At 36.1% G+C, this 138,459-nt stretch overlaps 8 protein-coding genes across 19 annotated transcripts; 5 read left to right on the top strand and 3 right to left on the bottom strand.

Annotated features, from left to right (window-relative positions):
• Positions 1–30,809: 30,809 nt before the first annotated feature.
• Positions 30,810–39,778, bottom strand: LOC128219976 (uncharacterized). Its single transcript, XM_052928186.1, has 8 exons — positions 39,713–39,778; positions 38,551–38,669; positions 37,825–37,873; positions 37,235–37,302; positions 36,072–36,177; positions 35,551–35,669; positions 33,413–33,555; positions 30,810–32,686 (listed from the first exon to the last, which is right to left on the bottom strand). The coding sequence occupies exons 1-8, from the start codon at positions 39,771–39,773 to the stop codon at positions 32,581–32,583; spliced, it is 771 nt and encodes a 256-aa protein (XP_052784146.1). The 5' UTR covers positions 39,774–39,778; the 3' UTR covers positions 30,810–32,580.
• A 6,389-nt stretch (positions 39,779–46,167) lies between these two features.
• LOC128220510 (uncharacterized) lies at positions 46,168–50,535 on the bottom strand. Its single transcript, XM_052928934.1, has 4 exons — positions 50,452–50,535; positions 50,103–50,279; positions 49,377–49,546; positions 46,168–47,162 (listed from the first exon to the last, which is right to left on the bottom strand). Exons 2-4 carry the CDS (start codon positions 50,142–50,144, stop codon positions 47,015–47,017), a joined length of 360 nt encoding a protein of 119 aa, XP_052784894.1. The 5' UTR covers positions 50,145–50,279; positions 50,452–50,535; the 3' UTR covers positions 46,168–47,014.
• A 4,383-nt stretch (positions 50,536–54,918) lies between these two features.
• On the top strand, positions 54,919–68,540 carry LOC128219906 (FUN14 domain-containing protein 1A-like). 4 transcript variants are annotated; one of them, XM_052928068.1, is made up of 5 exons: positions 54,919–55,012; positions 61,235–61,383; positions 63,739–63,814; positions 64,617–64,736; positions 66,127–68,540. In XM_052928068.1, exons 2-5 carry the CDS (start codon positions 61,235–61,237, stop codon positions 66,202–66,204), a joined length of 423 nt encoding a protein of 140 aa, XP_052784028.1. In that variant the 5' UTR covers positions 54,919–55,012; the 3' UTR covers positions 66,205–68,540. The 4 variants fall into 4 exon arrangements, with proteins under 4 accessions (XP_052784028.1, XP_052784027.1, XP_052784029.1 ...); XM_052928067.1 differs by lacking the exon at positions 54,919–55,012 and adding an exon at positions 60,269–60,315; XM_052928069.1 differs by lacking the exons at positions 54,919–55,012; positions 63,739–63,814 and adding exons at positions 60,400–60,539; positions 62,200–62,275.
• Positions 68,541–69,716: 1,176 nt separating this feature from the next.
• On the bottom strand, positions 69,717–71,374 carry LOC128219908 (peptidyl-prolyl cis-trans isomerase NIMA-interacting 4-like). Its single transcript, XM_052928070.1, has 3 exons — positions 71,168–71,374; positions 70,429–70,548; positions 69,717–69,885 (listed from the first exon to the last, which is right to left on the bottom strand). The coding sequence occupies exons 1-3, from the start codon at positions 71,273–71,275 to the stop codon at positions 69,727–69,729; spliced, it is 387 nt and encodes a 128-aa protein (XP_052784030.1). The 5' UTR covers positions 71,276–71,374; the 3' UTR covers positions 69,717–69,726.
• A 1,905-nt stretch (positions 71,375–73,279) lies between these two features.
• On the top strand, positions 73,280–82,310 carry LOC128218752 (GPALPP motifs-containing protein 1-like). Its single transcript, XM_052926441.1, has 6 exons — positions 73,280–73,426; positions 76,912–77,582; positions 79,586–79,744; positions 79,963–80,037; positions 81,206–81,265; positions 81,743–82,310. Exons 1-6 carry the CDS (start codon positions 73,384–73,386, stop codon positions 81,941–81,943), a joined length of 1,209 nt encoding a protein of 402 aa, XP_052782401.1. The 5' UTR covers positions 73,280–73,383; the 3' UTR covers positions 81,944–82,310.
• A 1,616-nt stretch (positions 82,311–83,926) lies between these two features.
• LOC128218726 (serine/threonine-protein kinase SIK2-like) lies at positions 83,927–88,401 on the top strand. Its single transcript, XM_052926414.1, has 5 exons — positions 83,927–84,683; positions 85,122–85,335; positions 85,618–85,738; positions 86,654–86,773; positions 88,166–88,401. Exons 1-5 carry the CDS (start codon positions 83,985–83,987, stop codon positions 88,311–88,313), a joined length of 1,302 nt encoding a protein of 433 aa, XP_052782374.1. The 5' UTR covers positions 83,927–83,984; the 3' UTR covers positions 88,314–88,401.
• A 2,020-nt stretch (positions 88,402–90,421) lies between these two features.
• Positions 90,422–102,222, top strand: LOC128218908 (slit homolog 1 protein-like). Of its 9 annotated transcripts, none has more exons than XM_052926677.1 (4): positions 90,475–90,545; positions 91,400–91,459; positions 97,159–97,297; positions 97,618–102,222. In XM_052926677.1, exon 4 carries the CDS (start codon positions 97,682–97,684, stop codon positions 99,227–99,229), a length of 1,548 nt encoding a protein of 515 aa, XP_052782637.1. In that variant the 5' UTR covers positions 90,475–90,545; positions 91,400–91,459; positions 97,159–97,297; positions 97,618–97,681; the 3' UTR covers positions 99,230–102,222. The 9 variants fall into 9 exon arrangements, with proteins under 9 accessions (XP_052782633.1, XP_052782637.1, XP_052782632.1 ...); XM_052926672.1 differs by having other exon boundaries at positions 97,153–97,272; XM_052926681.1 differs by lacking the exon at positions 97,159–97,297.
• Positions 102,223–105,249: 3,027 nt separating this feature from the next.
• On the top strand, positions 105,250–110,331 carry LOC128220027 (leucine-rich repeat and immunoglobulin-like domain-containing nogo receptor-interacting protein 2). Its single transcript, XM_052928269.1, has 2 exons — positions 105,250–105,357; positions 108,275–110,331. The coding sequence occupies exon 2, from the start codon at positions 108,475–108,477 to the stop codon at positions 110,005–110,007; it is 1,533 nt and encodes a 510-aa protein (XP_052784229.1). The 5' UTR covers positions 105,250–105,357; positions 108,275–108,474; the 3' UTR covers positions 110,008–110,331.
• The last annotated feature ends 28,128 nt before the right edge of the window (positions 110,332–138,459 follow it).

Raw genomic sequence — 138,459 nt, 5'->3', positions numbered from 1 at the left:
AACCTACTGGTTTCGACTGTATACCAATTCGTGCGGTTTAAATAATAAGAAAACCTTCACATAACCTATCCACGATGGTTTACAAAATGTACCAACACTTTACTGCTTACAAATGCATAATATATGGGAAAATAAGTAGTGAGATAACTATTTCAAAGACATTGGGTAGCGTAGTTTAAAAGTTCGTTTCTCACTAACGCATCATCCTCAGAGCGTAAACATGTCTCTTATTGTGGCGTTTTGCTTAAGCTCATACCCTACAAACTAGCCCCTAGGGGTCAGTTGGCAGCTCAAGGTATTATAATATTACGGGTTCAACACACACTAAACCAGAGAAGTTGCATTGATCGTCATCAGCTTTTTTGGGATTACAGCTTTAGAATTTAAACCGGTCTTAAAGAGCTCAACATCATCGACATTTCCAAGTTAACAATGAGTTGGGAATGGCCTACAACGCCATCGATACAAGAAATGAACACACTCTTCAAACATTTCGTTAAGCCATTGGTTAAAACCATTTTACAAAGAAAACAGAAAAACAGACAAAATTAAATTTGTTTTTAAAAAACCCATTGGTTTAGTACGTGTTGTACACGTGTATGTTTTTTTTATCTTAACAAAACTGCATTCATCTGCTTGTTGTCATAAAATCTTATTTGAAAAATAAAGCACCGAGATAAATGCCAAAGTACCAAGTAGCAGAAGATGGTTGTACCTGCTACATTACATTAACCATGTAATATGTTGATATATTTAATACAGCTACGACTACAGGCACAGACCCAGCAGCTCATCATGTCAGAACACGATTAAAATCCCAAAAGACAATGAACGAGCCACACAACGCCACAATACAACACATACCCAACAAGCTACACCACGTCACAAGACAATATACACTGAACGAGCCAAACAACGCCCAAAGACAACAGTCACTGAACGAGACACACAAAGCAACAAAACAAATGGTATTCTACTAGCCACACCACGCAACAAAAATGGACACTCAATGAACCACACAACGCCTTAAGAAAATATACACTGAACGACCAACACAACATCACATTACAACAGACACTCAACGAGCCAAATAACGCATCAAAACAATGGATATTCAACTAGCCACACCAAGCAACAAAACAATGGACACTCAATGAGACAAACAGCGCCTTAAGACAATATACAATGAACGACCAACACAACGCCACAGGACAACAGACACTCAACGAGCCAAATAACGCATCAAAACAATGGATATTCAACTAGCCACACCAAGCAACAAAACAATGGATATTCAATGAGACACACAGCGCCTTAACACAATATACACTGAACGACCAACACAACGCCACAGGACAACAGACACTCAACGAGCCAAATAACGCATCAAAACAATGGATATTCAATGAGACACACAGCGCCTTAACACAATATACAATGAACGACCAACACAACGCCACAGGACAACAGACACTCAACGAGCCAAATAACGCATCAAAACAATGGATATTCAACTAGCCACACCATGCAACAAAACAATGGACACCCAATGAGACACACAGCGCCTTAAGACAATATACACTGAACGATCAACACAACGCCACAGAACAACAGACACTCAACGAGCCAAATAACGCATCAAAACAATGGATATTCAATGAGACACACAGCGCCTTAACACAATATACAATGAACGACCAACACAACGCCACAGGACAACAGACACTAAAAGAGCCAAATAACGCATCAAAACAATGGATATTCAACTAGCCACACCAAGCAACAAAACAATGGACACTCAAGGAGACACACAGCGCCTTAAGACAATATACACTGAACGACCAACACAACGCCACAGGACAACAGACACTCAACGAGCCAAATAACGCATCAAAACAATGGATATTCAACTAGCCACACCAAGCAACAAAACAATGGATATTCAATGAGACACACAGCGCCTTAACACAATATACACTGAACGACCAACACAACGCCACAGGACAACAGACACTCAAAGAGCCAAATAACGCATCAAAACAATGGATATTCAACTAGCCACACCAAGCAACAAAACAATGGACACTCAATGAGACACACAGCGCCTTAAGACAATATACACTGAACGACCAACACAACGCCACAGGACAACAGACACTTAACGAGCCAAATAACGCATCAAAACAATGGATATTCAATGAGACACACAGCGCCTTAACACAATATACACTGAACGACCAACACAACGCCACAGGACAACAGACACTCAACGAGCCAAATAACGCATCAAAACAATGGATATTCAACTAGCCACACCAAGCAACAAAACAATGGACACTCAATGAGACACACAGCGCCTTAAGACAATATACAATGAACGACCAACACAACGCCACAGGACAACAGACACTTAACGAGCCAAATAACGCATCAAAACAATGGATATTCAATGAGACACACAGCGCCTTAACACAATATACACTGAACGATCAACACAACGCCACAGGACAACAGACACTCAACGAGCCAAATAACGCATCAAAACAATGGATATTCAACTAGCCACACCAAGCAACAAAACAATGGACACTCAATGAGACACACAGCGCCTTAAGACAATATACAATGAACGACCAACACAACGCCACAGGACAACAGACACTCAACGAGCCAAATAACGCATCAAAACAATGGATATTCAACTAGCCACACCATGCAACAAAACAATGGACACCCAATGAGACACACAGCGCCTTAAGACAATATACACTGAACGATCAACACAACGCCACAGAACAACAGACACTCAACGAGCCAAATAACGCATCAAAACAATGGATATTCAATGAGACACACAGCGCCTTAAGACAATATACAATGAACGACCAACACAACGCCACAGAACAACAGACACTCAACGAGCCAAATAACGCATCAAAACAATGGATATTCAATGAGACACACAGCGCCTTAACACAATATACACTGAACGACCAACACAACGCCACAGAACATAAGACACTCAACGAGCCAAATAACGCATCCAAACAATGGATATTCAACTAGCCACGCCAAGCAACAAAACAATGGACACTCAATGAGACACACAGCGCCTTAAGACAATATACAATGAACGACCAACACAACGCCACAGGACAACAGACACTCAACGAGCCAAATAACGCATCAAAACAATGGATATTCAACTAGCCACACCAAGCAACAAAACAATGGACACTCAATGAGACACACAGCGCCTTAAGACAATATACACTGAACGACCAACACAACGCCACAGGACAACAGACACTCAACGAGCCAAATAACGCATCAAAACAATGGATATTCAACTAGCCACACCAAGCAACAAAACAATGGACACTCAATGAGACACACAGCGCCTTAAGACAATATATAATAAACGACCAACACAACGCCACAGGACAACAGACACTCAACGAGCCAAATAACGCATCAAAACAATGGATATTCAACTAGCCACACCAAGCAACAAAACAATGGATATTCAATGAGACACACAGCGCCTTAAGACAATATACAATGAACGACCAACACAACGCCACAGGACAACAGACACTCAACGAGCCAAATAACGCATCAAAACAATGGATATTCAACTAGCCACACCAAGCAACAAAACAATGGACACCCAATGAGACACACAGCGCCTTAACACAATATACACTGAACGACCAACACAACGCCACAGAACAACAGACACTCAACGAGCCAAATAACGCATCAAAACAATGGATATTCAATGAGACACACAGCGCCTTAAGACAATATACACTGAACGACCAACACAACGCCACAGGACAACAGACACTCAACGAGCCAAATAACGCATCAAAACAATGGATATTCAACTAGCCACACCAAGCAACAAAACAATGGACACTCAATGAGACACACAGCGCCTTAAGACAATATACAATGAACGACCAACACAACGCCACAGGACAACAGACACTCAACGAGCCAAATAACGCATCAAAACAATGGATATTCAATGAGACACACAGCGCCTTAACACAATATACACTGAACGACCAACACAACGCCACATAACAACAGACACTCAACGAGCCAAATAACGCATCAAAACAATGGATATTCAACTAGACACACCAAGCAACAAAACAATGGACACTCAATGAGACACACAGCGCCTTAAGAAAATATACAATGAACGACCAACACAACGCCACAGGACAACAGACACTCAAAGAGCCAAATAACGCATCAAAACAATGGATATTCAATGAGACACACAGCGCCTTAAGACAATATACACTGAACGACCAACACAACGCCACAGGACAACAGACACTCAACGAGCCAAATAACGCATCAAAACAATGGATATTCAACTAGCCACACCAAGCAACAAAACAATGGACACTCAATGAGACACACAGCGCCTTAAGACAATATACACTGAACGACCAACACAACGCCACAGAACAACAGACACTCAACGAGCCAAATAACGCATCAAAACAATGGATATTCAACTAGCCACACCAAGCAACAAAACAATGGACACTCAATGAGACACACAGCGCCTTAACACAATATACACTGAACGACCAACACAACGCCACAGAACAACAGACACTCAACGGGCCAAATAACGCATCAAAACAATGGATATTCAACTCGCCACACCAAGCAACAAAACAATGGACACTCAAGGAGACACACAGCGCCTTAAGACAATAAACACTGAACGACCAACACAACATCACAGGACAACAGACATTCAACGAGCCAAATAGCGCATCAAAACAATGGATATTCAACTAGCCACACCAAGCAACAAAACAATGGACACTCAATGAGACACACAGCGCCTTAAGACAATATACACTGAACGACCAACACAACATCACAGGACAACAGACACTCAACGAGCCAAATAACGCATCAAAACAATGGATATTCAACTAGCCACACCAAGCAACAAAACAATGGACACTCAATGAGACACACAGCGCCTTAAGACAATATACACTGAACGACCAACACAACATCACAGGACAACAGACACTCAACGAGCCAAATAACGCATCAAAACAATGGATATTCAACTAGCCACACCAAGCAACAAAACAATGGACACTCAATGAGACACACAGCGCCTTAAGACAATATACACTGAATGACCAACACAACGCCACAGAACAACAGACACTCAACGAGCCAAATAGCGCATCAAATCAATGGATATTCAACTAGCCACACCAAGCAACAAAACAATGGACACTCAATGAGACACACAACGCCTTAACACAATATACACTGAACGACCAACACAACGCCACAGGACAACAGACACTCAACGAGCCAAATAACGCATCAAAACAATGGATATTCAACTAGCCACACCAAGCAACAAAACAATGGACACCCAATGAGACACACAGCGCCTTAAGACAATATACAATGAACGACCAACACAACATCACAGGACAACAGACACTCAACGAGCCAAATAACGCATCAAAACAATGGATATTCAACTAGCCACACCAAGCAACAAAACAATGGACACTCAATGAGACACACAGCGCCTTAACACAATATACACTGAACGACCAACACAACGCCACAGAACAACAGACACTCAACGAGCCAAATAACGCATCAAAACAATGGATATTCAACTAGCCACACCAAGCAACAAAACAATGGACACCCAATGAGACACACAGCGCCACAAGACATTGTACACTTAACGAGCCATACCATGATCAAGACAATAGACACACAACGAGCCACGCAACACCTCAAGACAGCATACATTGACAGAGCCACACAACGCCACAAGACAACATATACTGAACAACTCTAGACAACATATACTAAACGACTCAAGACAACATATACTCAACGAGTCACACCACGCCATAACACAACACGCACTTTACGAGCCAAACAACGCTACAAGACAACTGGCGCTCAACGAGCTACACAACTCCACAGCCAACAGACAATCATCAAGCCACACAACGCCACAATACAATTGATACTCAGCAAACCACACAACACCATACAGCGACGACTATAGGCACAGGTCCAGCATCACATCATTGAACACGGGTTAAATACAATGGACGATCCAGACAACGCCACGAGACAACACATACCCAACATGCTACACCTCGCCTCAAGACAACACACACTCTGTTGCGTTGTTGGTTTAGTTCTTACAACAACCTGTGGAATGGGTTAGATTCATAAGATCTCAAATGGAGTTACATGTTTATTCATTCATACCCAAGCAACAAGTGAAATACAATACTACTGGCATAGCTATATATGAAACATAGTATTCAGTATGAATAACTACAATAGAGAAATATGCTGTAGTATATAAAGAATTGTGTCCCTTAGATACATTAAGATTAAGAATGCAACATCTCTCTTCTTTTAAAACAAATTAGTAAATTTATGAAGAACACATTTAATCTAAAGTAATTTGGTCAACACCCTAGCGTTATCATTATTTTCAGCTGAGCAGAAAACCTTCTTGACAGATTAATTGTTCCAGCAGAGTGTATCTGGAAATTAATGAGAATTTCTTCTAACTAAATGTTAACAGTTCAGATAAGGACACTTGAATCCTCCCAGAAATGTCATCTGAAAGTGTATTGTTTTCATACCGCAGATAGCTGTTGATATATCCAATTAACATTGTAGAAATATTGTCCACAAATATCACTTTCACACGGTTACAGGATATAGGCGATTATGATTTTCCTTCACAGCACAGAATATTGAAGAAAAGTTTTACATTTGAAATATATTGAAGTATCACAAATATATATACAACATAACACAAAACACATCTTAAATCAGTTCCAACCTTTGAGGTACTTTGATCTGTCTTCCTGATCTAGTGACGTACATGTTAGAATTTTGATCAGTATTGGCAGCAACATCAGTTGGTGCTGATGGTTGTTGTTGTTGCGACTGAGTGTTATAATGAGAAAAGTTTCGCTCTGATTGATTTTGTATGTTTCTGTCACTGTCATTTTGTGATTGATCAGTTAGACGAATGTCGTTGCCATTGCATGGATGTGTATCTATGATTTGAAATGGTTTTTCATTTGTCTTCAACAAATGATTTCTGTTTCGTCTATAGACACCACAATCATTAGTTTCAACAATGTATGATCTGTCATGCACTTGTTTCCTAACAATTGCCTGTTTCAAGCGTTTACCTTGTTTGATTCTAATTGTTTCTCCTTGTGACAATTGTGTGAGTGGCTTGGCAGATTTATCAAACCATGTCTTTGGTTTGATTTTTGATTTTAACATTTTGCTTTTGATTTCTTGCCTATTTTTAACTTTCGGCTCAAGGTGTTTGCGTGTTACTGGCAAAATAGACCTAGTCTCCCTACTCATTAGTAATTGTACTGGTGATTTGCCACATGAAAGCGGTGCATTTCTGTATTCGAAAACTGCAAGATACGGATCTTTGTTATCTTGTAGAGATTTTGTGAAAATCTTTTTAATTGTTTGAATACATCTTTCAGCAACACCGTTGCCTTGTGAGTGTAACGGCGATGACGTAACATGTTCAAAATCCCATTCTCTAGCACATTTGTCAAATTCCTGACTACAATATTGTCCTGCATTGTCACTAATGACTTTTGAGGGTATTTCATGTGTAGCAAAATAGCCCTTCAATTTGTGAATAACCGTGTCAGTTCTCATGTTTCTGAGTAACCCGCATTCAAAGTATCTGCTATACAGATCAACTGCAACAATGTAGTTACTGTCATTCCAGTGAAAAATATCAGTAGCCACAACTTCCCATGGCCTGCTGGGAATCTGATTAGAAATCATTGGTTCCTTTACATTGGAGTTTCTGTGTTCAAGACATATGGGGCAATTGAGTACTTTGTTCTTTATGTCTTTGGTCATATTGGGCCAAAACATTACACTTCTTGCACGCTGAGTACATTTCTCTATGCCTAAGTGTGAATCATGAACTTTGTCCAGCATCATATGTCTCAAATCTTTGGGAATTATGACATTGTTTCCTTTTAACAAAAAATCGTCAATGACTGTTAGTTCGTCTCTGAAATTCCAATATTGTGAAATACTATTTGGACAGTTCTGTCTCTTATCAGGCCAACCTGTTAATATTGTGTGTTTCAGAGTCTGCATCTCTTGATCAGTCTCAATTTTGCTTTTGATCAGGGTCATTTTCTGATCACTCATAGCAATGTTTTTCATGACAGAATGTACATGAACATCTATGTCTTTACATACATCAATCTGTTCATCTTGCAAATAGTTGCGACTTAGTGTATCAGCTACTGGAATGTCCTTTCCAGGTACATGAACAATTTCATAATCGTATTTCTGTAATTGCAAAATCATCTTTTGCAATCTTGGCGGAGCAACATGCAAACTTTTGCGTGTTATACTCACAGGTGGCTTGTGATCACTTTGGACTACAACATGTCGTCCATATGTCATTTGATGAAACTTGGTCATGCCATACAATACAGCATAGAGCTATTTTGTAATCTGGGCATTGTTTCTTTCTGCAGACGTCAATGCTTTCGAAGCAAAGAAAACTGGTTTGTCGTTTTGAAGCAAAACACAACCAAGTCCATTTTGTGATGCGTCTACTTGCAGTACAACTTCAATATTTGGATCAAAGTACGAGAGTACCTGTCCTGGGTTTTGAGTTATTACCCTTTTTATTTTGTTCAAGGCAATTTCATGTTCCGAGTCCCACCGGAAAATGCTGTCTTTCTTCAGCAACTGTCGTAACAGACTAGTCATTTCTGCAAGATTGGGTGCAAATCGTTGCAGATAATTCACCATTCCTAATATAGACTCTAGCTCAGACTTTGACTTAGGAGACGGCATTTCCTGGACAGCTCTTACCTTTGAAGGATCAATTTTCAGTCCGTCTGACGTCAGTAAATGTCCAAAGAAAGGTATTTCTGACTTACCAATCTCGGTTTTGTCAGCATTGAGTTTGAGACCTTTTTGTTGACATCTTTCCAAAAGTTTGTCCAAGTTTCTGTCATGTTCTTGTTTGTCTTTGCCATAACAAACAATATCGTCAACAATGACCTTGACGCCATTCAAACCTTCAAGACAAGACTCCATTTTCTAGACGAAGACGTCTTGAGCACAATTTACACCATAGGGAAGTCTCAGATACCTATATCTGCCAAATGGAGTATTGAAAACTGTCAGAAATGATGATTTCTTGTTCAGTTTAACAGACCAATAACCGGTTCTTGCGTCAAATTTGGAAAATACGGTTGCACCTGTCAAGTCAGGCAAAATATCATCTATTGATCTAGATGGATAGTGTGGTCTCACTATTGCCTCATTCCGGTCTTTAGGGTCTGGGCATACCCTTAAAGAGCCATTGGGTTTTTCAACAGTTACCATACTGTTGACCCATACAGACGGTTCTGTCACTTTCACAATGACTTTGTCTTTAACCATTCTGTCTAATTCTGTTTTTAGTCTGTCCTTAATTGCAATAGGTACACATCTTGGAAGGTGTACTACAGGTATTGCATCTGATTTTATATGTACGTCACATTCACCTGGAAGTGTTCCCTGACCAGTAAATACATCATGGTATTTTGAAATAACTTTTTTTGTGTAAGAAACGTCAGGTTCTACTGCTCATACAAATTTTAGTAGATTCATTGCAAGGCAAGTGTCAAGACCTTAAATTGGACATGAGGGTGTATCTACAATGTAAAATTCGTTTCTTGAAATTTTACCATTGTACAAGAATTGAAGACTAACTAAACCGTGTACTTTGAGTGATGTGCCATTGTAAGCTGTCAATTTGCTGCTTGTGTGTTTCAACTGAATTTTGCTACCAAGTGATTTGTACATGTGGTATGGTATGATATCAACTTGTGCACCAGAATCAATCTTGAATTTGAATTGTGTGCTGTTGTTACCAACTGAAATATTGACAAAAGCTTGATTTTTGTGTTTGTCATGAGTAACAGTATTAGCAAAATAACCATCACAGTTGTCACTTAGATCTGAGGTGAAAAATCATTTACCTCATGCACTCGTGATTTGTTCTGTTCCTTTTGCTTTTTGTAGCATACACTAACAAAGTGATTTCTTTTTCCACAGTAGTTACAGTCTTTCCCTCTTGCTGGGCATATGTCCTTGGTCTCGTGTTTTGATCCACAGTTTGAACACATAGCCTTCTTCGTGCCAGCGTTAGAATACTTCAGTTTGCCTCTCGACCTTTGTTTTGGATTCCTCTTTGCCTCTGTGTGGTGATATGTCCTTGGTGTAACGGCATTTACACTTTTATTGTTGTCCATTTGTTGAATGTGTGATTTTGTAAGTTCATACGTTCTAGCAATGTCCAAAGATTTCTGTAACGTTAAAACCGTTCCCTTCGCTTATGAACTTTTCGCGGAGTTTCACAGATCGAACGGCAAATACAATGTGATCCCGGATCATGTCATCAAGAATGTCCTCTGGATAATCACATTCTTTGATGAGTAATCTCAAATCCGTAACAAACTGTTCAAATGATTCGCCAACTTTTTGTATTTTCATTTTGAAAATGTATCTTGAATATATACGGTTTGATTTTGGTTTACAATAGTTCTCGAACTGGTTGTAGAAGTATGTAAGATCTTTTTGTTGATCGTCTGTTGGTCTCCAAGTGCTAAAAATGGAACGACCTTTTTCTCCAACCCACAGCATTAGGTAATTACACTTCACTTCTTGTGATTGTTCCTTTAGAGGACCCTTAAACATAAAGTCGGAATGTGACTTGAACGACTTGAATGACTGTGACAAATCCCTGCTGTCCCAGTCCATTTTGGGTGTTTGTCCTTGCATATTGTTAAAGCTTCCATTTTGTTAGAATGAGCTTCACAATTACAATTTAATTATTCCATTTAATTTCAATTTAATCCATAAGAATCAGTTCACCAACTTCTGACACCATGTTGCGTTGTTGGTTTAGTTCTTACAACAACCTGTGGAATGGGTTAGATTCATAAGATCTCAAATGGAGTTACATGTTTATTCATTCATACCCAAGCATCAAGTGAAATACAATACTACAGGCATAGCTATATATGAAACATAGTATTCAGTATGAATAACTACAATAGAGAAATATGCTGTAGTATATAAAGAATTGTGTCCCTTAGATACATTAAGATTAAGAATGCAACACACTCAACGAGCCACACAACGCCACAAGACAACAGCCATTCAACGAGCCACAAACGCCACAATACAATGGATTCTCTACAAACCATTAAAATAATTTCAACTTATAATTTCAATCGTCAGTGATTTAAAATTAAAAATAAATATTTCTTTGTGTCTAGCTTGTTTCATTCTCAATGATATGATTATGATAATTCTAATCTCCGATTCATTCGCTGCAAAATCTAGTGCAAAACTATAAATAAACCATTTTTCTGATAACATCGTTGACCAATCAAAACGCTCGATACGTCAAGCATATTTAATTATATAGAGCTCTGACCATCGACACGCTGTTTTGCTTCTTACTTTTTTATTTATCATTAATTTTGTTAAGCTTAGCACTCTGTTTTTAAGCATAATGGAAATATATTTAAAGAAGCAATTATTTTATATGAAAAGGTAGATAACTGCATAATCGCCAAATTAAATGCACTCAAGAAAATTAACTTTTTTAAAAATCCCATACATTGGTCCAAATAACAATAATTGTTCCTATCATAATTATATTACTCTCAATGTCCTATCGCATGTCCTAAATACATGTGTTGTATCGCAGAATTAGCACAGCTGCAGGGGGCAATTAACTAATACCGTGCATTCCAATACACCAGTCCAATTAAATGTTAAAAAGGTCTTATATTGACATTACTTATTCTTGAACGAAAAAAGTGGATTAACAAATAATTATTATAAGTTATATCTGTATGGTTCTCAATACTATATTAAAATAATTAAAATAATTTGAAATACCCGTATATTAAATAACGATACCATATATATGCCCTTTCTTATTTCAATGTACACAGGGTTTTCAAACATAACCTTAAAGGACCGAAATATTATAATCACTTGAATATTAAAGAGAATCAAATAAAATCAGACATATTTTCCTATCAGCATATTGTCTCCATTAACTCTTCATAAATACTGTGTTAAGTCAAGATATGTCAACCACAACTAAAATTAATAAGTTTTAGCCGTTTTCTACTTTAGTGACAGGAACCTTGGCCACAGGGGCCCCAAACGCCATCCCATGAACGATCTCCATAAACTCTTCCAAAACACCAAGGTTAGTCAATATATGTCAACCCTAACTAAAGTATTCAGTTTCAACCGTTGTTTTCTATTTTTAGAAACAGTGACCTCGACCTTGACTCAAGGGGCCCCAATGGCCATCCTATGAAATGTCTCCATAAACTCTACCAAAGTTAGTCAAGATATATCAACCCTAACTAAACTAATTGAATTCCAACCGTTTTTCTTTTTAAGTAACAGTGACCTTCACCTTGACCCTAGGCGCTAAAACACAATCCTATAAAAGGTATCCCTGACATACTCCTACATACACAGTTTGGTCAAGATATGTCAACCCTAACTAAAGTTATTCAATTTGACGCCGGCCACCCGCTATAAGCCGGTCCGCCCGAACAATGACGTACGTCATTCCAATAACCAGGTTTCACCATCTGAAAACCTGGTTTAAAACAGCTAAATATCTCTGATTGGCTGAAATTTCCGATGTTTTCACTCAGAATCAGGACGATTGAACCGGAGTGGTGTACGCATAGTATCATCGCTCTGGTGTACGAGAGTGGCATATTTGCACATGCGTTAAGTTTACCATGATTATTGTAATACAATACATACTGTGGCACATATTGCCGTACACCTAAGTCATATTTATACTTAAACTAAAGATAGGTCCTGTATATTACCCTTTTGTTGAAACCTTAGAGTCGTATATACACTCTAATTGTGCTGAATGAATGGCCTGATGTCGAATCCGATAATGAATAATGGAAGGAAAGATAAACTTTTGTCGAACGTCTATAGCCATCACCAATCGGCAACCGACCGAAATTCGTTTGGCGACGGTCTGCCTACTGTTGGCATCATATTTTCAATAAACTATGGCTAGCAAATTGAATAACAAGTGCCGCACCATTACATAAAACCGTCTAAGCGGAAACTGAAAAAGCATGTTGACATAAGCTAGTTTCAATATCGGAGATCTCTGAATAATACTTTTTAGTATTCGGTACTATTTCGGTTATTGCAGCAACTTCAGACGTAATTTACAAAATCTGACATATGTAGGGACGCCAAAGAAATTAATGAATAGAGGTTTAAAATCATACAAACGTTCAACATTTTCGTCGTCCTTGTCAATGTAGAATTCACTATACATATATATCTTTATACATTACTACATTACTATTTATTGTTGATGTATGTTTGTCGTATAGTTAAACAAAACGCGGACCCTGGGGTGTGGTATCAGTAACACTATGTAATATGTTACAATGTGTTTGTCATATTTATGTTGTTAATGGTCAAAGGCTACTTTATGCCGATCTGCCAATAAACTTTGGAACTTTGTTGTCAATGTATGTACTTATTTAGGCCTCCTCACACAAAGGCGAATCCATCAAACGCTGCCTGGCGAATTGGGTAATTTTGTCAATTCTGGCGAATTTTGACCGAAACTGTTTGAACATATGTTACACAATTTGAAATATAACGAAAGGTAAACGTAGGGGAACTAGTTGTTGCGAATGATTTACGAAGTATGACGAACGGTTACTGTTTTTCGCTAAAATGCGTTGGATCGCGCGAACAAATTCTGTTCTTTCTGTTAGCGATTACGAACGCAATCATACGAACCAAAGCGCAACTTTACGCGTGCTTCCGAAGCCGTCCGAAGCTTTCCGAAAGCGTTTTTCCGCATCCGGCCGTTACCGGACGCCGTACACGACTGGCGAAAAGCAGGAGGGGTCAATTTGCCTTCTTACTTTGTCCGACTCGACACCACGTCGTATTGCTGATTGACTGCTGTTTGATTTTCAACGTAACAACTGTTAGTGAAGCACGTGGCCCAATCCACGTTTGATTTTTAAGTGTTGAAACATGTTCATTGTAAACTGGTTGCAAGGAAAAACTATAAAATTAAGAATTTATTTCATCTCTATATATACTTTGTTTTCAACTTAAATACTGGCAAAAGTTCAATTCACAGGAATGTGCAACAAAGTAACGAAATTATGACACGAAGATAATTATGGCAAAGATCTTTAATGAAATCTGCCCAAATGGTCTAAACGGTGGCGTATCCGTGGTCTAGTCAAGAAACACACTAACCTGTCAAACCAGGGGTCGCAGGTTCGATTCCCGCCGCTTCACTATAACTTCTAATCGTCATCCGGGAGGGACGTTAAATGGGGTCCCGTGTCACAGTGCTATATAGTGGTGCATGTTAAAGAACTTATCTGTGCACTATGCTCGAAAAAACAAATATGACTAACAATCTAATCGGAGCACTCGCCGAATGGGCCTTGCCCGAGTGCGAGTATAAAAAAGCTTACATACATATGGTCTAAACAAATCGTTCAGTCGTCTGCTTGACAAGGTCTGCTAAGGACAGACTACAGCTCTTCGTAAATATTAATTATTTAAGTAGCAGTTATTGATCGTTCCAGGGTGTCAAAGGTGCTTTACCTTCAAGTTGTCGTATGCTATATCAAGTTGTCGTATGCTATATCAAGTTGCCGTATGTTATATAAAGTTGTCGTATGCTATATAAAGTTGGCGTATGCTATATCAAGTTGTCGTATGCTGTATCAAGTTGTCGTATGCTATATCAAGTTGTCGCATGCTATATCAAGTTATCATTATTATTATTTAAAGCGACACTATTATTCAAAATCAATGCATACACATGAATAACAAACATCAATTTCGAGTGACAAATCTTGACCAACTAACTAAATAATGCATTTATGGAAATATTAATTACTGATACCTAGATTATGACTGTGTAGTTTATAGCTGAAAACCAAAAGATATTAAATGATTGGTGAATGCTAAAAGATTCACAATGATCTACTATAGTCTCATATGGTAGAAATACCGTGTTTTATGCACATTTCTTTCAAATTAAATTCCTTCATAAAAACCATTGTTTTTGACATGTATTCATCCTTTCTGGTATATATTTAAACAATTGTATTAATTGTTGTAAATCTTATTTGGGAGTAATAGTGCATCTTTAAGCAATAGTCAATAGCTCGACGTCCAAACATTCGAGTTCGTCTGTTAAGGTTATTGTTCTCGTTTTTGTGCTCGAAGAATACATGATATCACTATCTCTATTTGTATAGTGTCCATATCACTATCTCTATTTGTATAGTGTCCATATCACTATCTCTATTTGTATAGTGTCCATATCACTATCTCTATTTGTATAGTGTCCATATCACTATCTCTATTTGTATAGTGTCCATATCACTATCTCTATTTGTATAGTGTCCATATCACTATCTCTATTTGTATAGTGTCCATATCACTATCTCTATTTGTATAGTGTCCATATCACTATCAGTATCATCTCGGTTTGCAGATAACCAACTTATTCACAGATGCGAGACAGACTGTGACGAAAATATGCTGAAAGTCAAACTTCTTATATGTGTCGTATTGGAGTTTTAATAGTTTAATCGTATCATTTGATACAATGTCATCATTGCGTATAAGTCTTTTGCGTTGTGTTGTACCAGTATTATAAAACTTATTGTAGATAAATTGAATGTTCACTGGCCTTGCCCTGGAGGTAATTATACCATTACTATGAAAGACCCGTGATAACTTATCAATTACAGATTTTCAAGATTTCAACTTCACAAATTCACGATTTCAAGAATTATCTTTGTGAATTCACGATTTACCTTAACGAATTCACGATTAAATTTCACTAGTTCACGATTTTACAAATTTACGATTTCAAGAGGTCACGATTTATCTTCTCAGATATTTACGATTGAACTTCACGATATCAAAAATTCACGAATTCATCATGTCACGATTTCAGTTCATGAATTTACGATCTAACTTAACTAATTCGCGATATCACAAATTCAGGAATTTAATTTCACGAGTTCACCCTTATGACTTTAAGACTGAAATCGTTAACACATGTCTTTGGTAAAACATCTACAATACAAACACATTTTCAAACGTGCTAAAACGGGTACATTGTTGTTTTTTTACAAAAAATGTCCAATTTATGTTTTGTGCACGAAGTGATTTTACTTATTATGCAAAGACGCCACAGAACAAACGATTATATGTTGTTTTATTGTCAAAAAGGGGACAAAACTCAACATTTATTAAGCCGATTGTTATGAACCTTGCTGTATACGTGTGTTATATGTACCAGGTGGTGTCACGTAACGCCAACGCTCACTTAACTTTCGTGATAGTTCGTTCAGTAACCAACCAACAACTGTTCAAGTGTTCTAAGTCTTTATTGTTCAACGTTCTTTCTAAGTATAATAATCAGTATATAATACAGCATGGCATTTAAGGTAATCCCGCATCCTAACTGCCGTCCATTAAGGACCCAAGGCCGGTCTCCTTCCGTGCCTACCAAACTCTGTTTTCACATCCCAAATCATCTCTTTTATACTAATTTGTACTAATTTGTTGTCTACCTATGACAGCTTTACAACCACAGGAATACACGTTTTTGTAATTAACATGACCATTTTGTACATTTGTACCAGGTCGGCTGTCAACCATCTTCATATTCAAATGACAATCAAATATGCCCTACATTACTAAACATGCAGTATGTAGACACATATCCATTTAATTAAATCTTAATTATATCTTAATTATAACGTATTACGTCACATTCTATAGTATTAAACTCTGTTACGTGACATTCGTCCCTTTTTTTATCAAGATTTTTAAGAAAATCTTTGCGTCAACCCCAAACAATGGTTATAATTGAATAGATAAATAAAATCGTAAGAAACTATGTTTCTCAACCCCAAACAGGTAAATTAAAAAAAGTAATTCTGACAAAAAAAAAAATACGCAAAAGAAAATCTGTGCCTAAATCTCAAACAATGATATCAAATTGTATTTCCGACAAAAAATACGCAAAAGAAAATCTGTGCCTAAATCCCAAACAATGATATCAAATTGTATAGATACCGTCCCTTTTTAATGCAAGATTTTCTTTTCGTAGCAATAGAAAGTAAACTGACACGTTATTTGTCAAAATGTCTGACATAATATAGACTTATTGGTAATTAGCCCTCAGGTAATTAATAAACATAGTTAACAATTAGAAAATAACACTGCAGATTGAGTACAAGTAATTAACACTGACAGTACTGTTGTCAAATTTGGTAATTAGTCAATGTTTTATGTAGCGCTGTTTTTCATGTTATCATTCTGAAGACAGGGAATCATCGTTGTTGTTGTTGCTGCTGCCGTGTTGTTGTAGATGTAGAGTTTATAGCCAAGGGGTTGTTTGATTGTAGAATGTCCCCACCGACTCGAAATGTTCTGCCATTATACGACTGCTAATTCTGGAAGTGTACTTAGATAGATGTGTGCAAGTGTTCATGTTATTGAAGATACTAACGATCTCAAGTTGGTGTTGTCCATCACACAGGAATCATCACGGTCCTAAAGACTTGATCATGTGACGTCAAGCCGAGCACAGGTCATACGAGAATGTGTGCTTAGCTCCTCTGGATATTCCGAAGTGTAACCAATTGGTTAGCACATCACATACGCAATACCAGAATATAGTTCGATCCTTTATGAAACACCGATGACCACTTAACACAATATCGCCACTAGGTATATTATCTCGATATCCGCTGAAGAATAATGTTGATATTGACTGTTCGTATCACGTGACATATTACCTGTACTTTTACCTTTCATTGACATAGGTGTTGCTATTACCATGAAATTTTGTGTTGATATTTTCAAGCAGGCTTATATTTTGAAAGTGGCCCCATTTATAATTAATTACTGTATCTGTGCGTAAGTATTCGTATGTTTGATTTAATGAATGTTTGACCTAAGTTGTTGTTTTTTTTGTGAAACGTTTTGTTTTTATGAACAGCATTTTATTTTATTAAGAACCTTTTTATGCAATATTTTACAAAGCTTATATGTTAGCTCATAAGTAGTCCATTATTTTAAGAAAACTAATACATAAGTGATTCAATTAATTTATTAAATAACTCACACCCTAATGTGACTTCACAGGAGTACAACAATTTTGTTGAAATTCAATATCTTGAACGTATCATCTCCAATCACTTTTAAGAAACCTAGTCTTTCTTGACCACTATCTTTGTTTATCTTTGTACAACTTTGTACATCTTCATAGTTATAAGAAAGCTAAACTCTAGCTTAACATGTTACCATCATGCTTATCATCGGATAACTTACAACTTTATAATTGATTTATTAGTTTTACCAAACTAATCTGTGAGTTACTTAAATAATTTAATTAGATTACTTATTACCTAACAAACAATTTAATTAGTGATTTCGAAATTGAAAATAACTTGCCGTATTCAGCCGATACACTTTATTTAATGACATCTAAAAAAAATACTTTTTATTTTGCATGCTTTCTCTCTCAGACCTTACTATGATCCAAACAATGATTTATTTATATGATTTTTACAACTTTAAAACCATCACCAATTTACTCAAAATTATATAAAATGATATATTGACAAAATACTACAATTATTTACAAGACTATAAACTTACTTAATTTTAATGATTTCATATCATTAATGTCAAGTTAATTACAGGTAACATTGAAATCATTTACCTATCTGATTTGTTTGACAAATACTTACAGTTACATGACAACTGAAGTAATAAAACCTGCCATTTTTCTCCTTCTTCGACATAAAAACATCACATTTTTTAGTATCTTCAGTGTTTGCACTAAACCCTGAGTATAAGTCATTATTTTTTGTATTTATGCAACTTTCATTAATGTTAGACCTGCTAAATAAGTTTACTCAAACTTCTTTTAATTACATTTCTTTTCATGTTAATTATTCAATTAATGTCCTTAAATGACTTAGTTTGCATTTAACAACGTTTTTTTCACACCTGTTTTAATTTTTTTTTATCGAATTTCTCAATATCTTTATCTTTGTTACCTTAAATACTCATTCTTCAATTTATTCTTATTTAAATCAAATGGTTTTATTGTACTAAATAATGTGGAATGTTGTTAAGTCAGAAATTAGATAACTTAGGGGTTCTTTCAAAAGAACAGCTTGGCTCTGATTGCATTTATTATCCAAAACTTTAAAATTTTGCCCTGTTAAATATCCCAAAATTATAGCAACACATGTCATATCTAGGCAAGAAATACAAAGTAATAAAACGTCACTAACTTTTGTCCCGTGGCCTGGTCGCGCTGCAATGTCCATAGTCATTCGAACCGCAGTTGTCATCATGTACCTTTTTCATCTTCATATCAAATGTGATCCAATAGTCATAAGTACTTCGCCGTTGTGTTCCACGTCAACCCTGTTCTTGAATATCTTCGGTCAGCAGGCGCCAAACTTTTACGTGTCACGTAACGCCAACGCTCACTTAACTTTCGTGATAGTTCGTTCAGTAACCAACCAACAACTGTTCAAGTGTTCTAAGTCTTTATTGTTCAACGTTCTTTCTAAGTATAATAATCAGTATATAATACAGCATGGCATTTAAGGTAATCCCGCATCCTAACTGCCGTCCATTAAGGACCCAAGGCCGGTCTCCTTCCGTGCCTACCAAACTCTGTTTTCACATCCCAAATCATCTCTTTTATACTAATTTGTACTAATTTGTTGTCTACCTATGACAGCTTTACAACCACAGGAATACACGTTTTTGTAATTAACATGACCATTTTGTACATTTGTACCAGGTCGGCTGTCAACCATCTTCATATTCAAATGACAATCAAATATGCCCTACATTACTAAACATGCAGTATGTAGACACATATCCATTTAATTAAATCTTAATTATATCTTAATTATAACGTATTACGTCACATTCTATAGTATTAAACTCTGTTACGTGACATTGGCATATAATCACGGTTTTTGAGTTGTGGCCATGGTTAAAGTTGTTAAATGCCGGCGACGTTAACGACAGCGACAGCAAGTCTATGAAAATACCTCGAGGCTGTATTGCTTCGAAATAAAGACGAGTTAAAGGTTTCACATATAAAAGAAAATCATAACATTTTATTCCTCAAATACGTGCAATTTGTTACTGTTAGGAAACGAAACAATTAAGCGAGAATTATTCCTATCGTAACATATAGCTGTAACAAGGTCCGGTAATTCGTTTTCTGTAATAAACACTGAATGTCCATCTTCTTCGCCTCGAAATTTCAACACACAATTCTTCTTCTGTCCACATACAAATACTTCACCAGCAGTTCCTAGACACATCAATCTGGTGCCTAGATTATCAGGATCGCGTTGCCATAAGACCTGCCCCTTTTGTTTGTCATACGCAATAACTCCGCCCAGTAAATACCCAGCGTAGACCGTTTGACCGTCACTGCTTATGCATATATCGTTACACATATACGTGCTATTGTTGCCGTGTACGTTAATTTGTCGGAGAGAATTTCCCGCAAAATCGCAAACATAGATCATGCCGTCACTTCGGGAAACGTATATCTCATTCTCGAACCCGGCGATCTTTGTAAAATCTTCGTTTATATGTAATGAGCTTTGCAACGCCAGATTGTCACCTACGTCGAATACCTGAACAAGTCGTTTCTTGGGCAGACTCACTGCAACCCTAGAATCATCCACTAAACACAAGCAGGTTGGAGTTGCTCCGATGGAGTAAGTATCCAAAACTAAGAAGTTACAATCAGCGAGTATAAGTTTGCAGCTATTACACTCCGTCAAAATGATATGTCCTGACTGTAAGACGCATATCCTGTTAAAGGAAGGCGCCTGCTTTAAGCCTTTCACTTCCAATGTAATCACCTTCTTATCAGGTGATTTCTTAGAGGAGGTTGCGATTTTAATTTCATCCAAACCTAAAACGTTATCCATCGTGTTCTGAAATAGTATTGATAAACCATCCCGTTTCTTTTTAACTAATTGATCATACCTCAAAAAGCATGTTAAACTTGTTCAGTTAAATATTGGAAAACTATTATCTACAGTTGTCAGATTGTGGCAATCAGCTTTACATTAAAGCGAAGTAGAAAAATGAAGATTAAATATTTGTCGATATATGGCCGTGTTACTTATGTATACGATAATATTTATATAGTATCCAAGCCATTAATTCATAATACAAATATCCTGAACGTAAATAAAGGAATACTACATAAACAGGAATGCATTTAGGCCACATGTTATAAATATTTTGTTTGACCTTGCTCGATCGACTCGATATAATTAAAATATAAAAATACCCTCGACCGGACAAAAATATGTATTTTTAGTTTCTCCATAGTCATGTGTTTTACGGGATAAAGAGGTTAAGAAGTAACAAACATCTATCTTACCTAACCAACCATCAAAATGCAGGTGGGGTTAGGCCATACCAAGCACTTTTATTGTTGCTTTAGTGTCTGTATTTTTTATTCTATAGGTATCTGATACACACATGTGTGCACTTTGGATGCCAAGTGACCCCTCATTATGTAAGTATCAGTATGTATCCTACCATGCTACGCAAGGGGTGACATGTTGTTTTTAGCGCTGATATCAAATGCTCACCGAATATCGACACAACGTGCAGAAATTACATGGACACCGACACGCGGTCGAGGTAACAGCGACAGTCTACTTACTGCTGGCATCATATTTTCAATGAACAGAACAGCTCGTATACGACACGGACAAGCGATCGGCACCTAATAGTTCAGTATAATGTAGAATGTCGATTTTCGTGATTTTTATGTATTTGGACATCCGTCTCGTCTTTTTTTTATTTTTTTGAGAACGCCGTTTCTCGGTAATACCATGCGCGGCTAGGTCTTAATTTCGTTTTCTTTAGCAACCACCTGCGATGATATTAGTTGAACAGGCATTGCTATGAAGACAAAGATGCTGCGTATTTCTTATTTGGTTGTACATGTTTTGCCGACCAATCTTTTCTTACAGGGGCGGGTCCAGGGATTGATGTCAGAGGGGGCGTAAATAAGGGGAGTAACCGTTTCATGTATAATGTATTTGGTTTAAATTGTTTTCGGCGGGGGGGGGGGGGGTGAGGTACTTAACCAAAAAAATTCTTTCAATTTTTAGTCCGAAATGGTACATTTAGGACGCATTTTATTTCTTTTTATCTGATATATTTTAATAAAACGTAAACTTAGACGATTTTAGGGAGAGGCGCGCCGGGTGTACGCCCACCCCCACTAAAAAAAAACAACAACAACAGAAAACAACAGCGCTGGATCCGCTAGTGTTTCATAAGCGCTTGACAATTCCATTCGCTTAGAACAATTATACTGGAATTTGGCTCTGACCGCCTTTGAGCAGACGATTATGTTTTTACCTTTAGTAATGCTTAAACTAAAACCATGCAATACACATTAAACATACCTCGCATTATCTTTGCTTATAAAACACGTTAGTTCGGTATTAGATATGACGTTTTTGGAAGCGGGTCGTAACTGATGATGGTGAGGGTCGTAGTCTAATGGAAGCGGGTCGTAACTGATGATGGTGAGGCTCGTAGTCTAATGGAAGCGGGTCGTAACTGATGATGGTGAGGGTCGTAGTCTAATGGAAGCGGGTCGTAACTGATGATGGTGAGGCTCGTAGTCTAATCCCCTTTTTTGTTTCAGTTTTGAGTGTTTGTGTAAAAAAATGTGTTGAACATTTTATTGATAACATTTCATTATGTTTCAACTAAAGCTATACCATATACATTCAATATTTGTCGTATTTTGTTTTGTTTAAACTTGTAAAAAACGTTTACTCGGTATTAGAAATGACGTTTTACAAGCGGACCGTAAATGATGTTGCTAACGTCCGTGTCCCAATCCACTTGCATGTTTGATTTTTGAGTGTTTGTTTCAAATTGATACAATTTTTATTGTAAACTTATTTACATACCAGAAACAATTATCAAATTAAACTTTATTTCATTCCTAGACTTGTTTTAACCCGTTATACTGGTAAATGTTCGATTCACACTAATGTACACTTTAACGACAGAGATCTTTATCGAAACGGACAGCAATGGTATAAGCGAATTGTTCAGTCGACTGCTTGCCTAGGTCTTCAGAAAACAGAGTACAACTATTCGGTGATATAAAATATAAAGTACTAGTAATTGATCCACCCCGAGTTTCAAGGGTGTTTTACCTCCAAACCGTTGTATGTCATATCAATTTTATCACAATGCATTTACTGCAGTAATAGTCAATTGCTCGCCATCTGATCATTCAATAAGCAACTCGTCAAAATGTCGGTTAAAGTTTTCGTTCTCTTTTTTCTCATCAAATCACCATCTAAAATTGCATATAACAAAAATGTTCGCAGATGCGAGTCGACACCGCGACGGATACCGGCTGGAAAACACCGCGACGGATACCGGCTGGAAGACACCGTGACGGATACCGGCTAGAAGACACCGCGGCTGATACCGGCTAGAAGACACCGCGACGGATACCGGCTAGAAGACACCGTGACGGATACCGGCTAGAAGACACCGCGACGGATACCGGCTAGAAGACACCGCGACGGATACCGGCTATAAGACACCGCGACGGATACCGGCTAGAAGACACCGCGACGGATACCGGCTAGAAGACACCGCGACGGATACCGGCTGGAAGACACCGCGACGGATACCGGCTAGAAGACACCGCGACGGATACCGGCTGGAAGACACCGTGACGGATACCGGCTAGAAGACACCGCGGCGGATACCGGCTAGAAGACACCGCGACGGATACCGGCCGGAAGTCTAGATTAGTATGTGTGTTGGTAGGTTAGTTACGTCAACTACGATAACCTTCTCATTTGACACGGTCTGTAGTGTATTGTACGTTAGTGAAATAAAACTTATATATATAAAGATTGTCTTTTAAATAACCGCACAACATATTTGACACGGCCAACGAAATTATTATTTTTGGACTTCACCCATTGATCTCAAATTACAAAGTAGAGAACAAGTCTAGTCCAAAAATAATAATTTCGTTGGCCGTGTCAAATATGTTGTGCGGTTATTTAAAAGACAATCTTTATGAATTCACAATTGAACTTCACGAACTTACAATTTCAAATTTTATCACGATTTAACATTACGAATTCGCGATTTTATAGTATCATGATTTATGACTTCAAAAACGAGATCGTTAAGTTGAAATGTCGACGCGGGACTTTCGTAAACAGCTGATTATATGTTTGAGTATAAATAAAGACGTATCACACTCTATTGATTGTCATATTACATTATAAGGAGCGGCCAGTCAGCCTCCAAAGTACTCATAAAATAAAAATGACCAAGGTTACAAATAAATAATTGCATGTTATTCCTCAAACACGAGCAATCTGTTACTGTCAGGAAATGTAACAATTAAGCGGGAATTATTCCTATCGTAACATATAGCTGTAACAAGGTCCGGTAAGTCGTTTTCTGTAATAAACACTGAATGTCCATCTTCTTCGCCTCGAAATTTCAACACACAATTCTTCTTTTGTCCACATACAAATACTTCACCAGCAGTTCCTAGACACATCAATCTTGTCCCAAGATTATCAGGATCGCGTTGCCATAATACCAGCCCCTTCTCTTTGTCAAACGCAATAACTCCGCCCAGTAAATACCCAGCGTAGACCGTTTGACCGTCACTGCTTATGCATATATCGTTACACATATACGTGTCATCGCTGCCGTGTACAGTAATTTGTCGGAGAGAACTTCCAGCTAAATTGCAAATGTAAATCATGGCGTCACTACGGGAAACGTATATCTCATTCTCGAACCCGGCGATCTTTGTAAAATCTTCGTTTATATGTAATGAGCTTTGCAACGTCAGATTGTCACCTACGCTGAATACTTGAACAAGTCGTTTCTTTGGTATACTCACTGCAACTCTAAAATCATCCAACGAACACAAGCAGGTTGGAATTTCTCCGAGGGAGTAAGTATCCAAAACTAAAAAGTTACAATCAGCGAGTATAAGTTTGCAGCTTTTACACTCCGTCAGAATGACATGTCCTGATTGTAAGACGCATATCCCGTTAAATGAAGGCGCCTGCTTTAAGCCTTTCACTTCCAATGTGATCACCTACTTATCAGGTGTTTTTTAGTTGAGGTTGTGAATTTAATTTCATCTAAAAATAAAACGTTATCCATCGTGTCCTGCAATCGAATTAATTAACGTCAATTTAATAAACTACCCTGGTTCTTTTGAACTAAAGGGTCATACTAAAAGGCATGTTAAATTTGTGCAATAAAATATTGGATATCCTAATTTCCTTTTGTCGGATTGTGGAAATTATTGTCCATGCGTAAGGTTCGGTCGTATACAATAGACAGACATTATAAAAGCAAGTCTGCAAATGGATCTGGACCACGAAATTTACCAATATCAGCTACGGCCCTTTCCCAGAACGTCACATTCTATGAAAAAAAACAGTAATATTTAATGTATATTGCAATGTTTAAGTGGAAATCTACTAGGAAGTTGTAGAGAAAGAAGTGTAAGAAAGAGACCGACTGTTAACTTATCTTAAAGGTTTGAAAGTCTTAATTAATAAAACGTTGAACTTCAATAAAGATCAGGACGTTGTCCACTTCTAAAAGGTACTTAAAACCAATTAGCAGTTTAGTTTTACTAAGCGGATGGAATTTTTAAGCATTTCTGAAAATATCTAATCGCTGGTCGTCGAAGAGTAAACACCGAAATAAGAAATGCTAAGCATCTTTGTATGCATTGTAATTTAATACATAATCAAACGTTTCAAAAGAGGTTGTAAATCAAGACTGAATTTAGATCATTGACATAGCTTCTAAGTCGCGCATGATATACCGAGAAGCGACGTTCTCCACTAAAAAACAGGTCTTAAATATGATATGTGAATTTGTTAAAGAGTTTTACTACGAAGTTTATTTTTTAGGGCTTGCATAGAGCTAAGCATTTTCCTAACGATTTAATATTTGTGATGGTAACATTGCATCATCGGGCTTCAACGTGACTCATTAACGTATGTGACGATCACAAAGTATTGACGGCGTAGTATCAAACAAGAAAGATGTTCATGGCATGTTGTGAACAAAATATCGTTTCTGTTGTAAAGGGTTGCATGGATAGTACCAGCCAATGTCTGGAATGGTCGGATATGTTTTGTAGATCAGTATTAAATTAGTAATTGTAGTTTTTTATGTCATTGATGTTAGAAGATGAAACAGTGAAATAGCTATCATCCGGAAAAAAAAACATAGTTCGCAGGGGTATCAGCTATATCTTTCACGTAAAGAAGAAAGACCTAGATCCGAGCCCTGTGAGACCCAAGCTGTGACGGACTTAAAATTAGAGAAACATGTACCTATGAACACTCTGTGGAACCTATTGTTAATGAGATAGCCATCATAGAAAATCGCCCGAAAATCAATATTCTTTGAGTTTGAAAGTAAAGCCTCTGTACCAAAGCCTGTCAAATGCCGTCGATATGTCACAAAATACAATGCTTGAAGACCGTTTATCATTGAACGATTTACAAAGTGGTATTCTATATCTATTTGCTGATAAACTGTTGAGTGTCCAGGGATAAACCCGACTGATGCTTATAAATAAGATAGTTTAGTTGTAAATGTGTTTAACGCGTTCCATTACCTTTCCAACACAAATAACAAGGTATTGATCACCCTTTTATGCAAAACAATTGCATGTTTCCATTTTGTAGAGTATAAACATTCTCTATTCGGTCTATTAAAAAGAATACAGAGTGGAATACAAACGGAAGATGAGGTATTCTTAAGAGCTGTGTGAAGTTGGCTAAACATACGACATTGGACATTGGACATTCAAGATCGAATGTTGTGATGGCACGACATTGGACATTGGACATTCAAAAATGAATGTCGTGCAAATTGGACATTGGGATTTCAAAAATGAATGTTTTGCTGGCACTACATTGAACATTGGACATTCAAAAATGAATGTCGTGCAAGCACGACATTTGACATTGGACATTCAAAATCGAATGTTTTGCTGGCACTACATTGGACATTTGACATTCAAAAGTGAAAGTCGTGCTAGCACAACATTTGACTTTCAAAATCGAATGTTGTGCTGGCAGACATTGGACATTCAAAAGTGAAAGTCGTGCTAGCACGACATTGGACATCGGACATTCAAAAATTAATGTTGTGCTGGCACGACATTGGACATTGGGATTTCATAAATGAATGTCGTGCTAGCACGACATTGGACATTCAAAATCGAATGTTGTGCTGGCACGACATTGGACATTCAAAATCGAATGTTGTGCTGGCACGACATTGGACATGGGACATTCAAAAGTGAAAGTCGTGCTGGCACGACATTGGACATGGACATTCAAAAATGAATGTTGTGCTGGCACGACATTGGACATTGGGATTTCAAAAATGAATGTCATGCTGGCACGACATTGGACATTGGACATTCAAAATTGAATGTTGTGCTGGCACGACATTGGATATTGGACATTCAAAAGTTAAAGTCGTGCTGGCACGACATTGGACATGGACATTCAAAAATGAATGTTGTGCAAGCACGACATTGGACATTGGGATTTCAAAAATGAATGTCATGCTGGCACGACATTGGACATTGGACATTCGAAATCGAATGTTGTGCTAGCACGACATTGGACATTCAAAAGTGAAAGTCATGCTAGCACGACATTTGTCATTGGACATTCAAAATCGAATGATTTGCTGGCACGACATTGGACATTTGACATTCAAAATTGAAAGACGTGCTAGCACGACATATGACATTCAAAATCGAATGTTGTGCTGGCACGACATTGGACATTCAAAAGTGAAAGTCGTGCTAGCACGACATTGGACATCGGACATTCAAAAATTAATGTTGTGCTGGAACGACATTGGACATTGGGATTTCATAAATGAATGTCGTGCTAGCATGACATTGGACATTCAAAATCGAATGTTGTGCTGGCACGACATTGGACATTCAAAATCGAATGTTGTGCTGGCACGACATTGGACATTGGACATTCAAAAGTGAAAGTCGTGACAGCCCGACATTGGACATTGGACATTAAAAAATGAATGTCGTGCCAGCACGACATTGGACAATGGACATTGGGATTTCAAAAATGAATGTCGTGCTAGCACGACATTGGACATTGGACATTCAAAATCGAATGTTGTGCTGGCACGACATTGGACATTGGACATTCAAAATCGAATGTTGTGCTGGCACGACATTGGACATTCAAAAATGAATGTTTTGCTGGCACGACATTGGACATTCAAAAATGAATGTTGTGCAAGCAGGACATTGGACATTGGGATTTCAAAAATGAATGTCGTGCTAGCACGACATTGGACATTCAAAATTGAATGTTTTGCTGGCACGACATTGGACATTGGACATTCAAAAGTGAAAGGCGTGCCAGCACGACATTGGACATTGGACATTCAAAATCGAATGTTGTGCTGGCAGGACATTGGACATTCAAAAGTAAATGTTGTGCTGGCACGACATTGGACATTGGGATTTCATAAATGAATGTTGTGCTAGCACGACATTGGACATTCAAAATCGAATGTTGTGCTGGCACGACATTGGACATTCAAAATCGAATGTTGTGCTGGCACGACATTGGACATTCAAAAGTGAAAGTCGTGCTAGCACGACATTGGACATTCAAAAATGAATGTCGTGCCAGTACGACATTGGACATTGGGATTTCAAAAATGAATGTCGTGCTAGCACAACATTGGACATTAAAAATTGAATGTTGTGCTGGCACGACATTGGACATTGGACATTCAAAAGTGAAAGTCGTGCTAGCACGACATTGGACATTGGACATTCAAAAATGGACATTGGGATTTCAAAAATGAATGTTGTGCTAGCACGACATTGGACATTTAAAATCAAATGTTTTGCTGGCACGACATTGGACATTGGACATTCAAAAGTGAAAGTCGTGCTAGCACAACATTGGACATTCAAAATGGAATGTTGTGCTGGCACGACATTGGACATTCAAAAGTGGAAGTCGTGCTAGCACGACATTGGACATTCAAAATCGAATGTTGTGCTGGCACGACATTGGACATTCAAAAGTGGAAGTCGTGCTAGCACGACATTGGACATTGGACATTCAAAATCGAATGTTTTGCTGGCACGACATTGGACATTGGGATTTCAAAAATGAATGTCGTGCTAGCATGACATTGGACATTGGACATTCAAAATTGAATGTTGTGCTGGCACGACATTGGACATTCAAAATCGAATGTTGTGCTGGCACGACATTGGACATTCAAAAGTGAAAGTCGTGCTAGCACGACATTGGACATTCAAAAATAAATGTCGTGCCAGCACGACATTGGACATTGGGATTTCAAAAATGAATGTCGTGCTAGCACGACACTGAATATTGGACATTCAAAATCGAATGTTTTGCTGGCACGACATTGGACATTGGACATTCAAAAGTGAAAGTTGTGCTAGCACGACATTGGACATTATAAATTTATAAACACCAAGAGAGCATTGTCATTATGATTCCATCGCAATATTTGAAACTTAAGCATGATTCAGATAGATATGATGTCACATATGCAGAGAAAGATTCAAATGAATATCCTTATGAATGGTCATGGATTATATGTAGACAAACAGTGATAATGCTTTCGAAATGGCATACTTTTAATAAGCTTAATTGTTTACACACCACTGCTACACATCCAGTACCATTTATAAACGAAGTGAAGATAATTATATTCACAGTATATGATGACATATGGAAAATATACACATGCATTGATGATTCCAAAAAATATAAATGTAATCGTTCCTACATCTACTTTATCTGGTTTTACGTATTATAACACGAAATATTGTCAATGAGCCGATTAAGTAACCTATTACTGCCTGTCAACTTATTCTTTATCGACTCAATTAGTCACAACATTCGATTTTGAATGTCCCATGTCCAATGTCATGCCAGCAAAAAATTCGATTTTGAATGTCCAATGTCCAATGTCGTGTCAGCACAACATTCGATTTTGAATGTCCAATGTCGTGCTAGCACAACATTCATTTATGAAATCCCAATGTCCAATGTCGTGCCAGCACAACATTCATTTTTGAATGTCCAATGTCCAATGTCATGCTAGCACGACTTACACTTTTAAATGTCCAATGTCCAATGTCGTGCCAGCACAACATTCGATTTTGAATGTCCAATGTCGTGCTAACACGACTTTCACTTTTGAATGTCCAATGTCGTGCGGGCAAAAAATTTGATTTTGAATGTCCAATGTCGTGCCAGCACAACGTTCACTTTTGAATGTCCAATGTCCAATGTTGTGTTTAACTATGTGCATAATTACATATCATTGTCCAGGTATTTTGATTGAAAAATTGCTCCAGTGGGAAGAATTATTACCCTAGGGATTTAGCACGGTCAACAACAGTATAGTAAAAATATTTTGTAAATACAAATCAAGACATATTTTGTTCGTTTATTGCACTAATTAATATATCCACACACAAAATAAGGTGAATGCATATATATATATGATTGATAAATCCATAATGATAAACCACAAAATCATATTCATGTTCTACATGAACAAGATTACACTTAAAATGATCGAATTGTTCATACATATAAATGCATGAGAAATCAATAAAGCATAAAAAAATATGCACCAATCGAAACAATTTTATCCCTACCCTACTCTTTTTGTGTTTTTGATCGATATATAGATATAAAAATGTAATGCCTGCCTACCCTACCCTACCCTGCACCCTATTGTTTGGAGATGTTATTGGGAAAATTGTTTATATGACCTTTAGCATTTAACTTATTGTTATAAGAAACAGAAAAATCTCAATAGACAATTTGCCTTAGAAAAATGAGCTACATGATTTTTTTTGATTTTTTGGAGGTACATAAAACCAGAAACAAACATTTTATTTTAAACGCTTTATGTAGAGTGATATATTAAACCAAGAACATACATCTTCTGAAATTATGCAAAACAAGTATTTAACTGAAAAGTATTAAGCTAGTTTCAATGCTCTCAATACATAATTTTTAATGACAATTTTGAAAATTTGATGTCGATTTGTACGGGAAAAGACGTGTTCTGAAAATATGGACGGTTCTATCGTATTATGCAAATAAATTATAAGGTCATATTGGAACAGTAAATGCTAACATTTATAAATTTGATCATAAATACAGCAGAACAGGAGAAATTCTAGTAATTAAAGTGAAACTATATTTCATATACCCATTACTATGCTTCCCTGTCTTCTTTTCTGTAACTAGATACTTTAAACGATAAAACAACATAACAGTGAATATTCCTTAACATAAATGAACACTTTTCTGAAATTTCACACAATAATGTACAGTACATGTATGTAAATTTTATTATAAAGTTTATTATCAGATGTATGAAAATTGCAGAATCTCCATGGTTGGTATTCAATCACTATCTTTTGTAGTTAGATAAACTTGTAATAGTAAAATCTGAGTGTTGTGATTGGACTTTAAAATCAGTTGACCAATAGACTGAATGTAATTACTCAGGGCTATTCCATTTAAACATATAACCCCTTGGGGAAGGCACTTTTAAATTATGCCCCCCCCCCCCCACAGAAGCAAATTTACCCTTTCTGGGAATTAGCAAAAAAAGACACCCACCCATATTCTTTTTAAATAATTGCTCTCCCCAATGGGTTATATTTTTTAATGGAAGAGCCAAAGGCAGTTCTAAAGAAAATAATTACATTGAATACTGTCTAAAATATTTTATAACCATTTTTCACATTGAGTATGTAATTAATTAACTAATACATACGAGTAATTCAAAAAATAAGTATTGAAAAATGCAGGTAACGCCTTTAATGATCTAATGCATGTTCAAAAATGGCTGTCACAGGAACAAGATAAATGTCCCTGATTGGGCCCTGTCAGTAAGATAGCCATTAGTATCTGTACATATAAAAGAATATCTGATCTGACACCTGTTTAGAAAGAAACATGTTAACAAACATATTGATCAACAGTTGAAAGAATGCATACATGTTCATTATACAAGATTAACAAAAAGCAAAGATTTTTGGGGGGAGCATTATGACTACAGACAAAACCCTCATAAATGGAGAAACCATTTGTAGAAAAACAACACAATAAAATAAATAACATAATTGTATGAACCAAAAACAAAACATCATGTGCACCAAACAAAAATGAACTTGTACGAGAAAGCTAGCCTTTATGTTCTCTGCAGGAGGATGGACGCAGGGAGCAACATGTCGTGAGTGAGATCTGCCGGGAATGAGTTCAGTGTGTTTAATAGGTGGTTGGTCAAATTAAGTAACCTGCAACAATAAACACAGTTTAATTGATTTCATGTGATATGAGTGTTAACATCAATTTAAATAAGAATCATATAGTGCTTTACTATACATTGTATACTGTCATATACTTAGGATCAAACACACATTCTGCATGGATGCACAAGTTCAAAGGCTCAAGGCTTGTAAAACCTCTTCTGAGCATTTAGATATTCCAGTGCTAAAGGACTTATGGCATTGTACAGAACAACATTGTTTTGACCTTCAAATTTACCTTCGGGCCTATGATTTTGATTATTACACTTATACAGTCTGAGCTTCAAAAATCACTCCGTACAGACCGAAAACAAGATACATGTAATTTGTATGCAACAATTATTCTATAGTGCAAACTAAATCTTGCAGAAGCTTTCATATTTCTTCATATTGTGTGTAAATGTCTAAAAACCGGTGGTATAAAACTGCTGATAAACAATCAGATTGCAGTTTTTAATATTTATGACCGAAAATTGATGTTTTATGGCTAAAAGCATTACTAACGCTTTAAGAAATGAAATTTTCTGCAGTTTTCCAAACAATTGATATCAGTTCTATTGTGAGTTATATTAAATGACTGAAATGAAAGCATTGATGTCGAAATGAGCTGATTCTGAGACAAAATATAAAAGAAAGTTGACAAATAGGTCAATCTGTGAGAGTGAAGCTTTAAATGATACAAAAAATTTAAACAGACATTCAAAATTAACATACCATTCCTGCTGTTCGTCCGTGAGGCATCGTGAGTGTCCATCCTCAGACGCAGAGGAGAGTGTGGCTTTGATGGGTTTGAACATCTCCTCTATACTCTGTTTGTGCTGGCTAAACACTGGACTCTTCAGACTCGACACCGTTTGCTGAACAAGAGAGTAGAATTTAGAAGAACATTATTAGAGAAGTTATATCCATGTAAATATTTACTCTTAGCTTTTTAATGAAAATAACCATACCCGGGTATTCGAACATTACATTTTCACTGTATTGGCAGTTTATGACGGACATAAAAAATGTGCAAAATAAGGAAATTGGAACCAAGACTTTATGTTTAAACTTTTATTTATTCTGAATAGCTGCAGGACAAGTTATTTCAACAACTATATATAAAATCACTTTTGCTGTCACAATCAAACGTTATAACAGCTGATAACTGTTAAACTTGAAAAATAGCAAGGGGTGTATTTGAGTATGAAGGATTCACATCAAAAGTAGGTTACAGGGGCTTAGACCCCTTTCGAAATTGTTTCTTCAGTCATATATATTCATTTCACAATACTTCCTAATGTTTTTGATACAAATGTCTGAGCAAAAAATACAACAGTAATAATAGTATTTTTTCTATGAATTCTGACTGCGAAAAAAATATTTATTTTAAGGTGAATAACGGGGTTCTGTTAAAAGCACTCAATCCTGAACTTTAGAAACCCAGCACAATGTTATAAAGATGTGTGGACCTAATTAGTGCATGGGTGCAGGCATTGACAAGTTATCACACAGACAAGCTTTTTTCGTTCAATGTCACTGTAACCTTGACCTTTGACCCAATGACCCCTAAAATCATAAGGGGTCCTCTACAGGTCAGACACAACTCCAAGTCAAGTGTGAGGGCCATGGGTGCAGGCATTGTCCAATTATCACGTGAAACATTTTCGCATTCAAGGTCACTGTGAACCTGACCTTTGACCCAATGACTCCTAAAATCAATAAGGGTCATCTCCTGGTCAGGCCCAACTTACATGTCAAGTTTGATGACCATAGATTCAGGCAGTGTTGAGATATCACTGGGAGAAGATTTGATAACAATTTTGCATTAAAGGTTACTGTGACCTTGACCTTGGCCTGATGACCCCCAAAGTCAAGAGGGGTCATCTACTGGTCAGGCCCAACCCTCATGTCAAGTTTGATGCCCATACGTCCAGGAATTGTCGAGTTTGCATTCAAGGTCACTGTGACCTTGACCCCTTAAATCAATAGGGGTCATCTACTGGTCAGGCCCAACCTCCAAGTCAAGTTTGAGGGCCATAGGTGCAGGCATTGTCGAGTAATCACACGGACAACCTTTTACCATTCAAGGTCACTGTGACCTTGACCTTTGGCCCAATGACCCCTAAAATCAATAGGGGTCATCTACTGGTCAGGCCCAACCTCCAAGTCAAGTTTGAGGGCCATGGGTGCAGGCATTGTCGAGTTATCACTCGGACAAGCTTTAAAATTATTTTACCATTAAAGGTCACTGTGACCTTGACCTTTGACCCGATGAGCCCTAAAATCAATAGGGGTCATGTATTGGTTAGGCCCAACCTTCATGCAAAGTTTGATGACCATACGTCCAGGAATTGTTGAGTTATCACTCGGACAAGCTTTGGTCTACCGGCGGACCGACCGACCAACCGACATACCGACATACGACAATAATAAAATTGTTATTTGACGGTAAATTTCTTTTAAATTTTGGTTTTGTATCCAGGAAATGATACACATTAAGAAATTATCAAGCTAATCATAGTTTGAAATGGTGCCCATTAGGGGTGTGGTACCTTAAGTTTGATTTTCAGGTGTCGGATAGTGAGATACAGATTAACCAGCAATCATTAATCCAGAGATGTGGGTTTTGATACACACATGGGTATTGTCTCTGACAACATAACAACATTACATACATGTGCTAAGTTTAATTTGAATATCTTGAGTAGTTTTTGGAGTTATTGCCAAGGTTAAAACATTTCTGATGCCGAGCTTGCCACTGCTTTTCAGAATTATGGCATGTGTGTGATATTGACATTTTTTTAGACACATTTGATATCCCCTGAGATGAAACAGACAAGCTTAAAGCTAAACTATAAAAATCTACTTACATACAATAGAGCCAGTTGATGGGCGATGTATTTATGGGATGATGGGTTTACACAGTCACCATGCAGCTGTCTGGCAAGGGTGGACAGCTGGCTTAGTATCGATACACTGTTCAAGTAATCTGTAAACACCAGGCATAGTTTAAGAAAAGAAATATATCATCATGTTTTATACCATATGGGAGTCCAAAAAAATGTCATTTTTCTAATATTTTCACATGGTATACTCCTTAACAAAACCATAGGATAGGTCCGTAAATGTCTATACATGTAGGTCCGTGACAACCATAAAGATGTTGTTGTGTTTCAACTGTATGTCTACAGTGTCGTTTGTATTTCGTGACATGAACAGTAACAGTATATCAAAGTCTGTTTGTTCTTTTCAAAAGCAGAAAAAGTATCTGACAAAGAATTTAGTTACGTTTCAAATTTTCAAAATAAATATAGGTTTAAATTTGGTCAAACTCAGAATCAATTTAATTCTCATTCGTTGACAAAAGATATCTAGAAAGAACTGAACTTACTGTCAAGGTCAGTTTTCTGGAACTCTAGGGAGAAGGTGCCTGGATTTTGGAGGTAGGATACGGCCCTGGGAAACAACTGCTGCAGACCCTGACTCTGGATATATCGCTAAAAAATGTGAGTTTTAGTCAGTAAGATGAAAATACTCAATGTCTGTAACCATTACTCCCTGATTAACAAGTATACGATTTCCATTGACTTGATATTATGTCGGTATCATGAAGTTTTATTATTATATATTTTACAATGATTTTCAAGAAAGTTATGATAATTTTTACTAAGTCTTGCTAATTTACATGATGTTGATTTTGTGTTGTCGTGGAAACCAGAATACGCAGAGGAAACCCATTTGTCCGGCTTGGTGAGCATGAACCAAACTCACATGTGCCCATGCCAGGATTCAAACCTGAGTAATATTGGTGTGAAGCAAGTGAGCTAACCACTGCACTAACAAGACAACCTCAGTGTCATTTGATAGGTTTTTGTGCGCAGATAAAGAAAATGTAAAAAATTTACCTAAAATAATACTCGGATAACTCCCAACAAGTGTTTTTGGTCTTCATATATCAGCAATTAAATTCCTTTTAAATGATACCCAAATGATATATTGTCACCAGGTGTGAATATTCAGGGTTTACAGTAAATGAAGTCTCTTACTTTTGTGTTGGATTCCTTAAACATAGAATCACCAGATAGTAGATAGATAATTAAATGTATTAGTAATTGTTTATCCTTTAATCCTTAGCTAGATATTAAAATTACATGCAGTATGCACTACGGTATTTTGTATGTTCCTTTTGCTTATCTATTTTAGTAGAAAAAATAATTAGTAGAAAAAATAATCATTAATACTTTAATAATTAATTATATAAGACAATGGCAAAATCTCATTTTCTAAGAATTCAGGGTTTCTAACCATTGATAAACATCAATCCTGAAAAAAAAAGCCAGGATCTATCTAAGTATAACGGATTCATTCCCAAAGCAGGGAACAGGGGCTTTACCCCCTAATAAAATTGTTCATTAAGTATTGTAAAGTAATTTCAAGGTTCAAAAGCCTGAAGTTAAAAGCTCTCAGTACTGATTTCAGGATTATTCCTGAATTTTAGAAACCCTGTATAATTATGAAATATTATATATTATTTGTAAAGGCAATCACTGTTACCATACAATCCTGATACTCGGGTGGAACTTTTCCGAGAAGATTCTGGATTCTATCACACACAACTGTGGCTGAAAATTAAACATATTTGCCACTTCATAACATGCATACCAAAATATTAATTAAGGCATTTTTCGGCCTTTAGTTTATCTGAAATCACCAACTTCCTGTGAAATTAAAAGAAATAAACTAAATAAAATCAAGCTTTTCATTGGTCATTATAAAATTAAACTGAAAATCCCATTGGTCAAATTTGCTAAATAAAATAAAGGAATATCCGAAATGAGCACTTTAGATCATTAAAAAGTTGAAGAATTTTATTTCCCAGAGAAAAATTTTCCAGAAAAGTAATACAAATCATCTTTTAAAGTTAAAAACAATTAGTTTAATGCTTAAAGTAGTATACACATTGTGTTTTGCCTTGATTGTTTTTGGTATGTTACTGCTTTGTTTTCCTCCCTTGAGTTGGGACTAACTTAACCAGAGCTCGCTTGCTCTAACTATGTTTTGCATATATATACACTACTACATAAAGCAGTTATTTACAGAAACTTGTAATGCCTGAATTTGATAAACAGTTATTCAAATCCTACCTCTGTCAATGAAGGAATTGCTGACATGGCCGTTTCTGATACTTGTTTGCTAAAAAAAAAAAATATATATAAAAAATACAAATTACAACATTAATTTTTATAACATGAACTACTCTGAAACATTCTTTATATACCGTACTCAATAAAAATAAAGTTGTGTTTTAATTGGACTTCAGCTAGACAGCCTTTGGAAAAGGAGCTCCAACCTCCACTTTTTGTAAGCACCTTTTGGCCATCTTGTAGACCAACATGTGTACACTTCTGCCTCCATAGAATTGTGCTTATGGACATCTCATATATCTCATTTTAAGAAAAAAAAATGTTTATATTGTTAGTAATACATACAAATTTTACACATTTGTCAAAATGATATAAAACCTAAATTATTTCATTTAATCAGAATATCTAAAATATTCATAATATTTAAGTTCTTCACAGCCAGTACAAGCTCGCAGGCCCTGCACTGGTAAAATGTCTTCCAGGCTTGCTCAAATTTTGAATTTTATACAGCAGGGCTTGTTTAAAAAATTGATACCAAGCAATAGTATAAGAATTCGGGCTTGTTTATCCAAGAGTCTAATTTTGATGACTGTACATACATGAAAGATTTATTAATCAAACTAGTTCATGTAAAATTAAAATCTGACAAAAATGTCTTTAAAATCATGTCAGCCAAATGTTTTTTTTTATTTTTGAGAATTCCAAATAACAAAATGTTTAACTGACTTCAATAAGCTCTTTCTTGCACAGTGTTTCCAGTTGAAAACAAAGGGAGATCATCTCAATTCTGATATCCCCTGATGTTGTTGACCTTGATAACAGAGGCTGATGGATCTGAATGTCAACTGAAAAACAAAATCTTAATTCTTTAAATATACTCTTGTTTCTAGTATTTCTTGTCTGCAATACACCCGAAATCCAAAAATATGAATTAAACTCCTTTAAATATAGAACTAGTTATGGCTATGCCAACTAGAATCAACAGTGGTGATTTAATTGTTACCAAGATAACATATGTTGATATATACATTGTTTATTTCAAAAACTGAACATTTTAAAGGTGTCAATTCACTTTCTTCAAATGTATCTAAGCTCTGGTTAACTTTGTTATTTGTAATTCTGAACCTTACATGCCAAAAGGCTGGTCATTATTAAGACATATTCCAGATCAATAGAAATCAACAGATATCTCTGTATCCGTTTGGAAAAGAAAGATGGGTAAAAAAGACTGGTCGGTCTGAAAGGTGTATTAAAACAAAAACATTGTAAACAATACATTGTAAACAATACATTTTTGCATTATCAAATGCAACAATTAAATGTCTCCTATTTCATTTTTACTAGCAACACATGATCAAACATCCGAATCCAAAAAAAGATGGTTGCGTCTCCCAAATTAAGAAAAAAATGAGCCTGTTATAAAACAGAGAAATGCTTAATTGTAATATCGTACAGAAATGGTCTTGTCCAGTCAGTTTTTTTTACCCAACCGGAATCCCTAAGACTACCAAACATTTTCCAGACCAGTACAGCCATTTCCATTTGTTCAAAATTATTCAGGTCCACTTGTAACATTGTTAGCTGAAGTTAAAAGCTAATTGTGGATGCCTTGAATTATTTGATCAATTGGTAAAATCAGGTCGGGTTAACAAAGCAGGGATTCAACAATGCAATTGACTTATTCTTAACAACTTTTAAAACATAGATTTAATAGTTTTATTGTTCTTTCTGTAAAATAATAACAAATATGGTTCAAGTGCTACTGTCGCGGAAACGTATTACTTTCTCTACAATGTATTCTAATTCCCTATATACGACTTTTGAGGTAACAAACTTAAACCACCACACTTAAAGTATTATAGAACATCAGTTTTATATATGTATTAACCTTTAAATGATGCATCGTAGTGAGTTGGTGAACTAATCGGCCCTTGCATGGAGGCCGCCATCTTGAACGAGGTTACATTCAACCAATTTATTAAAGATTTCCTCCTGTTCTTGACCGTAGAACGGACTAGCCACAGTGCCTCTATATATAGGAGTTTGGGTGGTCAGCGGTGTGGTGAGGCACACCGAGCAAAAATAAAATAAAAATACAAGGGCAATGAGAAATAATAAAATTTTCATCTGAATTCGAGACACCACTACAATATAACAGAACTCCAGTATGTACAATTCATTATGTAAAATGTTGTAGCAACAGACGCTGAGGCAAGTTGAGGCACCATCCTCGCTGTAATTGTCTCTTTCGGGTCGGACTCTGTTCAATGTATAAAACTGTACGGCAATGATTTTTGTTCACGCGCTTTTGTTCAAACGATTCCGCATGAAATTTAGCCTACAACTGTAGACATTGCTACATACAGCAATTTCTCGATCGCTTGTGGGGGGGTTTATGGACCTTGACACATTTCGAGTGGTATGCTCCTTTTCATTGCAAAGATTGACGGTCAATGTACGTAAAATCATTACATTACGACTTACACAAAGTGATACTTTTAAAGGTCTGACAACGATTCATTGTGGACAACTGTATTTAACTAGTATTACGTATATATAAAACGTCTTTATTAGTAGTCATTGTGATGCAAATTTAAAGTCGGAAGTCGACAGCAGCGGTATTTATCACTTCATGTCGTAACTACTTTGCATGCTCCAGTGTTTTATTCCATACTCTTTACAGGTGTTTGTCCGGATTTAGCAATTTTGGTTTCACGTCGGAGACAGTTGTCAGATGAAGAGATATTCAACATTCTTAACTTCAATGTTAATAAACTGTCCAAGTATCCTGCAATTAAACAGAGAAGCTTCAGCATTTCTTGGGAGACGCAGTTCAACTGGCTACGGTATTCTGATAGTAAAGATGGTGCTTATTGTACACCTTGTTTTGTGTTTGCACAAACAGATGTTAGACACACATAATTTACTTGTACATCATTTAAAACATTGGACAAATGATGTTAATGGGCTAAAGGGTTATCTTACCAAGTCACAACTGTTCTAAAACACTTTGATGTGGTAACCGAAGGTGTGATGCTTATACACAGCTTATACAGGAAAAACAGAATCAATAAATGTTACGTTGAGCACAGCTTATTCCGATAAAATAATCGAAATCAGACATTCTCTTACGTATGGCCATAATTGAAGTTATTATAAAACTTTCACCACGCGGATTACCTCTTAGAGGGAGGTGATATAAAGATCAAAACCGCGAAGCTTGCAATTTTTTCATTATTATTTTTTTTTGTGGCGGATCCGTGCATGGTCTTGAGGTAACACACTTGACTATCAATCCAGGGGTCGCAGGTTCGATCCCCCGTCGCATCACTAAAAAAACTAATAGTCTTCCGAGAGGGACGTTAAATGGGGGTCCCGTGTGACAGTGCTAAACACTGGTGCACGTTAAAGAACCAGGGTAGCTCTAACCAGGGTTACATTCTGTCTGTGCACATTGCTCCAAAAACCTAAAATGACTAACAATCTTAACGGAGCACTCGCCGAATGGGCAAGGCCCGAGTGCGAGTATAAATAAGCTTACACACCCTTGCAATTTTTAACTTCTTAATGGACTGGATAAGCACATATGATGAACAACTTTCCAACCAAAAAAATATTGTTGTGCCAGGGAAACAACAGATCGTTGGTAGACGAAACCACCGGACACATTCCGGTAAAAAGATCAGTGTTGGACCATTATATTGCACCAGTCAATTGTACCCCCCCCCCCCCGAAGATCCGGGGGTATACCGGGGATATCCGGGGAAACTGGCCGTGTTTTTACCTTTCAGGTGGCCCCGCAGTGCCGGATGAATGCGGTGTTTTTGTCTTCGCTTTAAATTTAGCGAGGAATGGGCCTTACCTAGAGTCCCTGGGGTGCGGGGGCATTTGGCGGGATTAAACCATCTGTGGGCGGGAAATTTTGGCCGAGGTTGGCTGGACCAAAAGTCAAAATCCCTGACACTCCCCGCACCAGGGGGCGTGGTTACAATTTACTGGTGCATGAGAATAATCACTTATATCCAAATTATACCACATAATTCAACACCTTACTTCTCGTTTTCCTAAATAATTGGATGACGTTTAATATGGAAAACTTGACCACCTTACGTGTAGCATTGAAGACAAAAGTAAACAAACAATTTCAAGCGATCTTCCTATGACAAGCACATTTGGAACCAAAATTATCAGATGGAAACACTTAAATGAAAACATTAAAAAACCTGCGTCTCCAAGATGGATTTGAAATGTGCGACGAAAACTATCTGCCCAACATCAATGCATTTTTTTCAGTTAATTTTACCTGTGGGTTCCTGTTTTAATGCAGTTTCAGTGCTTTAAGAAGACTCAAATCATAGACACGATCAACCATGATTGGCAGTCGACTCGATGGGTTGGCTTTAATGTTTATTCAAAAAACATTCAAAAAGACCGCACGGATATTTTGCGATTGTGGGATTCTCTAGGACATAGAAGAATTATTTGCAAAGTGCCAAATGTTATTTGTTTTATGGCCGAAAGTGTCGCCCAGGACCACGGGCCTATTAAACATAAGGCCGTGCCAGGACGCACTACTCAGCATATCTATCAAGAATGGCTACGGCACTGTCAATCATACAATATTCATACAATTTAATGAACATTTTGGTAAAATAATTAACTGAAACTGAACGGAAAACATCCCAGTGCACACAACAGATGATCTAGGAACCAACACATTTTCGGACCTACCCCACCCCCACCCCCAAAAAATAAAATAGTTTCTGCCTCGGTTAAAACACGCCTCTAGCTACGGCACTGGCGGTCATCTGTGATCTAGTGGTTACACACTTGACTGTCATTCCACTGGTTCGATTACCCACCCCAACACTTAAAATATAATCGACTTCCGGAAGGGACGTTAAATGGGTGTCCAGTGTGACAATGCGTTATACTGGTTCTCGTTAAAACACTAGGTCTGGGTAGCTCTAACCAGGGCCACATTCTGTGTGAGTACTATGCTCCAAAAATCGAATATGTATTTTGACTAACAATCTTATCGGAGCATTCACCGAATGTGCCTTTCCCGAGTGCGAGTATAAATAAACTTACACACCCTAGTCTAAAATGTGGCATTTCGGAATATTCCACTAATTATACAAAATGTGTTTTCAAACGTTATATATATTGCCATGATAATGTTCACTTCAGAGGACAATTTAAGGATGGGGTGAGGGGTATTTTACTATTCATAAAAAGAAGTTGTAATTAAGAAGTTAATGATCCTGCAAATAAATAGCTTTTGTACTATTTTACATAACCGGATTGAATTATTGAAGATAATTATGTTGTGCATATCGCAAAGGATATAATTTAAGATAATGCCGTGGGGGGGTCTTGATGTGTGTTCTTGTTAGTCTTGAGTCCCATCCCTCACCGTATCGCTATCGATGTTGTATGGAATATCAGTACGCAGAGAACCAGACAACCTCGTAGATAGAGCCTGGCGCTAAATATAGAATCAATCAACGTGACATAGTCAATTGCCCGTGATAGGATTGTGCCAGCACGTCCTCGTAGTATGGTATGTTCTGTGATCGAAACGCGGCCGACCCTCGGCTGGGTACGGTTAAAAGTAGATTTAAAATATTTAACGTATCTTGGAATAGTTCTAATTGTGAGATACAGCCGAGGATGTCTACCATCTTTCATCAATTTCCTTTCCAATGTAGTTGATTTTCTCACTGCTTTTCCAGTTATTCCTTTTTTTCAGAACACACAAGTAAACCTGGTTCCAAATCCGGAAAACAGTGTCTAAAGTAATTTAATTAGAGTTATTTCAAGTCATCTGACCAAAACCAGGGTATTTCTTGTTAGCTTTAAGTACCGTTATCGAGCCTTCCTGCGTATTTGCAGTAGAATGCACATACTTTCATAATCGTTGTAGCATGACGTTAGAGGTGGAGAAACAAATGTAACGCTGGAACCAGAGCATGTTTTAATGATAAAAGCTTTTTGCAGCATTTATATTTCTACTTAAAGACAAATCTAGTACGATCAAAGGCCTAGTTTAAGGAATGTTTGGCATGATAATCCCCTGCTGTGCATATCCTGCTAATTGCACTGGTGTCACAGTAAGGGCCAATTTCCTGTGAATTCGTTTATTGGCTCAGGGCCATTTAGGGTCCATTTCTATCTTAAAATATCCCAAACTGCACAGATAGATACTCAGATCGAAGATTTGATAAGTTAATTTGGCAATTAGATTAAGATCAATTAACAGAGGTTGTGTACAAATACACGGTTTTGTTTTTTTTGTTTTTTGTTGTTGTTTTTTCGGGGGGGGGGGGGTCACTTATAGAAGGCTTAAACTAGGCCTTTAAGCATGCCCCCACTATTTATCCTCTCGAATTATTCATGAATAATAACAAGATGAGAGTGAAACTTAATGAAGCTGCCGACATTATATAGTTGTTACAATGTCAACCTATTTTTATTTATTTTTATCTGCTCACAAATCATACGCTTTTATTGTTCATTTAAGGTCAAATGAGTAAAATATAATAATGCATTGAAATCAGTGAAAACAGAATGCATCTATCAAGTCCAACCCTTTTAGTGCCCTTTCAGAGGTTTGATAACATGTTGCCATGACATATCTATTTCATGAAGTTCAAATCATTCGTAGAAAATGTGTTCGATGTCATGTTTGATGTTGTTTAAGCCGTTTTACATGTACTTCACATGTTTTACGCTATATAAGTACCATCCAGGCAACGTGTCACGCGCAAGGCCCACGTTCCTACCCCGAGCGTCTAGGTCTCTCATAGAGGTTAATAATAATGGAATTCTGCCATAAAAGGCGACCATGAATTATAGCATGGTTGCAGAGTTAAGGTGGTTTTGTCCGCGCTGTAATTTTGTCATGCATCAAATAACATGCCACACGTTTTCGGCTTACAGTGACGACGTGTCGCGTGCATGACCCATCGTTCCCACCTCTAAGGTCAATGTCTCACTTAAATGTTAATCATTATGGAATAGTGCATAAATGCACATGGAATTTGGTAAGTGGTCGTGGCCAGGCTGTAACTTAATACTGCACGATGCGATTCTGGATTAACCTGGCACAGATGTTTGGCACACAAAGGCCACGTGCCGTATGCAAGCCCACGTCCCTACCCGAAGGTCAAAGTCACACATAGAGGTCAATTATAATGGAATTCTGTATGTATGGGCATAGAGTGTATGTGTTATGCCCAAGCTGTATAACCTGGAACATATGTTAGACACACAATAACGACATGCCACGCGCAAGACCCACGTCTCTACCCTAAAGGTCAAGTTCAGATTTATAGGCTAATCATTATTGAATGTTGCACATATGCACATACATAATATTCGGTCGTTTCGGCATGCACAGGGGGTTCTGAAATAACCTGACACGGATTTTTGAAACATAAAATCACGTGTCGCGTGCTAGACCCATGTCCCTGCATAGAAGGTTAAAGTTACATTTTGACGTTTAATGAAGTTTATAATAATACATTCACATATTATATAGGTGATTTTGTCCGGGTTGTAACTTTGTTGAGCACAAAGAGATTTTCAAATAGCATGTCACATGTGTTCGGCACATAAAGACCATGTGTTGCACGAATGACCCAAGTCCCTACCCTAAAGTATAAGGCCAAACTTAGAGGTTAACCATAATGGAATTTCACCGTAAGATCATTTGATTTTTTTTTCACCATTTGTTATGGATACACTCATTTACATAATTCAACCTTCGGTTGATATTTAAAAAAAATACAGGCTTTGCTGATATCGTCATTCGCAAATGTTTTTGTTGACAACACTGTTCTGTATAGAAAAGGAGTTTTTATGTGATTTTTCACAAAACTTTCCTTTTCCATTTCGGAGCTCACCAGCCCCTTGCCGAAAGGAAACATGTTGCTAACGGCCCTCTCATTCTCGCCACCTTGGCTAAGACACCAATCGTTACTACCTCGGCATTGTCCGGCATGCTTGGGAAAGTCTATTTCTATGGATAATAGCTGAACTTGTTCGGGAACTTCCGTTGGCTATACGGTCAAATGGGGGAAGGGAGCTGAATTAGAAGAGATTTTGAGTGAAAGTATGTAAAAAAAGAAGATATTTTAACGAAGAAACATCCGTCCAACAATGATAATAAATCCTCATTCAGGATCGTGGAATCCTTTAATCTTTTGGGAGGAAGTTTGACACTTAAAAAGAAATGAATTCAAAAACAGAATCATATACATGTTTGTTTAGCTAATAGGAAGTTGTTTTGACAACTATATTATTCTTTGGGATGGGGATGAAATGATCAAAGACACAAAGTTTTGATTACTTATTTACTCTGCGAAGTCCGATTAACAAGTTGTATTAAAGTGTACACATGTAAACAGTTTGTAACGATCAATACATGCATGCAGTAGAGTTTATGATTAAAGGGACGTAATGCAATTGAATTGTATTGTCTATTGTAGTGATTGAATATAATTAGAATGACACATAGACACCAACCTTTGGTGTGCGCGCACTCAACCTGCTCAAAGCGATTACAGTGTGAGTAGACCACTTGATAAAATACCGATGGCAGGACTCCGTAAGCTGCATAGACTGCGCTATGTTTCATTTGAATTGGTAAAAAAATAGTGAAAATATCTTTGTTTAAAGTCTTTTTTCAAATCTATATATTGCTTTCCGACGTAGCATTTTTGACGCAATTTATCACGTGGTACTCACACACTTTATGCACCAAACAAAAGGTGAATGTTCTGATCTAGTTTCTCGAAAATACATTTCCATGGATAAATTACAGGATGCTGTGTCATTAATTACGGTGAATGCCCTTGAATATGCGCACATCATTAAATAAACAGATGCAACGGCTTCCAGAACGTTTACTTGAAATGACATTTTTAATGTTATTCATCAATGAACTTAGTTAAAATGTGAATTAACAAGCTGCCGTGTGGAACCAATAAACACACTTTATTAACATGACACGTGATTAAAGTACGACAGTAGCTTGTATCTTGATAGTTGTTCCAATACGTCTGACACATGTTGAAGGTCTATTTATATACATGTACAAAGTGACACATGGTGACGTACGAATAATAGTGCTATATTTCAATGTGTTTTTCTACTATATTAGCAGGTTAAATGCGCTTGGTTTCGGTTACGAGCGGCAGCAGCAGAAGTTTGGTCCACAGAACGATCCCCCGCAGCCGTTGTACCGGACCATGCGTGCACTTAACTTTCCCGTATCGCCCCATGGTAGTGAAGTTAGGGGATTGTACACTCGAAGAGAGTTGAAACAAGTCTTGCTATAAAATAAGAAAGAAATTATATTGTACCATGTCAAGATGAGTAAACTATCTTACTGTAATAATGGTCGGTAAAGAACATTCAATTTAATTTATCTCAGGCACTTCTTCTTGCACATAAACTTAGCGAAACGTGTCGCATTACCTTAACAGTTTCAAGTCGCGTTTGAGGTCACCGAACCACATTGGGTTTTTCAACTTTCTAAATGGGGGCACAACTAATTATAAACATATCAAACTTTTTTGAATGCATTATTTAAATCACATAATGACATGGAATTAACATTTGTCTTCACTGTCAATGATGTTTGGCAGATCAATTGAATTAAAAAGCATTTACTGATCTAAGATCAAAACCTTTCCAGAAACAACGATGATTTCTTGCCGGTTTGGGGAATCGAACCTCGGTCGACGGATTAACAGGCGTTAATTGAAAATTGGCCCTCGTGCTCATAATGTCCCTCGACTACTCGGACCAAAAATTACTCAACGGCCCGGCTACGCCGTGTATTAACCTCTAAATAATAAAGGCCGATATGGAAGGTTTCAACGCGGCAACGTTTTAAATTAAAACTTTTGTTACATGCACACACATATCTTGTAGTCTAAAATAATATACGTGTTATATTGTTATTGTATTTATAAAGTGTTTTATGTTTGAAATGGATAAAATGTTTATATTGCTATTTAACCGCTTAAGTGAAAGGGTATTTTGCACAAAACAGGATTGAAATGCATTAACACACATGAATTATCTTTCCAATAAAACGAAATTTGACTGACACAGACAAAAATTATGCCAAGCGGAACAACTCGACCCTTATCGTTATACCTCGGCCACCTCCGACAAGATTCGAGATAGTCCTCGTAAATACAAACAACTCGACCATGGCCGAAGTGATCCGATTATTGTAAAACTGTGAACTACAGCCTTGCAGGTGCTCTTTATGTATAAATCGTTATGTTTTGACAGAATGAAATGACGAAAACCCCATCAAAATCATAATTATTCGTTGGATATTTTTTTTTGTATGGAACTAATATAAAATAACATTATCTAGTATTAATTCTTGTTTTCATGGACGTAATATGCTTTAAACTGGAATCCCGATCGGAATAACTACCCACTTTTCGAATCGTCAAATCCGTCAACGTACAATTATTTGGACTAACATATCTTGTTGACACACAATGACATTATTAAAAGCAATGACGAACATTTAATGTGCACATGTTAAAAGTTTAAAACAACTTACATTTCTGGTACATGATTTATTCAGAAAACAGTAAAATTACACTCAGACTGTCTGTGTAAAATGCGGCGCCGATTTTTCATTTTATCGAATGTGCGGGCCCTGATGTCATTTTCAAGAGACTTTTTCGTTTCGTATACTATATTAAACTCGATAATCAGGTTGTTTATATGCTCAAATGCTTCTATAAAATTTAAATTGTGACAAAAAACTTATTTGTACAGTTCAATCAATGAAGATGTGCCCAAAAAACATTACTTGCCTGCCCGCTGGGGGTGTGTGGGGGGGGGGGGCACGGGCCCTCTATGACCCCCGGTCGAACCGCCACTTCACTATGAGAGGCATGGTGAAAGCTTTAATGCAGTGTATAATGAAATATGATCTTTCAAATATTCAAAAACATTCGGTTTTATGAATTAAGTAAATCAAGACTTCCGGGTTTTTAGGTCATATTGTGACCGTCAACAAAAATATTTTCCAAACCGTGAGTGAAAAATGCATTAACACATACCTATGCTCTTGCTTATCAGAGCACAGTTATCCAAAAAAGCATTGAAATACATGAAAATCCGAGGTGAGAATTTCAAAAGTTAAGCCTTAGACAAAGATAAATATTAATCTGTTGCTAGCCTCAACACCAGTAAATATGTGTTAAATAATGAGTAAAAATCTTTGGAATATTACAAATGATATATATGTGAAGTATCTTAAATAGATCAATTATCGAATTTAATCGGTTATAAATAATCGGACCATCGCGAGACTATTTAAATTATTACTCCAAAACTATAATTTTACAAACATTGGTATAAACGTTTTGGTTTGTTATCACATGTGCATCTGTTATTCATTTTATTTTTTATTTTTAACAATATTTATATTATGTGTTGTATATATGTAATGGGTGTGGATTATTGAACAACATCACTGGGAAATCTTTTTTTGTGAAATTGAAACGTACCCTAGACTTGAGCAGACTTCTGCACACGGCACAGTCTGGTTGGAGCATGCACGTCTCACAGCGTACACATGCCCATTTTTGGTATCTAGTAGTGCAGTACATGTTGCCTGTGCCATCTGGTCACGGTAGTCATAGGACACACCGTACTGGTCATTCGGACCGCTCACAGCCTGAACAAGGTATGTGTGCGTATTTGATATAATGTCCCTCTTATAAATACGTAACATTCAATTAAAAACAATGGACAATTTTAGAAAATATTTACCGCAAATATTAAATATTTCACGACAATTTATTGTATAAAACCAAAACTGTGTGCTTTATGGGTATTTAGGAATGTGAATTATCTATACATCATGATCATGCATTTGATGCATGTCTCATGAATATTTCGAGTGATTTTAAGTTTGTGGTTTTTACAAATATTTCAATTATGTTATCAAATCAGCGATATGACTAAAACCTTCTGAAAATAAAGTGTTTTTTCCTTTATTGTTTCTTACTCTTTGTCATACTGTTGGCACTATAAGTGTTAATTCTTGTATACCTTAAATTGACCGAATAATTGACTGAATCTGGTATTGTAGATATATCTAAATGTTTATCGACCCAACTGCATATTATTTATAAGTATTTTGACGAATATAGAACAATCATGATGTGTAATTTAAGCAATATCTTTTTAATACTTAAGACTTCAGATCAAATAAAATAAATAAAGTATACCTGCATATTGCACAGCATTACACGGGCGTCGCTCAGTTTCATTTCGAATGACGATATTATCTTTAATTAGAAGTCTCGTTCTGGTTTGAGTTCGCCCATTATTTACGTCACTTCCGGTACACCTGAATACGCATGCGCTCCACTCCGACCAAGATCCCCATTGCTTCTCCGTCAAATCTGGATGTAAAAAGCTAGTTATTATTTGAAATAGAAAAAAACCGCTCAACCAAAATATCTGAAAACGCATGTATAATTATGTAAACACTGATAAGGTCACGGTTGCCATGTCGATAGAAATACATATTAGTTAAAATTGTTTTATTAGAAGGTTATTGAAAATAACGTTTACCGTCGATCTCATGTTGCTGTCTTGATATCGTCTCTTCAAGAGTGTTTTGCTTCGTTTCAAGAACTGCTATTCTTTCAATTATCTATGTTTAAAAGGAATCATTTATATAGGTTAACATACATATCCATCTATCAATTATCCACTTATGTATACTGAAAGTTCTCTATGTGTTTTTAAGTATGTTTCTTGTTACAGAATTTGATTGTGTGTTTACTTTGGTAAGCTTTTACGCAAAAACGTGATAAAAATAGAATAAGACACTATGAATACAATTTTGATAAGTTAGATAAGTTTGAAATACGGAAGACTTGCATTGCGTCCGTTTTCAGTACTTTCAGTACTTTGATTTGATGTTTCAATTTCATTGTGATCATTCAAAGTTCTAAAAACTATAACAAAGGTGTGTGTGTTTTCCTCGCGATCAAATAACGAATTTATTTAAAAAAATAAACATCTAAAAGAATTGATACGTTGAGAGTAAAACACACCTTTGCAACTTATTTTGGTGTAATATCTGCATAATGAATGTTTTTGTGTCAAAATGCTCCAGCGTGCACAAATAATAATGCATTGTGGGTTCTTAATTTCTTATTTTAAATAAGAAAAATGTTCAATAAAATCGTGAAAAATATTGTAGGTTCCAGGTTACAATTGTTATTAATATACTTCCTTACAAGGAAGCAATCACAACCAAGAATTTTCCGCACTTATTAAAACCCAATGCTTTTTTAGTCAAATCTGACAAAATCCTTGTTTAAAATTTTGCTTTACTCCTTCTTACACGTAAACTTGTTTCAAAGGACGTATGTATTATGTATGCTTACTAGTGCCCCTTTAAGCTTAACAGTAATGAACAATTTATGTTTTGGTCCTTGAACTTTTAAGGTCCTTCAAAGTGACAAGTGCTAAAAATGTAGAATCAAGTCGTTATTATATATTAAAGGGCTCTAATGTTGTATTTCATGATGATGATGATGATGATAATGATGATGATGTTGATGATGATGATAATGATGATGATGATGATGATGATGATGATGGTGATGATGATGATGATGATGCTGATGTTGTTGATGATGATGATGATGATGATGATGTTGATGATGATGATGATGATGATGATGATGTTGATGATGATGATGATGATGATGATGATGATGATGATGATGATGATGATGATGATGATGATGATGATGATGATAAAGCATATAATATACAACTATTATCACTACAGCTATGAAAACTTGCAAGAAGAGAGCCTTTAAAACAATGTTAACCTAGCTAGCTCTTTATCATATTATATGTTTATACGTTATTTACAAGATTTATGTATAAGTATCTTAAATAAATACTGGCTAAACCAACTTGCTTTCAAGTTGTTCTCGTGGCATGCACAGGGATGTGGCTCCGCACAGTGAACAACCCTTATACAACCTAGCATTAACAATATACACGTCCACATTACGAATTCCATAGCTTGTGTTTATGACAAACTGATCACACGAATGTTAGTCCAGGTTTTAAACAGAGTCTTGCAATTGGCAAACTGGTATTTTGATAGGATAATTTACTGGCATGATATGTACATCTTCAAATGCCAAACTTGTTATCTAAAATAAACAAAATATAAATGTCAGTGACGTGTTCTATGCTTTTAGAAATAAAAGCAGCTGTTTAAAGCTGTTTTGAAAATGAAAAAAAATACTTTAAAATACGTAAAGACCTGCCTCGGTTGCATTGGGGGATATCTAAAAAAACGAAGTCGGCAATTGCCATTCGGAACTTCTCGGCCATTGTCCATCGAAAACAATCTCGGGTCTAAATGGACGGTTTACGATGTCAGAATTTTTTACATTTAACTACGCTGCAAGTATATAGATCGTGTACTAATTTCAGTCAAGTAAAAATGTTTAACTTCATGACTTTACTCTCGGGAATCTTAATTATTTATGCAACTATACACTTCACTGGTAATCAATTTTAACTTTTACTGAAGTAAAATACAAAATACACGTTAAAACACAACAACGAACTGATGCTGTTGTTTTAAAAATAACGAACTACTTCTACTGATGTACCGGCATACATCCGAGGTTGCCTTTGATTGAAAATGGCCGAGGAGTTCCGAATGCGGCATTTGCATGTCATGAATATCCTATGACTTTACTTGTATGATCAAACTCAGCCGCTGTAGCACAAGAAGCGACAGGTTATAACCACATAGCAACTGTTCGTCGTGGTTTAGATTCAGATATCAGTTCTCAAATAAATCTGGCAGGTAAAGTACAAGTAGTTTTTTTTTACTTTTTACCCAATTAATATGGAGACGTATGTGGCACTAGACTAAATTATTATAAACAAAAATGTTTGTTCGATGGATTTACTGCTCAGCTCTATTCTTTCAAAACTGCCAAGATATTTGTTAACTCGGACCGCTTCCATATTCTTATATATAGTTGGAAATAAAAAGAATCATGATTCGGAATTAAAATAAGAATTGAGCATACGAAAACTGCCTTTTATATCCACTTACCTGCGATACTAAGTTGCATCACCCCCCCCCCCCCCCTCCCAAAAAATGAAATAAAATAAAATAAAATGGTCAATATGTACCAAAAAAAATAAAAAATTCATTCGCCCGCTCCGAATAATTTTCGGCCAAATTCAATAGGACAAAAAATAAATTGGTGTGGCCTAATGCAATTCTTTTTTTGGTAACACCTGCCGTTTTGACGTCAGGGTCGTTTTTAGACTCTCTGTTTATATATCGAACATCAAAAAACATGAAAACAGGTAGATCTTATGGTAGTTGTAACCAATGCAAAAATATGCTTGTCAAGTCAAATTTTTATTAGCATTTTAAATTGGAACATTGCCAATACACATAGAATATACTAGATGACAAGTCAAGTTAAGAATTGATTTTGTGAATATAATAGGCCTCCAGCCCAATATTCATTTCAAAATAGTAAACATCATACGTAATGCTTATAGTTGTGTTATAGTAAATTAATACATGAAATGAAAACGTGTACAAAAAGTCTAATTATTCTTATTCCTTGATACAATTAATAAGATGAAATATTTACACTGCTAATTTTCTTATTGCGTTAAAGTCATTTGTGAATAATAGAGCATAAAAACTATTCAGATAATCATTAATTGCAGACATTTAATGGCATTGTAAATTTAGTGAAATATAAAGCTAAATATCTATGAAATCATTTTACAACCATTTTTCGTAAGGAAAAAAATATGAACCAGTGCACCCCATGAGGGGTACCGACTGTACTAATCGACAACCTTAAAAAAGCGTTTCATTTTTTCTATTCTTCTAGCAGTACTGTAGTCCGGCAGCGGAAGTCGAGTACCTTGCATCGGAGTGTATAGAAAATATTTTGGGGTTTTTAAGTAGCTTTGACCCTCCAGTTAAGGAATCTGTTTGATGGCCTCGCGCCACCCTTGGGGAAATCGAGATATTTAAGATGGCGTCGAAGATGGCCGCCAAATTTAACCATATCACCAATTAACTCGTTATTTTGTTTTAATGATTCGATTCCTGTGCAAAACTATACCATAAAGCATTTATATTGCAAACCGATCAATTCTAAAATATTTCATACCATGTTTAGCCCATCATGGCGTCTAAAATGGCCGCCAAACTAAAATAATTGATAATTGAGAGAGGTTTCGTTGTGAATACCATCAATTTTTATGCACATGCATCTTGATTTAACTTAACCATGTATTTATGCAATGTAGGTATCATAATAGCATTATAAAGACACATATTTACCAAGATGGCATCCAATATGGCGGCCAAAAAAGCATAAATTAACAAAGACTATATAAAACGGGCACAATCTTTTACAAATGTATAAAAACAATAGCATTTTTCTTTATTTAAAATTACACCAGGCGCGTAGGAGCTCGGGCTGCGCCCGCGGCCCCAATATTCTGGCTAGTAACGGCAATGGGCCCGCGAATATTTGTTACCGATTTTCTTATTATCGTATTTTAAATAAAGCTACGCGCATATGGATCAATGCTCGTCTGACACGATATTGAATGAACAGGTCACCATGTCATAATTAAACCTGTGAACATCTAGCATATTGGTGTGTGAATGCAGGGTTCGACACTAACGGTAGTCCGGTAGTCCGAGACTACCAGTTTTGTGCTCGGACTACAAGAAATTTTAAGTCAATAGTCCGTCGGACTACTAGAAAAAGTAAATATGACATCAGGTAATTGAGCATAAAATATTCATTATGTTTAAACTTGCGTAAAACATGTTATTAAAAATTTTAAAAAGCTGAGTATCACCGGTAAATACTCATTCTAAAGTTTGCCGAAGATGGCCGAGCAGTTCCGGACAACCTGGACTGTTAAGCGAGTTTCGCGCGCAATTCGTATAGCCTTTCGATCAATATTTAAACCAGTCTGTAGAATGTCTTTATTTAGAAAGGGAAAAAACATTTTGCACTGTATGGTGTGTTTTAATCGTCAGACACGTGAAAGTCTGCCAGTGTCAGCGTGGTAGATTTGGATTTAAAATGAGGTAGAATTTCTAGATCCCTTGCATTTTCAGTCAGAAACTATGATAGATACGATATTAGCAAAAACTTGATTGTTGTTACTATTTTTAGATTTTCTGAAAATACGTCATGGTTATTTATTTATCGTTTAGAGTATTGTCAAATGTCGGTGTTTTGATAAAGCAGACAGAAGGAACATTTTATATGGCTTGTGAAATATTTTAACTGGCTTTTAGAAGAGCAGCTTAAAAAATAATCATACTGCTCAAAATGTCAGTTAAGTGCAGACGACGGCAGAAATTGTGTGCGTTAATTTTCGCGCCAAAATGTCGTAACATTTTATACATTGAAGTTAGGGCCAATAACAATTCTTATCTTATCCCAATTAATTAATAACATTTTGGGAATTAATTTCATTATATTTTTAAAGCATTATTGTATGTCGTTTTAATAGATTAACAACTGAATAGTAGGATGCCAATATCAATTATCAAATAGTGCTGACCAGTAGGATGACCTGTCATTTGTGCCGTAACTTAGCAACGATCTCTCACTGAAGGAATCCGTTGCAGGCTTGTATTTTTTGGACTATCAGAATTTTTGCTGGACTACCTGGATTTTAGATCCAGTAGTCCGATGGACTACCTTGTGAAAAATGCTCCTGGTGAATGGCGTGAAAACAATCGGCAGATTATTAAAGACGGGTAAGTGGAAGAAGAGGCAATACGACAATAATTATTTGTATCGTTTTTGATGTTTCAAAAACTGCAGTTGATTATGATAATTGCAATTACTCGTTAAAATAGATTTGTCATTAAATAGCCAGCAATTGTATTTGTTCAAACGCCTCAAATTAAAGTTTAGAATGGACGTTCCAAATCTGCCTAAAGTTTTAAATCTTTTGGCACTAAAACACTGAACACGGTGCATTCAACTCGCAATGGTTCCATAGTCATTCGTGGCTTCACCATGAAGAGGTAAACTGTGCTAATTTGTTATTGACATACATTGTGAGACTGTGCAAATATGAGTATTTCAAAGTAAATGATGCTGGCGTTTAGAATAATTTAAGATTGCACAATAATTAATATGTCGCTGTTGCTCATAATGTTATTTTAACCGAAAAAAGGTTTAGATAAAACATGAAAATAAAACCTGAACTAACTGGAAATCGAGTCTTTCAATGCTTAAAATTGAAAAAAAAATCTTGACGGGAGGGGACACCCCTCACCAGCCCACCCCTTTCTACGGCCCCAATGTCAATTTCCTTCCTACGCGCCTGTACACTGTAGTTTATGGTGTGTATTAATAGCTTTAGAACAATTACTACATCAGTTCTTAAATAGAGAAGTTAGTTTGTTAATTCAATGATTTATACATTCGTTTTGTTTGCTTATTGTAGCAATTTTCTTATGCTTGACATTTATTAAATATTGAACATGATATATGCGCATTGTTGCAACGACAGCAAGAGTGTTGCATTGAGTATTTGACTGACATAAACATTTTATCATTTTAAGCTCATCATATGAGGCCACTGAAATTTGTTTTGGTAATATTATTGGGACCAAAGATCGCGTGTCCTTTTTTCCCAATCAGTTTCAAACGGGTCCAGGTTTGGTTGGTCGGATTTAACTGCACAATTCCAAACACACGTTTGAAAATGTGCTTGCTTGATATTGTCATTAAATGCCTCTGTTGTTGGGGGTAGAGAAGCAAGCTTTTGTGCACACGACGTCGCTTTCCTAACCTTAGAACTTAATACCTTCTGTAGAACCTCTGACATGTCGTCGTCAACAACTTCCATCTTGTAACATTGCGAAATGAAACGAGTTGATCCTCGGATGACTGTCGAGTAGTCAGATGTTTCATCTCAAACACACACGAGTGATACTCGCTTTTAGTACCTTCAATACTATGCCCTTACCTATGCCGTATCAGCAAGTAGTAGTATCCGATCCTGATAGTGTGTGTGCTGCAAATTAATCTGGAACTATACGTTTGTATTTGTTGACTGTGGCTGTTATATCTATCAATAATCTGTCTTTCACAGGTCATTCCGTAATAACTTTGTTGATGATTTGTTCCAGGTAATGGTGAAGAAGGAGAACAAAGCATCAGTGTCGTCTGAAAGTACTCAAATGCCTCCATCATTTTCATTTACTATACTAACAATTTGATGGGCAACAATGTTGTCAGCTTCTTTATGTGGGTTGCGCATGTCATGACGCTTAATTATTACAGTTGGTGTAACTTCAATTGGCGAATCTTCATCTCCACTAACAATAAGCACTCACATGTCTAGGAAATGAAATGTTGCTACCAACACGATCTCTTTCTGAGGAGGAATTTGCATTGCAGTTGACAACTGATGTACGCGCTACGTATGTGATCCTCTGTTTTCCCGTGTTTCAGTTTCTGTGCTGTTTTGCCTCTATCAGGGCGGCGAAGATAAGTAGCCGTCTATAATTATCGATGCTACTTGCTTTGTTGCAGAACGTGCTGACACCTGAATTTGCAAATACTTTTTCAGCACATAGTTTGAATTTGGCAAGTCACATTCTAAATATCGCTGTTGGAACATGGGACAGCTCATAGGTCAGCAACCTTTCATATCAAAGTCACGTAACTCGCTTGAAGACCGGTCACTCTTGTAAAAATTAATTATGTCTTAAAGACCTTCGTATCACCAACTTGTATACCCTTTCGTGTTTCAGCTTGTGTTTTGGGCTCGTATTCACTTATGTCCTGTGTCTGAGTTAGAGACTTAGGCCCAGAAAAGCGAACATTTAATGTTGTTATAAAAATGCTATAACATAAGAATATATTGTCAATAGTTATATTAGAGATATTTTCAAACATGTAAGAATTCAGATTTAAGACGTTAGTGAATACGGCACCTGATCTTGCGACTTATCTTGACATTGAAACTCCCAGGCCAACCATTTTCAAATTCCTTCATTTGTTTGATTCCAATTTTATTTTAACATTATGATCAACATTTACAGTTTCTGGGGCTATCTGACTTGTAACTAAGTTGATGATTTCATCAGGGTAATTCGACGGCTCCAATGGATTTATACAGTCATTTATCGCTCCCTGCAGTGATCTATGATGGTTGCAGTCACTCAATATTTTTGCCTTCATTTCCTCTTTGGGTTTATCATAAGATGGCTTAACTTGTTCACTATTTACAAGGCTTGAGAAATCTGCCTCCAACCTGCGTAGACCAGGCGACCATATCTTGGGTGTGTCGGATTTCAATGTACTACCAATAATGCCTTGTTTTCCATACCAGTATCTCATAAATGTTGTCTCAATGAACATATCACTCGAAATGCCGTTCCAAACGCCAAGTATGAGACGCATCACATGCTCCCCTTTCCGAAATATTTCCCTACATGAACCGGGCATTGATTCCTTAGATCGTAAATAGGAGCGGCAATACCAAACATATTGTACGTGTCTTGCTGCCAAGAAGTAGGGGATCGTAGATTTAATAGCTACCAAATGAAAACCCTAGTCAAGTTTCTTTTTCAGCTATGATGTTAAGCATCATGATCAGCAATGACTTTATAACACAGTTATCCATAGCTTTCATGTTCTGCTTCTAGATTACAGCACTTTCATTGAGGTCACCCATGCTGTCTATAATACCACTTACAAATATTTCTGTCAGTAGTTCTTCAGAAGTAAATTGGAATAAATAAAATGCCGTTGTTTTTTATACATATATGTAAACGGTTGTGCTCGTTTCATTCAGTCTGTGTTAATCAATGTTTATTTTGGCGTCCATATTGGACGCCATCTTGGTAAATATGTAATTATATAATGTCATTTGTGATATCTATATTGCATAAACACATTGTAATGCAAAAACGAGATACATGTGTATAACAATTGATGGTATTTGAAACAAAACCTAACTAAATTGTCAATTTTCTTTGTTTTGGCGGCCATTTTGGATGTCATGATGGCCTAATTATGATATGAAATATTTTAGAATTGATTGGTTTGCAATAAAAATACATAATGGTATAATTTTGAACAGGAAGTAATGCATTTATTCAAAATTACTAGTCAATTGATGATTTTGGTAAAATTTGGCGGCCATCTTGGACGCCATCTTGAATATCTCGATTTCCCCAAGGGTGGTCTGAGGCCATCAAACGGATTCCTTAACTAGGGGGTCTAAACTACTTAAAAAGCTAAAAACATTTTCTTTACACTCCGATGCATGGTTCAGCCAAAATATCCCATTTGGCTGCCGGACTACTGGTAGATACTTCAATTTAGGGTCAGCACGAAAGAAACTTATTAATTTTAATGCATTATTAAGTTTAACTCGTTTGACTTAAATGATCAAATAAACATGAGTTGTGTACAGATAAAAACATATTAAAGTGACACTCTTATTCAAATTCAATACATACTCATGGATGACAAACATAAATTTTGAGCGATAAACCATTAACTTCTTACTAAATAATGCATAAATGGAAAATATTAATTACTGACAACATGTTTATAACTGTGTATTTAATATCTGAAAATGCAAAAATATTAAATGATTGGTGAATGCTGAAAGATTAACTGTGATCTACTATCCTCTCATAAGGTAGAAATACCGTGTTTTCTACACCTTTCTTTCAAATTAAACGCAGTTTTCTTCATAAGAACCATTGTTTTCGACATTTATCGATCCTTTTTGGTAAATTAAAACAATTGTATTAAATATGGTAACTCTTATTTAGGAGTAAGAGTGCATCTTTAAAATTTTTAGCGATAGATTGGTGTGTTTTTTATGTTGGGAATTTGTGGCCACGTAGGTATTGAAAACCCAATCTATACAGACTAATATTTTGTATCAGAGGCAATCCTGCCGTATGTCACTTCCATCATTAAAATAAACCTGGGAGGAAAAGTGCATGAAGTGCTCCAGTTGAATCAATGCTCGAACCCACGACCGCCGTAACACTAGCACTATACTAGTTCCCTCATAATCGTTTCTCTTCCAGAGTTTTACCAAAAATTAACTTAGGGTACCAGTCGACTAGATGATTGCGCTCAAACCAAATGAGCTAACCAGCCTGCTGGTTCTTACATTGTTTTAGGGAGGGTTGAAAAGTCTTAGCACTTTTAGGGGTTGAAATGACAAAGGGGTTGAAAAGTATTTGATTTCACAAATGACAAAGGGTTTGTGGGTTGAAAAGTCTGACAGCCCTTCCAACACACGTTACAGAACTTGCCCTTTTTGACAATACACCAGTTGAATTAATGCCGTTTTGTCTAACTTCTGTTATTGTGCCTACTCGAAAGTTGGAAAGTAATAAATATTTTTATTTTATTTTTAATTATATGTCCCTTTGGGTTTATCATTGGATATAGCTTCAGTTTAAGAGTATTTGACCATTTTTTTTTAGTTTGTTGTTTGTGTATCTATATATAATTTCATTTTGTCCCGAAACGGTTATCTGATGAAATACGTGTGATTGTGTTTCCAACTTGTTTCGTTTCAAGTTCAACGAGAATAAGTTTGCAATCTCAAAGGTGAATTGCGAAATATATAAATTTCTATTTAAATTCCATAACCATGTGGTATATTTTGCTGTGACTCAATGATATATGTTTGTAATACCTTTTTTGAATTTGCAAAGCCAAATCGAAGGACACATCATATGAATTGTTAGTGTTACCAAATGCCCCTTTGACAAATACTGTGATGCATATAAACATATGGGGGGAATGAATTATACCTAAGCATTATAATATATACAATTGTAGCAATAGGATTTAAAAAAAAAGAGTGAATATTGGTATCTGATTATCATTATTGATATACATAGTCTAAAATATTAAATAGACGTGTTATACGGGATTCTTCCAATCCCTAATGATTTGTCATATCAAAAATCTAAAAAAAATCTGTCAACGTACAATTATTTGGACTATTGATATACAGTGATTAACAAGGTTTTATTAGAATTATCAAAATTTATTCCCTGGGCTTTGATAATTTGATTTATTAAGTCTTCAAGTAATTTACAAAGTAAATTAAATTGTACAGTGAAAAAAAACTAAATTATTTTACAACAATTGTGAAACAAGTTGTTGCATCATTTTATTATCAATCTGGTTGGCGTGTTGTATGCAAGTGTTGTTTTGAGAAAGTGGAAATGATTTTAGGCAGAAATTTCAACAAAGTGAATGTCAAATATCATTTACGAGTAACCATTTATAAACAGATGGCAGGTGAACGGGTCCGAGAAGTTTATGACGAGATTATTGACATGGCAGCATTCCGGCGTAATAAGTCCACATGGGAGAAGGCACTTGGGGACCTCACAAAGAAGTCTGCGGTTCAGCAGGTCGCCATTGGTGGAGGAGCAGGATGGTAGATATTAGTTTTAACGTTTTACTGAGTTCTTATAGCTTGATTTTAACAAAACTTGATTAAGTTGACTGTTAATTTAAGCATTATCCTACTCAAGTCTTGTACTATTGTCAATTTTTAGAAGAGTAAAAGGAATTGTCTGGTAGGGCTGGACCTTCTCCATGAGGCAAGGGGTGAAATAGTCATTCTAAAATGCCGTCTCATCAAAATCTTAGATGATTTATATAAGCATTCAGCTGACTCAGTTTATGATTCATATTACTGTTATTGGTACTACACTAACATAAATGACAAATGATGTAATGATTTGACAAACTTGTTTAAAAAACCTGATGCAGAACATGAAAATGAGGGACGCTACCTTCTTCCAACAAAAGTGTCAACCCACTTTTTGTATGTGTTTCTATACATGTACGCTAATTTTAATTGCATTTTATGTGATTTGAATTGCACATTTACCCAAAAAACCTGCTCATCTGGAGCTCTTTATTGATGAATACTTTACTGGCAACTCAACTTCTATCGTACATTCATTATATAATGTTGATAACCAGGGGTTTCATTTAGTTTGGTCATAGAAGGATAATTGCTGAAAGAAGGCAAGGATTTTAAAAAGGCAGTAAAAAATAGCTGGATGGGCCCAGTCTCTTAGATACTTATAGGTGATTTTTTTTACCTGTTTTCCAGGTTATTTTGGAACCCCTGTGTTGATACAGAATCACATTTAACTGCTGCATGAATGCCAGAAAAAAACCTTAAAATTGTGAGAAAAATGTGAGAAAGTCTTTTGTTGGCCAACTAGGGATTGTTTTACAGGTTGTCAGCTTACTTGTCTGTGAAGGTTGGCAAGTCGGCAGCTCTAGGTCTTGGTGCTACAATAGTTCTTGTCAGGGTAATAACTTGTGAAAATAGCATCTAGTTTTACACCCACATACCATTATACCAATGCTTGCTTTAGAATATAGTCAGTGTTAACACAAAAGTCTCCAAAACAGTAAAAACAGTAAAGTGAAGCATACAATTTTTTACAAACAAAAATTGAAAATTTTAAATAAGATCAGTTTCCCTGACTCAGATTATATGCTTTAGACCCTGAGTCAATTTTCTTGTTAGAGACCTCCATTTTCATTTTTTTATTCATCCCTGGGACCTCAAAAATAAACTTTTGTTGAGTATAAAGTATATATATTGTGACCTTATACAGTGTTTTATTTGGCCGAAATACAGCCTCAATCCCTTAATGATAAATGCCCCCCCCCCCCTTTTTAAAGGAACATTAACCTCTTAAAAGCAAAGGTAGCCATATAGTGCCATTAATTTGATAGATTTGTTGAATAAAAGGTTTTTAAACAAGTTTAATACTTTTTGTATTTTTCTTCTTTTTGCCAAAACAATGTTATTTTTCCCCTATTAAAGGACCCTCCAAATTTGTCTGGAATGAGGGTCAAAGACCCCCCACCCCCACCCCACCCCACCCCCACCCCCTCCCCCCTACCAGCTGAAATACCCGATGGAAAAACTCTTCTGCAACATTTGCATCATCTTTGAACATGAACCAGAAGGAAATAACATTTATTTTGGAGACTTAAAAAAGAACAAATTCATAGCAAGCACTATATATATATATATATATTTGGTCTGGGCTTGAACATAATGGCATTTTACAACAACTGTACCGTATGACCGCCTTTTCAAATAGTTAATTCCTTGATTTGATATTATATATTTCCTAAAAATTGTTTGACACTGACTGCTCACTTAAGAAAAAAAACTAGTTTTCATTTCTTGATCGGATACTTGTCTGTGGTTGCTTGTTAATGAAACAAGGCCAATGACTTTGCTTAGGTGTATGGAAACAGACATGGCACACTTATGTGCATTTTAAACATGATCAAGTCGTTGCTGCCTTATAAGGATTAATAGAAACACTTAATTTACTAAATAAAATGTTTTGTTGACGGTACATTTGATTCATAGGCATTGTTTGTGGGAACAACTGTTTCAACTATAAGTAAATCTTGACTTGTGTGAATCATTTTTAATAAAATTAAAAAAATTAAAGCCATAAAAATTGGTCAACACAATTAGAATTTGGGATGAACAAGCCTGAATTTGGCATGAACATTCACAACTAGTCTTGCTATGAAAAAAAATCCAAAGTTGAACAAGCCCAAAAAGCATTACCAGTGCTAGTCTTGCAGGCATGTGCTTATTTCAACAACTGAGAAATGTTTTCAAACAAATGATGTGAATTCTACAGCAATAGTTTCAACAGTGGTTCCATTATCTACCCCACTGGTGGCGCATGTTTTGCAGCATGAACCCTAAATAACATTTCACACTATATATTTGCAGGGTTTCTGGTTATTTGTTTGTTAAAGTTGGTAAAATAGCAGCCGTGAGTCTCGGAACCTCATTACTTTTACTACAGGTATATCTATATATAATCGTGTATGTGTGAAAATTGTTATGGAAAGATGCAATGTCATTATATAATTAATTAAAAAAAGCAATAAAATATGTTAAAAGTAAAAAAAAAAAAATTTAATTTAAGTTATACCGGCACTTACTTTAACAAACCTCTTACCTATTTAACTGTTTGCTTGTAGAACTATTTACATTGCTGTTCATTGTATTGTTACCCAGCTTTTAAGTAATAGTACTTTAAGTGTATATTTTTGGTCTTCCAAGCAATTAAATTGGCAGGCCAGTCTGAACCCGGTAACCATTTATTGTCTACAAGACCAAAACTAAATGCTAACTTTCTTAGTGTTCAGCAAGAAATGCCCTCCGAATTCCTTTATATTAGCAAGTGCACATGCCCTAGCTCCTAACAAACACACTTTAAAAAACAAGTTATTGGCTAAATGGAAGTGTTACCATGTTTTTGATGCTAAAAAATAAATGTAATCTGCTTTATGGATTTTTGGTTGATTAAATGTGAAACTATCTGGCGATCCCATTGGCTGAGGCATGAGCTTGAACATTTATAATTGTGATTCTTTATTGATATTATAATGTTGCTAATTTACCTTTTAATTACATAAAATAATGATACTTACCAGTAATGGTTACTATATTTCTTCCTTAAAAAATGACTTTATAATTCACTAAGAGCAACCACTCTTTCACCTTAAAAATTCATTTTTAGAACCATTATTTACAAAATTAATGAATGTATGTGACCATATCACTTCAATTATAATAATGTAATGTAACCTTTCTGTACCCAGATTGCCCAGCACCAAGGTTACATCCAGATCAACTGGAATCGGGTTAACCGGCATGTGGAGCAAGCCCGGAGAAAAGTGGAGAGAGAAGCTGCCAGGAAGTGCCCGGGCATTGTTGACAATGTATGTCTAACCTCATAGCCAGAGTTAACCGTTGTCCATATAACTTAAGTGTTAACATTTGACACATCCGTTTGTAAAAGAAATGTCCTGGGCACATGATTATGAATTATCTTCAGTCTGAGTCTAGGCTTAAGAAAAGCAATCCTGTTAAATGACAAAAAAGTATTCGTCCTATTCATTTTAGACAGTGAAAGAAACTAAAAGAAACTAATAACAAAGCTTTCAAAATAGTACAGTCTCAGCTCAGAGTCAGACTTAAGACTGTTTTTAGACATATGCCTAAGGGCCACGATCAAAAGAGTCTCCAGTTGGAGTTGAGACTGAACTGGCAAAACTGCAAATCTCTTATTTACTGTTTCTTTAACTCGAGTTTTTATGATAAAATTTTATTTTATTTTGAAATTACACAATTACATAAATTTGTTTTTGTAAAACCAACAGAATAAAAAAGATTCTTTGTCATTTAATAAAAGTGCTTTTCTGAGTCTAAGTCTAGACTTGGACTTGAGACTGTTCTTAATCATCGGCCCTGGTATTGTCACGATGGCAGTCAGGCAAAAATGTTAAATAGTCTTGGACATGACTTTTAAGATATCTACATGAAACTTATAATATATTATGTTGCCTTTCTGAGAAAAAATGTACTAGTGATTTCGTTAAATACTGTAAGTGTGAAAGCTTTTTTCAATTAATGGTAAAATGGAGCTCGCAGACTGTCAGGTTGGGTGGAGAAAGATAGATTCCCTCATTATCTGAATATCGCCACTTTGCTACTATGAAAACATTAATCAAGAATTAATTATTTTACTACCATCAAAAGTATTATCATATATTTAAATTGTGCATGGTTTTAAAGTTCAGGATTAATCCCTTTAATAAGGGTCTAAAACTGTCAACTCCAGACTATTGTACAGTTGTAAAGAATACCTTTTACTCAGATATTTGCATCAAAAACTGTAGGAAGTATCATGAAAATTTATAACTGACTTGGTGAAACAATTTCAATAGGGACCTAGACCTTTACCCTGTATAACTGACTTGGTGAAACAATTTCAATAGGGACCTAGACCTTTACCCTGTATAACTGACTTGGTGAAACAATTTCAATAGGGACCTAGACCTTTACCCTGTATAACTGACTTGGTGAAACAATTTCAATAGTGACCTAGACCTTTTCCCTGCATGGGCATGAATTGCTCATTCTCAAACAGACCCATGGCTTTTTTTTCAGGGTTGACAATGATCAGCTGTTTAAGATCCCCTTATTATATATGATTAAAATATTATCTACATAACAGTAACTGTATATACAGTATATATTATATATTTAGAGAAATAGTAATGATGTTTAGTGGGCTTTTGGCTGACATGTGTCCGTTTTCAATTTCAGGTAAAAACATTTGTTCAACAGAATGTATTTCTTGCTGGAAGCTTCGCAGGTGGTTTCTTCATTGGATTGGCATTTTAACATTGAAAGGACTACTGTATTACGCTGTAAAATATTGACTTCCGTGGAAGCAGTTTATGTGCAATTCATGAATCTGAATGAGAGATTTTAGTGTGATAAGTCAGTGTTTCAATATCGTGCCAATATTTGTAATCATGTAAAAGACAGGAGCTCTGTTTCTTGATCTATTAGAAGTAAAGTGAAATTATTATAGTGTCACAAGCATGTTGGTTTGCAAAATGTTTGTAAGCACTGAAGCCAGAATTCAAGTTGAAAACAGGGTTGAGGAAACAAAAAAGTTCACTTGTTGCTATCTGTGATGTTTTTACAAATTTAATATTTGGTTTATTAAGTTCAGCTATAAAAGATTGAATTTAAAAATTTAGAAGTTTGACTATGAAGGATCAAATTTAATATTTTGGAATCTCAACTATTAAACTTAAGATGGAATTTAATAATTAAGAAGTTTGACTATTTAAAGCTGCACTCTCACAGACTTACGGTTAATTGTTCATTACGGTATTAAATCAATAATTTTGAGAAAAAATATCGAATATTCTACATGTTAAAAATAAAACAAAAAAAAACTAAGATTTGAACATCTGTGATCTGATGTTTTGGTTCCCATGCATTTTCGCATACATTGACATGTTCCAAGACAAAATTTAAAAAAGTTGTCAAAACGTTCAATCTGTGAGAGTGCAGCTTTAAGATCAAATTTAATATTTTTGAAGTTTAACTATTAAAGGTTGAATTTAATATTTTTGAAAATCAGCTATGAAAGATTGAATTTAATAATTTAGAAGTTTGACTATTAAGGCTCCATGAATGAAAGGGCTGTTGTTCAGTCCTCTTTAGTTTGCTCCAGTATACTAAGTACTACACAATACACTATGATATACATTGTCTTCTCAATAATTAAAAGTAGATATTTATCTAGGTACACTCAAATTATGAAATGTTTTTGAAATCTACATGTACCACAAATCTGCAGTTTATTTTATACTTTCAATTATGATCTGATTGAACATTTTTGTACTTAATTACATGTAAATTACAAGATAATTCACGGACAATTTTTGCATTTTTTTGAACTTCGGTATAATAGTGCTTTATTCAATCTGGTTCAAGAAATGGTTAAAAAGAACAGATTATTTTTACATGTTAACTTCATATTTTTAGTGTTCCATATATATACATAATTAACAAACATATGTAAATGATCACAGCAGCCTTTTGAAGGTAGACTCAATATTTTTTTCTGTCAATATTTTCATTTCATCTTAATGTGATTAACAACCTTCTATGACAGTGGACAGTGGACCTCCAAACTATTTTATATCTCCATACTAAGAGTTTTGACTTTTTCTTCATCTTTTGAATCTGTGATTATAATTTTAAGTGCTAAGCAATCAACTGGTTTATATCATGTTCTCTTTAATAATTGTTAAGCAATGAAATTGTCTAACAAAGGTATAAACTTGAAATCTACATGTTTGCTTGTGATGTTAAAGCTGCACTCTCACGGATAGACAGAAACTCAGAATCAGCTCATACTGTCACCGATGCCTTCAATTCAGTCATGTTAGATGACTCACAATAGAACAGATCTCAATTAATTGGAAAACTGTCAAATTTTTCATTTTTCTTAGAGCCTTAGTAACGCTTTTAGCAATAAAATGTAATTTTCGAATGTAAATATAAAAAAACTGTGATCTGATCATCAGTGAGTAGTTATGTATCATTGGTTTTCTCACATTAACGCCAAAAATGGCTCATTTCAAGACAATATATACAAAAGTAATCAAAATGGTCGATCTGTGAGAGTGCAGCTTTAAAAAAGTTCAGATGTCTACTTCACTTTGTTTAAAGCCTGGCAAGTTTCCAGTGTGTGAAAAGTACATCGTATGATAAAATTTCATATACAATATTATATAATTTCCAGTACTTTGCAGTAAAATATTATGCAGGCGCCCGAGTCATAAATTGAAAATTTGGCAAGTATTTAATTTATTAAATTGTGCTCGAGAGCCTTTGTTATCTGTTATGGTTTTTAAATATTTACCTGGGGCATACCTGTCTCATTGAAACATGCCCTGCTCAGTGACTATTCTGTATTATGTAGAGTGTTAATAAATGATGTGCATTATGATGGTGAATTAAAGCTATCTGAAACTTGCCTGGCTTTACAAGAAATTAAAACATGTATTACAATGAAACAGTTATATATTATATGTGCACTGGTGCATTGTTTTTCGAAAAATCTATGTCTTTGATGTATTTTCTTGATACTCTTAAGTCTTTATTTGAATGAAGATGTGTATTTGTCCTCTGGGAGAAAAAAAACTTGTAATTTATTTATTTTGTTGATTTATTTTAGCCACATTTTTCACCGCAGAAACTGAGTGATAGATTGGTGAAAACAGGGCAGGTGGCTGGTTGGGTGTTTTGCATTATTTTTTTTCTAGGCAAGACAATGGCTCTTATCAGTTAGAATAATATTTAAGACCAGTATGAAAATGGCTCATCTCTGGTCAAAATCTAGGTCACTAGGTTAAATATTAAGACAAAATTCTGTGAACATTCAAAGTTTCTTATTCCTTTTAAAAATGCATAGTGTTCATCCAAACTTCACGAAACTAAGCTTCAAGTCTGAATGTTAGAGTCAGTCAGCAAATAAGACCAGTATGAATATGGGTCATCTTGTGTCAAAATCTAGGTCACTCGGTAAAATAAGGAAAAACATTGTGTTCATAAATTCAACAGAGATTATCCAATCTTTAGGAAACTCAGTCAGTTTATTTGCCAAACTTCAGAAAACTTGGTCAGTCTATTTGCCAATCTTCAGGAAACTTGGTCAGTCTATTTGCCAATCTCCAGGAAACTCAGTCTGACAGTCTATTTGCCAATCTTCAGTTTATGTGCCAATTTTTAGGAAACTTGGTCAGTCTATTTGCTTTTCTTTAGGAATCTCGAATATGGGCCAGCAGCATTTACTCTTTTCTCTATTAACATACATCCTGCTGCAAAATAAAAAAGAAAATTCTGTCTTTTTGCGGTTTCTGCATAAAAATTTTATTAAATGATTTTAACACCTAACCCACTTAATTTGTTCGAAGGTCAAACATCATGAATAAATTGTGAATATGTGTATCTTTGATTATTATGTCATTTAAGACTAACCTGTATGCCACTTTGGAGTTTTTAAAATAACTTTCGAAGGCATTCACATCCAGCCTAAATCAAGGTGAAATCAATTAAATGAAAAAGGACTTGTTGTTTTTCTGACACCACATCTCTTTCTTATTAAATATTCACCTCACCATTAATCCCAGTATCCAGTGAACACAGTGTTGTCTGAATCTATTAAAAAAATGGAACACAAAGAAGGTGCTCAGGCTAGCTGCAGGGTAATAAACTCTGTCATTGCATAAAATGAGCACTTCATACACGTCATTCTGAGTTCAGAATACTCCAAATAAAGGTACATCTAGATAGTTCTAAAACTAATAGTAGAAAACAAACACAATACATTGAGTTTGATCATTTTTTCCCTTCAACCATTATTACATGATAACCAAACTTTGTTTTCACTGGAGGGTCTGTATATACAGGGGAGTTAATTGTACTGTTTGGGAGGGCAAAGGCCGCTTCCTGGAATGGCCCGACCATGCTGCCTCGCGTCATCCAGCCGAGGTCGCCCTGGAATGAGGAGAAAGTCACTAGGATCTTGTTCTACTGCAGGAGAAGCTTTTGCATGCTATTATAATTATATGCAGCGTGCAGAGAATGTCAACGAAGAATCCATGTTATTTGATATTGCTTGTAATATAGTTTAAGCAGTAGTATAATCAGTGCTACCATAATAAGGGTACAATGTTCCAAGTTTACATCTATAAACAGAATGTTGACGTTAAAAAACAATTTTTCAGGATGAATAGGTGTGTTACATCTAACTTGTTTCACATTGCACTGATGGACAAGAAACATACAAGTCTAATGAGCCATTCTTAGCAACAAATATACATTTGTATTATTATGCTCAGCTATATACATTTAATTTAAAAAAAAAAAAGCCATTCACCATTCATCAGTGATGACCAGTTCCAGTGATCAACAGGCCATTGATCACAGATTGAACTATAGACACTCATAAGTCCAATAAATTGATCACCAGATTATCACAAAAGTCAGATAAAGATGTTAAAAACATTTTTCATTAATTAGTTAAACATATTGGCATACCCCAGATCTGGCCTTGTCTTCGCTGTATGTTGATGCTACCTCGTTGAACTTCATCCCGCTCTTCAACTTCTCAATGGCTTCCAGGGCCTTTGACTGTTTCTCACATAGGATATGCCTCACCTGAGCGGCAAAATTAATGGGCAGCATTTTAAGACACGGGTAAGATTTTTATGTCATTTTATGTCAAAGATGTTGACATACATGAAGTCAAGATACATTGTATAATGAAAGATTTTAGTGTAATCTTTAACATTTATTCTAAGGTTCTGAAACAATTTATTACAACATAACTTAATCACTCTTGTTGGCAGAAATTATTTAGTGAGGTGTCTTAACTGAATGTGAAACCAGACTTCCAGAAAACTTCTCAAGCCTGATGACCCACAATTAAACAAGTGATCACGTGGCCAGACATAAAATCAAACCCCGGGACATCAGTGTGCTAACCGAAATAATGCACATTAAGGGATATTTGAAACATTTTACAATGCATGTGTGCCATCAAAGAGTGTGCCAGTTTTTATATAAAAAAGATCTTTAAGGTGGCTCATTATGGTGGTTATTTATATATGTACTATTGCCTTCTACAAGTTTTAATAGAGACAAAGAAATTTAATGTATTTGCTTAGTATTTAACCACTGCTCATAAAACTGTGATTCCGAGAAAATCGTAAAAAAAAAGATAAAATTGCCCTTAAAATAATATCCGAATCCTATGTCCGAAAGTTACTTCACTCACTTTGACGGCAGTTCCACCCTTTGCCTCCTTCTTTCCCGAGTCCCCTCCCCCCTCGGCACCTTTCGCCTTTCCTCCTTTCGCACCTCCACCGCCCTTATTCTTCGGCATTATGGTAGATTGTCTGTAAGAGGCAGGTTTCTAGTGCTTGAGTAACTTTTTTGGTGAACTAAGTCAGCAGGTGCTTGCTTTTTCAATCGTCCATTTGTTCGGCAGTTACATTTGCCGGCACCCGGGATTTATTTTTAATATCGCTTTTCTCATAATAAAATAAAAACAATTGAAGATATCGACTTTAAACTCCATACAGCTAATCACCATTATGTTTTCTTTTATATTTATGTTACCCCAGTTTTAATACTGTTAGATTTATGGCCTTTTGTAATTCATTGAATTTACACATTTTCATCGGTTTTCACCATACTGGTAAGTTTAAAATATTTTCACTTACCAAATTCAAACGTAAAACATTACTCAAATTAACAATTATACTCTTCTATGACAAGTTATACAACTTAAATATCAGATATATGGCCCTTTTGTGGCAGCTTTTGAAGATGGCACATTTATTTTCTTAATAACTGTTTAAACCTTTGAAGATATCAACATCAAGCCACATTTATATTTACTTAACATTATACTGTTAAAATCACCCTGTCTGTATGTAAGTCTGTCTTTTAATCCAAATTTTCCATGTTTTTCTTGGTAACCTTTAAGCCATTGAAGATATCAACTTCAGGCTACATAGATTTGCTACAAGGAATAATAATCTAAATTGTGTGACATGTGACAACTTAATTTAATATTGCTTAATAAATGAACCTTTGTAAATCAATAAAATACGAATTAATTTACCAATTATTGAAATCTTAATAACATTATTGCAATATGGCTCATACAGAGTACAAGAACCCTTACTTTGTGACACGTTGTCACCAAATTGCCTCCCTTGATTTAAAAGAAATATCACGGCATAATTAATAGTGAATGGCTCTATTATTTTGATTGAACTGTTCTTATTAGATGTGTTTATGGTACTATGTTGGTGTTTGTACACCAAATTTGAAGTATACAGTTATATTTCTGTGATTTCTCTAGTCTGTATGTTCTACTGTTAAATTCCCAATAAACTTTCTATGTGTTGATTCGTTTGAAAAATAAAACCATCGGCGTATCACAGTGCATTTGTTTGTCATGTTATATATTATATTATGGTACAATACCAGGGACCCATAATACTGACTATGTTAAAATACTCTTCGAGAGGGTACAAAAAGGATTTGATTTAAAAAAAAATGTTGAAATTGCAATGTTGTTTCAAAGTTGAAATCGCAACGACTATTAAACTTTCAAATTCAACCATTATTTAATATTGTTTCAACATTGGAATCGCAACGTTGTTTCAACGTTGAAAAATACCAATATCTTGGTATGAAATTAAGAAACTCGTACATTTCGTTAAAATTTGAAGAGTAGGGTAACTTGTGTCAAATTGAATATGGTCTTAAGTAATATGTTAATGAGATGAATGTTTATATCAAGATTTAAATCCCCTCATCAAATAGTTTTTTATGCCCCCCTTCGAAGATGCCTGCACCCATGGCCCTCAAACTTGACTTGGAGGTTGGGCCTGACCAGTAGATGACACCCAGTGATTTTAGGGTTCGTCGGGTCAAAGGTCAAGGTCACAGTGACATTTAATGATAAAAGGTTGTCCGAGTGATAACTATACAATGCGTGCACCCATGGCCCTCAAACTTGACTTGGAGGTAGGGTCTGACCAGTAGATGACCTCTATTGATTTTATGGCTCAACGGGTCAAAGGTCAATGTCACAGTGACCTTTAATGATAAAAGGTTGTCCGAGTGATAACTCTACAAAGCCTGCACACATTGCCCTCAAACTCAAACAATTGTCCCCCATTGATCAATATGCTAGTGTAAAGTACACTTTTCATATGTCCATTTTTATATATGTATACAATGAAACCATTTCCATGTTGATATGTTTTTTAAGGTGTCAACCATTTAAAAACCTTGTACCAACTCAAACATAGCAACTGCAAAGATTAATCCAATATCAAAATTTGGGTCCCGCGTCCCTGCAGTCCCGGATCTCGGCTTATATTACTCCCCTCATTTGTTGACTTGTCATACAATTTCGTGATGCAGTAAATTTGATTCTGTGTATATTTGATATTCTGGTCAATTTATTTGATAATGTCAGAATCAGACGACTCCTATGGCCCTGCATTGCCTCCAGGTATGCATGTAGCTCAATCCAAGTCAATGGCTCTTTAACTGTGTCTTTAAATATCATTTTGGAATTAAGGTAAACTTTGATACCACAGACACTGTCTACAGTCAGTACAGGTTCTTCTTTACTATAGTCTAGTTAAGAGGCAATCCTATCATTGAAATTCAATCTTAAATTTAGATTTTAATTTGATTTATTAATGTTAACTGATGTCAATGAGTACAGCCTATGGCCACAGACAGCAGTTACATTGACAGGACCCTTTGGCCACACTACCGAAAAAAAAAAAGAGATGGGGCATGGTTAAAGTGTGGGTCCTGTCAATGTAACTGTCGCATGTGCAAATGATAGTCTAAAATAATAGTCGTGTTATACGGGATTCTTCAAATCCCTAACGTCTAAACGGTTACTAGACTAAACGGTTACGTGCAAAACCAGGGTTTTTTGAAAAATAATGAAATTGCATTTAGAGAAGTATTTTATGTTTGAAAAAATAATAATAAAGGCTTATTATCCCTTATATTCATATTTTCTTATATAAGTGCAAATATATTTTGCACAAAACAAGCTTTAAATGCATTAAAACACAGGATTTACCTTTCCAACAAAACGGAACTTGACTGACACAGACAACAATTATATAAATGCCAATCGTAACAACTCGACTGTTGCATTCTTAATCTTAATGTATCTAAGGGACACAATTCTTTATATACTACAGCATATTTCTCTATTGTAGTTATTCATACTGAATACTATGTTTCATATATAGCTATGCCTGTAGTATTGTATTTCACTTGATGCTTGGGTATGAATGAATAAACATGTAACTCCATTTGAGATCTTATGAATCTAACCCATTCCGCATGTTGTTGTAAGAACTAAACCAACAACGCAACATCGACCATCTCCGACGAACTTCGAGCCATATCCGAGGTGTTCCTATTGTTGTAAAACTGTGAACCGCAGCCTTGCAGGTGCCTTTCATGTATATATATCGTTAAATTTTGACAGTATGAAATGAAAAAAAACACATCAAACTCATAATTATTCGTTTGATATTTATTTTTAGTGTACGTAACTAATCTAAAATAACATTATCTGGTAAAATTTCTTGTTTTTGTGATATTTTATTGAAGCAATATGCTTTAACCCGGAATCCCGGTCGGAATAACTACCCACTTTTGGTACAAAACAATTTGTTCGTGAAGGATTTGCCATATCAAAAATTGTAAAAAAAATCCGTCAATGTACAATTAGTTGGACTAGTGCAAATTTATGACAGAAAAAATTGAAGTGCCTTGACACTGTCTTGCTCTCACATACAGTACACTCAACGAGTTAGACCCACTCTCCGTTTCCCTCCGTGGATTTTCGCTATCGCGGGCAACACAATGATTTTATCAACTTTCCGCGTTCCTCAGAGTTTGAATTTAAGGCCCTCGGAGGGTGATCAGTCGATCGAAGAAAAACGAACTCGGCGTTCATCGGATGGGGTTAACTCCGCGAAACTCTGCAGACACTTGATAAGAGTTTACGCTAAAGATATTTTATTTTTATTAAAAATTTCAACCGATTACGACGGCTCCAGTAATTTGCTATTAATTCTTTTTCCTCTGCCCGTTTTGCATGAAGTTAGCTTACCACAAGAATGCCGTCCTATTTCACTAGTTGCACATGCATCTTATAAAGTTTTTGCTAATGACTCGGTCATTGAAATTAGACTTTTGGATGAACAAGCCCGAATTTCTTCTATTTTTGCATGGAATCATATTTTTGAACAAGCCCTGCTGTATAAAATTCAGAATTTGAGCAAGCCCGGGTGTCATTTTATCAGTGCAGGGCTTGCGGGCTTGTGCTAATTTCGACCACTGATGACTGAATACATTGATAAACACATTTCATCTGCGAAAAGCTAGGTTACACATTTTCGGAAAATCAGGAGGTCAAACACGCATTCAAAGTTCACAAAGTTTGAAGGCCTTCTTGCCCCGTTTTCTGTGGAAAATTCAATTAAATGTCATAGCTATTTTTAACCACCAATAATAAATAGTATATTCTACATTGTATTGATCACGCGCTTGACGTCAGAGGTCATGGTTCAGAATCGTGTAAATAGTCGACTGCTTTATGATGCAATAAAATTAGTGGCAATACTTTAATGATTCAATGTTTATTATTCAAGACAATATTCAATTGGCGTTTACGGACACAAATACAAATTAAACGTTGGTTTATGTATGAATCTTTTACGCTTAACAATGTGCATAAGCAAAAAAATAAATAACTTTTAAACAAGAATGATTTCTTGCTTATCTGATAAGACTCAGAGTTCTGCCGCGGGAGCATAAAATCGGACGATTCTCAACACTATCGTTCATACTAAACTCGGCCGTAAGCCAGCCACTTGGAGGAACTCGGGGGGGGGGGGGGGGGGGTGGGGGGGGATTTTAGGGAGGACAACAGTTTCAACCCCGGAGGAAATCCGCGACTTCATCCCTTGGAGTGAGCGAGGAAAGTGGGTCTAACTCGTTGAGTGTACTGTAGCCACAATGATGGGCGTTAAGGGAACTTGTTTAATATTTCGATATTCATTAGATATAGAGTCACCAAAACAAAAATCGTCAAAGGCTTTGAACCGGCTGTTCATATGGACTAGGCTCTCACATATCTGCACACAAGCCACAGTATATGCGAGTCATGGAAAAGCCACAGTGCAAAAGTCGATTTGAAGGATTTTATTCCAAAAGTTTAAAAAGTTTTTTACTCATTTAAAGAGTTCAATTCTTTGCAATTCCACCAAACATACATGTACCTGTATCAAGCCATTTTGAAATAATCTTCACAAATGTACTTAATAACACTTTGTTCTTAATACATTTAGCTCTCATGTGAGCTTATTAAAAGTTCCAGCTGATCTGCATTTATTCCATTATTGACACGGATATAAGTTGACTGCTGTATTGTGTTTGTGTCATCAAGAGACATCATGACCAAGTTAAAAGACACACTATTTGCAGCCATCTGCAAAGACATAGACAGGTCTTAAGGTTCTAATCTGACTATTTAATTAACATTAACAATACTTCGATTAACATCATGTTAAATGTTTTAATACAATGTTGAACGTTGTCACAAAGTTCAATGCAGTAAACAAAGCTGGAACGCAAAAAATGACAGAAGTCTCAATATTGACGTCAGTGGTATATTTTGAAGACTCATAGTTTCAAAACTGTTTTGAATATATTGAAAATGTTAAAAAACAATCTTTAATTCGGCAGATACTGTATTATTTGTATACCAATTGTCAGACTTTAATCGCAGATTTGATCAGGGTCACGTTCCACCTTAAGGATAAATGTGTAAAACAAATACGGTAGTTCATGTGCATTACATACATCTGCGACCAATAATAAACATACACTCAGATAACATTTATCATGCAATTGTCTTTAAAACAGTTTTAACCTGTTCTTGTTTTTGTCTTTCAGCTCTTTTGGCCAAAGATGCACAAAGCAAAACTAAAGATAGCTATAGTAGAGGAAAAATTGGTCCGGACATTCCATTAGGTGCTAAATCAAGTTCTAAGCTAACATCAGACTCTGAATCAGACTCGAGTTCAACAGACAGTGATTCAAAATCGAAAATGAAAAAGAAGAGAAAAAAACGAAAAGCAAGATCATCTTCATCGAGTAGTGACAGTGACACAAAACATAGTTCTAAGAAGAAGAGAAAAAAAAGTAAATACAGCAGCAGTAGTAGTAGTAGCTCCAGTTCTAGTTCTGACTCTGACAGCTCAGGTAGTAATGACTCAGACTATCACTCTAAAAAGAAGAAAAAGAAAGTTCATAAAAATGATGTACAAACATCCAATCCTAACATTGAAAAAAGACAAAAAGGACCATCAATAGGGCCAGTAATGCCAACCGGTTTCACACCAAGTGAAGCTATGGAAGATATTGAGAGGAGTGATACAGGCAGGAGAGCTAATATTGGCCCTGCCTTGCCCCCAGGGTTGACCGGAGCTGATTTGGGTGGGGATAGTGACAGTGAAGGGGACATTGGCCCCAGTTTGGGGTTACAGGCCAGGGAAGGGGACCTCTCTGCTGCAGCTGAATTTGAGGCCCGGTCTGATAGGATGAGAGATAAGATTAATGATAAGGTATGTGTGTATCTGGGGGCTTGCTTGTTTCAATAAGATATCTTAGTTGTAAACCTTTCACTGCTTCAGAGTGCCGAGTCCTCACAATATTTTTATTCAAACGCAGTTAAGCAAATATGGAGTTACGCATGGAAACCTACGATCTTAAGCCTTACGACCTTTATTGAAACAGGGCCCTGGGCTCATGTATTGTAGGTTCCTCGAAATTCAGATATTGGTGTATAATTGGTTGTACAATGATTTACATAGTAAATAGGTACACAAAATATTTAAATAAAAGTTGAAAACCTATTCACTATTACAAAGAATGAGTGAAGCAGTTAATCAATTTCCTTTATTAGCTCGACTATTAGAAGAATAGGTGGGCTATACTACTCGCCCGGGCGTCGGCGTCCGGTTAAAGTTTTAGGGCAAGTTGGGATTTTCACTTATAAGTCCAATACCCTTCATTCAATTTACTTAATACTTCACACAGTTGTTCAGGGCCATCACATGATGAGGTTAGATAACTCCATATTATTCTTTACACAGATTATGGCCCCTGATTGACTATGGAACTTAGGTTAAAGTTTTAGGGCAGGTTGGGATATTTATTAATAACTTCTATACCCTTTGTTCAATTGACTTAATACTTCACACAGTTGATCAGGACCATCACACAATGAGGTTACATAACTCCATATTATCCTTAATACAAGTTATGGCCCCTGATTGACTTAGGTTATGTTTTAGGGCAGGTTAAAGTTTTAGGGCAAGTTGGGATTTTCACTTAAAACTCCAATATCCTTCATTCAATTGACTTAATACTTCACACAGTTGTTCAGGGTCATCACATGATGAGGTTAGATAACTCCATATTATTTTTTACACAGATTATGGCCCCTGATTGACTATGGAACGTAGGTTAAAGTTTTAGGGCAGGTTGGGATATTTATTAATAACTTCTATACCCTTTGTTCAATTGACTTAATACTTCACACAGTTGTTCAGGACCATCACACAATGAGGTAACATAACTCCATAATATCCTTTATACAAGTTATGGCCCCTGATTGACTTAGGTTAAAGTTTTAGGGCAGGTTAAAGTTTTAGGGCAAGTTGGGATTTTCACTTAAAACTCCAATACCATTCATTCAATTGACTTAATACTTCACACAGTTGTTCAGAGCCATCACATAATGAGGTTAGATAACTCCATATTATCTTTTATACAAATTATGGCCCCTGATTGACTATGGAACTTAGGTTAAAGTTTTAGGGCAGGTTGGGATATTTATTAATAACTTCTATACCCTTCATTCAATTGACTTAATACTTCACACAATTGTTCAGGACCATCACCCAATGAGGTTACATAACTCCATATCCTTAATACAAGTTATGGTCCCCTGATTGACTTAGGTTAAAGTTTTAGGCAAGTAAAAGTTAAGGGCAAGTTGGGATTTTAATAAAAAAACTTCAATACCATTCATTCAATGCACTTAATAAAATTCAAAAATTATTATTTACAACCAGCTTACAACAAGAAACATAACTTCATTTTAACCCTAAATACGAATTATGGCCCTTGATTTTTTTTGATTTCTTTTGAAAGACATATTTGTATATTCTTAACCACATTTTCATAATGGGAAATCAAGTTATTTGATTGACTTGCGTCATTGTTCGGGTTGGCTGGGAGGGCTGCATCAAAGTCACCTTATGTATCAAATAATTTTAGTTGGGTTTGACATAAAGAGACCAAACTTTGTAATATTACATCGTTATTGTATTCTAAGTCAAAGCGGCGTAGTCGAGCGCGCTGTCTTACGATGGCTCTTGTAAATATATATATTATAAGTGCACACTATGTATAAATCATATGATTTGACATTCTTAAATGTTTTAATTTTGATTAAAGTTTTTTTCTATACTACAGGATTTAAAGCTTCTTCACAAACAATGCACTTTATAATTTTTCACCATCTTCTGTTAATTTAACAATGATTTTTACACCATCACAGAACTCAGATGCCGTCCCAAAGCGTGAAACTTGGATGACTGAGCTGCCATCAGACATGGGCACCAAATTTGGGCTCGGAGCCAGGCAGTTTCGCAAGGGTGAGGCTCCAGAGCAGGACTGCAGCTGGACCGACAACCCAGGGGACAAGGACAAGAAAAAGGTTTATAACATTTTTAACAATTTTAACAATTTGCATGCAAAGTTCATAAGGACATTTTACTTCTACATTGTAAGTGGTATATAGCGAATGAAGCTTTATAAAAATCCTGAACACACATATGACAAATGTCTCCAGAAATATATATAGTATGTATGAAGGCTGAACAAACAATTTATTAAGTGTGGCCTTATATTACCATTCTTACAATTGGATTACAGGACAAGAAGAAGAAGAAGGAAGTGTTTGTGAGTGAAGCTGACAAGAAGGCTGCCAAGGAGATTGACAAGTACAATGTGAGTGGTGTCTGGTTACCCGGTACCTGAAAAATTAGTTGAGGTTATTGTCACTAAATACTCCTAGTACTGCAGGGGCCGCTTTCAATTCCAAATCAAACATCAGCGCACACAGGGCTGGGACAAAATTTCAATGATGTCATTTCTGAAATGACGTTACGTGCCCATACAAATTGGTGCGTTTTTCTAAAAAAAGTGTAATTAAATTACTTTTAATTGCAGTTTTAACTTTAGGCATATAATGAACTGAAAAATTGTTTGTTTCTGTGTAAGGAAGCATAATATTTCACCCTGTGAACACCAAAAGTGAATATTATCTTTTGGTGCTCACTAGGTGAAATATATTACGATCTTACACTGAAACAAACAATTATCCTGTATGAGATCTACCTTAAGTTTAAGGGTAGAACCTGAGTGTTTTGATTGGACTGTAAAAATAACTGGCTAATAGACTGAATGGAATCACTGAGGCATATCTAAGGATAAGAATAATATTGAATACTGCTCCTAGGATTATGTTCAATGGGATCTGGTAGCTGTTTCATTAAACGGTCTTAGTAGTAACTCCAATGATCTCCAATCTGTATAAAAGGCAAATATGGAAACCAGTTGGTTTACTCAGTTTTGTGCTATTTTTTTATTATCTATAGGTTGAGTTTAATTCTCATATTTATGTAGCAAAATAACGAAAATATTACAGTAAGACCATTTCGATTGACAACTAAGATGAACTTGATAAGATCTTTATTGAAATGGACTGTCAAAGCTATTTACTAAAAAAGTAATGTTCATTATATGAACTTTCATCAGTCGAATAACATAATGCCTCACCACCCTGATGTGAATATAGAAATAACTTCTGTTTTTCTTTATGAGAGGTTATAGGATATGATCTTTTTATTTGAAAATTTCAGGTGTATGGTGACTTTATCAATTTATAATTTGAACTTGATTTGAACTGTCTGATGAATTATTATCCCAGCCCAGATATATACAGTGAAGGTTATTTTGAGGCATCACCAAAGATTGCATAGAGGTGTTTCAAATTAACTTCACTGTATATATCTGGGCTGGTATTCTTAATTTACAGAATTATTTTATATCTGGTTTAATTTCTAAGCAATAAAGTTGATATGTATGTATTTTTTACGAACTTCATATATTTCAGAAAAAGTTTAGAGCAAAGTCCTTGTTAGAAATGCACCAGAAAAAAATCGAGAAAAAGAAGGTATGAAATTGCATCATGTTAATGATTTTTCTACAAAATAGAATAAAACCACCATGTTTTTCGTTTTAGTTTGCAATTCTGTTACTTAAAACATGTCTTTTTACAGTTTATTAAAAAACTATAGCTTTATTAGTTATAAGAGATCAATGTTTTAACATCATTCCACATTATGGCACATAGATTGTAATACTCTGTTTACTTTAAAATGTGTATAATGCAAATACTAATTGTTAGCATTCAAAAATGTTAACCTTGGAACACTCCTTAATTTTTTCTCATTTAGGGATACATTTTTGGTAGTATTTTGTATGGGAAGCACGTTTTAATGTACCAAAACCAGATTGCTATGGTTTTTAGATTGAAAATAATATTAAAAATAATATACCGACTTAGCTGTAAAATTGGATTTTTTTTTAAATATTTTCTATGCCTAATATACAATAAATATGTGTTTGTCAACAATTTTGCTCAATTCAGAAAAAAGAGAAGAAAAAAGAGAAAAGGGAGAGAAAGAAGAATAAAGGGAAGGAGAAACCGAAGGAGCGATTGATGTTCGACAGAGAACGGGATCTCAAGGTTAACGAGCTCGATGAGGCCCAGCGGAAATCGCTGATTAAACGATCACAGGAGCTCGGGTCACGGTTCAAGAGTGGAGGGACGGGCACATCTTTTCTGTGAAATAGGATTAGAGACATGCTTGTTTCTGTGATATTCTGTCTGAAGCCTAGCGGAAGGCACTGATTTAGCCATCACAGGAGCTTTGGTTTCGGTTGAAGAGCAGTGGCCCGGGCATGTCTTTTCTATGAAGGAATGATTCATTGACAATATTTGGACCAAACCAAGGATATTTGACATGCATATTTTGTTTTATAGCAATAAAATGCAATTTAAAAGAGAGCTTCGAAGACGAAACTTATATGTTCACAAAAGCATGGTTCATGTTTAAAAAGTTGAGGATTGGACACATCTTTCTAGAATGAAAGTTGTGGCAGATAGCACATTGATTCTGTAGAAAGTGATTATTAAAGCTGATGGTTTCCCTGAGGTTCTGTTTGAAAACTAGGAAGGCCCTATTTAAATGCCCACTGGCATTTGAGCCAAGCATAGGTTTAAGGGTGTTGTGGCGTTCTCTTATTGTGTGTAGTAGTGATTCATAGATATGTTTATTCCAAACTGACATTCTAAATAAAACAGCCAATAGCTCTGACCCATCATGGCCATGACCAGAAGACGGGGAACTGGGACATCATTTCTCTGATTTAGAGGCAGGTTCGTGGCTTTTGACTGAAGCTTGAGTCCTGGTTTCTGATTGAAACTAGGGTCATGATTTCTGTCTAAGGTTCAGGTCATGGTTTAAGATGGATGGGGCCAGCGCCTACTTTCTGTGAAATGAATAACGATGTATATGTTTATTTCACTTGTATTCTGAGAAAGCTGGGATAAAAATTCAAGTTGTAAGATTGACAAATTGGAAACAATTAAATGGAAAACAAATCTGAGATACATGGGCCAGTATTCAATATTGATCTTATCCTTCGCCATGCCTCAGAGATTCCATTCAGCCTGTTGGTCAGCTAAATATACAGACCAATCAAAACACTTCTAATATTTAACTTAGTTCAATCTATGTTGGTTACTGAATACTTTCTTACTTGGAAAAAATGCATTAAATCAGGTTGAGTCTGAGCCAGCGACCAGATTAAAAGCAGCAGCATCTTGATATTTTGTTGAATATTTTAATGTTAGTGTTTTGTTTTATTTCTTGCAAACATACTTATGCTACGAAATGATGTTTTAAACGCTTAAGTTACTTTATTTCATTGGAATTAAATTGAGCTTAACATGTTTCTGTAGCAATTTCTGAAGGAAAGCATTCAGGAATTAACAATGAAAAGTTGATATCCAAAAATTGCCTCTAGTTTCAAGTTCCAAGTTTTATTCAGGAAACTCATGTCATACATGTATGGCAGAATTAGCATTGCAGTGAACATATTATACATGTTACAAGATGTAAAGAGGCTTTGAAACATACAAAGAGGCTTTGAACAGATATTGCTGAAAGATGTATCTCATTTATAAGAATTTTTTGAAAACCATGGTGCAATCTGGTGTTCTGTGGGCTTTATAGTACTGGAAAATGGACAGATTTAAGATCATGTAGCCATGTACGTATACTGCAACTTTGGCTGAGTAAAAGAAAATAATGTCAGAATATGGATTCAGCCGCGTATAAGCAGCTACGCGCCTGCGTGTATGTAATAAAATATTGTTTTGCCTATTTGCAACATCCTTTTTAAAAATAAACTGAACAATTAAATTGATTTAAAAAGCAGTTTATGTTGTTTTACATTATGACGTGAGATGAAATTTAGAAAAATGAGTGTTAAAGATAACGCTCGACGTTGAAAGAGATTACTTGATAATTAGTTTTCAAATGAAAAAGCCTTTTTAATGTATCTTATTTTGACATTTGTGTAGTAATAGCCATTAATAATGAAAATAACGTATTTATTGCTATAAATCATAAACGTCAAACGTTATTTTGTAAATCCCTAAAATTGCTTTATTTATTTGATACTCCGCGACGTCATTTTACCGCTCGGCTATGACGTCATCAAATTGACGTTTTCGTCTTGGAAACGTCATATGGCATGAGCTGTTGCTACAGCTCAAGTGTTGTTTGCTAAATTTCACAAAAAAATCGTTAACATGCCACACGATGAGCTCTGAGCCGGAAACGAAGCGACGTAAAATGATGGATGCACTTGTCAGCGGAAATAGCGGCGATGATACCGTGCAGGAAACCACGCAAGTCACTGGAGTGTTGGCCAACAAAACGCTGGCTAGCCGGGCGGCCACTGCCTCCCCTTCCGGTGATTTCGCTGATACATCCTCGCATAAATGCGTTGCTTTGATTGCTAGCGAGTCTTCAGCGATAGTGAGTGACGCCCCTGAACGCCATATTGATGTTTTCGAACAAAACTGTGAGTTTGGCGACTCTTGGGCGAACAAGTTTCAACTGCCGCTAAGTAAATGCACACAGCGCACTATACGAACTGGAAACAATTTCTATGATGCGATAATACCGGATCTTCAGCTGATAGGCTATAAAGCGCTTCAAATCATTGCAAAGGGAAAATCGGGTGCCTTAGTCTTGGCTCAAAATCTTCATAAGGTCCAAAATCTTGACGAGAGCGAGACTATTCCCGTTGCTTTAAAACTGAACAGCGGGAAATCGCGACGCACGGGTAACCGCCCCGGCGCCAAGGTGGAGATGCACGAGGAGATGGAGATCCACCGGAAGTTGGCGCATTCCAACATCGTTCGCTGGCTGAGCAATTTGGAATACGAGGGCCGCCTGGCTACCGTCATGGAGTACTGCGAGAACGGGACACTAGAGGACCTTCTCAAGCTACAGGTAAAGACATTAATTTTAATCGCAACGGAACACTCAACTTGATTTTATATTTGATTGGTAAAATTATAGCTTTTTGCTTAAAATTTCATAATTTATTGGCGGTCAAATGATTATAATTAACAAAATTATGGACATTGTTTGAGAAATAAAGGAGGCAAACACGACCTTTGACTAGGGTTTTAGATCGGGTATAATTCATTTACCCATTTATAATAAATGCAGTTTGTAAGGGCATGAGCCAGCCGCCCAGCTTGCGACACAGTCGATAGAGCGCCATGCTAATATTCCGGTCGTCGTTGGTTCGAGCCCCTATCCGTGTGCACTTTTTTTGCGGGTTTACTTTAAATTTTATAAAAATGTACTATGTCAAAATACATGTACTCCCAATTCAAGTATGCATGCGCACGTGTCAGATTTCCATTCCATTTTCTTTTGCAGACGGCGCGATTCCTACCGGAGACTGTCGCCAGGCGCTACTTCTGGCAGATGCACGCGGCGGTGGAGTATTTGCACGGGGAGGGCGTGGCTCACAGGGACATATGTCCCCAGAACCTACTCATAGATCGCAACAACGTCCTCAAACTCTGCGATTTCCGGTTCGCAGTTAACGTCTACCCTGGGTATAATTTGAAGGAGGAATGCGGCTCACTTGGTTGGTCGTCTTGACATATTTTGTAGCTTAATAACTTATAATTTGCTATTTAACATCTCAAGAACTGTTGCAAACTGTATTTTATCTGTAAATCATAGCTTTTTAGATTTTTATTCTCTTTTCATGAATTGATTTGGATGGAATATGTTCATATTGTTTCGAAGTGGGGTAAGCCCGACACATATACGATAGATCAGTTTCAAAACATGTTAATTTAAGCAGTGGCAACTAAACATCGAGACCGCCCGCAACCGAGCATAAACTGATGCCATCATATTTCAGGCTACCAGGCGCCGGAAGTGCTGTCAGGGTCGCCCTACAACCCCAGTCTGGTTGACATCTGGGCTATGGGCGCCACGCTGTACGTCATGTGCACCAGCCGTCCACCCCTCGGAACCATCCGGTAAGTCTGCCGTCCGCCTCAGTGGCGTGATTATTCAATTATATCCAAAACCACTTGAAAAGTGTTGACTTGAGCACGAATGTACACTTACACATGTATATGATGTACCGAACGTAGTTCATACGTTTCTGTCGTGTCCGTTCAAGGACAATACCGCGCTTATAGGCCAGAAGGTTGGAAGGTATTTTCGGTGGCTCTTTATGCAGGCGTAAATAGATTCCAGTAAAGTTACTTTAAGTTGAATCTTGGTCTTATATGGACCAGGTTAAATACACCGTAAATCAGTATATATAGAACATACGTATGTCTATTTCAAGTTCTACTAGCGCGTTAAGAGGGTGGCGCTACCCTCCCCCCCCCCCCCCAAAAAAAAAAAACAACAACTAAAATTGTCCAATTTTCTCCTTATGTTTACACAGAGGTAATAAAACACGCTAAAACACGCTCGAAACGCATCATTTCGGACTATAAAGTGGTAAAATTTCTAGGGGGAGTACAACAACCCCCGTGTCATCATTTCAGACCAAATATATTTTGTTTCTGAGGAAGGGCTGAAAGTCAAAACGTTACACCCCTAAGTTACGCCCCCTCTTACATCAAATCTTGGATCAACCCCTGAATAATCTATATTAACAAAATCATTACTCATTACCTTTGCATATATTTTAGCTAAACATTGACAACATTCTTGATATTTTTACGCAATCTCACAATATTTATGTTAACAAAATATATAACCTATTAAATACATTTGGGCCATGTTTTGTTTCTTATACGATAAGCCTTTCATGCTTAAGTCAAATAAATGCTGTTTTATTCTGTTGTGTTTAGTTAAATGTCGAGTTCGCTTCTTTGGTAGATATGGACTCAAACGTATGGTTCGTCTGTTATCTTATGTGAATTTTTCCACTGCAGGTCGGATATTTTGGAGAACTCGACCCGAGAAATCTCGTTTCCCGCGAGTCGTGTGATGACGTTTTCCATCGCTTATAAGGAGCTTGTTAGGGGCCAGCTTGCTGCCGTCCCCTCATCCAGGTATGAGAACGCTAGTTAATAAGGCCCATTCTCGTTCACCAGAGTGATGCTATGCGTACCACAAACCTCTGATGAATGAGAATGAGAAGTCCTTGTTGTATGGAAACGGAAAATGGGCAACGAATGTAAAGAAGTCAACGTTGTATGAAAACGCATAGTAGGCGTCCAAATTTGACGTTATTGTAAAGTACAGTCGAACCCCCTTGGCTCGAACACCCAGGGACCCGCGAAAATACCTGAAGCCTCGGGGAAATTGAGCCAACGGGAATCGATCCTTTACGTTCAGTCCGAGCCAACGAGAAAATCGAGCGAAGCGAGTTCGAGTGGACGAGGTTCGACTGTAGACGGTACTGTATCACCCGTGCACGGTATTGTTTTGTCCTAGTAAACTTTTAAGAACATTTACGGGGCAATAGACGGTCGGTTGTTGGTGTAAAGGTGGGTCATCAGTATAGATATTTGTTTGTTTCCGTGTAAGATCGCAATATATTAACCTCGTGCGCACCAAAATACATGTTTAACCAGTGACGTTAAAGGCCTAGTTTAAGGAATGTTTGCCATGATAGTCCCCTGCTGTGCATATCCTGCTAATTGCACTGGTGTCACAGTAGGGGCCAATTTCCTGTGTATTCGTTTATTGGCTCAGGGCCATTTAGGGTCCATTTCTATCTTAAAATATCCCAAACTGCACAGCACGATACTCAGATCGGAGATCCGATAAGACAATTAGGCAATTAGATTAAGATCAATTAACAGAGGTTATGTACAAAACCACGGGGAGGGGTCGGGGGGGGGGGGGGAATTTCACTTATAGAAGGCTTAAACTAGGCCTTTAACACGAGTGAAATATTAACTGTTGGTGATCTCGAGATGAAATTTATTGCGATCTTACACTAAAACATTTTTAGTTTATTATCATAGGCAGAAAAAGGATTTAAAATGACCGTTGAGTGATGTTTTTCGATGTGCGCCAAATTGTATTCGGATGTAACGTCTTTTCGGAAATGACGTCGTTGAAAGTGTGGTCCAGCCCTGCGCGCTTACCCTTTATTTGGGACGCGAGAGCGGACAGTGAAAAATATCAAATTATTTGTTCACTGTTTCAAACAGTAAAATACAATGCTGATTCATTTCTATAAAGCGCCAGAAAGCATATATTGCATATTTTGCAATAGCCAAGGAACTTAGTTTTTATTGTAACGAGCAGTGAACATCAGACAGATATTTCAAAGTGAGTTGAAAATGTGAATAGTTTTAAAACGTTCACTTTCTGTAGTATCCAATTTTTATCAAATCAGACGATTTGAAAAGCATTGTCCATCTCCGATGGTGCCAATACTATAAGGGGTTTATATAAACCTGAAGGAGCGTGCATAATCAATTTTGTTCCAGGTATAGCCTCAACCGTATAGCTCACAGTGCATGGTTCACCAAGGCCGACAACTCTCTTCGCATCGGAAACTTCTACAGAATAAGACAACCGTGCAAAATGAGTGAGGGCGCCCTTGAGCGGGATGTCAAGGAAAATCTCAAGATTTAAATACTGTCCTATTTAACAGTAGTTTTTCCTCTTCACTATATCTGTCTTTTGAAGTTAGATTTCAATAATTATCCGATCATTTGTAATTTAAGCGCAGTCAATGAACTTTAAAAACATTTTCTAATAGAAAAAGGTGTTGCTCTGTATAAACGATTACGTGATTCGCTAATAAACTAATGATTAAAATTAATCGTCATTGTTTATGCCCGCCTTCATGCCCCCTGTTGTGAGGGATCTGGTAGTCGCACTATCAAAACGTCCGCCCGTTGATACAGTGTTTAACTCGAGAGCCTTTCCAGGTGTGTCAAGGTCAACGGACTCATTGTTGGCCCCAGTGAAATGTCAGTCTTGTTAGGTTGTGGGGCGTAAAACACAGACATAATGTAACCCTGGTCAGAGCTACGCTGGCTCTTTTACATGCGTTACTCTTTAAAACTGCCACACGGCTCCCTCGTTCAATGTCCCCACCGGAAGAATCGACAGACAGACGGACGGAATGATGGGCGGACGGGCGGTTGGGCAGACGGTCAGGCAGCCGGACAGCCAACCAGCCAGCCAGCCAGATAGACAGACAGTCAGTCAGATAGAAATACACTTTTATACCTCCATAAATGAAGTGATTAACGTATAACTACATGCAAATAAATAAACGCAATTTATACAACTATGCATCGTTAGAATATCATGGCATATACACAAATACAGTAGTAACCGAATACAGCTTCATAAAATTTATGGGTATATAATATGTTTATGCAGACATGACAAATACTTTGACATGCACATGGAACATTTAATTGATATAAATCAAAATTACAAAACAAGTCATATCGAGTTGCATATAATTTATTCAATCATAAAGCGACATATAAACACAATCATGCTAAATATTCTTAAATTATTAAAGTATTAAATACAGTAATCCCTATTAAAGTACTTACAATGTAAAACAACTTTTCATTACTTAAACAGGGTGCAATAGTGGTTCCAGGATTTGACGTTAGAGGGGGCGTAACTTAGGGGCGTAATCTATTGTCTTGCGCCCCTCCCTCAGATCCGAAATTTATTTCATTTAATGTGTTGGCACGGGGGGGGGGGGGGTACCCTACCAATGCTTTTTAACAATATCTAGTCCAAAATGGTGCAATTTGGATGTATTTTATTACTTTTTTCTCCTATATTGGAATAAAAAGTAAATTTGGACGATTTAATGGGGCGGGGGCAGGGGCGCCCGCCCCCCAGATCCGCTAGAGGGGTGTTTACTATATAATTACGATCGAAAAAATAGCATGGCTATATAATAGTTAAAGATTGTGTATTATAATTAAATAAATGGTTTTGATGCGATGCAACGTACATACTTAGTATGATACTAGACAGTTAACAACCTTTAAGTTTAGTGGTCTTCAAACTATTGTGTAAACTACCAACTAAGTGTACCAGCCACTGTTTACATTTACCGGTTCATCTGATCAAAATCAATAATCACTGACTGCTGATGTACTGGAAAAAATGAAGAATACAATTTACTGTCTTAGTCTCACTTGACAAAAACTGTACGTACCACTTAGATTGCTTAAGGATCCGCTACCAAGTCTTATCGTCAAACTGTCAACATAATAATGGACTTTGAATTCAAAAGTACCATTTAATTGTAGAGCGGTATGGGAAGGTGTGCCGCGTGTAACCTTTGGGCTATCATTCATCTCAAGGGACTCCTTCGAGTTTTTAGGTGAGATAGCGAAAAAAATCCTGTCAAAAATGTTGAATTTAATGATAAATCATCGAACTTTAGATCTAGGAGGAATCAATTGTTATTAACTTTTTTTTAATTATTAAATAAATACTCTATTTTACCGAATTGAAAGTTGAATACTTTTTGGCTTGTATGAAAATGTGCCTGTTGCTGTTATGTTGTTGTCCATTGAACTAAGTAATACTAGTATAACCTAAACATTACATTTTATCGTAGCCAACATAAAATCTGTGTGTGAGTCACTTTAATATTCAATTCGATATAATTAACGGAAATTTGAATCATGCTGACATTGGCCATCGGTGGCATTATTCGTAATACACTTTTTTCTTATATCGGTCAAGGGAAGTAACTCAAAACTGCGAGTTTTTATGTTGCTAGTAAGATTCACTTCAGCATCGATAAAACAAGATGGCGGATTACATGAATCAAAGATGCTAATTTATTAGCAAAAAAACTTTATCCGAGTCTAGAAGGTAAGTGCCAGTTAAATTTTTTATAAACTACGTTATAAGTTACTTAACAATACATTTCCCATCATACTTTCTAGCTGTTTGAGTACACATTTCGCATGAATTGTTCTTTTTCTCTATTGCTTCTACCTGTTGATACGGTTAAATCTGACTGCTTACTTCAAAGGTGAATTACGCTGACCAAGGCCTCTGGCTGTTTTTTATAATTAAAACTTGATGAGTGACGCTTTTGAAAAGGATGTTTGTGATATGAATACACATAAAAACAGCAGGACAGACAGATGATAATATAATGGCGAAAAACAAAATAAATTAAAAAAATAACTGATTCATGTTTGGTATCGGGTTTCATTTGCAGGGATTAATCAATAACAGAGAAATCATGAGCTGTTCTTTGTTTGATCTTTAAGGTATTCGATGTGAAAATACGCTTGATAGTTTATTGATCCATTGGCGTGAATTCTAAAGTGTGATGCCTGGTAAATTTTGGCATCATTTGAAGTGGTACAGCGTGCCTGCTGATTATTTGTATAACAACTAAATGACCGAAAATACATTAGAAATAAAGTTAGGCCATACCAAGTCGTTTCTATGTTGAGCGTGCCCGCGGTCGGATAGGTTTTGGGGTTCTCGTTCGAAAAAACAACAACAGAATTTATATGATCAACGATCTTGCTGATTGCTAGTATGTTTAATTTCCTTTTACTATAATAAGGTCTACAGAATACAAGTGCAAATAACATGCTTCATACTCTGTACTAGTATTGTTGACATCTGATATCAGAAAATGGATGCAGTCGGTTTGATTCCCATGATCCACAGTACTAAATGAAATTTTATTTGAACTCATTTTGCAGTGGAAATCTATCTAACAAATGAGAAGTATGGACTAAGGTGGCTCCGGTGTCTATATTAAGGTATCTATGTATGTTTTTTTTCGGGGGTTCGTTTCTTTCCAAGATAGCTTGATAGGTTTTCGTACTAAGGGTTGACGCTAAACATACACTCAATTTGATATGTTATATATTAGGCAGTTTGTGTGTTACTTTTGGTATCCAGTTCTTACCCCATTGGCTCGAACTCGCTTGGCTCGAACTCCTTGTTGGCTCGACCTCGATGTAAAGGACTGATTTCTATATGATTAAGGTTAACATTCCCGCTTTGCTCGAATATTCCGAGTCTCGAGGTTATTTCGCCGGTCAATAGGACTTCACCGGTCAATAGGACTTCGCCGGTCAATAGGACTTCGAGCCAACGGGGTTCAACTGTAGTTTCTACACATTCTTTATTCCCACGTCACACCCTTTTTAAAGGATTCCAACGTAATATCGGGTCACAAGGCATAATAGAATGACAACATTATACATAGAATACCTTTAATCGACAACAACTTTTTATCTGAATACCCTGGCAACGATGAATCGCTTTTGCATAGCATCTGTTTTTCCGTTAAATCAATGCCGTCTTCCAGAACGTTTAAATTGTAAATAAAAGAGTCAGGGATTTGGAATAAAATACTACGTAAGGTGAGACTGAAGTACGTGCTAAGCAATAAAATGGAAATAGACTTCGGAAGTGAGTATTATTTAAGTCTTTGCATGTCTAATGTCTTTAAGAAACAATGTAATTCTTACTTAGTGTTAATGGCTTGCATCAATGAAACACGAATTAATAAGGGGCAAATATATAAGGCCCCCCAATTTCTCGAACACGCTCTAGTCCCTTATAAAATGATCCGGCTAATATAAGTGTTAAAATATAATTTCCTACGTTTGAGTAAAACGAATTAGAAAGAAATTATTTTCCATTGTTTATAATGAAATAACCGCCAGGTGGCGATTGATAAGCACGAGGAATTCGTGCGATATGAATGTAAAGGCATTCAGCTTTGGGGAACCGATCCGTTCACATCGATTGTTAAATTTTACAAGAAGATGTTTGTGAAAGGTTTGTTACTATGCAATTTCATCATATGAATGATAAATATATTTTTCATTTGTCTTCAAAGAACAAAATCATGTAATATACATTTGTATAACTTGATAAAGTACGTATACATGAATCATAAAAATGATATGTTTTCTATACATCTTTGTTAAGGAGCTTATGGGTGATGAGGCCCGACATCTAGTGGTACGAGACAAATCCTGTAAATCTGGATGACAAACGGGCAGAGGTTTCTGAGTTTTCCCCAGAAGGAGGGTTTATCTCAGTTTTTCCTCGGCCAGTCGACCACGTCTGTAAACTACATTTTTGTCAGGCATGTTGTTACCAAGAAATATTTTGCTCATGTTGCTAGTTCATGTTGTATGTGTTGATCGGTTTCCCAACTGCTTCACTCACTGTGACTTCAAAAATAATACCATTGAAAAGTATTGATTTTGTTGTTTCCTATAGGGGGTTATAGAATGGTATTCAGGGAAAGCTGCACTCTCACAGATATACCATTTTTACAACTTTTTTTATTTTTTGTCTTGGAAAGAGCAAATTTTTGCATAAATATCTGCAAACCAATGATATAAGTTTGCCGACAAAAAAAACAACAGCCGATCGTAGATTAAACCGTTTCTAAACGTTCAATCTGTGAGAGTGCAGCTTTAAGCCTTATAGAAACTATTTTAGGCAAACTGGTATACAAATATTATATGTTTTATTTTGTGAATAGTAAATAGTTCAGCTAGTTGAAATAAGATACTTAATAGCTACTAGCTTATGTTTTTTAAAATGCATATATTATAGTATGACGAAATAAAGTGTGGCAAATTATAAGGAGTGTCAAAACTAAGTCACCAAAAGCTGGAACCCTTCAGAAAATGTTGATATTTGCTCAAATATCGTGTTTGAAGACCAGTGTTCATACGAGTTTACAACGCTAATGCATGTTATCACTTAATTACAGCATTGATCTTGCGTGACTGATTGATTGACAATATCACGTGATGTTATCAATGTATTTCTCGGTCAAACTATCTACTACTTTTACTTTGTACTCTTACAAAATGTAATATGTTGTTCATACGTTTTATCTACTTATCTTTTTTAGCGAAATGCTTTTAATGGTTCAAGTTTTCAATACATGGCTATCTTGAATCTAGTGAATTATTCAACACCTAATAAATGATACTGTTTTACCGATATAATAATGCAGAACAAACTCATAGAAAAAGGACAATAATTTCTCAAGATGTACTTTTATAATTTAAAAATGTTCGTGATTCAGATATTCCCTATCTCAATCTCAAGGTAGTCATATATGTTTCAAACGTGGCATTGTTCATAAAACTACATCGGATTTCGAACCCAACTGACTGTGCAAAATGTCATATTTGTAACAGCATCCTAACCGAGGTATTAATGAAAACAGTCGAATGTGTTCGGATTAAGGTACTCGACCAGTCAATCGTAACAACTCGGCCATCTCTGACAAGCTTCTGGATAGTATGTTGGAAAATGACCGAGGTGATCTGATTGTAGACCGATAAGCGCATTCGGAACACCTCGGCCATTTTCCATCGAAATCAACCTCGGATGAATGCCGGTACATCAGCAGGAGTAGTTCGTAAAGTAGTTCGTTCAAAATTAATGAGAGTAATAATTAATTGTTGTGTTTAAACTTGTATATTTTATTACTTAGTTTTAAATTGTTTGCCGGTAAAGTGCATTATTGCATAAATACTCAAGATTCTCAAGAGTAAAGTCATTAAGTTTAACGGCTTTATTGAAATTATTACGCGATCTTCTTGCAGCGTAGCTAAACTGTAAATAATTCTTACATTGTAAACCGTCCATATACATCCAAGGTTGTTTTTGATGAAAAATGGCCGAGGAGTTCTGAATGCAGTTGGGACTTGTTTAAATGTCGCGACAGAGGAACAAACGCGTGTTCATAAATCATTCCAACTGCCATGGTCTAATAAGGCTTCCATGAGAAATCGGTTGTTAATAACTAAATAATAAATGCACAAACTCTGCCGTGTCATATATCGCTCTGCAGTGCTGTTTGATGCATTGATTGTGTTCACTTAGTAACCATGACTACAGACAACATGTTATATAGTCCCCATTCAGGATAATTATAGAAAAGGAAGACATTTCTTGGAAAAGTTCACGTTTTTTGTTCCACTTGACAAAGCTATTATCGATAATATTCCTATTACAATTAGCTCAGTCTTGTTTTAAAACTGTTTGGTAAAGCCATCCATCATTAAACAACAAACACTGGTAATGTTTCATTAGTTAAAGGGACAAACACCAGATGGTCTCACAATCGGGAAATACAGTTTTTCATTAAACGAAGACTAGATTTTTTTGTCAATGCGAGCAAGTATGAGGCCAATAATACATCATTGTACATGGTTTAAGTAGTGTTTTGTCGCAGTCTTAGCTGAGTTTACCAGTTTAAAAATAGCGCGTAATTGTTTCCCCAGTTTATATGGTGTATATTTAGCCTGTGAAAGTCACGCTAGTTCAGATACATATACCGACGATATTTTTAAATTAACTGGCATGTACATGGTCAACAAACCCAGTAAATTTCGAATTAAAAAAAAATACGCAAAAACTTTGAAATATGCATGTGCCGTAAACAATGTGGTAAACCAGTTATTAAGATTCAATGCGCTGTACACAACGATATCAATTTTATGTTAGTTTTTAACAATTTTATTTTTTTCTCCAATTGTATCATCTGGTGTCTAGTCCCTTTAAGTTTGAATATAATCATAGTTACACTTTGTACTATAATCTCCCTTTAATATATCATTTCATAATAGAAGCTTCATTATGCAGTTATTAAAAAGATCCATGCAAAAAAAATTAATAGCTAATCAATATGTATTAAACATAGAAATAATCTCGGTGTTAATATAGAAAATGCGCTAACACATCTTTTCATCCTAATGATGGATAGCTTATCTTTAGATAAAACTTTCCTGAAGAGATGGCTTGCCAAGTTGCCATATGTTAACTCGGCTGCAAATCATATCGAGGGTTGAAATGAAATTGAGTGTATCTGCTCTTTATTTTCATTGCAATAAGAACGTTTTCGTGTTAATTTCTAGTGTTCTAAATAACGACTTGCATGCTTGTATTCATCATCAACACTATTTTCTGAGGACGAGGTGGTAAACAGTGATACAAGTCAAGGTGTACATGTCAAGGCTGTACAAGTCAAAGCTTACAGGTCAAGGAGAACACGTAAATGTGGTATAGATCAATATGTACATGTCAAGGTTCACAGTTCAAGGTTTACAGGTCAAGGCAGTAAAGGTCAAAGCTTTCATGTCAAGGTGGTATAGATCAATATGACATGTCAAGGTTCACAGTTCAAGGTTTTCAGGTCAAGGCAGTAAAGGTCAAAGCTTACTTGTCAAGGTGGTATAGATCAATATGTACATGTCACAGTTCAAGGTTTACAGGTCAAGGCTGTAAAGATCAAAGCTTACATGTCAAGGTGGTATAGATCAATATGTACATGTCAAAGTTCACAGTTCAAGGTTTACAGGTCAAGGCTGTAAAGGTCAAAGCTTACATGTCAAGGTGGTATAGATCAATACGTATATGTCAAGGTTCACATGTCAAGATTAACAGGTCAAGGCTGAAAAGGCCAAAGCTTACATGTCAAGGTGGTATAGATCAATATGTACATGTCAAAGTTCACAGTTCAAGGTTTACAGGTCAAGGCTGTAAAGGTCAAAGCTTACATGTCAAGGTGGTATAGATCAATATGTATATGTCAAGGTTCACATGTCAAGATTAACAGGTCAAGGCTGAAAAGGCCAAAGCTTACATGTCAAGGTGGTATAGATCAATATGTACATGTCAAGGTTTACAGGTCAAGATTTACAGGTCAAGGCTGTAAAGGCCAAAGCTTACATGTAAAGGTTGTATATATCAATATGTACATATCAAGGTTTATAGGTCAAGATTTACAGATCAAGGCTGAAAAGGCTAAAGCTTGCATGTAAAGGTGGTATAGATCAATATGTGCATGTCAAGGTTCACAGGTCAAGGTTTACAGGTCAAGGCTGTGAAGTTTCAATATGTACATGTCAAGGTTTATAGGTCAATGTATATAGGTCAAGGCTGTTGAAGTCACGGTTTGCAGGTCAAATCTTATAGGTCAAAGCTTTCACGTCAAGGCTGTATAGGTCAAGGCTTACATGTCAAGGCTGTTCAGGTAAATGTCGTACTGGTAATTGTGGTACAGGTGAAGGTTTACAGATCAAAGTTTACTGGTCACGGTGCTAGTAGTCAAGGTTTACAGGTCAATGTTTACATGTCAAGATGAAACAGTTCAAGTTGGTACAGATCAAGGTGGCACAGGTAAAGGTTAACCGTGTTTGAGACCCAAGAGCACGATCACGTGTCATTTTACCTGGGTCTGAGAAAGGTGTAGCATATCGGATTGCTTGATGAAAGTAACATACCAACAGTGAATGAAATCAATTATGTATGAATAAACGATTGACTTGTGTTGCTTATTGAATAATACCCCTGTTGGGATATTCAATATTTGTCTTTATTGCTTATAAGACTGATGTAGTTAATCTGATTGCACAGTATAGACAACACATATTTACAGTGAATGTAAACATAAGATTGGCTTAAGTTGCAGATTGAAAAACCACACTAGTTTGTATGGATATCGAACAAGATATCGGGCTAGAGCGTTCGGCTGCTTTTACTATTGGAGCACCTCGGTCATCTTCGCCATGCAACGACCTTCGGGGTGTGCTGATGCATTAGTAAAAGTAGTTCGTAAAAGTTATAATAATTATAATAATAATAATAATTTATTGTAGTGTAAATGAAATAACATAGTTTAAATTGATCCCCAGTGAAGTGTGCTATTGCACAAACCATTAAGATTCCTAAGAGTAAATCTCTTGGTCTTAACTGCTAAATTGAATTTACTGCGCGGTCTACTTGCAGCGTAGTTAAATTAACAGACTTCTGACATTGTGAACCGTCATTTTACATTGAATGTTGTTTTTGAATGAAAATGGCCGAGGTGAAAGTGAATATACTCTTGCTCGAAATGCATGTCTCACTATGTTTTTTTTACTGTTTACAGAGATGCTGCCAAAACTATAACAGAAGAGGTGTGACAGTTCTTTAGCCGTCTTCTAACGTCAAACATGGAAGCTATAGGACCATTAGGCTTGACGCTAATAATGACGTCATTAATCACGTGCCTAACATACACGAACGTCAGTGAAGCGTGTCCTGTCGAGTGCACGTGTAACGCTGATCTAGTTGTTTGTACAAATGTGTCGGCTCTTCCGGATTTAAGTAACAGATCCATGGTACGGAAATTGATAATCAGAAATCACAAAATCCCGTCGTTAAGGAAGGGAGATTTTAAAGGATTTACCAAACTTTTACAGCTAGAAATCACCAACGGAACGATGACATCACTGGAGGCTGGGGCGTTTGATGACGTCAACGAAACTATTGAAGAAATGAGTCTCATACATAATCAAATTGAAGGCTTAATTGCTGGTGTATTTGTAAACATCAAGAATATGAGGAAATTAACTTTAAGGCACAATAGGATTAATATTATACGGACTGGAACATTTGTGAATTTATTAAGATTAAACACACTCTATCTTGGATGGAATAAACTGCAAAAGCTTGAAAACAACTCATTTGTTGGTGTTCCGGATTTAACTACATTGTATCTCGTGTTCAACAATTTGAAAGTAATTCCGTTCAATGCATTACAAGGTTGTAATAATCTGACAGATCTGTACCTGACGACCAATGATATAGCGAGCGCGCAAGATGGTACGACCTCAGTACGGTTACCATCGCTTGAAGTATTGGAACTAGACAATAACCCTCTCTTGACAGTAAAATCTGCGTTTCCCAATATAGGAGACAGGTTTGTCGAGTTGAATCTCGGCTTCTCGGGAATACGAACGTTTGACCACACAGTTTGGAGCAACCTTGGAGGACTTAAACGCTTGGTTTTGAACGGCATCCACGTCGATCACTTGGTGTCTGGAATGTTCCATGGCCTTACATCCCTGGACACACTCTTGTTAATGTTCATGCACGATTTGATCAGCATCGGTCCAGACGCATTTAGCGGACTCGATAGTTTGAGGAACATTGACCTGAGTCACAGCGAGTTTCTACTCGTTATCGAAGAAACCGCCTTCATGTCCACGAAAAACCTCACTCATTTGTATCTAAACAACTGTTCCCTTTCCTACATTCCAGCCAATCTCGTCGCCTGGTCCACATTGATCGGATTGAACGTTACAAACAATCCAATACATTGTGACTGTAAAAATAGTTGGATGTTGGACGATGACATATTTGGCAACAACACTTACGTCAAAAACGAAATCCAAAACCTGAAGTGCGCTTCTCCAAAGAAACACAGAGGTCAAAGTATCGGAAGTCTCAAAATGCAACAACTCTGCGAGGCGGAAAGTTCCTATTTTACAACAGGGGTCATAATTATTGTAGTCTGCCTGGTGCTAGTGTCGATAATAACTTATATCATTAAGAAACGCAGCCACATCTACATGTGGTGTCACCGTTATTTCATGTACCGTAGATATACCAATGACATGGTTTTTACTGTGAACAGGGATAACTCTATTGCCGAGTTGGAAGACACGGTGGAAACACGGCCACTAGCTGTCATGCGACTAGAAACTGAGCCTCTGTAGGTCAAATAGCAGCAATTTCGTTGGAATTCCAACTAAAAAAGGGCGCACGCTTACACGAGATATATAATGAACGCCTTTAAGTCAAAAGGTGGAAATTCCGTTGGAATTATATCCAATTATGACAATGCAAGGCCATTAGCTAACATAAGACTAAAGAATGAACGCCTTTAGGTCAAACAGCATAAATTTCATTGGAATTCCAATCAATTCGGACCATACTAAGCCGCAAACTAGCATGAGACTAAAGAATGAACGCCTTAAGATAAAACAGCAGGAATTCCATTGGAAATTTAACCAATTTGGACCATGCTAAGCCGCAAACTAACATGATACCATATACTGAACGCGTTTTGGTCAAACAGCAGTAATTCCATTGAAAATCCAACCAATTTTGACAATGCAAGGCCGCTAGCTAACACGAGACTAGAGAATGAATCTCTTTATGTCGGACGACAGTAACTATATTTTTGTTCCAACCAAACAAAGCCTTATCATGCAATGCCGCTAGATTACACGCGACTGGAGACTTGTCTTAGATGCATTTTGGTCAAACGGCAGTAATTCTATTGTAATTCCACCCAGTTTTGACCATACGAGGCCGTTAGGTTACATGTGACTGGAGACTTTTAAGGTCAGATGACAGTAACTATATTTCCATTTCTTTATACATATTGTTTGACCTTTACCCCTGTGCCCTTATAAATGACCTTTCTTGAATTTCCGTATTTTTTTGTGCACTGAAAAAGGCACCCCCATTCATGACGTCATGCTTAGTGACGTCAATATGATCATAGTGCATTTGGCAATTTTAAACAGTGTTCTGCTTTATTAAAGCATGTATGAAATTTGACTTATATTCGAACAAATAAATAACAAAATAACAACAACATTATTTACAACGCTCATTAAATGCAACTACATTGCCGAGTTTGAAGACACGGTGGAAGGTAAGCCACTCGCTAATATAAGACTTTAGGCTGAATGCCTTTAGGTCAGACAACAGAAACTCCACTGGAATTCCAACCAATTCTAACAATACAATGCCGCTAGCTAACTTGAGACTATACCTGAACGACTAAACTCAATTAATGTCCAACCAACTCTTACCCATTCAAAACTCCTCGGCCCTTTTCCATCGAAAGCAACGTTGATTCCATATGTTTACAATATCAGATAACTTTACATTTAACTCAGCTTCAAGTAGATCGCGTAGTAATTTCAATTAAGCAATTAAACTTAATGATTTTACTCTAATGAATCTAAATTATTTATGCAATAATTCACTTCTTTGACAATTAATTTAAACTTCGACATACAACATACACCTTAAAACACTACTATTAGTTAAGACTATTATTTATTTTTTTACGAACTACTTCTACTGATGTACCGGCATACATGCGAGGTTGTTTTTGACGGAAAATGACTCTTACTATGTAAAACCGCTAGGAATCTGAACCACTGTAGATCATACACATTTGTATTTTCAATTCTTTGATGGTCATATGCAATTCACACGTTACAGGTTTCAAAGTCTGTCCACTTCTGGCTTTTTTTATTTTAATTCAAAGGAATCTTAATAAACCAATGTTGTTTGGTTTTTGTTCCAATATTCTATACACTCAACGAGTGTTGACAATTTGGTGTTATTTTCATCATAAATGTATCGTTACTATGTCTATTTTTCATATACATTATAAATATTGTAATATATGACATGTGAATCATGAATTATATAATTTATGTAGAAAGATCTTGTATGAATACAAGTCCTGCTCCACAATGGGACTGTGCTTCGAGCGGAATGACAAGCTAGCTCGTCATTGGAACTTTGCTCGACATTCGAATTTTAAAGTTGAATGTCGATTGCTCATCAATGCGCCAAGTTTACGCACCCATGTTAAAGGTTGTTCTCCAGTGTACTGCTTTATCAAAGTTTAATCAAAGTGCAGTTTTGGGCTAAACGTTTATTAAGACCTTCAACATTACTGTACGAAAAGAACTTTGTATATGTATTTACATACTGGCTGTGTATATTTGCTTATATCAAAAAAAGGAAATGTTGTCAATGCTAATAAAATGTTTTTTAATGTTAAATGTTGTTTGTACAGACGATTATGGAAACGTATACCGCGTATACTGATAAGGTAATCGTGTAATCTGATCGACTTGTTTTTGTCGATTCGACGACATGTTGACAAAGTTATTCACATATTGAGGGATATTTCTACATATTTGCCACCGACAAGCTCCGTGTCCAACAAGTTATATATAGATAGTGTTTTAAATATTATATGATAGCCGACAATAAACAAAATTAATATTGACTTGACTTGAAGTTGTATCGACAAAATTAAGTCGACATATCCAGATCATCAGTAAACACGTCGACATCATTGTGGCAACATGTCATTTTAAAACTCGTCAAATCGACATACAACAAGTGGTCAAGACAAGGTGAAGACACCATCAGTATATACCATATACGCTTCCGTAGTTATACCATATTTTGTATGTTTTTGTTACAAGTGACCTTGCTCTCCGTCCCGTATGGAAGCGCATATTGTTTATACTGATGATGTGAGTATGTAGTCCTGTCGGCTTGTTTCGGGTTAACTTGAAGTGATACTCGCGTTTATAACCAATACAACAAACATACATTTAGAGTGAAAAACCTTGAACTACTTACTAAATAATGCACGTATGGAAAATATCAACTACTGATAACAAGATTGTAAACGTGTATTTAATAGCTGAAAACGCATAAAATATTAAATGACTGGTGGGTCCTAAAAGATTTACAGTGATCAATAATCATCTCATACGGTAGAAATAGAGTGTTCTCTGCACATTTCTTTCAAATTAAGCACGGCTTCCTTTACAAGAACCATTGTTTTCGTTATTTATTCATCCTTTTCGGAAAATAAAACAATTGTATTAATAATGCACTGTGGTATTGCTAATCGGGGAGTAAGAGCGCACCTTTAACGAGTTAAAAACACATGTTGTCAAAATTGTGTCGAATTGTTTTTTTCTAATTAACTGTATATGTTGTCATAAAGTGTGTCGACATTTCAGGCTTAACACGTAATACCGACTTCACAAAAAAATAGCACGTATAACGTGTTTGGTCGACAACCCTTCATTACTCCATCAGTTGACATAGCGAGGCAACATTTGGTTTATATTAAACAAGTCGACCAGATTCCATTATCATATCATAGTGTATACGACATTATGCTTTCAATGTCCCTTGTCACCTTGAATTTTCATATTTGTATTATCCTGTTACACACATAAAACATATCATACCCAAAATGTATGCGTTCGGACCTCTTCGGTCTTTTTCCATAAAAACAACTCGGATGTATATGGACGGTTTACAGTCTGAGAAATCTTTATATTTAACTACGTTAAGTAAATCGCGTAGTAATTTTAATTTAACTATTAAATATAATGACTTAACTCTAGGAAATCTTAATTATCTATGCAATAGAACACTTCCCTGGCAATCAATTTAAACTCAGATATACAAAATACACGTTAAAATACTACAATTATTTAATAATATTATAAAAAACCCATTTCAAACCACTTTTACTGATGAACAGGCATACATTTGATGTAACAGTTGTTTTCGATGGAAAAGGGCCGAGGAGTTCCGAATGAAATATATGGGGTCACAGGCATCAACATTTAAGGTGATGATAGCCTATTTGTTGGCCGGATTGCTTAATACATTGAAATAGGCATTTCCTTAATTAAATGAGATTTCATAGCGTCTTATTTGTCTCAGTAAAGCATTCAATTCAATAAAAAAAAGGACTCATTTAAATTTATTACATCTTACTGTCATTTCCATGACTCTACATTGTGTACGAATAACTTTGTCTGGCCATATACAGATCATTGTTTTTAGTTTCTGATGTATTGCCAGATTATTATTTTTTACTTCCCGCTTTATTATTTTTTTTCATTTCTGAAAACATGTTTTTGCTTTAAGTCAAACTATTTTTTGTTGTAAGGAATGTTATTTAATTAACCATTTATAATGCGTATAAAGTGGAATTTGGAAACCATAACTAGTTAACCTGTCAGGTGATGTTCAGCTTAAACAGGCAACAGGTGGCAGTTCTGGGCACTTGCCAGCCTGTTTTTAGCATTATGATATATATCTTAGGATATTTATCTAACCGAAAACGTATCGCGAATATTAACTAGATAGCTAGATAATATTCGCGAAAATCAAGTGGTTAACACGAAACAATTCGCGAACGTTCACATGTTATTTTACGGCAGTAATATGCCACCATTCTTCATGTCAATAAAATGTATTTGCTTTTACTGTTATATTAAATATTTATAAAACTGCATTGTTTTAATATTCTATTGGGATGATAAAGCCAATACCAATGATCGATCGTTGTAGCTATGTGAGAGTGTTGTTGCCGCATATACATGACATTAACCCTCAAGTTTAAAGCGCCCCTACTACGATCAATAAAAAGTTTATATCATTGACCCAATACATTGATATTGTTTTCTCCTTTATAAGCAACAAATAGTTGTCCACTCTTATTCCGTCAATATCAAGTTGAAGCAATTCAAGATGTCCGCCTCGCATGAGCTCGAGGGTACAAACCCAACTAGGGACTCTCAAAATAGACACTAGTTCTGGCTACTACCAAGGGAACAGACCCGAAAGTGATTCTATAAGATATTACCGTCACAAACGGGATTAAATACATTATGCACCAGTCAATTGTAAACACGCCCCCCCCCCACCCCAGGTCCGGAGAATAGCGGGGACTTTGTCTTACGGTCCAGCTGATCCCTGGTAAAATCCCCGTCCTGCGGGGACAAACTGCTGGTAAAATCACTGCCAAATGCCCCTGCACCCGGGGACATCCTAGGTTAGGCCAAATTTCCCCTTTTTTCGGCGGGAAAGAAAACTACCGCCTTCACTCGTCACTGCGGGGCTACCGAGGTAGGTAAAAACACAGCCAATGGTGCATTAGTATTTGCTAAACTAGTAGAGGCTACTCGGAATTCGTATTCGGAACTTTATATAACAATTGAGCTAAAACAATCAGTGTAAACTTAAATATGATACCAATATTTAAGTTCAAAAAAAGAAAAGAGCGATAAAGTAAACGAAATTTACGCTTGTATAAAATACATTGAACCAATCGTAAGTGCCTGAAAACAGGATGCAACTAAGATCACTATGTATGGTTTCGGTATTAATTGCAGTATTAATATCCTTTTAAACGGTTTTGAGACAAATAAGGTAAGCTATTTTAACGATAAACGCGATGTTCTGTGTTTTGGATTAGCGAGCGATTTGGCTTAATGACACATGAAACGCAGACGTGTAAGCAGGGGCGGTTCCAGGATTTGACGTAAGGAGGGGCGTTACCTAGTAGGGTAAGCTTTCGACTTGCGCCCCTCCCTAAGAAACTAAATTTATTAGGTTTAAAGTGTTTGAAGGGTGCTTTTTGGTTCCTCTCCCAAGAAAATGTTAACAATTTCTAGACCGAAATGGCATTTTAGGTGCCTGATATTTTTTTTTCTCCTATATTGAAATAAAAAGTAAGCTTGGACGCAGGGTGCTCCCCCGCACCCCCCCCCCCCCCCATCCAACGGACCTGCTAGTGGTTAGCCTTTATATACTTCGAGAAATATTGGGGCCTGGCATCAAAAGTGTGATCATACTATGTAAAAACAGATGTTTGATGCTTCGAGAGTCGAGTTCCTTTGTCCGGTTATAAGGGTAATAAAGTCGCCTTACATTCATATTCATTTATAACTTATTATTATAAATTATCATTACTCACTAAGCAGGTAAAAGAGGTGATTGAATACGATACACAACCCTGTCTTATTTACATCTTTGATAAAAAGAACTTAAATGAGTTTAATGACCATGTAAATGTTTCACCTTTCTAAAACAAATCATTTTGGGCAAAGAGAAGAAACCCATATATAGAAATACCATTTATGGTAAAGTCCCGAGTTATCTGTCGTACCTGTATTGACCGTGTTAAACAAAATGGCTGCTTAAGTGACATGCCTTATCTAGCTTTAGCACTCCAATCCTACAGAGGACCTCTATTTTTAAACTACAGGTAAGATATTTTGTATTTTGCTATTTATAATACTTAAAAAACGTATGTTTAAAGGTGACATGTATTTTATGATCAATATAGCTAGAAACCAATTTACCTGTAATTTACCTGTATCGATGCCGGATGTAAACTGCTTTACATAAATTGTAAATAACTTAAATGAATGTCAAGCCTGCAATGTGGTTTTCTGTTTACTTTTATTTCATCTTTTGAGGTTATCTCATAAGTGTTGTTGTTTTCATCCGAAATATGAATGATATTTAAGTATAATATTATGTATGGTGCATTATGATATATTGATTGAACACGAAATCAATACATATGCACTAGCTAGTGTTCGCAATTAAATAGTATATTCTGCAAAGTACGGGCCGTTCACCGTGTCAAACAGAGGGCAGGTGTTTACTTCAGAAGTATTTAGTACACAAACACGGAAACATTCACTGCACTAGTTATAAGACATCATAATACAACATGAAAATAATCGTCTTTTTATAAGCCGTATTTTTCACCAATAATCGTTCGAGCAGAATTAAAGATTTAGCCAAGTTGAGCCTAGCCGAACGAGGCGAAGATATTCATTTATTGTATGATAATTTAACTATTTTGTACAAAATGTATGCACTCAATTATTGATAACCGTAAAGAACATAGCACACAGACATATCGATTTGTCTGACAGCAGTTTCGATTCAGGTAAACAGCTGAAACCCTGGCCACGGGCGGTCACAGGGGAGACGGGAATATTTAAATAAATGACGTTGTACGTCGTGACTAATTAATAAATATGAGAGGACTTTGCTCAAGGCCAAGTGAATATCGTGAGCATAATCGTAGTTGTAACCTTTGAAGTTTCTTTGTACAACATTTCAGACTGAACAGTACAAACATAGTATACAGTTATTTACTTATAAGCGGTGAAATATGCTGTCATATTTAGGCCTTTTATATTTAATTGTTTGTTAAACGAACCGCCATGATAAAATATGTTCGTAAGTGGAGGATATAAAATAGAAAAAAAGAGTTCCAAACCTTGTTTATTTTTTTTTTTGGTAGGAAATGAAACAGTTAATAAGTTACTTATTAAAAATTTGATACTTTAAACACCAAACAGGTTCAATATTACCACCAGTGCTATATTAAACAATAGTTTTCTTCCAATCACTGAACAATTACTGCCTGAATGGTGTTCACATCATTAAATTTGAACAGCAGTTCGATAATGATCACTATTATTAAGTTATATCTTAAAATAAGTTTTATATTAAATACTTAAATTTCATTTGAATTATCACATGACTGGTAATACTGATTAGGTACTGTTCATAGATTTAACATATTAAACTTTATATTTAACACTTAAGTTTCATTTGAATTATCACATGACTGTTAATACTGACTAAATACTGTTTGCAATCATAACTCTGTTCACAATCTTAACACAAATTAGCTCAATTGATTTGGTCCAAACATTCCTTTCAAACACCATTTCAGACCAAACCATGAGTCTGAATTCTGTTATTAGATGGTCATGCTAGTGCTACGGTGGCTTTGGGTTCGAATACCAAACCAGGGCACACTTTTTTTCCCATGTTTATACAGTAAAAACTATTTTGAACTTATTATTTGCAGAGCTTTTTGGTATGGCACAAACACGGAATATAGTAGGTCCGTGGAACCGGCACAAATAAAAACATTTAGTCCATCCATCCATCCATCCATATTCCATCCATCCATCCATCCATATTCCATTAATGTCAAACCCCAACTGAGGACTTAGACATTTGCCCGTCACCCACATACATTATTTATGCCTGTATAAGAGGGAATGCTTGTGTTAATAATATCGGAGACAGTATCATTTTCATTTATTTTAACAAATGAATTTACTGTTTTGCTGTCCGAGAAATAGTTTGACTGTACCTAGTCTGCCATGTTTCTTTGAGCATTCTTGACCAATCAAACGTCTGGCTACAAAAATCAGCGCTTACGATTTGGATACTTGCCGCTGGATATCAGATATATCAGTTCTTTCGAAACTGAAAGTCACGTGATATGCACATTTCGTAATGACGCTGTGCGCGCTAAATTTAGATTACACATAGATTATACTTTCGGTTTTGTTGCATTTTGTAATTGATTTTTATTATCATTCTAGGCGTTAAAATATCAAAAAGGCTAAAAGAAGCCATTTTGATATACATACAAAAAATAAGTTTACATCACTAAAACATAATGTAACTTTTACGCTTTGAATGACGTGACGTCACATAATTTACTTGATGGTATTGATTACCTGCTATGCGAAGGGAAGTAACCGCTGTTAAGAGTTTGGTATCTAGTAGGTATAGAATGATTACCTGCTATGCAAAGGGAAGTAACCGCTGTTAAGAGTTTGGTATCTAGTAGGTATAGATCTATTGCTTCCTGTGAGAAGCATATTCCGTTAACTTTTGCTGACGTAAAGGTTGTAAGCTGTCGAGACAGAGTTTCATACATGTAATTTATTGTTACATTGCCCTAGTCTTATCAATCGAGGAAAACTATGCAATTTATAGGGTCATTGTGTATTTCATTGCAGCACTCTAATTGGAAAAGCTCAACATCATTTGCCCAATCGCAAACATGGATTCAACTTTTTTTACAAATGTTACACGCCGAAAACAAACTTTTTTTATTTCAGTTTACCAAACATAGTTCATAGTGTAAGGTCAAAACGAGTGAAATCGAGAGAAAATGTAAATATAAGGACTTCAATTCATGAGGGCAGTTTTTATTCGTTCTTGAATGCCCTGGTCAATCTGGCCAGAAATCTAAGAAACGCTAATTGCTTAATACTACTGTGCACTGAATATATACAGCGTCAAGTTCAAATTAAATTGTTACATCTGATACTAATAATGTATTTATATTTCAGCTTTATGCCTGCGTCTTATTGACGATAACACCGACTAAACTCAGCCATCTACAAACGAAGAATGTAGTGTTCCATTCTGTTTATTCTACATCACGCTAACAACGTGTGCGGTACTAGCAAAGAAATCCATAGTAGCAGAACTCGTAGTGCAAGCGAAAAAGTTTCTGAGACTTAAAGAAAGGAATCTTCAATTCAAAGATATGGCGCATACGTTTGTAGGTTTTGTATTGGCATTGTCCGTCCTGTTTTCGCCAGTAGTCGGCTACTGTCCGTCCACCTGTGAATGTAACCGACCAGAAGAACTTCATTGCTCACATCTTGCATCTTTGGGTGACATCCAAGACCGCTCCTTGGTTAAAAAGTTGAATATAACGAACCATACAATTACGGCATTAAAGAAAGGAGATTTAGTCGGATTCACACAGCTAGAAGTGTTGAATTTCACTAATGGAATTCTTGAAAGGATTGAAGTTGGTGCTTTTGGAGACGTAAATGACACTATAAGAGTCGTCAGTGTATTTCTAAATAAATTGGAAGGAGTTGAAACTCAAGTCTTTCATGATTTAGCAAAGTTGGAAAAGGTTTACCTAAGAGAAAATAAGATTCGTTCTGTCAAGGCAGGCACGTTTGTTAACCTACCAAATGTGAAAACTATTGACTTAGCTGGAAATAATTTAACACATATTGAAAACCAGACGTTTGTTAACGTATCAGTTTTGGAAGAATTACGATTTGAATTTAATAAAATCAGATCACTCCCTCTCAAAAACTTGAGTTCCATAGACTCATTGAAGCACCTATTCTTGACACAAAATCAAATACCAGACACATACGACGATGGCTTTTTGAACTTCACCAGTCTAGAAACTCTAGAACTGGACGGTAATCCACTTGAAGTTGTCGGAGCTTTCCCTAAAATAGGAGAGAAGTTCTCCAAACTAAATCTGGGTTTTACGAATGTACGCACCACGGACCATAACACTTGGGAAAACCTTGGGAACTTGAAAACCCTAGGTCTGGACCACACCCATTTTTCTCACTTATCATTAGGAATGTTCTATGGTTTGGGAAACGTTAGCAATCTGCTAATGGCCTTCCAGCACGACCTCGTTCACATAGGACCAGATGCTTTTCATGGGATGGATAACCTTACCAATGTGGACTTTAGGCATAGTCATAAACTGAATTTGATTGACGAAACGGCCTTTATGTCAAACAAAAAGCTGTCCGACCTCTTTCTTACAAACTGCTCGCTTCAGAACATTCCTGAATTTTTGGCTCCTTGGAAAGACATGAACGAACTTGACGTTCAACATAATCCTATTCACTGTGATTGTAAAATGCGTTGGGTATTGGACAATTCCAAATTTGGTGACAATTTAAACGTGAAAGAAGCATTGCAGAATCTCGAATGTGCGACACCTGTGGTACTTTTAGGAATGAAACTAGGACAGCTTTCACCAAATCAGTTCCAATGCTACAACCCTGACCATAAGGCGCGTGTAAGTACTGGAATCATTGTGGCCATCGTGGTTGTGGTCCTGGTGACGCTGTCAGCGGTGATGTTCAAGTTTAGGAAACAGATCAATGCGCGGTGCCGACGGTACTACCAGTACAGTAGATACAGGAACGAGCTTGTCTTTACAGTGGATCACGACACGTCTATCGCAGAGCTGGAGGACACCGTTGACACAAAACCGCTCACAAATTTGAAACTTGAACAAGTTGCTTGAAGGAAGGAAAAAATGCCACAGAGTGCATTTATTTATTATACATATCAATTAATTCGTTCCAATTGGCATACTAGTACGTGAGCAATGCAGGTAAATAAATGTATACATTGTGGTTATCTGCCTGGGTGCCAAGAAACTAGAGCGAAAAAGACAAGATTAGTAGAGTGCATCTTTTTATTTAGTTTGGTTTATAGTAAATAGTGTTGTATATACTTATTATATAGCGGCTGTATTGGTAAAATATTCTTCCGCATCTAATAGTCCACAGGATCAGATAATTTGGAGCGAAAGTGGTGCTGAAGTAAACGATATTACCAAAATGAGTGCATTCATCGGTTGTATTTATATACATATATATATATATATATATATATATATATATATATATATATATATATATATATATATATATATATATATATATATATATATATACACAAGACAGAAAATTTGCCGTTAATATACAAACGGAAATAGCCGTCTGTTGCCTACATGGATTACGACATCATTAATGTATCATTGTGCAGTGGTTTGAATAAAATACTGACCATTTTTATTGCAATATTGAAACAACGAAATATTTCCGGCAGTTTCCGTAAAGGTATGATAATATCGGGTGATTTATGGGGAACGTGCAGATATACAGTCGGGAATCTTCGTTAGTGAAGCGACTAATCACTACAACATGTCACCATCGACTAAAATAAGGTCAAAAGATAGGACCTTTAAGATACATTGACAAAATGTGTTCTTATTGTATGTTTTTGTATTTTTGCCTTTTTAATAAGTATGTGTAATTGCTGATACAATTGAATTCTTGAACTGCCTTAGATATTGTCTATGACATGTAAAGTCTACAGTTACACTGATGTATATCTATGTAATATAATCTTGATAACAAAACCTATAGATGCATTACACTTGAGACTTGTTTAAACACAATTCCACAATTTCGTGTGTGAAATACAATATTCAAGATCCACGGGTTTCAAAATTGTTTCTATTATTAATGTGTTTGTTGAATTGCCTTGTGTTGTGTATTCCTGTTCATGCATACCTAGATTTTTATAGTGGGTTTATTATGTTTTGTTATAGAATCTCTTTTATTCAAGATATCGGCGTATTTTCATTGGAATATAATTAATAACCATTGTCATGAAAGATGTCGTTTTATGTCAAATATGCTGCAAGTAACATGTAACACCATGCTCCATGCACATTGTATTTTCGTTTTCTGCAAACTTTGTCTTATTTTACAAATTTTGTTTTATTAAATGTTATAATGTCTGTCAAGCACTGATTTAATCTTCATTAAATTCCGTATCACTGAAGTTTATCGATTTCTGTTTTATGAGTTGTAAAGGACAGTCATTTGAAGGGATAAACTCTTACGTTGGTGGCATATAACCTGTACAACATTTAGTGACATTAAACCTAAAACTGTTATTTTTTCTTCGATTTATCAAAGGGGTCACCAACGATCTAGCATAACATAACTATCCATTATTGCAGTTTGAAAATGTCAGAAAATCTCGAAAGGTGAAATGTTACTTAATGTTTTACAGGTAATAATATACCAAAGCAGAAGTTCATTCCCTTCAAATGACAGTGGAAATGGAGTGTTACTTTCAAAACAAATGTGAATATCTTGTTAGAGAATGGTGCAGCGTCGAGGCAAGGAATGGTTTGTGTTGAGGAAGCAATATGTTGATCATCATTTACGTCAAATTGATGTTTAGCTGGGGCCGTATTTCTAACAATGAATATCTTTAATACCCTTCTTTTTTCATCCATTTTGTTCATATTCATTATTTAGACATTTTTGCTAATTTCCTTAGTATTTGAGTAAAAACATTGCTTGTGTTTTTTTTAAATGAATTGAACAAATTTCACTGAGTTCAACATGTTCACTAAGACACTGTATAAATATGCCCCCTGGTCTATTTTCAAATTGCAATATATATGTAATTGTTATAGCGGCATCTGTGTCGTCGTTGTTGTTGTAAGAAGCACTTTATTGATGCCATCCCTCATCAGATGAAACTTGATGCAGATATTACATTGTAACATGTCGGTGATTATAAATAAGTTAGGGTCTATCCGACAACATCCTTCTTCCGTCAATACCCAGATCATGATAGAGAATAATTATTTGCTGTAATGGTCTCTGATATGCTCTGCAGAATATGATAAACTCCGCCTACCAGCTAATAGTCAGCATATATCATTCACGCATTATATGCATGTATTCAAAGACTCATGTTTAGTTGTTAAACTGCTGTACATAATATACCTATTGTACAAATCCCGTTTCGGGTCTGACTTACCCCTTTACATACATAATGGTTCGTATTATATCACGCCTTCAACAATAATGACGCAACGCCATTGGTCCAGGACTGGTCACGCGGTGACCCAATATTTTTTCATAATGGTTTATATCGTATCAAAATGGCGTCTATTTTCCGATTCCAATGAATAAACAAGAAAGACCATTGATGCAAAGCACCAAAGGGCGCCGTTTGATAGTTTATGCATTTGTTATATGTTGAAAAACGAGGAATGTCAAGGCCAACAAGCATATTATGGTGCATTGAACCGCATCCATGAAATTCTCATTTTTTTTTGTAGTATTCTGCTTATTAACAACATAAGAAAAAGCATTTAAGTTGAAGAGTTTCAAGTTGAAGATTTCATTAGGGGTGGTACATTAATGAACATACAAGAAATAGGGTGCTTGTGCACTGTACTTTTTGTCATTGCCACCTATCCATATGCAAGTTTTATTGCAATACCAAATGTAGTTTTAAAGAAATGTCCTGGTCAAGAAAAAGCGGCAAAGGGCAAAAATACTTTAATTAGCTAAAATACAGCTATAGTTATTGTGCACTGCACTTCCTCTCGTTGTGTTTTACCATTGAATGATGATGTTTAATGAAATTCCAAACAGTGGTTTTCTAGTTATGCCCCGGACGATGGGGGGGGGGGGGGGGGGCACGTTACCATGCTGGAATGACACCTTGAAGGGAAAAATAAGTTTCCTCTTTATATTGGGGATTCATCATGTAGGGGTGATATGAAATAACAATTTAACAATTAATTACAATTATGTACTTTAATAAACATTATCATTTCGTCTGAAGGTTGCAAACAATAGTAACAATATAACAGGAAATCTATATGAAAACAATAATCCTTAAAGGCCATTATTATTTAAACTGAATTAATGAAAGTGTAAGATTTATGAAGTTCCCGCGAAAACATCTTGTCACATGACTTTCTCGGCCAATCGTTTTGTGCGCACTGTGTAGTGTTCTGAATATAAAACAACCCGGGGGCAATCGTAATAATATTTTACTAATGTCACCTTCAACACATTAACAAATAAAGTTAGGTGAACATTTTATTCCGATATCAATAAAATTAAAGAAAACAGCTTACCTCATGGTATATCAATGTAGTAAACATAACAAAACATAATAAAACATAATTATTCACATTCACATAATTACCGGTGCACACATTTTACATTTCCGGCACATGATTACAGGTAACTAATCGGAAAACGTAAACGAATAGGGAACAGCTATTAAACTTATTTGTCGTTCTTCCGAAATAATGTTTTGTAGATAAATTAAAGACAATCTATTCAACCATAAATAGCATTTTTCAACACCCATGCAATCGCCATCTATTTGCATTTTTTAATCATAATAAAATAATAATAAAACCCAACTGTCAATCAAATTCAAAACCGCTCCCAGCACTAACTAAAATAAATTCCCATTCCATAATAGGCGCGCACTTCAGTGCGGCGCCAATGAAACATTTAATCATGTAAACAGGTTGCCGACGAGATATAGATGTTATGGGATTAGTAAGTGACCGATATGGGATATACGGGGTACAGGAAACCATATTCGGGGTTGAGCTTCGCTCTCATCCGATATGGTTTCCTTTGCCCCGTATATCCCATATCGGGACACCTACTAGTCCCGTAACTTATAATACACGTCACTGAACATTACATTTATCATATATGTACGTCTGCAGTTTATATGACCATGGTATGCGGCACTATTGCCGTAATCATATAATTCGGATACTAGAAAATGTCGCTAAAACACAACACAGCATACCATACAGAAAATGTACGCAATTGAACACAACTGTGATTTTATAATCACAACTAGCACGAAATAACATCACCGTGCATCAATCATACTATAATTAACATTTAATCATTTAACACGTGTTTGCGTGCGTACGTGCGTGCGTGTGTGAGTGTATGCGAGCTTTCAAAAGCCCAACTTAGCACAAAACACATGACAATACAATATACGGCATGAAGTAGACAGCAAAGTATAGCATAGCTTTCCATCGTATAACATAGTACTTTCATTACAACATGCAAGAACAAACAATAAAAATAACGAAGATGGGCTATAATCATTGCAATGTTTAACGATTCGATTGATAACGTCTGGTTTAAATCAAACTTGATTTTTCCTGATATTCAATAAAATGCGATAACACAAAACGGGTATCAATATTTTTGAGTGAAAGATAAAATGCCTAGTACGAAAGGTATTTAACCAAGACGAAACTACGAAAGAAGTGAGGGTTGTTTGAAATTTTTGTCACAGACTTAGCTCTTTTGTGAAAGACAAACTCTTCAAGTATAGCTTTGAGCAAAGATACCTTTTAAAGTTAAAAGAGAGAATATTAGATGAGATGTACGGGACTACTGAACAATCAATCAATCAATCAATCAATCAATCAATCAATCAATCAATCAATCAATCAATCAATCAATCAATCAATCAATCAATCATTCTATCATTCTATCATTCTATCATTCTATCAATGAATGAATAAATCAGTAAATCGATCAATCAACTACAAATTAGTGAATCAATCAGTTAATCGATCAATCAACTAGAAATGAGTTGAGTAGAAACCATTACGTCGCACGAGTGTTGGTCATGTGTAAAAGCACCATGAAATGGTGTGTGGGCGAGACATTATGTCCATACGCATTGTTACCAATTTTGTAACGATTTGGGAAATAATTGTTTCGAATGTTGCCAATTCAAGGGCATTTGTTGCAAATTGGTTGGTCAAGAATTTGGCTGAATATTTTAAGCCCATTGACATTGTTAGGAAATTGGTTTTGAAGAGTTACCGCTTATTGTTATTGGCCGGCTTTATATGTTCATTATCATGTTAACTAATGTTAATAATGAAATAAGATATGCCAAAGCTTTGGAACAAATAAAGGTCAGTTTTGTCGAAAGTAGACATTACTAGCGACTCGACTCTGATTTGCCCTTAAACAGTGTTACCAATATTAATAAAGATAACGAATGCTTAAGTTAAAGAATAACAAAATGTTAGACGCTGTAGATGACGAAATGAATTACGACGTCAGATACCATTGTTCAGTTATTTAACTTATCTTAAATTAGTTTAACCTTTATCTTTTACAACTATTGTAACAAAAGTTATAACAACATGAGTCAGTCTTGTTGGCACTTGGTACGCGAGATTATGATTTTGTGTTGTGAAAGAAACAAGAGTACCCGGTCACATATCCTCGGGTCGTAAATCGAACCCGGGACGCCTGGGTGAGAAGCGATTGCACTACCCACTGGTTGCATGTAGTTATCATGCGTAGACTGAAAACCGTTCCTAATTTTAGAGCAACCCTTTGAAGAAAGCGTTACTTCGGTGTCAAAACGATAACCTGAATACGACGCCAATATCAAGTCGATTCTAAAGTGAAAACGATGAATAATTTCATAATTAGTTTCGCTATTCATTTTGTATTTCGGGAGAACGCGTATGGCTTTCTACTTGGTAACTAGTCAAATTTACCAAATGCGGTTGACAGCACCTACCACCTGTTAACGCTGCTGGTTCAGGAACAGAATGAAAGAGAACATTTGGAACAAAAGTTAAACACGCTGACAAGGACATTCGAAGAATTTCGTGCAAATGCGACAAAGGAAATAACTAAAGGGATTTACAACAGACAGCAACTACATGACACGTACTCAAGACTAGACAATAAATACAATAACGTTCTCGATAATCAACAGGAATTGCATGGAAAACTTCAAAATAACTTGATTGTCTTGCAGACTGTTGACAAAAGGGTCGAAACGCTACAGATCGGTCTAGATGATTTATCGAAAAACGTCACAGACCTTGCGAGCGTTAGTGGGGTCACAAGTCAACAATGTACAAAACAAGTATGATGGTATTGTTGCAACTGTTGGACTGTTGAGTAAATCCATTACAGAAAACCACCAAGAAACTGCAGCATTGAACAATTCAATGACAGCCATCGCAACAAATCTGAATCTGCTGAACACGAGTTTTCAATCGATCAATCAGAATTCAGGTATTTTAAAGTCTTATTTTCTACTCTTTGTATTGTTACTTTCCGTTTAGGTGATGCAATTAGTTTTTAGAACAAACTGCCGTTAATAAACAATTATAACAATCGAAATACACCGAAATATGTAAACAGCTTGTTATGATCGTATAGAAAAATAACTTTAATAAATGTGCGTCACATACTTATCAGACTATCTTTGCATAAACATTGCTTACAATTAATATTAAACAAGGTCACCGCGACCTTGACCATTGATCAACTGACCTCAAAATCAATAGGGTCATGTGCTGGTCATGGCAAATCTGCCTAGCAATTGACCCAGTGGTCATCAAGTGGTCTCCGCAGTGAAATTCCTGGACCAAAGCATTCTTCAGTTTTTGATCGAAACCATTTTAAGCTCGATGTCTCCGTGTACTCGACCGTTAATCTACTGACCTTAAATTTGTTAGGGGTCATATGCTTGTGATGACCAACCTTCGTATAGATATTGGGTTCCTGGACCAAAGTAATTTTATTTATTTGATTGGAAAACATTTCAATCTCAAGGTCAATGTGACCTTGAACTTTGACCTACTGCACTCAAAATAATGCGATATACTATCGTGTTTTCACCATCGTACTGTCGCGTTTTCACCATCGAAATATCATGATATCGCTATTTTATTTATCGTAGTATCGTACTTTCGCGTTATCATCACCGTATTGTCCCGTTATAATTCTCGTAATGTCATATTATCATTATCGTACTGTCGCGTTATCATCACCATAATGTCATGTTATCATAATCGTACTGTCGCGTTATCATCACCATAACATCATGTTATCATTATCGTACTGTCGCGTTATCATCACCGTATTGTCGCGTTATCATCACCGTACTGTCGCGTTATCATCACCGTATTGTCGCGTTATCATCACCGTACTGTCGCGTTATCATCACCGCACTGTCGCGTTATCATCACCGTACTGTCGCGTTATCATCACCGTACTGTCGTGTTATCATCACCGTATTGTCGCGTTATCATCGTACTGTCGCGTTATCATCATCGTAAAGTCACGTTATAATCACAATAATGTCGCGTTATCATCATCGTAATGTCGCGTTATGATTACCGTACTGTCGCGTTATCATCACCGCACTGTCGCGTTATCATCACCGTACTGTCGCGTTACCATCACCGTATTGTCGCGTTATCATCACCGTACTGTCGCGTTATCATCACCGTAATGTCGCGTTATCATCACCGTATTGTCGCGTTATCATCATCGTACTGTCGCGTTTTCATCATCGTAATGTCGCGTTGCAATCACAATAATGTCGCGTTATCATCATCGTAATGTCGCGTTATCATCATCGTAATATATATACATATATATATATATTATCTGTAATATGTATATAACCGATATATAGTAAAGGATAGGTTTTTGTAGCTTCTAGTACTTGTATCAATAGTCAAAACAATGTATTTTGATGGTTAAGGTTCAATAGACCATCATGTTTAAATCCATTGTTTAATCTTACAATGTCCTAAATGTTGCTTTTTTGCTTACCATATACTATTAAATGCATTTTTTTTCCAGAGCCAGCAGTAGGGTTTTCTGTGAGCGAACCATTTACGAACAACACCCAGGGGAGGCCAATCTTTAAGACAGTACACTACAATTATCAAAACACATACAACAACAATTTACGCGAGTTCCAATGCAACGTATCCGGTCTGTATTTTTTCATTGCGACAGTAGTGAAAACCCCGGGATCGATCGAAGCATACTGCTGCTTTAATAAGCGATTGGCAGACGGATCGATACAGTATCAGCGATTATGCACGGTATCCACTGGCTTCGACGACAGAGGTTATCTGACCGGTACAGCAAATCTGTTGATGCTTTTAAATGCTGGAGAGGGCGTCTTTTTAACTTGTAGAAATGATTTCAATAATTTCCATTTTTCATCTTCCTTTACAGGATTTCTTGTTCAACACGTACCAACATAATGTTTTTAAGAGAATGGCAACTAGAATACATTACCTTATAATACATTTTACCTTATAATGATGAGAATGATAACAACATTGGCTCTGTAGCCAACTGAATAAAACTACATGTAGTTAATTCGTTGGTTTGGTTATAGTTAGTAAAAATGTTAACTGATTGGCCATTAATTATTCAATAATGAATATTGACCAATTCATTGTGCCTTTCCGCCATATACCTGTGATGACTTATCGGTCAATATCCCTTTCATCCCTATACATGTGATGACTTATCGGTCAATAACCCTTTCACCCCAATACATGTGATGACTTATCGGTCAATAACCCTTTCGCCCATATACATGTGATGACTTATCGGTCAATATCCCTTTCACCCCAATACATGTGATGACTTATCGGTCAATACCCCTTTCACCTCAATGCCTGTGAAAACTTTCGGCCAATATCCTTCATCCCAATTCATGTGAAGACTTCTAGGTCAATATTCTATTCGCCTCTATACGTGCGATTATTTATCGGTTAATACCCCTTTCACCTAAATGACTGTGTGTCTTATCGGTAAATACCCCTTTCACCTAAATGCCTGTGATGACTTATAGGTTAAATACCCCTTTCACCTCAATGCCTGTGATAACTTATCAGTCAATATCCCTTTCACCTTAATGTCAGTAATGACTTATCAGTCAATACCCCTTTCACCCAATGTCTGTGATGACTTATCAGTCAGTATCCCTTTCACCTAAATGCCTGTGATGACTAATCAGTCAATATCCCTTTTACCTCAATGCCTGTGATGACTTATCAGTGAATATCCCTTTTATCCCAATACCTGTGATGACTTCTGGGTCAATATTCCATTCACCATAATACCCGTGATTTTCATCGGCCAATACCCCTTTCACATCAATGCCTGTGATGACTTATCGGTTAATACCCCTTTCACCTTAATGCCTGTGATGACTTATTGGTTAATATCCATTTCACCTCAATGCCTGTGATGAATTATCGGTTAATACCCCTTTCACCTCAATGCATGTGGTGACTTAACGGTTAATACCCCTTTCACCTCAATGCAAGTGATGACCTATTTGGTTAATACCCCTTTCAACTCAATGCCAGTGGTGATTTATCGGTTAATGCCCCTTTTACCTCAATGCCAGTGATGGCTTAACGGTTAATACCCTTTTCACCTCAATACCTGTGATGACTTATCGGTTAATACCCCTTCACCTCAATGCCAGTGATGACTTCTCGTTCGATACCCCTTTCACCTAAATGCCTGTGATGACTTACGGCCAATATTTCTTTCACCTCAATGCCTGTGATGACTTACGGCCAATATACCTTTCATTCTAATACCTAATATACTTCTGGGTCAATATTCCATTCGCCTCTATACCTGTAATGACTTATCGGCCAATACCCCTTTCATCTCACTGACGGTGATGACATTTCATTCAATATCCCTTTCATCCCATTACCTTTGATGACTTATCGGTCAATATTCTATCATCCCTATACATGTGATGACTTATCGGTCAAAATACCTTATATCCCAGTACCTGTGATGACTTATTAGTCAATATTCCTTTTACCCCAATACTTGTGATGACTTATCAGTCAATATTCATTTTACACCAATGCCTGTGATGACTTATCAGTCAATATCCCTTTCATCCAAATACCTGTGATAACTTAGTAGTCATAATCCCTTTCACTCCAGTACCTGTGATGACTTATCAGTCAATATTCCCATACCAATATATTCGAGCCAAGCGAGTACGAGCCAACGGGGTTCGATTGTATGCTTTGAGATATTAATAGATAATAACCCTTAAATGTACCTGTACAAAATATTAATTATAAATATGTAACAAAAAGAAAATATTTATGCATTGTCCATTTTGTTGAAACATCACTAAGTGTTGAAGTGCCCTTGAAGCGTCAACAACATAAATGAAATCTTGGAATATCTATCTCGCTTCATATTGAGATTTTTCTGTTACTGATAAAGTCACAATTTTGATGCAAAAATGTGATGTAGCTTCCGTGACGCTGTAGTGTCCATGACGCTAAAGTGTCAATGACGCTGTAGTGTCCGTGACACTGTTGTGTCCGTGACACTGTTGTGTCGTGACGCTGTAGTGTCAATAACGCTGTAGAGTCCATGACACTGTAGTGTCCGTGTCACTGTAGTGTCATGACGCTGTGGTGTCCGTGACGATATAGTGTCCATGACATTGTATCGTCCGTGACGCAATAGTGTCCATGACGCTGTAGTGTCCGTGACGCTGTAGTGTCAACGACGCTTAAGTGTCTATGACGCTGTAGTGTCCATGACACTGCTGTGTCGTGACGCTGTAGTATCCGTGACGCTGTAGTATCCGTGACGCTGTAGTGTTAATGACGCTGTGAAGTCCGTGACGCTGAAGTGCCAAAGACGCTGTATTGTCCATGACGATGTAGTGTCCGTGATGCTGTAGTGTCCGTGACAGAGAGGTATATATGTTGCTGTAGTGTCCTTGACGCTAAAGTCTCGTGACATTGACGTGCCCATGACGCTGTAGTGTCCATGACGCTATAATGGTCATGTTACTGTAAGGTCGTGACGCTGTAGTGTACATGATACTGTAGTGTCATGGTAACGCTGTTGTGTCCATGACCTTGTAGTGTCCGAGTCACAGCCAACAGATTCCAAAATTATTTATACTTATTATTTTTATAAGCTATGGCTTTGATATTTATTGTCTGGATTGAGTAGATAAAAACATAGTTATTAATACATTAATCAATAGTTCATCATGTGTAATGAATATTACAATGGCAGACATTGGAAAGCTTTCATAAAACATGAACATATACAAAATGCGATACGCTGAAGGTTAATTTTCTAGAATAAATAGATTCAAAAACATAACTGATACACATAACAATAAAAAAATTATATTTATTTAATCTATTTTAATAATACGGACTGGCCATATCTGAAAATTCTGAAGTATCAGATAAAAAACACTTTAAATTGATTTTTGGGAAGATATATTCGAATTTAAAATTAAAGTTACTACAACATGCAACATTGAATAAAATACTGTAATTATGAAGTAAGGGAAGTGCATGTCAGATTTGCTTTGCCGATTTTTCCTAATATCCTAATGTATAGCTAACGTTTGGGACCTTTGACCCTGGTAGTTTTTTTAAGACAATGTTTACGAAAACCGTTTCATAAATTTGCATACTCATTTCTTTGTATTTGTATTTTTTCAAAATGCTCGGAAAATGTCATCACTTTTCAATATTTCACATTTTATGAAAGGAAATGCAAGACTCATTTCGTTACATAAGCTATCAGCATTACCATGAATATTAAAGCTTTAAATGACAACGCTTACATTGTATCTTCGACAAAATTTATACGTTTAACAAAACAATGTAAGAATTTCCATTATTTATAAAATGATAGACTTCACTGGAATCGAATCTTAAATTTAGTAGTACAAATTAACGTTCAAACATTATAATTTATTAATATTATTATTAAGAAGTTTACGAACAACAAATGCACCGGCATACATCCGAGGCTGTTTACGATGGAAAATGACCGAGGAGCTCATATTGCGCTCCGAGGAGCAATGGCGTATGACGTATTTTTGCTTAAGACTTCTCGTGACAAAACGCGGCTCCTATTGGTACAACTGATCGTATAACTAAAAGTAATGCACCAGTCAATTGTAACCACGCCCCCCCCCCTCGGTCCGGTGGTATACTGGGGATAGCCGGGAAAATGGGCCGTGTTTTTATCTTCCAGGTGGCCCCGCAGTGCTAGATGAATGCAGATTTTTTTTATCTTCGCGCCAAAAATAGCCGTGAATGGACCTTACCTAAGGTCCCTGGGGTGTGGGGGCATTTGGCGGGGATTTTACCAGCAGTTCGTCCCCGCAGTGCGGAGCTTTTACCCGGGCTAGGCTGGACCGAAAGTCAAAGTCCCCGCTATTCCCCGAACCTGGGGGAGCCGTGGTTTCAATTGACTGGTGCATAGGTTGTGGATGTTTGGAAGACCAATTAACGAGTATTGGCACGTCCGATATAACGAAACAGATATCATGTGCACAACTTAAATGTGTTAGAACGACTATTAAGTATCGTATGCATTAATATGACACTTTGACTCTTGAAACTTGAATATCGATTAAGACTGTGCTATGCGTAGTTAAAATTGTTGTTTGCAGTAAAAGTATCTCTATATAAACATGATTTATTCCGCTTCCGTTTATATGAAGGGAAACATACACCTTTAGCACAATTGTCTTGTCGTCCGTCCGTCCGTATGTCCGTCACACTTTTGTGTCCGCTATATGTCTCCTAACCATTGAAGGATTTTCATAAAACTCTGGAAAAATATTCAACAAATCGAGACGATGTGCAGAACCCACATTTACGGCGTAAAAGCTAAAGATCAAGAAAATTGTTTTAAGCTCAAATGCTCGATTCACATATTTCGTGTCTGCTATGTATCTTAAATTTGAGGCAAGTATTTACTTTCTGAAGACAAAGACATGAATTCCAGTTTAGCCAGATACATGTTAACGCCACACATCAATATTGTGAAACAGGGCGAGATAAGCAACTCCTTAAGGCAGTAGCCCCCTTCAATGTATGGAATGTGTTGCGGGATGAACAATAGACCTTGCTCAGGTGGATGACTTTGTTGTCCCTATGGATATTTACGTTGTCATGAATTTGTATTAACAGTTATGAGGGCACAATAGTGACAACATAAATCTAGTTTTTTTGTCATACAACAGATTAAAATTGCCCTTCATATCTGTGTTAAACTAAATGCTTAATTAACTACAATACATACATAAAGGTCTCCTTCATAGATTGTTTCTATACTCCATGTCAGACTTTGCGGACTACCGTGAGAAAATGATGACCTATAGCTTAAGGTAATTCCGTATTCCGTGACTTAAAATAACTGTGAAATTGTGTCTGCTACAGTCTCATATCGGCTCTATTTCTTTTAAAAGCCTTCAGAGATTTTCATAAGACGCGTATCGAATGTTAACCTCATTGACATAACCACCACATATCGTCCAACGTTAAATGTCTTGAAACAGAATGTGAACAGCAAAGGGAAAGCCGGCTGTTTTATGTCCAACCGTATAGTTGTATGATGGTAAATAAACAAATTCACAATCCATGTTCTGGTTGTTCTCGAAAGATTTTATGTAAAAACAGCAAGTTCGCAAGGTCTTTCCCATTATCTTACCTTACATCAGTCGTCATACAAGGGGAAGGCTGAAAATAATTTTGAAGTACACACACAAATAAGTTTAAATATCGTATACAAATATCGTAGTTCAGGTTATGTATAACAACCGCAACTATATTTGGTGAAAATGCGTTTCGGCTTCTGTGGTTCTAGTACTAAACATTGGAAAGCTGACCGAAATAGAAAAAAAAACACAGGTAAGTATATGGGTGCAGATACCTATTGTCGCAAAAAAGCTCATATAGCGAATAGTGATAGTTTGAAGGTATAATATAAACACTTAGACAGCGGCATGAATGTTTTCTCTGTTTCTGAGAATATTTAAAACAAACATGTTTTCTAATGTTTTTAGCATCACGGGGTTGATTAATGTGGTTGCCTGACAAGACAAGGCAACGATTTACTGCAAAATAGGCCCCCGGCCCATGACACATGAACATAAGTGATCATATAAAATGTAGTTTGTGTGTGTCCACAATACATATAACAGTAATCAATATTCCCACAATCAAAACATGTCATGCGTTGAAAACCCTCAAACGCGTCTTCTGTTGTAGTGAAAATGAGTTGGAAATGTACTTAAAAGGCGAGAAAAGTCCAAAATGCTACGATATGAGCATATCCTTCTTCTATTTGTTTCGAAATTGTTCTGCAACCATAGTGAATGGAAGCGCTGAGAGCGTTGAAAGGCTGTAGGCCCGCAAGCGGGATTTTACAATTTTATAATTCTGTCCACAGGCAATAGAAATCGAATCCAAATTCAAGTGGCTCTAAACCGTAACCGATAAGTGGCTGTCGTTAAAATAAATGATGTTAATATATACAATTAGCTAGTTTCATAGTAGTAACTGATAACCTCTTATGTATAGGTATATATGAGCCTTGCTTTCATCTTGCATATTTCTTGCTAGTGTAATGTAAACCGATACTTGCTGAGGACGTTTTGGCTATATGTAGAAAAGTAAAATAAGGCATGGTCTTTTAGTCAACACATTTCGATTTTCTGAGTAATTATCTATACTTATCTGTGTCCCTCGATTCTTCGGCTAGAATCAAATTCACACTAACGTTGAAATCTTATGAATACTTATTCTTAATATATATTCGCACTATTTTGAACCGTAAAACACGTTTTCCTATTTTATAACCTGGAGCATTAATTATTTGAACATGTTATGTCAAAAAGGCAGATCTGAACATACCTGATTTTGATTTGCGGTATCAAAGTTTGTAGGCCTACAGCTCGAAAATGTAAAATTTGTGATAAAACGAATTTCGAATAAATCAATCACTATTTCAGGAGTACACCATACTAAATATTATAACTTAAAAATGTGTTGGTAATAATGCCATAAAATAATAATTTCGTGAATATTACATGCGATAATCATATTGGGAAACCTTGTTTTACATTTGCGTTACTTTAATATGTTCTAAAAACATTAATTAATACCAATAAGTCACAAAACACCTGACCACCTGGCGGAGTGTAGGCACATGAAGCACCGTTATTTCCAGCAGTGTACTCCCGCAAACTTGTTATATACTTTTCGCACACAGCGTTTTAGTCCAGCCGTGCCGTGCGAGCATTCACATCTGTACACACGAACAGCTCATTCGGGTTCATCTGCCAATTGTTAACATCTAGAATGGAACTGATGTGATGAACTGATTTACATAGCTCGTTCAATAAAGCAATACTTTTATATTGGCATTGATGCCTCCGAAAATAATATTAAGCCAAACTATTTAATCTCCTTTTTAATTCTGCATAAACTGAGTGTAAGTGAGATTTAGATACATTTGGCTTTTGAGATGAAAGTAGAAAGAAAATGTTAATATTCTTGAAATCTTTGAAATATTTCGAATAAAGATATGTATGATATAAAGTGTAGCCATTTGGTGAATATATTGCTTTCTTTGGCCACCCGTGAGACAACATACAATCCAGAACTAAAATGAAAATAAATTCGTTTTCATTTTATTTTTATTTTTAAACGACCTTTTTTGGTTGTTACATTACGTGACTTTGGTGAACCTTTCACCCACTCCGTAAGAGCCCATATCGAAATAGTTATTAAATATTTGAATTTCTTTATCTCCGAATCCTATTTAGATTAAAAAAGAATGTAACTATGCGGAAATATTGAGCAGTAAACTTTTATTTCTTCTTTCAAATTCAAACTACAGTATTTTACAAACAAAATTAAATCCTGAACATATAACAGAACAGAACAGGAAAGAGCAGAACCGATGGTGTATGCGACCTATGCAAGTGTACATCGTCCTTAAAACAAATACATGTAGTTAGTGATAGGCATGCTATGTCATAAATTTATAATATAAAATATTATTATAAAAACAAGTAATTATATTATTTAAATTGAAAACAAGATGATAAATATGTTAACATAGACAGTGAGGTAAACTATCGTATAGCTATTATAACTAAGTTGTTTTATTGATAAGTGAGTTGTGTATAACATCACAAAATCATGCCATACTGAAATCTCTTTTAAGTGATTTTGTTATAATTTCAAGTCTGACGCATATAGTACTATAATAATAAGATTGAATTGGCGATGTTAGACAACTTACTATTTATAAAGTTACATTGTTTTCTTTAGAGGATTGTTTAAATATTTTTTTTTGTTGTTTTTTGTGTGCCTTCTCCAAAGCATGTATGTGTATATAACATTGTAAATATTTGTAAATATTGTGTTTGTCCTCGTTGGCCGTATGGTTTTTTGGATATGAAGTAAACCATCTTCTTCTTCTTCTATAACGAACGCTTCTTTCATATAGTCACACTCATAATTTCATTCCCATGACTTGAAGTCAGTTATTCATGAAACTTAATTACAAATATATACATAATAGTAACGTTTCATAAAGTTTATTCTTAGTTGGGAATAACATCGTCAATTAAGGAATGATTTGCGGGATTGATGTCAGTATTGGGCTATGAACGCAGTTGGGGTGGTTAAAGTGTGTGAACTCAGAAGGACTATACGCGTACTTTGACCAGACGACATCAATCCCGCTATTCATTACACCAATAGTTCATTATTTCTTTCCAGAATTGTTAAAAAAAATCCTTCATTTTATTTAAGAAACCTTACAATTATCTTTTCTCACCCATTCTGTTTATAGAACGACCCAACCGTAACCGGAAACAGTTCATTAAATGACGTCACAATAACGCGGGAAAATCACTTTATATCTCTTTTAAACGTAAAATTGCACTATTAATGGTAATAATACATTTAGTACATCATAAATTAACACTTTCTAAAATAGTGATTGATTTTTACAGGACCTGCTGACACAAGATCAACAATGTTATGCGATGAACTGCGATCCAAATATATCCGAACTCAACTCAACTCAACTCAACTTATCTTTATTTCCACCGAAATCGATGATATGCATTATATGTACAAACAACTTAAATAACTGCTAATTACAATACAATACAATGTTTAAATACTTATGTATGCATGGTTAAACATGAACATTTGATTTAGATATGATATAATGTTTAATAGTTTACACATATTATATACCATGATATATATGAAAAGACAGTCCATATTCTTTACAACAACATTGCAGCGCATTATGTACTAATGCAATGATGGATGTATGTGTATGCACACCTTAAAAATACATGGCGTACACTGATATAATTCGGCACTGACAGTTCGGCGCCAAGGAGGGCCAGATAGAACGAGTCTTTGTCCATTGATAGAAGTACACTGGCTAGATCCACGTCGATCGCTGCGACGTCAGAAATAAAACGCCATCTCGAACGTTCATGCTTATAGCACGAGTACACTTTATGCGTCTCTATATTGTCTGTTTCCTCGTTGCAATGTTCACAGCGACGAATGCTATCTGTAGGCACTTTGCACCATAGTCTTGCAATACAGGTTTGAATGTGCCGGTAATAACTGGAGTCGAACACTTGATACACTATTGCATGTGTAACGCTAGGGTGTAAAATCCTAAAGCGTCTAAAGTCATCGTCGGATAAAGTTCGTTCTGACCACTGTAGAGTCGCTGCAGACAGTACACGGCTTTTTACAATGCCTTTCCACTGCTGTTTGGAGGGCATGCGTTCAGGGTGCAATAACGAATCATTCACGAAGCTTTGTAACCCATAAGCACATAATAGTTTACATATATCTGGCACATAACCTAAATTCACAGTTCGGTCACATACAAATTGGAAGTAACGTCTTATAAATATGTTTCTGGTTGTACATTTTGTATCAAGACTAAGAATAGCATGCAAGAATAACAATTTTCTGATGATAACTAATGTATATAACTTATTCAATCCTAACATAGATTCACACATGTCCGATCTGGTTTGGATGTGAAATCCTTGAATCTTCTTAACAATAAAGTGTTGAAGTCTGTTAAGAGAAATGATATCACTTGATGTTACATTATTCCATAGTTCGCTACAGTACAATACAATCGGTATAATTATTTTAAGGTACAAATTTGCTGATACTAAAGGATTAAGGCCATATGGATGGACTCCTTGAGCTGTCATAGCGAAGAATGCGTTTTTGGCCTTTTGGCATCGTTCCTCTATTCTTAATTTACATTTCATATTAGAGACTTGTTTGACACCCAGGTGGTTAGCACAGTTCGTTTGAGGAATAATATTGTCACCGTACATAATGGCCACGTTTGGTGGATTACGTTTCTTGCTGAACACTACTATCTCCGATTTCTTCACGTTCATATCAATGTTCCAAGTTTAGCAATATCGGTACACGATATCCATCATGCGCTGTAGGCTTAGGGGAGATAAGGCTAGCATAGCAATGTCGTCTGCATATGATGGATTACCGGCCCTGGTGGACAGAACTGTGCACCCAAGATCACTATCTTCAAGGTCCCTCAAAAGCTTGTCGACGTATATCAGGTAATAGAATGTGGAAAGCACACCACCTTGGCGAACAGATTTGCGTACAGCTATTTGTTTTGACTTTTCACCGTTGAATTTTACGATGCAGTTTAAACCCTGATATGACGATCTTAGTGTTCGCAAAGCTTTACCCACAACACCAAATTGTCCAAGCTTTACAAATAGTCCATCGTGCCACACTGAGTCGAATGCAGATTTCTGGTCCAGCATACTAACGTACACATTACTGTTTTGCTCAATTTGATGAAAGACGGTCTCTTGTAGATTAAACTCTGCAGTTACAAAACTTAAACCTTTACGAAAGCCTTGCTGCTGCTCACACGGGAAGTCTATGTGTAAGTCTTTAACGGTGTTGTTTATCCTGTTCAGTATTACTTTTTCAAATATTTTGCTAAAGCATGGACTTAATGACACCGGTCTATAACTGCTGGGGTCCGATTTTAGCTTCCCTTTGCCTTTATATATAGGAATTAATAGACTAGTGCTCCATTCTTTTGGTGTCCGTTCGCTGTACAATATTGCGTTAAACAGAATAGCTAAAGAGTTTGTCAAACTTGTGCCGCCATATTTTACATTTTCATTAAGTATGTTGTCTACACCAGGACTTTTCTTAAGTTTAAGTCCTTTCACCACATTTGAAACCTCCTCCCAAGTCACGGGTGTTGTAATAGCCCTCGTCATATTATTATCGCATTCATTCAATAATGATTCTAGCGTTGCATTTAATGAGTGATTATGGTGAGAGTTTATATCATCAAAGACGTCTGTGAAGTACGTTTCAAACCCATCTATGACATGTTCGTTCGAATACAGTTCGTTGCCAACTTTCAATTCATTACACACAGACGGAGTTTTACCGCTTCCAAAACAGTCTATAATCCAGTTCCGCAGCTGTTTTAAGGTCGTCTATAGCCTTATTTTCAAATTAAGTCTGTTTGGATCTTTGCAAGCGTCGGAACGCACTTTTTGCTTCCTTATATTTAGAGTATGCTCCGTAATAATAGTCTCTCGGACGGCCTTCATCTATCCACATCCGGCGGAAAAGGCGTGCTTTTGCATGTCTCAGTTTTAACTCGTCACACCAGTAAGGTTTTGCACTTTTGTTAAATCGACTGACGGGTAGAATGCTATTTGCAGAGTGTATTGCATTTACTATTATAGTGTTGATGAAGTCGGGGCAACATTTCACACTGTCAACAGAGTTAATGCAGTTCAGTTCTGTTTCGAGTATATGCTGATAGCACTCTATATGTTGATCTGTGCACTTGTTCCAGGCGATGTTAGAACGTATAGTTGGTTCCGCCCGTATGATAGGTTTCACGTTCATACTGTACACTAGTGGTAAGTGATCTGACGTCATTATATTTGAGCTGTCTTCGACAACAAAGTTCGTACATATATTAAGAGAAGATTGTTCGACTAGCACGTGATCGATCACACTCCCAGTTGGGACATATGTGCCCCTATAACCATTACCGTGGATTGCATGTTGTAATGAAACGAGGTTATTGTTCGTTATAAATTCAGTCAGGAGCTGGGATTTAACATTGACATTTCTTCGTCCGTGATTTGCTATCAACTGTCCATTAAAATCTCCCGCCATCATAACATCTCCCACCTGGGTGTAATGAGCAAATAATGATTGTACTTCACTTAAAACACTCTTATAGTAATCAATATCATTACTTGCAGGCATATAAATACAAAATATATACAGAGGAATTCTATCTACACATTTCAATTCTATTCCAACAATGCGATGATTTTCATTGAAAGGTAATTGACTTATACAGCAAGATAAAGATTTCTTAAACATAATTGCCGTGCCATTAAGGAATGGAAGTTGAAATGTAAATATTACAATATAAGCAATAACGTTCATTACGAGATTTGTTATTGCGTACGTATCTAACTTGTATTCTCAATGGGCGTGCAGAAACTATAAGTTAAACAAAATACGTAAACTATAAGTTGCTAAATCTCAATATTCATGTTACCAAAATATGTTTTAAAATATCTTAACACATCCAAAACAGAACTATCATTAATATTCTTTACCATTCTTGTTTAAATGTATCTATAGTTCTACACTTTAATTTGAGTATAAATGCATTAGGCATTAACATTATTGTGGTTTTCAAACACATAAGAATAACAGTTTTTAACATTAGAAACCCGGTTAACACAACATTTAATACAGTCATCAATTGCCTGTTTATACATAGACCTTAATATAATGTTATCTTTGTAAATTCTAAACCCAGTATTCAACTGTTATGACATTTTTTTTAAATATTAAAGATATGTACATAGTTACCTTGCACGAAGACAGTACAGATTTAATAAAAAAAAAACATGGTGGAATCGTACGGATATATACTGGCCATTTGTATTTGTGTTCATCCCATACATTGATATTTTGTTGCCTGTTTTAACACATGCCTGTATACTCACCAGGTAACCTGCGATTTACGTATTCTATTCGCGGCATGATTGACGTTTGTAAAATTTAATTACTATTTTGTATACTCACCAGGTAACCTGCGAAATACGTGTTCCATTCGCTGCTTGACTTAGGTGGGTCAAATGTAATTTATCATTTATATTCAAATACTGCGCTAAAACTTACATTTGCAATTACTGTTTTGTATACTCACCAATTCTCACCAGGTAACCTGCGAAGTACGTGTTCGTTGTGTAACGTGCCGGCTGTATGTTCAATCGGTGTCGTAGAGCTTATATGGATCGCTCTTATATAAATTTTCCTCAGGCTACTTTGCCTTATGATTGAAACAAATGATTCGAAAAATGATTAGCAAATCAAAACATAATCAACCAAATAATCAGGGTTTAAAGATTATGCATTGGTTTATAATTATAAAGTTCAATCACTTTAATGACGAATGGCGTTCTCTTACGGGAGCTTGTTTATTGGCGATACAGAACACCTGAACCTCTGCCGGCACCCAGATCGCAATGCCTTGTGGCGAACGCAGATGCCAGATGTGAGGCTTACTAGAGTTTCTAGCCAATAACTCCGTTCACCAGACTAGATCGCAATGCTCTATGTATCTGGCTACTTGAACTGAAACGCTAGATAACCATATAGATGTCAAGTTCCTGGTGCCTTTATATCCCACAGATCGCAATGCTCTGTGTTCAATACTTAACAGCCAGTAGGTCAAAAATCTAATTATTTTTTTCCTTCAAAAGACTATTTCTGATTTACTGTTTGATGTTTCCTCAACGGCGGTCAAACACAGAATGAATATTTCAGCTGAACGACGCGCTTATAAACTAGTACTCCCCGGGCGGACGAGTTCATTATTAACATGTGTAAAACGGGTATATTCCATTTTTCTAAAACTTGAAAGGAGACAGCTCTATTTTTACTAATATTTTTTTATGAAAACAACTCCCGGTTAATAAATAATGTTTAACATGATTCCTTTAATTATTATTGCCGCTAATAAAATATTTGTATGGAATAAATAAGTCTAAAATGTAAAACCTACCTTTGAAATAACCGCCAGACATTAAACTTTTTAATGCAAATGACCAATTTATAACAAAGGGCGGTAATCATGCAAATGTGCGGTTACGCTACAGTTGCTTGACTAAGGTGTGTCAAATGTAATTACTGTTTTGTATACTCACTAGGCAACCTGCAAGTACGAGCTCCATTCACTGCTTGACTAACGTGTACAATTCCATAACTGTCTCGGAAATAGCACCCGTTAAGGACTAAGCATGTGTCTAGTTTTATCAGTCCACGAATAGGACCTACCCCTGTTGTCGAGAGAGGAACGTGACCATCTGCGCTAATTGTGTATAAGAACAAATACTTTGGTTATAACAAGAAACTATTTCCAGCTGTCACCGTCTACTACTAGTTGTATACAGTTCGGTTAGTAAATGTATGCCATTTTCGGGCAGTTTCGGACCTCAACTTACTGTCGGATCACTAGCCAATCTCTAATCAAATATGTAAAATATGACTATACGGGAATAAATCGTCGTCAAGAAGTTGACCAAGAAGCAATTGCTTTAGCAGGTTTATGGGTACCCCTATAGCTGATCCTAGTAGAATTCCATTTTTTAATTAATGTGATATTCTCGTTAAGTATCGTCTGCTCCAAATATATTTGTGTGAATTGAGCTGAATGCTGAACTTTTAATTTACAAGCTTCAACGTAGGTAATAATATCAATCGCAGCAAGCAGTTTAACACAATGCGTAATATATATATAAAGGTGTTAGGTTCAAACTATATTTAAAAGAAAGATTGGACAACAACGGCTGTATCTGATATAAAAGGGCAATTTCAGTCAGCTAACAAGTCTTGTGAACTAGACCCTCTTCCTACATGGCTCTTGAAATCGTGTATAAACGAACTTCTACCAATTTTGCTCGAAATTGTTAACAGCTCGCTACAAAGTTCAATCGTGCCTAAATCATTTAAAGCATCACGAATAAGGCCATTGTTAAAAAAGCCTAGTCTTGACAAAAACATACTCAAGAACTACAGACCAGTATCAAATTTGCCATATCTCTCAAAAATCCTCGAAAAAGTGGTAAACATAAGAATTGAGTTTGATAAACAATCAATTACATGAAACAAACTAGTCAGCATACCGGAAATTTCATTCAACTGAAACGGCATTAGTTAAAGTTCAAAACGACATTCTTGAATCATTAGACACATGCGATGTTACAGTACTCGTGATGCTGGACCTGTCGGCTGCATTTGACACCACTAACCATAACACCCTTCTTCAAAGACTCGAATCTGACTTTGGATTTGCAGATAAACCTCGTTAATGGGTCGCATCACACCTAACAGACCGCTACCAAACAGTATGCATCGACGGCAAACTCTCTGAACCGGTCCTTATGAAATTCAGTGTTCCTCAAGGATCGGTACTGGGCCCAAAATTCTACACGATGTACACTAAGCCGGTCGGGTCTATCTGTAAAAACCATCGTCTAAACCACCATTTTTATGCAGATGACTCCCAACTCTATCTTTCGTTTAAACCAACTGACCAAGCATCAAAGGTAGTCACAATCACGCGAGTTGAACAATGCCTAAAAGAAATCATATCATGGATGAATTCAAACACGTTAAAATTGAATGCAGACAAAACTGAACTAATTCTTTTTTCAAGTCAAAAACACTCCAAACTTGTTGAAAATCTAGAACTGGAAATTGGCGATTCGAGCATAAAACCATCAAAAACTGTTCGAAACCTTGGTGTTACGCTTGATTCGAACATGCACATGGACCAGCATGTTAATTCGGTGACTCAGACATGCTATGGTCAGATACGACAGATTGGTCACATTCGGCCATATTTGACCGCTGGTGCCACTAAGACTCTCATAAACTCGCTTGTGACATCACGGTTAGATTATTGCAATGCTCTCTTGTATGGCGTGCCGAAATCAACAACGAACAAGCTGCAAATTGTTCAAAACACAGCTGCACATATCATTACGAAAACAAGCCGTTTTGAACACATAACACCAAATCCTAAAAGACCTTCACTGGCTTCAAATACAAGATAGAATTAAATATAAAATTATCATTCAAACTTTCAAGACCTTGCATGGTCAGTCACCAGTTTACATGAGCGACTTAGTAGAGGTTTACGTGCCAACTAGAAACCTGAGATCAGCAAGTGCAGCAACCACCCTTGTGCCACAAAAAATGTCGACTGGTCTCTTACGTTGATAGGAGTTTCAAAGTTGCTGCCGCAAAACTATGGAATTCTCTCCCGGACACTCTCAGAAAAGAATCATCACTTAATTCATTCAAAAGGGCTCTCAAAACACAACTTTTCAAAACTTTCTACAACGTATAGATAACAACTGTGACTGTTTTTATCCCTACTTTTCCGATACAGAACTACAGTAACTATATATATATATATATATATATATATATATATATATATATATATATATATATATATATATATATATATATATATATATATATATATATATAGTTTCATGTTGTTGATTTCTTATTCTTGTTTTACTTTTTATGCTTATTTTATTGCATATAGCATTTTAAGACACTTTGTGTGTGTGTTTATTTTACAACATATGAGTTTCACTTGAATTGGTTTAATATGTTAAATATGTCACTTCTGGTGATTTCCACATATCTGCGATATGTCACATGTTTAATTGTAAAGCGCCCTTGAACGTATTTTTTATGAAAAGGGCGCTCAACGAATCTGGTATAATAATAATAATAATAATAATAATAATAATAATAATTTATCTCGATTGCGAACAGACTTCGACTTGCATACGCTTCATTTAAGTCTGTTATTCACACCTAAATATTAAATTAATTTCGGTTATTTCATGAAGCAGCATATTTGTGTGCATATATAATAGTGTGACATGGTAATTCGCTAGAGGAACTTTTATTCAAATCGAAAGCTGTACGTAACTTGATAACTTTTAAATTAATCGAAACAAGTATAATCATTTGATATTTGTCTTTCACTTTCTCTTGACTGGAGAAATGGTGTGTGATACAGATTACACTGAATGCTACGTTGCGTTTTGGATTTGGCAGACCGTTGCACTATTCTATCTAGTGGTCGGGTCAATTGGCAATATAATCAATGTGATCGTATTGCAGCGGTAACGTATGCGTAAAGACTCGACAAGAATATACATTTTGTTCCTTGCCATTTCCGACTTCGCCTTTTTATGGACTTCAACATTCATAGGTATGTACGAATCCATTTATGGCATAGACGTGTAAAACGCTTCTCCATTTATGTGTAAATGGCGGCCATGGTTTACCTTTGGAAGTGGAGGATATTCGTCCTGGATCCTGGTGGTTATTACAATCGAGATAATTGTTTTGATGAATCCATCCCACCCCAGAACTACCTTGAACGCGACCAATGCAACGAAAATAGCGACAATACTGTTGGTACTCTGTTTCCTTTTAACATCGCATTTCTTGATTGGCTTTACGAATAAGCACTTTCCAGAAAATACGACGTAATCAGAAACATTATGTGTAGAATCTAATGACAGCTTTATCATTTTTTATCGCAAAGTGTGGTCATTACTGATGCCATTGATACTTTCCTTTATACCTCTTGTTATCATCATAATAGGAAACATAACAATTATAGTAAACGTACGTCGACACCGAAAGAGATTGATGAGAGTAAACACATGGACCCCAGTGGTAACAGCGTTAACCTGCAGCAAAGATCTTCACATATCAAGATTGTGTGTGTTCTCTGCGGAGTTTACATGTTAACCATGTTGCCTTATACAATTTACTTCACTCAAAGAAGCCAAATTGATATTTCGAAACATTGGTTATGCTAATTACACTTTCAACTTTTTTTATTCTACTTTGCAAATGGAAGTCGTTTTAAAAAGCAATGGAAATCGTGCGTTAGTGAAGTAGCACAACGGTTAAGGACATTGCTTGACCGGATCAGACCAGTGAGTGTGAACGTAGTTACACCATTGGAATTAGAGGAACACGCACATCAGCCAGGGAATTAGCTATGAACATGTTAAAGGGTTAACTTATCAAGGTTTTACACTCATCGAAGGTCTTAAAGTTACCAGGGTAACTGATACACATGCAGTTAATTTAATTTAATTCTCATATACACGGCCTTAGCCAAGCCGAACTGTAACTCTGACATAACGTTTTTCATCGGGTGATATGAATTTAGACATTTTATTTTTCAATTATTTGAGTCGACTTTTTGCAGGAAATATCGTCCTTTCGACCAACACCCTGAACTGATCAACAATCTTGTTATTTGATGTTTTATTAAATTTAAAATGAATGAAATTACTCGATGTGTGTTGATTTCTTTATAAATGTACCAGTATTGTTTGTTAAATCAAAATGCGTGTTAGAAGACTCTATAATCTTAAAACAGAAATGATGTAACACGTACACACCAAATTTAAAAAATAATCACTTCACAGTTGATCTCCTTGCATAATTATAGATGTAACCAGTGTAAACAAGAGTTATATGGTAAAATAGAATACATATTAGATGCCTCTGTTGGCACTAAAGTTCTCGGGTTAACATTTAATAAATTTGAAGAAAATTTAAAACTTATTAAGGGAGTGAACTCTTTTTCATTGCCGTAGAATTAGTAGTCCGACCTTCTTTATGTGGCGCCTTTCTCACTAGTTCTTTAGTTTTAATCCGGTTCGGACGTTTCTTTCCTTTATAGCTATGTTAATATAATTTCCAATCTACCGGCCTAACAGCCTATTATTTCGGCCAAATTAAATATATATACATTTTACATTTGTGTTAGTTTTTCCTGAGCGCAATAATTATATTCTATCAACCTCCATGAAATCAAAAATATACATCATAACATATTTTTTCGCTTTTACTAGTGTAGTAATTTCTGGATTTTAGAGTTTATCGGATAGTTGTTCAGCTGTACAGAAGAGAATTTACTTTACGCTGGTTGTGATTCATTTATTTAAATGAATTCAATTCAATTAATATCACATCATGTCTGCATAATATTTCCATTTTATTTAAAAGCTTCAAACAAATAGGAAGACGGAGCAATGCTCTTATTGGCGTCATATTAGTTTAAGATATCAATATAATAAGGTTGTATTCTTATGCATGTAGAGAAATCCATGATCATGATATGTTTTTAAACATTAGTTCAAATGTACTCATTTTACATTGATTCTTTATCTAGGAAATTGTATTATAAGATTGCATTGAATGTTCGTTCTTCATGATGTACATTTAATTTACATGATATTCTCACAATATTACTATTGAACCGGAAAGATGCCAAACTCTTTTAATTGCTTTGTTGTTGCTTTAGGGCAAAACTATATAACAAAACGGAACAATTTCACTCAAAGTCGTCATGATGTACAGGCAGTACATATCTTAATAGTGGTTACAGGCATACATATAATACGAAATGTACAGTTTGATGACAATTAATGAAGCACGCAAAGAAGATGTACAATTAAGCAGGCTACAACAAACAACGTACATCAAACCATGGACACGAGGAACAATAGCATCTCTCTCCGTCCCAGGAATTGGTATAGCTTTTAAAATACTGGTATTTAATTTCTTCTCTTTAATGTGCGGGTAGTGAATTCAATAGTTTTGGGGCACTGGAACGGAATGAGTTGCTGCCGTATCTAGTTCTTCTTACCTTTAGCAATATTCCTGTCTCTAAATTTGAAAGAATATTGTTTATACTAACATTATCATGTCAATATGTAGGCTCTTGTTTATGGATCATTGTGTGTGCCTCTTATGATATGTGTTAATTGAATTAGAATTTGAATTTGACTTTTGGTTAAGGTGAATGCTATATTGAACAATTGTGTCAGGTTTTCTGTAAAATGTGTTATTTTTAAACAGTATCGTTTAATGTTGTCTCCATTTGTAAATGAATTCAAACTGAAATATTTGTTGTTCTTGTTTTCTTTTGTATATGAATTTAAACTGGAATGTTTGTTGTTGTCTCCATTTGTAAATGAATTCAAACTGGAGTATTTGTTGTTGTTGTTTCCATTTGTAAATGAATTTAAACTGGAGTTGTTTTCTTTTGTAAATGAATTCAAACTGGAGTATTTGTTGTTGTTGTTTCCATTTGTAAATGAATTTAAACTGGAGTTGTTTACTTCTGTAAATGCATTTAAACTAAAGTAGTTTTCTTTTGCAAATGAATTTAAACTGGAGTTGTTTTCTTTTGTTAATGAATTTAAACCGTAGCGTGCTCTGTTGTTTTTTTTAGTTAATAAATCTGATCTGGAACGCGCG

Source organism: Mya arenaria, chromosome 15 (genome assembly GCF_026914265.1).
Source record: "Mya arenaria isolate MELC-2E11 chromosome 15, ASM2691426v1".
Taxonomy (NCBI): Eukaryota; Metazoa; Mollusca; class Bivalvia; order Myida; family Myidae; genus Mya; species Mya arenaria.
This window is presented reverse-complemented; position numbering and strand designations above follow the sequence as displayed.

Bases quoted from the DNA above. Each gene is read 5' to 3' on its own strand.
- LOC128219976 (XM_052928186.1), bottom strand. From the start codon at position 39,773: ATGGCGGCCTCCATGCAAGGGCCGATTAGTTCACCAACTCACTACGAT. The intron at 38,670-39,712 runs GTTAATACATAT...TTTGTTTTTCAG, and splicing joins CTACGATGCATCATTTAAAG to TTGACATTCAGATCCATCAG. The intron at 35,670-36,071 runs GTAAGTTCAGTT...TGGTGTTTACAG, and splicing joins CCAGAAAACTGACCTTGACA to ATTACTTGAACAGTGTATCG.
- LOC128220510 (XM_052928934.1), bottom strand. From the start codon at position 50,144: ATGAAACTGAGCGACGCCCGTGTAATGCTGTGCAATATGCAG. The intron at 49,547-50,102 runs GTATACTTTATT...TACCTTGTTCAG, and splicing joins TAATGCTGTGCAATATGCAG to GCTGTGAGCGGTCCGAATGA. The intron at 47,163-49,376 runs GTACGTTTCAAT...CTTATTTTATAG, and splicing joins GAAGTCTGCTCAAGTCTAGG to CAAGACTTGTTTCAACTCTC.
- LOC128219906 (XM_052928068.1), top strand. From the start codon at position 61,235: ATGGCAGGTGAACGGGTCCGAGAAGTTTATGACGAGATTATTGACATG. The intron at 63,815-64,616 runs GTATATCTATAT...TTCTGTACCCAG, and splicing joins CCTCATTACTTTTACTACAG to ATTGCCCAGCACCAAGGTTA. The intron at 64,737-66,126 runs GTATGTCTAACC...TTTCAATTTCAG, and splicing joins GCCCGGGCATTGTTGACAAT to GTAAAAACATTTGTTCAACA.
- LOC128219908 (XM_052928070.1), bottom strand. From the start codon at position 71,275: ATGCCGAAGAATAAGGGCGGTGGAGGTGCGAAAGGAGGAAAGGCGAAA. The intron at 70,549-71,167 runs GTGAGTGAAGTA...TTTGCCGCTCAG, and splicing joins AGGGTGGAACTGCCGTCAAA to GTGAGGCATATCCTATGTGA. The intron at 69,886-70,428 runs GTATGCCAATAT...TCCTCATTCCAG, and splicing joins AAGACAAGGCCAGATCTGGG to GGCGACCTCGGCTGGATGAC.
- LOC128218752 (XM_052926441.1), top strand. From the start codon at position 73,384: ATGTCAGAATCAGACGACTCCTATGGCCCTGCATTGCCTCCAG. The intron at 77,583-79,585 runs GTATGTGTGTAT...ACACCATCACAG, and splicing joins GAGATAAGATTAATGATAAG to AACTCAGATGCCGTCCCAAA. The intron at 81,266-81,742 runs GTATGAAATTGC...TGCTCAATTCAG, and splicing joins AAAAAATCGAGAAAAAGAAG to AAAAAAGAGAAGAAAAAAGA.
- LOC128218726 (XM_052926414.1), top strand. From the start codon at position 83,985: ATGAGCTCTGAGCCGGAAACGAAGCGACGTAAAATGATGGATGCACTT. The intron at 85,336-85,617 runs GTTGGTCGTCTT...ATCATATTTCAG, and splicing joins GGAGGAATGCGGCTCACTTG to GCTACCAGGCGCCGGAAGTG. The intron at 85,739-86,653 runs GTAAGTCTGCCG...TTTCCACTGCAG, and splicing joins CCACCCCTCGGAACCATCCG to GTCGGATATTTTGGAGAACT.
- LOC128218908 (XM_052926673.1), top strand. From the start codon at position 97,682: ATGGAAGCTATAGGACCATTAGGCTTGACGCTAATAATGACGTCATTA.
- LOC128220027 (XM_052928269.1), top strand. From the start codon at position 108,475: ATGGCGCATACGTTTGTAGGTTTTGTATTGGCATTGTCCGTCCTGTTT.